The following is a 143,433-nucleotide window of genomic DNA, read 5'->3' as shown; positions in this document are numbered from 1 at the left end:
GGCAAGAATGAGCTAAAGATATTGGAGTTGGACACCAGGTCCTGCAATGAAAAACTTCAGGATATCAAGACTGAAAAGTGACTTTCTTACAGTGTAGGAGATGTTCATAGCTGCTGCTGAGTTACTACAAAGTCAGCTTCAGAGGGCGTCTGCTACCTGGCAGACTAAAAAAGGACTGATGAGGCCAGATGGATTTTGTGTTGGTAACAAGGCCTGGCATTTAATTACAAGGCAATTGCCAGCTGGAACAAAATACAAAGAAACGTGCGGGAGTTTGTCTCCTGAATTCTTCAAATGAAGGCTACATACCTTCCTGGAAGTTAGACTGTGGGCAGTTTAATTGTGGTATAAGATAATACAACAGATTAGGGCAGATGATCTGACAGTGCCTTCTGGTCTTGAAATCTGGGAATAAAGTCATATCTGTCAATAAAGTCTTGCTGCTCAGGAGTGTAATTTGGTGTTAGGAGCCTAATTTAGGAACAAAGTGTGAAAAGCATGTGTTAAAAGATGAGGAATAGGGATAGGAGCAGTCATAGCCAGCCCTTTGATTGCTGAGGGACTTGATATAGTCTGCAAGCCTGAAGTCAAGGGCAGATGAGAGGTGTTGAAATCTGCTTCTCTTCTGCATATTTTGACAGCTTCTGTAGAAATAGTTACTAAGTGCAAAGACTTCATCCCGAAGGGGCATCAGTTTTACTACTTGATGGGTTGCTTTGTAAGATGGTCTTTGCTGAGGGTCTGTAGCATCCCCAGTCCCTACCCCTGATGCTGCTCTCACGGAAGGCTCCCTTGCAGCCTCCTAGTTTAGGTGTGGCTTATTTCTAAACATTCTCAACCAGCATCAGCAGAAGCAGTCTACTATATAAAGGAGGCTTGTAAGAAAGACGGAGAGAGAATTTTTACCAAGGACAAGGGGTTTTAAGCTGCAAGAGGGCAGATTTAGATTGGATGCAATAAATAAATTTTTTATGATGAGGGCGGTGAGCACTGGAACTGAGACCAGGGCAGCAAATGCAGTCCCCTGGCATCACCTCCATCCCACTAACCCTGTTGCTCCCTGTGCTCAGGGAGAGCAGGGGCTGCAGCTATGTGAGGTCCCACTTTGGACCTTGAATTTTTCATTAATCTTACCTTGAAGAAATTACAGTGACAATTCTCCCCCTCTTCCAACATGAGAAATGGTTTTATATTAACTTGGACCTATCAATTCCTACAGCAGGAAATGCTTTAGCCATCCCCTCCTCAGCTGGTAAGTGCCCTGCCTTAGTCCCACCATCTTTAAGGAAAAGCTCTGTGTCCTTCATCCATGGCTCTGCCCTGCTGGGCAGCCTCTGCAAGAACCAAACTGAGGGAACAAACAGCACAGCTTGTTTTGGGGGAGGAGGCTACTCCCCTCAAGATGTTTATTATTAGTGTTTTCTCCCTAGAAATATCCTACAGCTCAAAAGGAAGTGGTGGGATTGAGAGAAGTGTCCTTATAGATATGTGACTGAGGATAAATGGTGCCTTTCAGCCTTTGAAATCCATGAGGTCATATGCAACAGCAACACCTGCCCTGAACCACGCTACTTCCAGCCATGCCTTTGGTACCACAGCAAATGACTGCAAAGTATGCTCAAAGCCATCTTTGCATCTTCTTGATGGCACCCACTTTTTGCCCACCAAACCCTTTCAAGATGAGGCTCACACACACATCTGCTCAGAGTTCTGCCTTTTATTTAGGAAGAGGCCCAGGGAGCTGCTGGTGCATGATTAAGCGAACAGACCTAAAGCTAATGGAGAGATGTGGCAGAGGAATGGCTGTGCCTGGGTGCTGCTGCTCCCTGCTGTGGCTCAGGTGCTCGGAAGACAAGGGCAGCACCTTACTGCTTCGATCTTCAGAACATTATTGGGGCACAACGAGTAAGTCACCTTGTCCTCACTCACCCCCGATGGCAGGCTGATTTCCTGAGAGATGTTTTTGTAGTTATACTCCTTCCCTCTTGAGGTGGTGAACTCCTCCTCGTGCTCCGCTACCACCTTCACCTTCCCGTCTTTCACCATTACAGAGATTTCCTTGGGGTCAAAACCCTTCATGTCTATCACAGCCAGAAGTCTGTGACAATGGAAAGAATGTACCATCTTGTTAAGTCTTCTTTGCATGCTGGAATAAAAACAAGAGAACAGCCTTTCAGTCCAACTCACAGAGGAGTGTGTGGACCCACTTCAGGACAAGAGAAATAAAGAGGAAACTACCGGATCCCTATTCATGCTGATGCACAGCACTTGGGGTGGTGCCTGCACCATCAGAAGGAGCTCCCACCTGCATGCCACAGCAGTCAGGAGTACTGCAGTGTCCTCTCTTGGGATGGGGCAACCGAGGAGCTGAAAACCTCTTTCACCTAAATACGGAGAAGCCAGCACTCCTTTTTCACACGTACATACCACCACGAAGCCATGTGTGTCCCTCCTACACCTTGTCCTACATTTTGAATAGTTACAATAGATCACATTTTCTAGTGAGGAGTTTTGTTTAAAGCAATCAGTGGATAGGAGAAACACTGGCAAAAAAACCCCAAACCCAAATGATCCTGCAGAGCTGGGCTGGAGGCTCACTGAGCCATTAAAATGGTTTCTAATACTGTCAAATAGTGATTCTGCTCAACCAGAGGGCTGGCTGTTATTGAAACCATTTGTAAAGTAGGCAATGGAGGGGTCACCTCAGATACAATAGCTAAATTGGACCCAAGGCAACAAATTAAAAACATAACGGGTGTAATGGAAGAGGAAATAGGGCAAGCAATAAGGGAACCATGACCACTAAGGTGAGAAATCCATAACGGGTAGTGCATTAGCCAGGTACACCCATTTCAGCAATCCTACTTAAAGCCTGCAGTGATTCAACCTGGGGTGGTGATTCTGGGATGTGTTTTCTGTGCTGTCTGAGAGCTGGCTCCTCCACCTGTTCCTTTGGTCTTTTTTTATATTGCTGGTCAGAGAAGAATAAATGTGCTGGGGAGAACTGGAGCTTCCCAGCATTTTTTGTAGACAGGGATAGCTGAATTCCTCAGCGCGATGGGCTGAAATCCTGCTGTAGTGTGGTTTCAGATGGCAGTGGTATGGATTTGCGTTCAAACCAGCAAGTTGTTCCAAGTGTGGCAGGGCTGGGGGGAGCCTGGCACTCAGGGAGAGCACGCCCCAGCATCCCATGGCCCATTCTGAGACACCCCCAGCTTCCATTCAGACTGACTTTCTATTTCTTTATTGGGATTTTGGTGTGCAATGATTCTGCAAGGAGGTGTTTCACCTGCCCAGCTCTGGTACCCAATGCCCAGGTGAAAACCTGGATACAGACACCAGTGCTGTAACACCTGAGATTTGAAATCTGCTACTCAACAGAGTAAAGTCAGAGTAAAGTAAGTCAGAGTAAAATTAACCCAGAAGTCAGGCTTTTTCCCTTTTCCCTTTAGCTTCCCTCTAACACACGTGGCAGACTGTGGGATGGTACCTGCTGCACTGTGAGTAACAAAAATGTCACACTTTCAATTGCCAAGATGAAGGTCTCATCATCTCCAGGCACAATGTAAGTGAACTCAAACAGAGGCTTGAGTCTGGGGAGAAAATACCAATGCATCAAGAGACTCCCACTGCTGAATGATGGATGACCAAGGGGCTTCTTAATCCTTGAGGTCTCTCAATGCTTGGTGGTGCCTTCACACAAATGTTTTATCATTCAACAGCTCCCTGTAGGGCTACCTTTGGATTTTGTCTCTACTAGAGTCAATCTTGAACTCCATTAACAAAACAAAATCATCACACCAGTGGTCAAAATGGAAATGCAGAAGTCCTGACACTTATTCCTCCTGCTGTATGAGATGGGAAAATATGAACACATTTGTGGTGCGCTTCACCCCACATGCAGTCACATTTTGGCTAATTATGAAGATAATTATGTTTTACCAGATTTAAACTGATTTTATGTTGAAGACAGACTTTGTTCCACAGCTGAACAGCTTTGGATCTTGTTGTGTACCTTACTTCAGATGCAGTTTGTGAGATGGTTGATACCACAGCACCATGGTCCAAATCTTTTTTGGCACAGATGCTGCCTGCATGGCTCCCTTCAGGCTGCCTGGCCATGTCTTCTCATTCCTCTTTCAACTAACTTCTCTGAAGGTGGCTATTTCTCTCCTGTCCTGCTTATCTGTTTGTACCTCTGCTCCCGGTTCTAATGCCAAGCCTCCCTTCATCCCATCTTAAAGGGTGCAGATGCCTGCTGAAAGCAGGGAAATCCTGGTTACCTCTTGAGCTCCCGCTCCACATCCATCCTCGCGGTGATGGCCCTTCTCTCCCAGGGGCAGGCATCAGGCTGGTGCAGGCAGCAGGGCTGCACGTGGTGCGGGCAGCACGCAGGTGGATCCTCGCAGAGCTGCTGCAGGTGCAGGTCCAGCAGCCTCATCTCGCTCTGCATCTCTCTCTCCACCTGCCTCAGATCCTGCCTGGCTTCTTCCAAAAGGCGATTGTGCCACGACATCGTGCTGCAAAGTGCATCGGGGCTGCGGCCAAGGCAGCCTGCACTTGCCAAGGGGAAAAATTGCCTCGAGCTGTGTCGGAGGTGAGCGTATGAGCAGCGCTGGCGGTGCTCCTGCAGCCTTCCACCAGGCTCGTTGTGACATCGTGGGAGCGCTGACACGTCACAGCTCCACAGTTGCCATGGGAAGCGCAGCCCAGCCCCATGCACAACTGCACCTTCCTCCTGCTGCAGCTCCCACTATGCACCAGGGGAGCCCATGGCAGGGGGGCTTGAGGCATGGCAGGGATGAGTGTGCAATGGCTGGGCAGTGGAGCCACAGGCCATAGGGAGTGTGACTTGGGTGAGGTTTCACACACAGTGCTGCTTTAGCATGGCTGTCCATGCTCTTCCCCTCTCCTGCCCTGGCACACCAGCGCAGAGCGAATGCAAGCTGCCCCTTTCCACTCCAGGCAGAAACCCCCATGAATACAGCACAGGTCTCCACTCGGGATTTTAACCTTAATCTCCTCTTTAAACTCCTGGGGATTCCCATTCCCAGGTCCTGATCACCACTGCCTTGGGAGAAGGGAAATAAATGCACACCCAGCAGTGGGCTGCTGCCAACCTGCTGAAAAACCACGTTGCGCTGCAGCCTTCCCCTCCTCTCTGCTTTTGCTGCTGTTTACCACAGCCTCGAATAAAAGGTACAAATTAAAGAAAGCTGCAATTGCTCTTTATGGCTTTTCCCTATGTGCAAGTGCTTTGCATAAGATGTTGGACAAGTGAAGCCTATGTGTGTTTTGCTGGCACGCAGCATGGCCTGCCATGGTGCTAGGCAAAGGCAACCAGGAGCATCAGGATGGTCTGTGGGGCACTGGCACCCCCGGGAGCACCAGCAGCTCCCCCAGTGAGTGCCAAGGAAAGGTGAGGTGCTCACAGTGTGGTCGAGAAGCGTATTCGTGCCTGGTGTGCAGTAAACCATCCACAGGCTGTTCATTCAGGCCTGGGTGCTTGGTTGGTCTTCTCCACACATCACACACACACCTAGTGATGGCTTTCCCATTGCTTTTGTACACAAAGTTACAAGCTGGTACACTGCCCATTACAATGATTGGTTGTAATCTACATAGAATTTGCTGTGGCATTCCTTCTAATCACTATGCCTGCTCAGAGGAGGGGACTTCACCCCTGGGGGCCTTTTTGACCTGTGGGTGTAAGTTTTAGTATTATAATGAAGGCGCTTTTACTTCAGGACACCTTAGAAAGTTAGTTTCATTGCCAAGTTGGTTAATTGAATGGTCACGTTGCCTGCAGCAGACCACTCGAACCAAGCATTGGGCTAAGTCGTCCTGTCAGAGTCCTGGGGTACAGATCACAGGAACCATTACAAAGCAAAGGCACCAAACAGGCTGTGTCAAATACAGCTTCTGCAGGAAAAGCAGCAACTTGAAAACGATTTCAAGTTAAACCTCCCTGGTGCAGGAAATGAGGGGGGGTTGAGGATTCACCATGTACCCTGCAGGAGAGCAGGGAGGCTGCAGGCAGAGGTGCCCATGGGATGCGTCTTTATCTAATGATAAAGTTTGTCACCAACAACCCTTTCGAGCTGAAATGTGCGATTTGATGGTGATACCACGACAGCAACAGATTGCATGGAGCATGTTTGCCCTTACAGATGCCAAGCCAATGGTGTGGGACTCTGTGATGACAGGAGATGCTAGCAAGTCCTTCCGAGGCCAGGCTTGATATCTCAATAGGCCGGGGAGAGGTACATAGGTGACCCCTAAACTGACTTCAGTTTTTGGCTAAACACTCTAACCGATCCAGAATGTAGGCCTTGCCTCTCTCTGCCTCATCTCCCAGCCTTCCCTCATGGCCTTGCTTCTCTCTGAAAAGATCGTGGTGCAGCTGGCATCTTCTGCAGCCTCACCGGGAGTAGGTGACTGATGAGGCAGCTGAGGACATCTTAAACAACTCAGTGCTCAGTCAAATTCCCACAGCCCCAAAAAGCCTGTTGGGACCATGCACCAGGCTTGCTGTTCAGTGGGCATCAGCTCACAGGGTTTTCCAAGAGCCTCCAGGATGACAATGGGCTGTGGGCCACTTCACTCACCGTGGTGTTTGCTGTGCTAAATACCCAAACAAAAAGAGCACGCATGGTGCCTTGTGAGACAGATGGTGGCCACAGACTTCATCGGGCAAGGGTGTTTCACCACTTCCCACAAAGCAGGGCTAGATGCAGGTGAAGGATGAAGATCCCACTCCCCAGTTTCTTGCAGCCCACCCGTGTGCTGGGGTGAGCAGATGTGTGCTACCACCACATACCACCAGCCAAGGATAACACACAAGCTCTCTGTCTGCCAAGGCTGTGAGGTCAGCCTCCTGAAGGCAGGCACTGTGTCTCAAGGCATCACTACAAACAGGTAAGGAGACTTTGTGAGGCTACTGGGTCTCCACCAGACACCTGCATCTGCTCCTGCAGGGCAATGAGGAAGACTCAAGGCATCCACAGGTTAGGAGAAAAAAGAGTAGTGCAGGTGGAGCTGTTAAGAAGACATCACTTGAGCAAAGCTGGAAGGAGAGATCACCAGCCTTCCCCTTTCACTCCCTTTCTCCAGCTGGTGAGCTGCAGAGGTGGCACAGGAACCAGCCAAGTAAACGGGAAGTGGGGCCACAGCCATGTGAAACAGCTTCTCCAAAATGCCTGCTTCTTCTCCAGCCACTTCTGAAGACACACAGCTCAGGAACAAAGAGCTGGGCTCCTGACTCAAGAGGAGCATCCAATATACAGAAGCTGCTCACTCCAGAGGCAAGCTAAGGTGCCATGTGTTAAACAAGCATTTCTTGATGGGCTGCTTCCCACAGTCAGAGCCACATCCGCTCTTCCTCTTCCTCCTCAGCTCCCCAGCACTGATGTATTGTCCTGGGCTTGACCAGCCCCAGATGGGAGCAGGCTGATGGCTGAGCCAGACGTGACAATCATGCTGGGAAGCATCACACACCATGAGTAATGCTGCTGGTGCCTCTGGGACGTATCAGGAAAAGCTTTGTGTGGCAGGAAGGTGAGCTGCTCTGTAATTATTTCCTGTGAGCTGTGGGAGAGCTTGCTTGCCCTTCTGGGCACAGATGAGTAATTACAAGCAGAGTAACCAACCATGTGCAGGTGACTTGGCCAACATCACTGCTGAGCTAGTGACTTCTCAGGCATGGGGAAGTGGCACCAACGTTTACGTGGGTCTGCTTAGCTGGCCCCACTTGAAAGGGGCACCAAACACGGCTGACAAGGTATGTGGAATGATGGGAATTGCTTTGAGCACAGGTCAGCTCCACCTTGAAGGTGTGCTGTCTGTCATTTCAAGAATCAGTTCAGCTCCATTCCCATAGGGAAAGGAAGGACTTCTGCCATGTGGTGTGTTACTCCAGCTGCTGGTGGGGTAGTCCCAGTACTCCCTCTAGCAAAGAGGGTCTTTTAGCAGTTCTCCTTTACTGCAAGTCACCCATTGCTGTAAATGCAGTGTGCGCATTGCTGGCAACACACTGATATGTGGATGCGGCTGCACCATGAAGAATTACAAGGGTAAAAGTGCTCTGGTATGATGCAGGCTTCAGCTTATTCAGGTTCCTGCCCAGTAAAGTCAAGGTGACTTCTGCTAAGATCTGGCAATGAAACATTTGTGGCTGTCAAGGAAATGAGTTCCCTATCAAGCCTAACTTGCAAATACTGTTTTGAAATTGTCTTTTCTTATCAGTGGAATAGGATATTCTCCAGCTTTGAGTCTGCTGCACTCCCAGAGAGCCTGCACTGTCAGATCTAACCCAGTGTGAGGAAAAGGATGATGAAGGACTGCAGATATCACAGCATCCATCTCTGATCTGGCCCTTGTCAGTCTCACAGATTGGCTTCAACTCACTCCCACGATGATCTTAAAGGCAAAAATATCCCAACACAGCTAAGTCAAACACAGTGGAGGTTCTTTGGCTCATTGTTTCTGAGCATTTAGCATCCCTGGCTGTCAAGATCTTCCCAACACCCATGAAGCCAAGAACCTTTCTATTAAAGTGCGAAAGCAGAATACAGGGATGGAAACTGGAAGATGTCCTTCAGACCACTGCCAGGTGTGACTGCCTTCCCCTGTCCTCGCTGTGGAGCCAGGGACCTCCCCACTCAGAGTCAGGGGATTCTATGGAGATGGACTTTAGGATTCTCCAAATGACATTAAACTTGCAAAAAAAACCCCAGCCCTAAACCCACCAAACCCAAAATATAACCCTAAGGACTGGAAGCACTGCTGCCTTCATTGCCCTTCCAAATATAATGCCTGAATAAACCAGTTCTTTCAAAGCCTCTCTTAATCTCTTTTGAGCAAGAACAGATCAAGTACAGCAAGTCCTGATCAATTCAAACAGAGTTTGCTCAATATATTTTCAGACCTAGCAGGTTTCAACAGTGTCTGACATCCTGATTTACAGATATCAGCCAGGATCTCTTAACATCCCAAACACGTTCTTAAGCACAGTGTAAGGATATCACTGTAAGCCCAGACTGGACTAAGCCTCGTACAGAAACCCAGACATTGCTTAACTGTGAATGCATACAGCATACAGAGCCCTGCAGCTGAAATCAGGTAACCATGTGCTCAAATGGCTAATAATGATCATTTTCCCCTCTCTCCTAATTTCCATATGGAACAGAAGTAACTAGCCATGTAACTGTGCACCCATGTGTCCCGCCAAGCATTGCTGAAAGGCTTGGAGAAGACCCAGGGTGTCAGGCTCCAGTTCAGCCTCCTGCTCTTCAGAGTGGCATTGGCTTCTCATATAAACCTGTAGAATTAACTCCTGAGGATGGGATTTCTGGATTCCCAACACACTATTTATGTAAATTATATCCTTAATTTATGTAAAGGATATCCTTTATTTATGTAAAGGATATCCTTTGATATCCTCTTGGTTTTACCAACAGATTTAACACTCTTTAACCTTCATGGGAAAAAAAATCATGTTGTATCAGTAGCTTCTTATTACATCTTTCCTCAAGGAATTCTTTCTCCACTTGAAAATCATAATGCAGCAATTTAATTCCTTCAATGCAAATTTAAATGATTTCTTGAATATTTTACACCGACTCACTTCTCACTCTGCTGCTCCGACACTGACGCTTAGTCAGCTTTAAAGGAATTTTCCTTATTTTCCTAGTGCTGTCCTAAGGTGTCTTGCTTTCAAATAACGCTTCCTACATCATCCCAGGCTCTTTTCCACTTCTGTTCTCCCCTGGCACACAGCAGCAAAGATCTGAGAGCTAGGCCATGCTTTCTTACCTAAATGAATAAATGTCACAACCAGCGTCATTTCCAGATGCCCACACCACATTTCTGTAGCATGACCAGGAGGACTGCAGTAGTCTTCAGGCCCTAAAACTGCTCTGAAAATCCCCTCACCTCAGTTTCTGTTTTCAGCCAACAGTACTGTATTCCTACAGCTCCCATCTAGTTCAAATAGCTCAGCAAATAGCCAGTCTGGTGCCCAGAAGAGATGTAAACTGTGGGGCAGCTGAAGGCAGTGTGCTATCTGTGCTTTCCAGCTCCCTGGTGAATGAATGAGTGAGGTGGGCATTACCTTGCAGTGCACAGCTCGCCCCGGGGGTGCAAACTCCCACTGAAAACAAGTGCCAAGAGCCATTGGTGCCTGTGCAGTTTAGTATGTAGGGCATTTGCTGGGTCTCGTTCTTCCGTTTTAGGTCTTGTCTACCTGAATGTAAATAAAGAACAAAATGTTACTTGCTTTGAAAAACTGCATCTTATGTTGCTAGTCAGTAGTCTGACATCTGCTTCTGTTCAGGACAGCCCACAGCAAATGAAACTCAGCTTTGCTGCAGGAGTAGAAATCAGTGTGCTAGTGCAATGTAAGAGAGAACTCTTCATGAGAATTCCCCTCATTTCTCCAATATCCATGTTCACTTCCACAGAAAATAGCCTGTATGTGCCAAGGGCGCCTTTTGTTTTCTCCTCTGCAGGGTGAAGGTAATGCCTAGCACCTTGTCAGAGATGTGCCCAGGTTACTCAAATGCCAGTGCACCTCTGCATGTCCAGTATGCTTAAGAAAGTATTTCCCCAAAAGATGGTGTTGCTGCCCTGGAAGACAACCCTGAGCATCTGACAAGATGTGAATGAGAATTCCCTGTCTGGCAGGCAGCACCTCTGAGCACAGGAGGAGACCTGCCTGTCAGAAGGGATCACTGAGGTCACTGAAGATTATGCAAGGATGAATAGAGCTGTGAGAGTCTCAGAAGTCACGTTTTCTTGGGAAAGCTGATTATTTCAAACCTCTTTTTATTCCAAATTGTAACATGATAAGAATATCAAAACCAAGCTTATTTAGGTCCTTTGTTTAGAAACCGGTGTTTTGATATTTTATGGGATTCATATCAAGAATAAAATTATTTGAAGTGCTTGATAATTCTGTGTATTTCCACATGCATCTGTTCTGCTAGGAAAGAAAAAATACATCAGTTTTAATAAGAAATGAGTTACCAAATCAATCTGTACCAGTCACCAACAGGGGCTGGACACTCCGGACTAGTAATGATGTCTACAATTCTATGACTTTCTCTGGCAGTCAGTTCTCACCACCAACCTCCCATCACTTCCGTGACAGCTTCTTCTGTGACAGCTTCGCTCTGCATGGATGGAATAAGGCATGGGCTCTGGTGACGACAAGAAAACCTCAACCCTAACTTTGTCTTGCTTTTCTCAAGCTTTTCTTCCTTGTTTAAAGAAGGATGAGCAGTTCTTGTTTGCAATGAGGATCTCCTTGGCAGGGTGTAGCAATTGCAATGGCCCAGAAGGATGAGCTGTGGAGCTGTACAGGTCGCATCTCCTGACACTAAGCATGGGCCACCTTTTGCAGTGGTGGAACAGCAGTTGGGTCAGCCTTACTTTCTCCAGTGAGTCTACCTCAGGGCCTTAGAGGCTTTATCTACAGTATCTGCAAAGCTGATATAGATAATCAGATGGTTAAAACTGAAAAGCTTCTGGTACTTTGCTTCTGCAGTGCTACCAACAGTGGTGAGCATAAAGAAAGGCTGGTTTAGGGATGGTCACAGGGATCTGAACCTCTTACCTGGAAATACCTGTAGGCATCAGGTATGTCCTGACATGCCACTCTATGAGAGATGCTTTCACCACTTGAATATTGTGAAATACGAAGTTCCTCAGTTAATGGATTTTCCTTTCATTCTATTTTTTTTAACCTTTCCCATGGCTGACTTCCAATCTGGGGAACACTTGGATACAAGAACTGAATCAACCCCAACAGAAGCTAGTTGTAGTCTTCTCCAGGCTACATGAAGCCACAGCGTCTCTTTCCAAAAGGGGCTGGAGCTTCAGAGTAGCACTGGTAGCACAGGTAAACATGTCACTGACCTGCAGCCGCACACGGAGTGCAGGATGTCTCTGTGAAATGCTGTTACCCAACAGCTGTTTGAATTGGTTTTTGTCCTCCGTGGGTAATTATCAACTTAAATGGTTTAAGAATGAAAACTGGAAAATATCCTCTTTGAGAGGAAAAAGAAGTTGGCATTGGCGCTTTATGTCCTCTCCCAGGAAACTTGTAAAGTATCTCTGACGATGGGGGAACAGTAATTTGATTTCTTTATAAAACAGACTGGGAAAATGCACAGATCAAACTGACTTCCAGTCAGTGGCAATTACAAAAACCCCAACTCACTGCATGAGACCCATCTAACCACATCCAGGGGCTGTATTTGTGAAAGGGATCAAAGACCAGACAAAACCATTGCTCTCATCATCTTCGTTTTAGATGAATTCTGAATCTCTCCATATGCCATCGTGCAACATTTCAATTCTTTCCCTCCTTCTTAGGCTGCACTGTTAGGGTGTGAGACAGGGTCAGACAGCAGCTTCTAGCGTCACTGGGGAGTTTAAAAATAAACCTGTACTTTAATGAACCATAACGATCACACCCTATTTTAGAAACATTGATCCCTGAATGGCCCACATGCGTCAGGCAGAGTGTGAGATGCTGAGATGCACTTCCTAGGCTCTGTGAGGGCTGCTGCTTTGGAAGAAGTAATTCCCTATGCACATGGATGTTGTGGTGGTGAGCAGGGGTTAGGTTTGCTCTGGCACCTTGCCTCTAACAGTCCTGCTCATGTTGGGTGCTTTGGAGGAGATGGAGATCCTTGCTCATTTCCAAGTGGAGACACGGTGCTGCTGCAGCACGTCCTGATGCGATGGGTCCAGCGGACACCAGCAGGTTGCATGGGACTGTGCCTGCCACGTGCAGCAACTGCTGGTGTAATCACCGTCACCTTTTCCTTTGTGTCACACCTGCCTTTGAACTTGCCTTTCCTGTTTCTCCTCACTACTCTGCAGCTCTGCATCTGAGCGGGACCTGCCTGACTCCTGCTCTGCACCGGCGCGAGACACGTGGCCGCGGTGAACACGGGATCCAACAGACATGTAGTGACACATTAATGCCTGTGGTTAAGGAGATCCATGGGAGGAGCACATCCTTGCCTCAGGACAACTGTGCCTACCAAAGGGGCAGGATGAACGGCTGCTAGAGGTGACAGCTACAGCCCTGTGACACCAAGCAGGACCTGACAGTGGCCCAGTGCCCTTGCCTTCAGAGCGGAGACAGGCAGACAGCTCCCTGGCTGCAGTCACCAGGCATCTTGATGGGGTTCACTGACTTCCAACCCCTACAACAAACATTTCCATTCCCCTCTAAATTTCTTCTGCAAACAGAGAAGAAGAAAGGTGCTCCTAGGGCATGGTTAATCCCAGCAGCAGCCCTACAGCACCAGCAGCCCTACAGCTGAGTCTGTCAGGTCCCTATTTCTCCTCACTGGCCATAAAGAAGGTGCAGGGAACTAGTTCAGGTGTGGGCATCACCACTGTAAGAGCATGTGAGGTGGGTACTGCTTTCTGGGTCCCAAAGTGTGGGAACTGAGAGTCTTCGGATGCAACTTTACTCCAGTAATACCACTGGAAAGTATGAACCACTATGCATGTATGTAATCCTTTCTCAAATGCAGAAAACCTGCTCTGAACCAGGAAAGTCCCAGATGTTGCTATAGCTCTTGCACAGTTTTCTTGCTCCAAAATGGTTTGGAGCCCTTTCTCCCACAGAATCACACAGGGACACAGCTAACAAACACTGCTACACCATTGAGTACAGAGCTAGTCTAAACCTGTCAGGAATAGCCAGAGCTGATTCCATATGTTAATTATATGTTGTGTAAAAAAGGATTTCCTAAGAGCTTTTTTCTTAAGTCAAAATGAAGATCCGGATCTTTTGGTTTTTATGTGTCAATGACTAGGTAAGCCAGAATGGAAAATCCTGTAACAGCCACACTTCATGTAAGAGCATAACATATCAGCATCATGTCTTCTCCAGAGTGCCGCCTTTGCCATGTAATTAATACCTGTGCTTTAAAACTAATCTTTCTTCAAAGAAGCATCCTCAGCCTTAACACGTATTCCTGGTTTCCTTAATTTATTGCTGTTTCTGAAGGAGTGGAGATCCCAAGGTCTGCCTGCTGAGTGCAGGCAGCTTTTAGCCAGGATGGGTCACCTTGAGAGATGGGAGGAGTGGGGAATGTGCTGGGCAGGCTTTTTCCACGCAGTGAGGATGGGTGGTGGCAGGCAGGAATTTGCCGGTGCCACAGCACTGGGGGTTCTCACACATAGGGAATTCTTTAAACATAGGCACCTTGGAGACTCTATAAGCGCAGCCACCTTGCTCTGTTCATTGTGCTCACAGCAGCCATTTCTGGGAAAAGCTACTGAGAAATCGACAGGCAAGCAATCCTGGCAATACCTGATGTCTTCACCTTTCTTATCCCAGTCACAAACTACACTGACAGATGACTTCATGATGAATAAAAAGTGTGTCCTTGATGATTCTCCAATCTTTCAGCTACCAGTTTCCTCATAGAAACAGGTTTAAATGAACATGCTTAGCTATGGAGTAGCCATGGGAAAGAAATCAAGCATTATGAGGATTAAGATATCAAGTACAACTACTTGGTACAAAACAGGGGGCTTTAACGTGTGCATACTGACATTGTGGACCTGCAGCTTTAACATTCTCAATAGATTCACATCAGCTTTCCGGAGTATCCCCATGCATAAAAAACACCTGAGACAGCAGCATGCCTGCATGAACTCTCTGCTGGCAAAACCCACCCTGAGATTAAGTGCAAAAGAGGCTTGGTGGCCCTTCCTCCAGAAGGTTAGTCTGCCTTAAAGTTACCTTACTGAAATCTCCGCTCAGACTAGGGTAAAGCCCACAAAAGCAAAGATCTTTGCTAAGAACCTAGTTAAGATGACTGCAGGCATGTGATAGCAAAGCAGCCTGGCCAGACCTTGCCTGAACACAGAAGTCCGGGCTTCAGCACTGGTGTGGACAGGACCTTAGCGTGAAGTCTTCAGGGGAGGTTCTGGGAATGGCTTACAGTCCCCTGAAGCTGCACTGATTTAAAATGAGCCGTGAGGCATTTCCTGATGCTTCATTTATGGAAATGAGCATGGACTACAGTCCTGCACTGCAGGTTTGGGGAGATAAGCAGGCTGGCAGGTAGTGATGACTCTCATACAGGTGCCTGCGCTGCACAACTTCTCCAGCACACTGCAGAGGTTTCCTAGCAACTTCCTTCCACGGGCTTTGTGCTCACATTTGTTTTGAGATGTGGGCCGATATAAAACAGTATTTCTGCCTATTTAAACTAGTTTAGTTCTTTTAAGCTGGCAAGGCAAGCGCAGTACAGCAGCAGCGTCTGATTTATATCCTTTCCAGCTGTTCCCTCCAGAACTAACAAAACCCTGAACCAATGTATGTGGGCTTCTTGCTTGTTTTCTTTCACTAACCAGATTGCCAGCCCATCACTCACATTGCTGAGCAACAGGAAAACTCCAAGCCCATCTTGGAAATAAAAATACACAGAGCAATGTTTTCTCTGATCTCTGCATCTATTACATTCCTGTGAGCTCCTCTGGCGTATCTGAAGCCAACAGATGTTGGTCATGTGCTTTGGACAAATCTTTCCAAATGCATGAGAGACATCGCTTTTTTGAGCCAAAAATGCTCTTAAACCCAAGCAAAATCAAAGTAGTTAAACTGTGCTAATCTTCATGCACATGCATGTGTATCCAGTTTAAAAATGGCCATAGGTTTTAAGTCTGTAAATTCCCTGACAGCATCCAGCTTTGAATATGTTGAGGCATTTATTCAGTATTTGGTACTGGCTCAGACAGTCAACTTGAAATGACACCCTCAGCTAGAAAGGAAGAGTGGGAGCGATTTGGTGAGCACAGCAATCTTGTGAGAGTTTGGGTGTAGGGGATGCAGGAGATAAACCCAAATTACCTCCATCTCCTAGAGCAGCACCAAGACAGTATTTGCTAACTGAAGTAATTCACCACACAAATACGTATGTCTTAAAAGAGAGTAGAGGGGAAAGTCTTATCCCCCCCCTTCCTATTTAGCAACTGGAAAGCAAATGCCAAGTGCCTCGGTGTTTTCCTTGGCACCTGCACAGCTCTGTGAGCTCTCTCATAGAGAGCCACAAGCAACTGAAGTGTAAGAGGAAATGTGGAGTCAAAGTCTTTCCGTGCTGCAGCCAGACTCCTTTCTGCCCTCAGCAGGATCTGTCTCTGCCTGACACCGGACAAGCCACGGGGCTTGGCATCCCACTGGGCATGGCTGAGGCACAAACCCAGTCCTTCCAAAACTACCCTACATGAACTCTCCCCTTCTCTTCAGGCTTGGCTGCCACCATGACTATTTTAGCCCAGCATCAGGCACCTCAATGAGAGATAGCTGCACTCACACCTTTCTGTGTTTTGGGGGTTTGCCAGCTGCTGCCATTTGCCATACTTCAGTGCTGTAAACCCTTGGATTTCTTGCTCAGCAGTAGTTTGCACTGATGCAGCTAAGTCAGCTGTTGGCACTGATCATAAGATCAGGGCAAACTTCCAGAGCAGATCAGGCCCTGGATTTCTATCAGAACCCATCTGTTCCTGGCTGAGAGTTATCCCTACCACCTTTATAGCTGGGTGGGATAATGACCTATCGAACCCACAAATTAGCACTACATGGAGCTTTTTTAACATCCTTCCTCTCCAGAAAGTCAAGGCTGCGACATCTTGTGTACCCAGCCAGCCCAGCGGGTGATAAGGATTTCTAGCTGACAGTGTCAATTGTTTTTAAAGTGTTACTGCACTGCTGACATTTGAAAAGCAATTTAATACTTCTCCCATGACAGTCACTTCAAATACTCTGGAAACAACCTGTATGAAGGAGCGGATGGCAGATGCAGTGCTTGTCTGCTCTGAGATGCCCAGGCTGGATTTGGGTACAGCTTGTGTCAGGCAGGACGGCGAGGTGAATATTGCAGCAAACACACCTCCTCCATTAACCCAAACCCAGCTGGCAATGTGTTTGTGTACAGGAGGGTTAGCCTCACGCCTCGGGCCCTGCCACAAGGCCATGGTTATTAAAGAGTGTGAGGGCTGAAGGGAATTGCCGCGGAGCCGCTGTGGCTGCACTCCCTCCGCAGTGAGGAGGGTGAACTAAGGGTTAACGCTGCTCCTGCCTCCACAAATCTGCATAATGCCTGCGTTTGGAAGCTCATTTGCATAATTTTAAATTACTCTTTTGTCTCGCAAATAAAATCTAAACCACAGCTTCAGAACCACGTGGTAGCTCCGAACGCTGCAGGTACTGAGCTGGCTCTGCTGAGTCTTTGTCTGAACTCGTCAATTGAGGTTGTAAAAACAATTTTAACAGAGCGCTGCCATTTCTTTACTGCAGAGCCTTGGGTGCTCTTTCCTGGTGCCATTCTGACTACCCTGAATAAGGTTTAATGTGCTCACGCACCCCACACAAAGGTCAGAGCATGGTCGGGGCTCAGCAGCCTCAGTCCACCCCTCATTAAACTGGAGAAACAATGCCAGCAGCTGGAGACTGAATCGTGTCATCAGCCCTTCATCCTTATTGGGGATGGGCTTACCTCCAGGCTGTGGATGCGTACCCAAAGGTGTGACACACCGGTATGAGCTATGTCCCAGCTCCCACTGCCGCGAGAGATTCAGCTCACCAGAGGATGGTCAGCTGAATCACACTCCCAGCTCCATAGACTGCTGTCACTTAACACCTAAATTCAGGGATCTGTTGCCTGGATCTGATTCCTACTCGATGTTCAGTTGGCAGCCCATGTATCAGTCTTTGCTGGCTGAGTCCCATACCTCTCAGCTCTTCTCTTCCTCATTTTGGGAGACAGATAGGAAGCACAGTGTCTAATAATGCAGTGATGTGTTTCAGTGTAGAAGGGGCTATCAGACTGAACTGACACTTCAGTGTGTTTTAAATCATAGTTCATCAGAGCAGCAGAATAAATCCTAGGAAACAGGAAGACAAATAGGATAAGATATATATTTGACCATAAATTCACCTGTTGCTATGATTGAAGCCTATCTGGACTCCTACCCCACTGCCTTATATACTATAATCTGTACATTCCTCAGGCAAACCCCAGAAATTTCTGCATTAAAAATTTACAGCATTACTAAATGGGACATCCCAAAAAATGCACTGTGCTCTGGACTTTGCAGTCTCAAAAGCTAAGCAACACCAGAAGACACTTCCCATTCGACGCTGGTTCGCCCCGGCAGTGTGCCTGCAGGCGCTCTGCCCAGAGGAGCAGCCAAGGGGCAGGAGGGCTCAGCGTCTCCTCCCCTGCCAGCTGGAAGGCACCGCGTCTGGGAAAGCTTTAGGCAAATCTAGCTGAGTCTAGGTAGTTAGTACAGGCTGCATGGGAAAAGGAGAAGAAGGTACGTAACCCTGAGTGAACAGATCTGTCAAACGCTAACGAGTTCCTACCTGGCATGTTTAGTTCAGTTTTACTTTCACTCAGTGCTCATCACACAAATTCAGGTGAACTCTGAAGTTTCCTGCAAGTGATAATATTGCAGGAAACTGCCCTCCTTCAGATTCCAGTGGCATTACAGGAAGAAGGGGAAGTTTAGATTGGATATAAGGAAGAAATTCTTTACTGTGAGGGTGGTGAGGTACTGGAATGGGTTGCCCAGGGAAGTTGTGAATACCCCATCCCTGGCGGTGTTCAAGGCCAGGTTGGACGAAGCCTTGGGTGGCATGGTTCAGTGGGAGGTGTTCCTGCCCATGGCAGGGGGGTTGGAACTAGATCATAGAATCATAGAATAGTTAGGGTTGGAAAGGATCTTAAGGTCCTTTCCAACCCTAACTATTTTATGATTCTATTATTACAGTTTTAAACAAAATGTTCCAAGATGATTTAGGGACATCTTTTTCTACCTTTGCCTTTCGCAATAGCTAAACCTTTTACTTGACACTCCTGCTAGAAATTAGACAAAGACAGATATGCAGTATTAAACATTTTAGCCCAAATAATTAAAGCCTGATGAATTTACAAACATCCCAGTTCACCTTGGCTTATAGCAGCAGGCAACAATCATTGCAAGTGAAACTACCTGTATGTTCAGTCAGCAGCAGGTAATTCTGTATTTGCAAATCTGCCTGCAGTTTTGTGTTAACTACTACCTATCTCTACAAATACGTGCATCAGCACATATGCAGGGATATACAACAGACAAGTGTTGCATTTGCTGTTACTCACAATAAAATGTTCACCACCAGTTACTTGTGTCCGTTTCCTTCTACACCACAATGGAAAAAAACCTTTCAAACTATTTGCATTTTCTTTCCTCCCTTAGTTTCACTGAAGCTAAATTTTAACTACTGAAGCAGTTCCCAACACAGGTCTCCATCTATTGCATCTCCCACTGAATACTGCCCCCACTGCACCTTGCTTTTCTCCTTTATAGCACTTAAGCTCCATCACCATAAAACTCCTAAAACTTTATATCACGGGAGTCCCATATGTTAGTGCTGCCCCTCCTTACATGAAGCCAACATCTATTTTTTTTGACATTTAATCACTTCTGAGACTGGCTGTGATGACCCACTGCAATTATGTTCTCAGCTTGGGGATATGCTACAGGGACACGCAGGAACAGTTAAAACAGCTATCCTGTTTCATGTGAATGTCCTTAGTGACTTAAGGGGGAAAAGCAAAGCAGAAGAAAGCTCACAAGACTTTTAGCAGAATGCTGAGATCTTTCCTGAATGCAAAGCCCATCATTTAAAGGGAACGGTGTGGTCCAAGAGATGAGAATGTTTTCTGGAGGGCTGTGTTTGAAACCATGTCTGCACACCTGTGATGGAAGCCTCTTGATGCTGAAATGTGGAAGAGCTATTTCAGAAGGGATGGTGAATTTGCAGCCCCTGTGTACACTCACTCTGCACTGGCCATGTTTCTCCTGAATGCTTTATTACTTAGCAAATGATACAGTCTCTGGTTTGATTAAAATGCCAGCTGTAAACAGAGGCTTCTTTGGAGCCCTTTCACAAGCAGCTCAGTCTTCTCTCTGTGTGCCTGTGGTACTGTTCAAAACAGCAGTTTGGGCTAGAAACTCGTCTCCCTCCTTGCAGATGCTTGGGCACTCAGCACCCGCTGACTTCTGCTACCTTTGACTCCTCTTGAATTTTTTTAAAATTCTAATAATTCTTCAGGTGGAATTAAAACCAAATGCAAGAACTACCTACTACTTGTTTCTATATTATAAATAGCTGTTCATGACAAGTGGCTATTTGATGGCAGAGGAACAGTAGCTAAAAAGTAGGCTACTCCATAGAAAGGTAAATCCTGGTTGCATTGGTGTCCATGGAATAATTCACTTGCTTTTGCCTTGGAAGGTCTCTACTCTTTTCCCTGTCAGAAACGAATTTATTCTGCAATGATTTCAGAAGGTAGTACATGAATCAAGGCCATACAGAACTATTGCTGCGAGAGCAGTTCACCCTCACAATTTATACTGGCAGCCTTTTTTTCAAAACTGCCACTTTGGAAGGTAAATATGGTTAAGACAAGAGTAACTAACCCATCAAAGGGAACCAACAGAGAAATAAAACCCTTTTTCTTGTCCCAGTTAATAATCCAGACTCCCTTGGCAGTCTGCAGACAGATGAGCCAGAGAAGGCAATTCTACAGGGAAGGAGAAGGCAATTCCACAGGGAGCCCAGACAACCTGCTAAGGCCACACACCTGCCTTCTAGGATGCTAAAGTTCAAACAATTATTTCATTCTTTACCAGGAGTTTACAGGAAGCTGTTCTCATGAAAATGGGCACAACTCTGCTTTTCAGCTGCCTGCACAGGAACACCTGCCCAGGTGATAGAGCAGACACAAAGCTTCAGAGATACACCCACCACTTACACTCTTAATGCAAGCTCTGCCCACACTGCCTTCAGGGATGGTTGCACAAGGCGGCTGCCCATGGCCTCGGTTTCTAGGACATTCAGTTCTTGCACAGTGCCTAGGAACATCTAGTGGTGCTCAGCTGCATTTGTCAGCAGACATGTCTGGTCCACACATACATCAGGCACCACATAAACTTCGTAGTTGGGCCTTGGTGAGAAGAGATGTCCAGGATGCCTAGTCAGAGGAAGAGGTGTTTAGAAGTGTCTCAGTGGGAGCTGGAAGAGACAGATGCTAGCAAGGGGCTACAACAAGGGTGAGGAGCAATGTTCAGTAAAGTGTCTGCCAAAACAAAATCTCAGTCTGCCAGATACTGGTGGATCTACAAACTCCACTGAGTACTTGGCAGAGATCTCACCTCGATCACAAGTATCCTGTGCCAACTCCTCTAAACGGAATCAAGTATGTATCCTGTATACTGAAGAAAGGAGAAAGAGATGCACAATCCTAATTTCTAGCCCAGGGGTCCTGCACTGCAAAGCAGAGGAGAGGAAATTTGAGCAGCTCAGACAAGAAAGGGGAAAGGAGATCAGGTACTTGCAGTATTGCCTGAGTTTAAACAGGTATGTTCATGTGCAGTTCATGTGCAGCAGCAAGCGTTGTATCAGCAGGCTCTGTGTCAAAGTGTCTAGCTCACCATATTAACTTCCTAACATCTGAGTCTATTTTTGGACAAATTCTGATATGAGGTTCTGGTCTCAGGGGTATCTGCAGGAGAACCGAGTAGTACTGCAGCTAAGGGGAAGATTGCAGCAGAGCTCAACCTCTTCTAGCCACTGGAGAACCACAGGGTAGAGAGAAAGCGTGTGCACCATTAGACACCAAAGAACCCACTGGAAGAAAAAGTCCCTGGGAGACAAGTTTTCATCAGCTCTGAACTTCACTAAGCTACCTGCTTTTTCATGGCCTTAAACAATACATCTTGAAGAGCAGCACCATTTTTACACAAGACAAATGATTTTTCTATTACAGCAACCTCTTCACTTGACAGACAGGTACAAGTTAGAAAATAAGACATAATAAACACTTCATACCTGACATCAAGATGAAATTTCAGCTATCATAAACAGGCACCATATAAAACAAAATTGGGCTATAACAACGTGGAACCTGAGCACGATAAATAGCTCAGGACAGCAGAAAGCAAATGGAAGGCAGAGCAGTCCTTAGATGGAATTGTCCAGTTTCTAGTGTTAACTTGCAAACTGTGCAGGTACTTGTGTTGAAAAACACAGGACACGGTTTTAAAGCCCCAAACAATTGAGTCTTATGCTCTACCTAAATAGAGGGAGAGTAAGAAGCAGCGAGGAACCCGCTTTGATTCAGTTTGCCGCACAAGGTGCTGGAAACAAAATTTCTCTCTGTGCAGTGCCGTTTGTTGCTTGCTATGGGGAAGTTCCATGGGAATCATAGAGAAGCTGCAGTTTTCTGCACAGCATTCTTGTTGACATTTCCAGGAATGCTGGCCTCATTTATTCCACAACAAAACACAATCTTATGCTGCCAGCCTGATGTCATCTCTGTTGACATCTGGAGTTAACAGCCAGGAAAGCTCTCTTCAGCTGCTGGAAGCCTCTGCCTCTGCTCAGGGCCTCGTCCCTGACTCCAGCATACCCCATCAGCCTCAGGCGCTGCTGCCTGTGGTGCACCCGCCAGTATCTGCTTGTGCTGTTTACAGAGCGAAGTCCCTTGCAGTCCTCCTACCCTAATCCTCACATCTCCAGCACGTCTCCTCCCCGTAAGACTAACAGACTTCTGTGCAAAGCACCAGGCCTGCAGCTGTCTGGTGGGTTTAGTGAGTGGTCAGGAGTAGGTCTGCACTGGTGCACATTATTCACAAGCCATTTCTGATGGGAACGTTCCTGATCTGCTGGAACTGGACATGTGTGGAACACGAAGCTGGATATGATGACCTTCAGAAGTCTCTTCCAACCCATCTGCTTCTACCAGCCTAAGAACTTCAGGAAATGCTGACTCTCATGAAAATTCAACCTATCTCAGACACGAGAGCAATGATCCCACAGGAGTTATTTTCTATGATGTTTTCAAGCTGGCAAAAACTCTCACACAGACAAGTATACCACCAAGGAACTTGTTCTGCTGGTTGGGTGTTGGTGTATTTATAGCTGCACCTTCATAAGGAAGCTGCTGCTTTACCAGTAGGCCTGAAAATAGCACCATCTGCACACCGAGGAGTTGTGCAACATAGGGAACTAAAGTTCTTAAGCCAGAAGTCCTCTCTTAAAGACACATCTTGTAAAGAAAGAAGATCTAGCTCTGTTCTTGGTTTTTCTCATGACTTGGCAAATATGAATTTTAAATACTACTTCAGTACTGGATGTTGCCACCCAACAGACTCCAACAATCCAGGGCACTTGGGAAAAGTCTTTCATTCTGAAGTTCTTAAAACCCAGAAGTTGCAAGAATGAGCAGTTCTATTATCAGAAAGCAATTCTATATGGAGTAATCTCAGATAATTAAAGGACCATCACACTGCGTTACCTTCTGAGAAATGCATCAGTGGACAAGAGGGGCATTCAGTGCGTTACCACTTTGTGGTGCTCCAAAAGTCAGACACAGCCTTGCAGCCTGCTAGAGCAGTGTGGGTGCTCTTGACAGCAGCTGGAACTTCCACCCTAATACAACCTCCTGTCAGAATAACGACATCGCCAGCTCAACACTTGGGTTGGTGTCCTCTCATCTACGTTTAGGATTAGTTGCCATCTTAAAGAGCAGTATAACCTTTCAGTGTGAACAAAAGCTGACATTTCCACTACTCAAGTTTATTCTGGCTCCAAGTTCCAGTGGAGTCAATTTTAATTTTTCTTTCATTTTTGACAACTGTTTGTATTGGCACAGCCATAGGCAGTGGCTAAAACTGGGGTTCAGTCACAATGTAACTAAAGCTACAGAAAAGGGTTACTTGGAAATACCAGCAACTGACTACTGAGCCCTTAACCCTTTGGTTAAAAAAACCCCAAGGGTTAAAAAAAACCACAAAAAAACAGGGTTAAACCCCCTTGGGGCTTTCCCAGCTCTTTTCTTGTCTTTTACCTAGTATGTTTCCATAACCCTTGTGAAACGTGGAATGAACAGAGCAATGGAAATCTCTTTCTTGAGCCCAGCCCCTAAGAGAACACCACTGAACATGTCATGTTATTTGGAAATGCAAATGCTTTGGGCAAGTACATGTCAATACCAAGAGCAAATATAAATATCTGAAGCTCCTGAGCCATATCCAACATTTTCCAAAGCATTCCCAAGGATGCAACCAGACCTACGGCAGGAGTTGATGTGGCACATCTTCCTAAGCTCAGTGGAAAAAAGGAATGTCTGTCAAACACAAACATTCTTTTTTTTTTTTTTTTAATTGAATTAAGATGCCAGGTCTTTCAGGTGAGTATCGAAACATGCAAGTGCTTCTGATAAAATGACTGAGGTCAAGCCAGCTTAGAAGAATCAATCACTGCAATAAACAACAAAAATGTTTTCCAGAAAAGCATAAAGACCAATGCTAAAAAGAAAAAGCAGGACAAAACCAACAAACTTTGGTATAATCAAAAGCAGAACCCCAGCCTAACAGGACAAAAAAGGCAAATCATGGATGTACTTATTTTTCAAAGCACAGCTGCTGCACTGGTTTGTGACCGAACAGAATGAGTCCCATTCCATGCCTTGTGTACTTCCAGAAACCTGTTAGGATCTTCCTTCTAGGAAAAACTAAACTACTTATTCGTATTTTGAATCCATTTGAACATCACTGTCACTTGAGAACAGAACATAGGGGGGACAGTGTCTGAGAACAAGAAATTTGGAACACATCAGCTGAGTATCTTTTCTCTTTACCATATTTCCTCATGTTGACGAGAGTTGTACTGAGAAAAACTTCACAAACTCCCCACATCTTTGGGGGGTAAGCAGCTACATTAGCCAACTCTTGGATTAGCGCCTTTGTGCTGTATTGGAGTAGTAGCTAGGGAAAAAAGGGGAATGGAAGATGGGAAGTCACAGAATTCCTTAGATTGGAGAGCAGAGGAACAGACAGAAGGTTTCCAGGGTTTGTTACACTGGCTTAGAAATGAATTACAACTTGCTGAACTAGGTTCTAAAGTTTTTTTGTACCATTATCATGTGATTGCCAGCATTCCTCACACACTATAAAATTCCAAGCTGGTTTTCTACATTTCCAATTTCCTGAAAATAAGCGAAAGCAGTCTGCAAAACCTGCAAATTCCAGTAAAAAGTACTTTTAAAACCCAAAATTGGTACAATCCTAGACGAAGTGTTAGTTTCTATAGAAACAAATGGCTTTTTATTGACTTTGTTACTCAACTTTCAGCAAATCGAGATGTTAATTTGTTAAGAACAGCTCCATTTGCCAAGTATGCTCTTTAGGAATGCCAATTAAACCCTGTCCAAAGGAAGCGTGCACAGCTAGAGCTGCACTGAGTACTTCATCGGCTTGGGAGATAACTTTTCATTCTGATACCAATGTCCCTGGAGAAGGGCGGTTGTTGAGGTAAGACTGTCTGCGTTCTTCACCAACTAAGAGTTACAAATCGAGCATCCAGCTTTGGAACGCAGTAGACCAAAGGCAGTGGGTCTGAACCACGTCTGCGGCTGCCCGTACACCCGGACGGGGAAGGCCAGTCGCAACGCCGCACACATTTCTGGGACAGCCTCACGCACCCACTCTACTTCCATCCCGAAACCGTTCCGACAAGCCGAGGGGCCGGTCACAACAGGGGCCAGCGAGTCTGAGCACACGCCGCTCAGGGGAACGGCCGGACCGATGCGGCAGGCAAGGCCACGCACAGCCCGCGCCCCAAAGCCGGGTCGCGCTGCCGGCGGCGCGGCGGGTCAGTGCCTCAGAGCCCGCCCCAGCCTCTCCCCACCCCGCCGAGGGGAAGCGGCATCGCCCGCCCCCGCCGCGGGTGCGCGTCCGGGAGGAGGGGGAAACCCCATCCGGCGCCTCAGAGAGGGGATCGCGCACCGCCCCACCCGCCGGGGAGCTGTTCCTAAGGGCACGTGGTCATTTTACGACGCTCGCGCATGACGTCACCGCGCTCCGCCGGGCCTTCCCAGCCAATCGGCGGCCCGCTTAGTGAGGGGGCGCAGCGCGGCGGTGTGCGCGCCAGTCAGCGCGAGGCTTGCACGGCGGCCGCGCGCTGCCGCCCCGCCCTCCCCGTCGCGGCGCACGGAGGGAGGGAGGGAGGGGAGAGAGGGGGAAGCGCCCGCTGGAGCCAAGATGGCGGCGCGTGCGTGAGCGCGGTGCGGGCTGAGCCTCCTCCCGGCGCCGTTGCGGCGGGCTCCTTCCTCCTTGCACTCCGCACCGCGGCGGGTGAGCCCCAGGACTCCGCCAGCGGCCACAAGCGGCCCCAGGGGAGGGACAGAGACCGAGCGCCCCCTCCCCCGCCCCCCCCTGCCCCCATTGTGTGCCCGGCCCCCACCCGCCCGCCTCCCTCTGCTGGGGGGGGTGGGCAGCGGCGGCGCGGAACATGACCTCGATCCACTTCGTGGTGCACCCGCTACCGGGCACCGAGGACCAGCTTAATGACCGGTGAGGGGCAGGCCGTACGGCGGGGAAAGGAGGGGAGGGGCCGGCCTGGCGGGGCTCGGCCCCCTGTGGGTGAGGGGAGGGGCCGGTGGCGGCCGGCCGGAGCGCGGCGTGGCGGGGGCACCTCGGGGGAGCGGGCAGTGCCGACCGCGAGGAGCGCACCGACACCTCCGCTCCCCACCGCCGTGTTGCCGTCCTACAGCCGCGCCGCAAGGCCCTGGTGCTTTCCTTTCGTAGGAGCGAGGCGGGCCGCGCCGTACGCACCCGGTCTCTCCGGGCGGCCGCCGCCGTAAACTTTGCCCCGGGAGGGCTCGGGGATGGGCGGCTGTGACCTTCGCCGCGGGCCTGCCGCCCCTTGGCGGCCTCGGCAGTGATCCGGCCTGCTGGGGGATCCCGGAGTGTGCCCGGGAAAGTGGGCTTCAGAGGATGCCTGGCCCAGCACGATGAGGAAGGAGCGAGCATGGCTGTGTCCATATTAATCAGAGATGGAGCAAGGCAGACAATGCAGATCGGGGGGTCGTGGTGTGTGTGAGCGAATGATGGCAGTGAGGATAAAGGAGACGTACGCCGGGGATGTTACAGGCGCACGTCCCCCCCAGCGTTCTGTGCGTTCCCCCTCACACGGCACCTCTTTTAAAATCAGAAAAGAAGCCCAATCTCCAGATTACTGGTTGTGTGTGTCTTGCCTGGGGTGGGAATGACAGCTAGAACAGAAGCACAGCCTGCTTGGAAACTGTACAGCTAACTTCTGTGTTGGATTGGGGGACAGAAATTGCAGGTTGGGGAGAAACTTGAATGGTTGGGAGAAAATAAATCCGTGCACTGAATTTTCTTCGCTGCTTGACGTGTATTTGACAGCATTCTGTGTGGCTGTCAGATATTTCTTGTGCAGCAGTTACTACTGGTATGTGTTACAGCTTGTACATTTTCCTTGTATTCTTTTATATAGAAATTCTTAAGAAGTGTGACTGCTCATCTTTAATTTTTTATAAATTTATGTGTGAATAAATCGAGATCTTTAATCATCACTGGATAGAAACATACTCTTTTTGCACTGTAGAAAAATATTATTTAATTTTTATAAATAGTTTTTAAATATTTATAAACCTTAAAGTATGGGCTCTTGGTTATATTCTTTTGGATTTGATCTTGCCAGGTTTCACAGTAGGTCAGAGTCCACCTCATTTCACTCTTGTTTGTAGTTAGGTCACTTTTCCTAGACCAGTCTTTGCTGAGATGCCCTTATTAAAACACATCTGAGGTTTGAGGGCTTATGATGAGGAAAATAGGTCATTGTAAAGATAAAATCTCTGCCAAACTACATCCATCATCCATGTCCTTAGACAGGGAATAAGAACTTCTAATGATAAAATAGGTCCAAATCCTGAAGTGTGTTAGTGTGGAGTGTACTTTTTTTTTCCTTAACGTGATGATACATTTTACAGGATCATGCTTCCTAGGAGGCCTGCCCATTCCTAAGGGGTTGATTGGCTTTCTCCGAAGTAATACATTCAAATTTGACACGCATCATCTTCCTTTAATGTGACAAACTGAGGGGTGATGCTGTACTAGGAGTTTTTCTGCCTCTTTGGGCTGTTTTGATTTAGGGTAGGAGCTGGACGTTGAACTTGAAAGGACCCCAGTGGGTTTTCTTTTTTTTTTTTTTCCTTTTTTCTTAATTTCCCATTTTTAAAATCTTGTTTGAATGTTGGTAGGCCTTTAGAAAACATGTAACGTGAAATTAGCACACTTTACACAGAGAGAGCTCTCATCTGTTTTTTCTTTAATGTCACCTGTTTTGTTGACTTATTGATGTTAAATATGATGCCCCTTCAGTCTTCATAACGCTTCCTTTTCTTTTTTAATTTTTTTTCCTTCTTACCACAGCAGCAGCTCTCACAACTTCTATTTGATACAGGAAGCTTCATAATATGTGGTAATTAATGTATGGAGAAAGCTACAGAAGTGCTATTAAGTAGTGACTGATTTTGAAAAATCAAGTGGCTCCTTGATCTGAGCTGCAAGTCATGAATTTCCACTTCATAAATATAATTTTAGTAGAAGTGCAGTAGCTGTGTATCAGGACTTGCAATGTGGTGAAATCAGAATGATTCATTAGTGGGGTTCAGGCACACACGTGTTGGAAATGCCAGTTCAATTTTATCAGTAGCACTGCTGCTTATTACTGTTCTGTCAATATAGATCAGGATCTAGGTAGCTTAATACATTCTCATATATGTGCTCATAGAACTAAGGATCTTGGAACATCTCATGCCTCCATAATTTTTCTTCTCTCTCACACTTTATAGACTTTTTTGAGTCTGTGCTGCAGAGACTGGTCAGTAGCCCAAGTGAGGTTTTTTCTGTCTGCATTCTGGATGATAATTGTTTCTCAGAATGTGATTTTGGGACCATACTTCTGCAGTGCACGCTTTCACTTGTAGTGTATATTGAACATGATGAATTGTGTTGTTTTCAGTAATGGATTTGTGTTCTGCATCTAAGGAATAATCACATTTTAAACCACAAGGGATTTAACGCTGCAGTGCCTGTGTGTTCAGGATACATGGCAGTTTTGAATTTTTATAATAAAATATTTGAAACATTATGCTTAATCATCAGCAGAGATGTGTGAAGGGGGGGAAATGTGTTTGGAAACCATCTTTCTCCTGAAGTGTTGCTCTGCTTTTAGCCTCCAAAACGTTAGGAAGTAGGGTTGGGTTTATTTATTTATTTTTTTTTTCAGTTTGGTCTAGTTTGTGTCACTGTGTTTTACAGTTTTTATTAGATTTTTCTGTGTAATTTGTTGTCCCTCTTATTCATGCAGCAGCGTGAAGAATGGTAAAACACTTGGAAAAAGAAAGGAAAAGTAACTGTTGTACCACAAATAATTAGGAAGACTCCTGAGCATGCCTACTCATCATCTGAAAGTACTTCTTAACTAGTGCTTTTGGAAACGCTAGCTAGTATTGTACCTTGATGGTAGTTATTAGATCTCTCTCAAATAAGTTGAAGCAGTGTAGGCTTGTTCGTGGTATTCACTCAGATGTCTGGAAGATAGTTGCACTGAAGAAATCACATAGAGAATAGGGTTATATTTAGTTTTGCAGTTGTATTAGGATTCACTTTTTTAAATGGATAGTAGGCTAAACTTCTGTTTAGGATGAACTGAGGTAATTAAACTTGTTCTGGTAAGTTTATTTAGGAAGATAGGTAACTTGGAATTTCCCCCCAGGCAACTGGTTCTCTGCAAACTGAGTATGAGAAATTTAACTGGAGAAAAATTGTGTAGGGCTTGCAGTTTGAGAAACAACTCCATAAAGTATTGGGGTTGTAAATAATTAATGGCTTTAATCTTTGAAAAAGTGATGTATAGTTTCAGTTGCAGTGGGTGTTAGATGTATTTTGTGGTTATCCGCCTGTTCCATGTATGTTTCAGGGTTGAAGACTTTGTGCTTTGGGAATGAAGTTTGCCAGAGTTTCATAGATAAGTCAATCTTAGTAAATTCTTTGTAGTATATCGAATTAATTTTATGTTGGGTTAGGAAGTGGGTGTAACCGAGACAGGTACCTTTTCTTGGCTATTATGAAACCTCACAGGAGCAGTTTAACTTGCTGCTTTGCAGAATGAGGAGTCTTTTCACTGTACATGAACTAACCTTCAGGAACAGGATTTGTCTCACGGCTTTGCCTTTGCTTTTGCTTTACACTAAGAAAATTCTAGTCAGCTAAGTCATTTAAGTCCTAGCATAGGGTAAGGTGTTGTTTTTGAAGTGGTCATTGATGCAATGTTAATATGTTTTTTTTCCTCTTCTCTTGAAGATGAGATGTAATGAATTTGGTTAAATAGAGAGTATTCTGAATTTGAGTGTTAAGAAGTGACAAGTAATAAGTTTTCTTGTGGCAAGTTTTTTTGAGACAAATAATGTGACTGAGAAAAGATCGTTTGAAGCTACAGTGAGTATTTGTGGACAGTTAGCTTTGGGGGAAAAAGGCATTATTTCGCTCTTGTACGAGTTTGTTTTTTCTTGATAATATGTTCAGTGCCTTTCTCTGTTATTCAAATATTACTTACTTTAGGCCATGCCTGAACTAAAAGTGTACTTTGCCTTGCCCGCATTGTTTAAACCCTCTGATAATCAATTTCCATGGAAAAAATACCTAGCAAGAACATACCCTTTGAGCCTGTGCCTGTATATCATGTAGTTTATGTACATGAAAACATCATTTCAAGGTAATAGGGAAGTGATCAGTGGATATGTGTGCTGCTGCTCTGGCAGATTTTCTTAACACCTCCTGCCGTGCTTTGCATTCACTGATGAGCAAATGTGTTAAAAATCCCAAGCAGATGTTGCTGGAAGGAGCTGGTGTTGGGTGTGGTGTGATTCTGTTTCGGGAGCCAGTGGTGATGTGGAGCTGATGTCCTGGCCCCACATGTTTGTGAGAGCCATGCATGGAGAGGGAGAGGGAGAGAGAGCTCCTGATAACACAAGTGTTTGTTTAGCTCTAAACTCCCCCTTCCGATCACAGGCACGCTGAGAGAGCACCTGTCCTCTGTGGACAGGAAGTTGGGGGAAAGAAGGAATTGACTGAATTGTTCTTAAATAGCAAACCCAGAAGTTGTGAGCAGATAATAAAGTACTTTTTTTAGCTCCAGTGATTTTATTTTGGTGCACTTTAAACCGTTTCCTAATCTACTTTAGCAAAAGTGAAGTTAGCCTGCCTCGAACAGGAATAGATGATTTAATTACAGGAGAACCATTGCTGATGGAGTACTTTAATTCTCTGGCTTACAGTTGCTTGATGAGACTTCAGTAATGTAGAAGTGTTGACTTTGTTTTTATGATTTATTTCTTGAAAGCATAGCAAAATTTGTATTGACTTCTTTTAGAAGAGAGTGAGGGAATGGCATGGCTATCATAGAATCATAGAATAGTTAGGGTTGGAAAGGACCTTAAGATCATCTAGTTCCAATCCCTGCTATCACGGCGTTATTATTATCATCACACTCTTAGTTAGAAAAACTTTTTTGAAAAGAAAATGTTTTAGCTGCATCAAAAGGTTTGCGCCACCAGTGTGGTTATACAGTGTTACAGGATTCATACATTGAGAATCAGTGCATTAAGATTTGATCTTATTTCAGTATTTTTATTTAAGGATGATAATTTGGGAAGTTAATCATCAGAATTTACACATAAGCACCAATTCATATCTGGTTGAATGTGAAAGGTTACACAGGCCAGAAGTCTGGGCTTTTTGGACTTTGCTCTGCCAGGGTTGTCTTTTGGTTACAATTGTTTGCTAAGCCCTAGACAACTGCTTTTTACAGAGTGTGTATGTAATTGTCTGTGAATGTTCTTGCTGAAACTTTCCTGAGATGTTGCAATTAAAAGTAATTGCTCTCTTCTGAAGGGAGAAGGTTTCTTTTCCCCACCTCTTACCTTGCCCTAACTTTTAAGTGTCTGATCCCACAGTAAAGTCACTTAATTTGCTAAAATGATAGAAAACTAGCCCTGGTAAAGTGAATTAAATACACTGGGAAGTTGAGCTGGTGTATCTCCTGTCTGGGTGACCATCAGAATAGCTGGATAAAAAAAGGGAGGGTTTTGAAAAGTGCTGCAGGAGAAAGAGGTGGGAGTGAAGAACAGAGAAGAGGAAGCAGGTTTGAGTTCCTTCCATTTTGAAAGCAGCAACTTTATTTTGGCTTCTGTAATGTGAAACTGTTCTGTGAATGTGATCTGGACTGAGAGTAGTTGTGACCTGTCGCAAGGAATTTAGTAAAACAGTAATTGGGGCACAAATGTTGCCTCTTTTTTCCTCCTCAAATTATCTATGAGGCTTGAGCATATTTCTTGTTAGACCAATGATAAAGCAAGATTAATGGAGTATCATATTAATAACCATGCTTTAAGCATGGCAGTGCAAGTCAGAGCTGTCAGAAAACAATGCTTTTAATTCTAAGAACAGTAAGGTTCAATGACATTTGTGTGGTAATTCTTGGTAAAAGTTAAAATCTGTAATCAATAGCATGCTTCTGAGGTAACTTTGATGTAGCATGTATTTATAAAACGTTCTAGTTACCATGTAGGATACTTGTCTAAAATGATGTGTGTCAAAAATTTGTAATTAAGCCATAAAATAGGTGAAAAGGACATGGCACTTTTTTCCCCTTAAACTATCTAAAGTTTAAGTAAATAGCTGTTCAGTATGCAGTTATATTTACATGAAGAATTACTTAACAGTTGGGGGAAAACAACCAAGGATGTACCATGGCGAGCTCAGCAGTGTGTTGTAGCTGCCCTTTTACAGTTATGGCAGAGGTAATTGTTCCTGGCTTAACTGAAATAGATGGTGGTATGTATTTGAAAATCAGATAAAGGAGCAGGGGTTTCGAGGTAGGTTTTACTGCAGTGCTTACACTAGGTTTCAAGGTAGCTTTTATTGTAGTGGTTACGCTAACAGCAATTATGTAGTTAAATTTGCAAGATTCTCCCTTTCAGAGCTGCTATTTTCTCTTTCCCTGCATCAACTCAACAGCCACTTACCAGAAGAAGGCCATACGCAAAAACTACTTCTTCTTTTCAGTCGCATAAACATTTTTTTAAGCTTGAATTCAGTGAAGTCGGGGACAGATTTGACTCTTAGTAACAACTTCACATAGAAGACTGCAATAGTTGGCACCTGTATATGCTCCAGAGAAAGCACAGGGACAAAGCGTAGTTGTAGTGGCTAGAGGATTTTAAATTGGGAGGAACAAGTGGGAGAAAAAAATAGTGAAATAAGTGTGCAAATGTAGTTTTCAAGGTGTATGTGTATTTTGTCCAAGCTGTAAGGCTGTCAGCTTAAATGAGGATGGTCACAGTACTAGTTAGTCCACTACAGCAATGATTATTCGGGTTTCAGATCTTAATTTTTTCCTCTTTCTTGCATAGAACTGTTTTGACAATAAACTGCTCTACTTTTGGAGTCTTTCTGTGCTTAAAAACCCTTCAGTCAACCAGCACTGCTTCCTTTTTTCTTACCCTTCCCCTCCAAGCAAAATGAACTATTTTGTTTCAGTTTAAAGAGCTTTTTGTTACATTTCAGAGAGAAAATGTACCACTGCACTGGTACAAAGGCATGAAATTTGCCTATTCTTCAAATATACTGTAAAACTGAGTAGAAAGGCATAAGCTGGGTGCGCTGGTCATCTGTGTTTATGTAGAACTGCCAGTTTGGTTTCAGTTGAGTGATGTAACTCTTGAATTTGCTGTCTTTGAAAAACGTTGTCTTCATCTCACAAGGCTCCTGCCAGCACTTGTCAGGCAGAATTTCTCACGGTAAATATGCTTCACCCTGTCTTTCAGCAAATCAGTGCCAGTCCATGTTGGTATAGAAAGGTTCTGAATATTGCCACCTTTTTGTAACACCCCAGCATGATTATTTGTGGCTATTCTCAAAATGATTTTTAACATAGCATCTTATGGTTTGCCTCATTGGCTGGGTTTTGCAATCCCAAGCCTGTTGATGGTGTGCCATAAGATGTCTCTTAGCAATTCCTCAAATTGTTTACATCCACCATGGAGATGAAATATGTGCTTTCTGCAGTTCTGTTTTGGACAGCTTTTTTTTCATTAAACTGGTTGATACCTTTTAGCTGAAAGATGCCCCAAAATAGCTTTGCTTCCTTATGTTTCTGATTTAGTGTTATATGATGATGTTTTATTAAAGAATGCAGGATGAAAAAAGTTTTAAAACATTCACATGACTAGTACTATTTTGGACATGGACTGTGTTGGAACTTCAGCTGTCGGCATTTTATTGCCAGCTGTGAGATAAGCTAATGTAATTTGTGACAACGGTGGTGTAACTTAACAGATGAAAGCATGAAGAAGGCTGCTGCAGATTGCAGTGATCTTATGAAATTTGTCTTCAGAAAAAAAACCCAAACCAAAACAATACAAACCCCAAAACATTCTAGGGGGTGTGTTTTTTGTTTGTTTGTGTTTCTTGCTTTTTACTCAAAGTAATCACTGTTGTGAACGGTTGGAATATCTTGAGTAATGGAGGATGGTTTTACCCATGCAGCTGTATGTTGCCTGTTTATTAGAAAATACTCCAGACAGAAACTGTATTCTGTACACAGGACTTGGCGGTGTTATTTTCTGCCATCATCTCTAGTTAGACAGGATGCTAATTTTTGCCTTTTTTTTTAACGCTGTGTAGAAGTAATAGTTGGCTAGCTTAAGCTAACCTGTGTTAAAACAGCATTTAACAAATGTGCTTAGTCTTTCATAATGCTTCATTCACTGGTCTGCATTAGGTTTCCTCTGACTCTTTACTTTTTTCACCTTTGGGATATACAAAGGTAGGTCGAATACAAGGAGATGAATCTTGATTAAGGTCTCTCAATTCTCTGAAAAATTGTGATGTCACTATATAGTTTCCAGTGTGGAGTCTGGCATTGACTTAATATGGAAAAATGTTTGTGCTACAGTGGTTTTTGTGAAAAACCTAGCTGCAAAATAAATACCCCTGTGAACGCAGTTGGCGGAGAGCTATGGGCCTTACTCTGTTGTCACTTGAAATCACTGAGTTTGTCTTTTCCTTCAGTAAGTGTGCTATCCTTTTATTTTTTTCATTTCACAAATTAGTTTTTTTAGATGTGTCTGTCAGTGTTTATTCTTTCATTTATGGTATGAAGTTTTGCTGTTCTCTGTCCAGCCTGACAATGATCAGGGCTGGTTTTTTTTTTCTTTCTAGTAAACATCAAGAAGTGCTCTTCTAAAAAGAATTTACGGCTTTTAATCCATTCTGTATTATTTCTCCTTTTAATATAACTGAGTTACTGTTGTCTGACCTTTACTAAGGATTTCTCTCTTAGGTTGTTGAAACTCCTTTTTTCAGCTCTAACCATACTTTGTACATTAGTAACAGAAGTTTTCCTTCTCCTCTTTCTTTTCTCTTTCCTTTATTTTTCCTCTCTTTTTTTTTTTTTTTTTTTTGGCATTATTTACACAATTTGCTGAGTTTGGCAGAATATACCTGTCTCTAGAGCAAGGATTTAAAGGTACTTAATAAAACATTCCAGTGATACAAATCATTGGGTAGGCAGGATGTAAGCTGGCCAGGCTTGCCATGCTCTTGATGGGAGGGCATGGGGGATAACAGGCTGTTTGCTGCAACGGCCAAAGCATTCTTTCTCTTGGGATGCAGAATCTGTATTTGGCAAGATTGTTACCTAAAATAGTATGGCCATAGGCAAAACGTGGAGCAGGAGGTACACAGTGTGCTTTTTCATGAGTTCTTGTAGTGGAACCAAAGCACTAGTTATGCTGAGGGGAAGCACCTGGAGTTTTGTGGCTGTGGCACAGACAGATGGAAAAGAGGATCTGTTTTCGGCAATGCAGAGAAGTATTGTGATGAGGTGCACACCTCAAAACCTGGGGTTTCTTTTGAGTTATTTTGCCTGCAGTGTGCATCTTACAAAGTGGTTTGGCTGCTCGTTTTTCTGGCATGGTGCTTGCTTTCTGCTCTACTCCCTGTGCCAGGCCTTGTTCTGTTCCTATCTGAATCAAAGATACAGTGTCTGAAAGGAAGGGCTTCGCAGATGTATGTTTAGTAGAAGACAGTACAGGGTGTGGAGAGGAGCACCTGATATTTAAAAGGCATTTTTTAGCAAGTTTGAAAAAGTGACATGCAGATAATACTGTGATATTAGGGGTTTTGTTAAAGGCTTTGAGCCTTGGACATGGAAGAATTGGCAAGTAAAGGACTGGACATGCCAAACGATCTTTCCCTATTGCTAAAACTAATTCAGCATGTGAATAAGCATGCTGGACTTTCTTGCGAAGCAGTTAGAATTCTGTGTCTTGTTTGTGCTTTGTTTTTAATAAAATCACTTGTATAAAATATACTGTTGCTTTTCTCCAGCCAAAACACAAAGAATTTAATAACATGACAGTTCTTTCTTCTTAAAATATTTTGATAGCCTTCGAATGCTCTAATCAAAGGCCATTTTCCAACTTTGCACTTAACAGTAAAAGCTTCCGAAAGCTTAGAGCAATAATGAAGGGGAAAATGATGCCGAGGTTATGATTTGGGTTCCCACAGTAGCCTCACCTGTGACCAGAACCTGGCTCTCTTGGCTTCAGGTTGGTGTGCTGGTACGTACAGAGCCTCTCTGGTGGCTCATAATTAACTCTTGAAGGAGCTTCTGCAATGTGTCACAATGGGGCACAAAAGGGTTTTAAGGTTTTACAATGACTGGATTTTTATTTTCATAGCTTTTTTTTTTTTTTTCTAGTAGAATCACTACAGTAATGCTCTGTCAGTAAAATAGGATTCCCCCTCACCTCCTGTTTTGTCTAAATGTGTTCTTTTAAGTTTCATGCGTTCTAGTCAAACCACTGTACAGCTTCCTAGCTGCATTTTGGTGTTTAGCATTCATGCTGCTCAACATAGTAATACTGGCTCATGCTATTTTGTGTGAGTATTTTTAAAGTATCCTTGAAGACAACCGTGGTGTTGTAAATTCTTGTTATCTACATCTTACTCTCATGGAGGGGTATACTTATTGAAATGATGGATAGCTAAATAGCTTACAATTTCCATTGTTTTAAAATTCAGAACTTCTACCCAGCTGAGTTGGTTGATCCAATTGTTTAGCTTTTAGTGGTTTTCTGGCTGAAGGAATAGCCGTCTGTTAAATGCTAAACAGAAACTTTTTGCAACTACAAGAACTTCGTGCAGTTGAACAGATTCTGGGAACACAGAATGATGATTTGATGCATTCTACACCAGGAAACAGATTTCTGTCTTGTATTGCCTGAATCTGCGACTCATGTTTTTGCAAGTCTGCTGTCATAGAATAACATCAGATTGAGGCTGACTCATTCTCCTGTGGGATATTTTTCTTTTTTCCACAGAAATACTGCTAGGCATTTAGGCGACCTGTAGCTGTAGGATTTACTACCAGATTCTCTGGATATTGTGTTAAATAACATATGTAGATGTGCTGTAACTGCTATGAGCTAGTCCTGTCAGGATAGTGCCATTTGTGCTGTGATTTCTTTGTTTATATTCAGACTTTTCATTACAGCTGTTTTTTTCTCAGACACTTGCCTGACGCCTTGGTGTAACAGTCTCAGCTGTCAGCCTTTCCTCATTTGAGAGGTGCTCCAGTCCCTTAATTGTCTTTGTGGCCTTTTGCTGGACTCTCCAGAATGTCCATGTCTCTCTTGAACTGGGGAGCTCAGAACTGGATGCAGAACTCCATTTGTGGCCTCACTAGTGCTGAGTAAAGGCAAGCATCCCCTCCCTCAGCCTGCTGTCAATGCTTTGCTTTAAGGCAGCCCAGGATACCATTCCCTGTCTTTGCTGCAGGGCATGCTAGCTTGTGCTAGTTCAACCTGGTGTCCAGCAGGATTCCCAGGTCCTCTTTTTGCAGAGCTGCTTTCTAGCTGGGCAGCCCCCAGCATGTTTTGTTGCATGGGGTTGTTCCTTTCCATGTGCAGAACTTTGTGTTTCTCCTTGCTGGAAGTCTGGAGATTGCTGTGCTGTGAATGGCAGCATGATCCTCTGGCATGCTGGCAGTTCCTCCCAGTTTGGTGGGTGTCTCAGCAGGCTTGCTGAGGGTACGCTCTGCGCTATCATCCAGATGGTTAATGAAAATACTGAACCACAGGACTGGACCTGGTATTGACCCCTGGGGTACACTGCTAGTCATTGACCTTCAACTAGACTTCATGCTGCTGATCACCACCACTGGGGCTCAGATGTTAGCCAGTTTTCGGTTTATCTCATTGTCTGCTCATGCATCCATACTTCAGGAGCTTCTCTGTGAGGATCTTGCAGGAGATGGCGTCAAAAGCCTTACTAAAGTCCAGGAAGACAGTATCTACTGCTTTTCCCTCATTCTCCTACACAGTGATATAAAATCTGCCTTGCTTTCTTAAAACTAAAACTGATGCTTATCTTTGTGTGGTGAAGAAGATGGGTAAGTCATTTTACCTGCCTCTGCAGTATGTCTTTAATTCTCAGTATTAGGTATTGATGGGTATCTTACCTTTGACCTTCTGATGTTGTTGCCACTGTCCTATCTTTGCCATTTTTTCTTGCCCTGATTTAACCTTGTTGTGGGCTAGCTTATACCTAACTTTAGGTATAGGTCATTATCTATATCAGTGTTGTTATATCATGAAATAATAATGGTCTACTGTAAGGGAATTTACTTCCTGTAGTCATTGTATTATCTGAAGACTTTTCAGTGGTATTGCAGAAAATTGTTTTCAGGAGATGACTTTGTTTGATGTTTGCCGTATTAGCTTTCTGCTGTAGGTGACTGATTCAGCGCAGTGTGTTAATGTTGTTCAAGAGAGAACTATTAAATGGCCAGAACTACGTTTATCAACCAAACTGACAGTCTTATGAAATAGAAAATGAAGTTTGGGAGCCATATTCTGTAATCCCATGTTTGTTAATACCATGCAATTTAAGAGTAGCTGTTACAGTCAGACAAAGGGTCTGTCTTGTTTTCCTTCCATTTGTGGTAGTGGCCAGTGCTAGATGACAGGAGAAGAATGTTAGAATAGGGCAAACATACAGTGATGCTTTTCCAGCTTCTAAGAATTTTCAGCTCAGGGATTTCCTGGGCAGTAGGTGTTGGTTTAGTGTGTAATAACCTAATAGTCCTATTTTATATTTCTTGGAATGAGGAGAGGATGTGGTGAAGCCATGGTACATTTGATTACTGACTGAGTGGAGCAATGACTTTCTTTGTCCTCTTGTTTCAGTGATCTGTGTATTACAGTCTAAGCACATCATCCCACCCTGCTGCTGGGTAGCATTGGTTACCTCAGAGGCTGTCAGTTTGTACCTGTGCACGGGATTTTTTTTTTTTAATGTGCATTACTTTATATTTTCTCCAGGAAATCTTATCGTCTGCTTTTGTGTGGTGCTTAAGCATTGTTTTGCATGGATTCCCCCCACTTACTATCCAGAATGACTTAATACTTAAAGCACACTCTAATCTTCTCCTCTTCCCCCCCTGCACTTTCCTCCTACTCACTGGGTTTTATTTCTTCATTTATTCAAATGGGAGAAAGGTGCCTGGTACAGGAACTGTGGAATTCTGCTTCTTTAGAAACTGCTTTCTGATGTTTGACATGGCAGTCGGGGTTGGGATCCTTCTGTATGCTGTATTATGGCATGGAAAATAGCTGGATGTGACTTTGTATTGGTGACGGTGACAGTGTCCAGTGTCCAAGACATTCTCGGATTGGGAAACAGATATTTTCTTAAGCTTCTCATTGGAGTCCATTTTCTGCATTTCTGAGACTGTTTACATGACACCAGTAGACAGGCACAGGCATTCATTTCCATGTGATTCAAGATAGGCAAGTGTGATAGGGCTTTGAGCTAGGGCTTTGAGCTGGAGGCTGTGCAGCACTGCTGGGCTAAACTTTTTCATGGCCACAAAGCTGCCTTCTTGGGCTGGCTCTCTATGCTTGTAGCACTTCAGTGGCTCATCTGAGGGGTGGAGGTGAAAGTTCTGTCAGTTATTCTGTACTTCTTTTTGCTCTGGTGTGAAAGTCTCTTAAGTTTGTTGATTTACAGACTTCATTGATGTATTAAGTTCACTTAGAAAAATGTACCAGGGCTAAATTAGTTTTGATTTCCCCACAAAAAGTTGTTCATCATACCAAACTGATTGTTTTTTCCTCTTCTGCAACTCTTACCATCACCATGCAGTGCCGAGGTGAGGAAAGCTCCTGTGTGGTGGGGCCTCTGCCCAATAGTTTAATTTTAAAGTGTGCAAATAACTCTGTAAGGTTATAAAGGAGCAACTTGAGGAAAAATCCAAGAGACTTCTGAATACTGTGTTGGGGACTCTGTAGTATTCCTGGCTGAGTACAGAAAAGCTTCCTTCCTTCTGGAGACTTGTAGCATGCAAACACTCAGTTTTACATCTCTGCAGTTAAATCCTTTGTTTGGATTGCTTAACTTCAGTGATTTTTTTACTGTGTGCTCCTCAAAGACCTAGCTGACATTTAGAAATATAGTCTGAAGTTGCAGAGAAAAATGAAAAATAGCTTCCATTATATTGTTACAGAAATTAATCTCTGAGATGGCAGAAATTGTTTTAATACCTGTGAATGAATGTGCAAGATGTACTGTCATTTGACCAAAGCTGCAAAATGTCAGATTAGATATTAGCACCTGTAAATACTGCTTCTGTTCAACAGCGAAGAAGTTGTTGATAGGAAAATTATGTAAATCTTGCTGCATGAGATTTCTATTTACAGTTCACTCTGCTTTTCATGTTACTTGCCTGCTTCAAAAGGTCTTGCAGATGTTCACTGCCAGTAGATGATGTAGGTATGGGTTTTTTTCTTATTTTTTTTAACTTAGTTTCTTAACATGGGAGAAGGATGCACATGCATTTGTTGAACTATTCTAAAACCTTATAGCAGTAAGAGAGTTCTGCTTATGTCTTATGTCTTGATTGTTGGTGTGTGAGTGGTTGCTGGCATGATGGAAGCACTTGAGAAGGATGAATATTCCTGCAGGATGACTGGCAAGGTAGGACTGCTGCTGCTGTACCGCCACAGGGAACTGAGCGTGGGGAAGGTGCTATAGAATTCTATAATGTCTTAAAAATAAATCTCATGACAGCCTGCCAACTTCAAACCAGACTTTTATTCTCACAAATTGGGTAAAAGCACAAATTGTAAACTAGAATTTTGCTTATGTGGGTTTAGGCCCTTGTTAAAATAAAGTAAATTTACTTGAAAATGTACTGAAGTCCAGTTTTTTAATAAAATACTTGGTATTTTGAAATGAAGTTTCTGTGTAGCTCTCTTGCACTTCTGAGCCTAACTTGGTTTTATAAAGCAAGATGTGGTAGCATGATGAGTCCTCAGATAAAATTCTTTGAAATAGAAATGTTCTTTGAGACAAAGAATGTCTTGCAATGAATGAAAGTGTCACCTGTAAAGTTGAGCTCCTGTAGTCCTGAACTGGAACCTCTTCAGCTGCTTAGTGTGAGCAGTTCCCTTCTAGCCTAATCAGTTTGGAGAGGCTAGAAACTGTAGCTGTGAAACTTCAAATCTAAGCAATCCCTGCTTGGCTTGGACAGACAGACTTTGTTTTCCTCGCAACTGTTTCTGGATGAATTTTGGGAAAGATACTTAAAAGAATGTGTGTCTTAACACAGGAGGCCTCATCACTAAGCTTTGTGTGTAAAAGTGTGGCAAGTTAGTGCATTTCTTCAAAAATCTGTGAGCAAAATACGTGTTGCTTCTTTGTCCTTTGAAATGGTTTAATGGCTTTAGTGGACATTTTTCAAATCTTAGCCTGCCCAGGCATTCATATTGGAGATTTGCTTTATCCAGAAAGGTCTCAGTAGATGTGTTGACCTTCCTTATTGCAAGAATTGATTGAATTGTCTCTGGCTGTATCTCTTCCTCCAGCACATTGTCAGTTGAAATTACTGAATTGTGCTGTTAAAATTAATGTGATATTAAATATGCATTTCATGTTTTTCCTTCAGAGGGTTGGTAGTCCAATACCATGCGATTGTGCAAGTGGAAAGGCTCAGACTGCTGAAGGAAGTGTTTCCGGAGTTTTTATTAGCACACACATACTCTCCATGCAGAATACACAAATACATCTTTCTGCTTTACTCTGTTTTTCTGCTGGTTTAGTTTTGTGCCTGGTGTTCACATGGATGATGGTGGCAGCAGCAGGCAGGGGGAGGAGTGGGGCTGAAACCAGCAGCCCTGCAGGGATGGTGCTGGGGAGCTACACTTTTCACCCAGGGGTGTTTTGCATCAAATTCAAGTCCTCTTGGATCTCCAAGTTTATTAGGCTGTACTTGGTAATTCCGCTATTATAGCAGTTGCATATGAGATGGTTAACTTTTTTTTTTATTTCCTTCCTGTAGGAGAGGTTAGTATTTTCAGCCTCATTGCTTGTATCCTTCTCTGCTCCCTCCCCTTAAATGCTGACAGCAGTCTCTTCTCAGTACTGTTAAAGCTCTTTTGACCCAAGCTTGTTGCGAGTAGACCTGCTCTCTTGAGGTTGGCGTTAGTAATAGATGCACTGAGTATGCAAGTCTTAGCAGCTTTCTGTGCATATTTCTTCGCTATCACTTCTGAGTTTTTTTACAAGTAAAAAAGGATTATGATGAATTTTTAAAATTGAAAAATATTCATTTTCTGTATGCTCAGGTTTTGTGACACAAAGCTTGGATAAGGAAGCTTTAGATGTTGCTCATAGACTAGTCTAGTAACCATCTCCAAGAAAGGGCTACTTTATTTGCCGTTAGCTTTTCACATAGGCAATGCAATGAACTTAAACGTAGGTTTTCCTATTCTGTTATTACTCGTGCTTGCCAAGAGAAGAAATGTTAATGGGAAACAGCTCAGGATTCTTATAGGAAACTGTTAGGTGATATAGTTAAGATGTGAAACTTCAGGGGTGTTTAACTTGTCATATATTATGCAGCAGATCCCTGCTTGCTTTATAAAACCAAACCGGTAAGGTGTGGAAGGTATGCCATTTGTCTTCCAGGTTCATTCCACATTCTCCCGCATTAGTTCACTCTTGTGGAATACTTTCTATGTGAGGTTTATGTTCTCTCTTTCCCTTTTGTGGGCTGTCTTCACAAACCTTATCTATGTATGTACTCTTGGTCTGTGTGAAGCAGTTGTGGCTGGAAACTGGGAGTGTGAAATTGCCGACTGGCAAACCAGCAGCTTGGCTTGGATAGCAAAAGGCGATTCTAAGCATGTTCACTTCCTTCCTGCTCTCCTTTCACTGTGGTCCTTTCCTTTTGTACTTGAAAGTTATTTCTATCAGTATAAATTATCTTGTTTCTCAAACAGACATGTATCTTTTCCCTCTTTCCCTCACGACAAGCACTTTAGAGTTAGGTAGCTGAGAATGTAAAGGCTTGGTTGTTTGGACCTCAAATCTGTATTCTTTCTCATGCTCAGGGCTTGCAACTAACTGGAGTCTGTCCATAGCAGTCTGTGTAGAAACTGAAGTGGTGAAGCAAGTGAAAAGAATGGGCTTAAAGACATGGGTTCAGACAGAGGAAAACAGTGCTGGTGTGCGTGTCTCTTAGGTTTAGATAGGTATTGCTGGTTAAGGAGGCGTGTGGAATGCTAAGATGAATGGGGTACCAAAGGTGGTATTTTTTTTTTTTTTTATTAATTAGGAAGACCTTGCATTATTTTTTACAGAATTCATCTCAGTTTTATAACTTAATATACTGCAAATAGTCTAACTAAAATTGGAAGCTGCTTAGGGGCTTTTCAGGTTTACTTGTTATCTTTGGGAAGAAAGGAGCTCAAGTTTTACCTGAAACGCTTACCTGCTATTACAAGAGTATCCTTGCTGCCTGGATCTTTTCTGAGTGTGTCAGAAATTACTGTGTTGGTTTCCACTTTTGGATACCATACCTTCTGAGCAGGAATGGTCTGTGGGTTGGCCACTTTTTTTGGTTCTGATCTTCCGTTTGATGAGGTGCCATGAAAGTGAGATGGAAGAATGTTTGGAAACATTCTTTCCCTTTTAGTAAAGGTGATGTTTTACATAACCCTATATATAGTTAATTTGCTCTTGATTATTCCTTCTACTAGTCGAAGTTTGTTGTTTGATCCTTTTGATGCTGGCTTTTGTGCATCTCTTCCCCTGTCTTTTCAGTTTTGGGGAACTTTCTGGCATATTTTTGGCTCTGATGTGCCACATACTTTGATTTCCTAGAAAATGATAATCCTGTCTGCTCTGGGATATGGTATTCAAGCTTATACAAGGAACCACAAGTATATTTACAGTTAATGCTCATTGCTTCATCTGCTTATTTTGTGTGTAAAGGTGTAAATGGTGATAACAAGGCAATAGTAGTGCTTTTTGATAGTGACTTGCAAACACATAGAAATGCAAGAAAGAATGGGGTTTTGTGGCAAGATAGTAGGTGGAAGGGTAAAACTCTAAAGCAAAACCTGATTTGAAGCTGAACAGCATCCAGTTCTTATACAGACTCCCAGCACCATGTCACATTTATGTCAAGCTTCAGTAAATGTGGTGGTAAGTTGTTCCTATAATGTTGTAAATATGCTGCTGAAGTGGATTTTGTATACTGTGGAGGATGTCTTTCAAACAACAGCTTCATCTCTTTTTGTTTCAGATTAAGGGAAGTTTCAGAGAAGCTGAACAAATATAATTTAAACAGGTAAGACATACCACATGCTGCTGTAAACCACTTAGGAAAGTACAATATTTCAGCAACAGTAACAAGAAGCAAATGGTTGTGCTGTAGATATACTCTTAGCCTCAATTCTGCTAATACTGAAGTACACAAATGCTTCAGATTCCTGTATTAGTAAGAGAATGTTAGATTTTCATTTATGATAAACAATATTATTAAATAGACTCCCTGTGATGCCTTAATTTGAAGAATAATCCCTGTTGTCAATTGATGATCACATTACATGAGAACTCTATCTCTTTAAGGTTTTGTTCTGTATTTTATGTATTTAATGACCAAAAATACATCATTATTGCCTCAACTAATATACATATTTAGTCATTCTTGAATGGTTTTGTATCGTTAACTGTCACTGCATTTTGTTCCTTCCATATAGCACTTGGTTTTTATGTTAATTTTTTTTTAGAAACGTTATACATTCTCACTTCTTGTTTTCAGCCACCCCCCTTTGAATGTATTGGAACAGGCCACTATTAAACAGTGTGTGGTGGGACCAAATCATGCTGCATTTCTTCTTGAGGTAAATTACTTAAATCTGCTCACATAACAAACTTGAAATTGTACAGTTAAAATTAATTCCTCTAACATCAAATTTATCAACATTCTTCAGTAACTGAAGCCTTGTTTTTGTTTGTATTTTTTTTCTGTCACTTGTCTTACATTTCAGTTTTGGACACTTGGTTTTCTTATTTTAAATGCAGGATGGTAGAGTCTGCAGGATTGGTTTTTCAGTTCAACCAGACAGATTGGAATTGGGTAAACCTGATAATAATGATGGGTAAGAAACTCTTTTCTTCATATTAAATCATTCTTCTGAACTGGATAAGCAGCGTAGCTGCTTTTTTGGTTTAGTTTTTGTTTACTTTTAAACTAGAGTTCCTTTGGAATAGGTACTTCAAATGGATACTTAATGGTTATGGTGATGCAGCCAAACAGCCTAGCTTGACAAATTGGTATAGGAATAAATAGTGGATGTGATTCGAAAAGAAGTGAGACAGAATCTCTTTAACTTCAAGAGACAAGCCCCTCCAGAAAAAAAGAAAGCTTTGTTAAATTGTTAAGGTTCATGTAGAATCCACTCTGAAAGTGGTCCCATCTGGACAGGCTCACTGTTGTCTTCAGTCCAGGTAAGTCCCCCTTAATAGGACTGTTAAATGGTTCATATTTGAATGTAAGTCACTTATTAATATCTAAGTAGCATACTCAGGCTCAGGTTTATGGAAAAGAACACCTGGTGATTACAGTTAGTACATATGTGCTAACTGAAAATTTAGTGCAGTCACTAACTCAAATCATAATTAGCTTAATATGTATTTGTGACTGTGCTATTATGGATTGCTGGTGTACATAAGATCTGTTAGGCATGTTTTCCACTTTCTCTTTCAGTGTACCTCTTAATAATACAGTTAGATTAGTTTGGAATATTCCCCAAGGGTGTTGCTTAAGCTGGTATGTTACCAGACTAAGTCCCTGAGAATTTAGACCTGGGATTCCAGGTTTTGTTCTTAACCCATTTGGGATTGTTTTGTGACTGATTTACCATCTTTTACTTTCAGTTCAAAGTTGAGCAGTGGCTCAGGGGCAGGAAGGACATCCAGGCCAGGCAGGACTAGTGACTCCCCATGGTTTCTGTCTGGTTCTGAAACTCTGGGCAGACTGGCAGGCAACACCCTTGGGTAAGTTTTGATAGGATTGAGGCTGCAATCTGTTTGTTCCATATTTGAGTATATGTGTATACACATATATAAATTGTATGCAGTATGTATAAAGGAACGTATAATTACGGCAGTCGTGTAGGTAGAGTGTAACAAGAAAAACTTTATTGACTCGGTCAAAATAACAGATAACACAAGTGACCCTTCAGTACCTAGGACATGAAGCATTCTTCATATGTGTGTGAAGAATAGCTTGGTTTTGGCTGTGCTGTCTTTTTTTTTGGAACGTTTTTTAGTTACTTGATTTTGACAAGCAGTTTTTTAGAGGGACACTATCAATTTAAACCCCATTAGGCTAGCAGCATAAAGTAAAATGAGTGCATTTACGGAGGAAGAATCTTCATTATCTATGTTTGCAGACATTTGTGTGCTCAGTTCTGTTGTGCCTTCTCTCCCCTGCCCCAGGTAATGAGCAGTGCTTTGTTGGGCCTTATACATAGTAATAGGAAGGGAACATTTGGAAAAGCTTGTCACTCAGAATCTTTAAAATTGTACTATATACTAAATGTACTATACAGATTCAGGTTTTTTATTATTAGCTTTAAAATTGATGGTGTCCCTTTATATAGCAGTGTAAATTAATCTCCATTACATAATCGCAGTGAACTCTCTGTTAATATATTTTTATAAGACGTGTTGAACATTGCTGCTTCCTAAGGTTACTGACCATAGTGAGGAGAATTGCATTTACAAACTGGTTTCTGCATATGAATGATTTGTTAAGAGGGAGGAACTACAGCTTTTCCACCAAAGTGAATGTTGTTTATGTTGCCAAATAAGCTAATTTCATCTGGGGCTTTGTTGCATGAAAGATAACCCAGTCTCTTACCGTTCCCCCTCCTCCTTCCAGCTTTTTGTGAAATCTTTGTGAATCTGAACCTGAAAGCCATGTATTAAACTGTAAAGGCAAATTGGTATTGTCATGTTGAAAAACTTACTGTGGAAAGTAAAAAATTATTTTCCGTGTTATTTTTACCAGTTAGAACCCTGAAGAGTGCCTCATCTCTCCTCTTGCATGTTTCAGAATTGGGTATTTGAAAGTCACCAAACTAGTAGTATAGTGGTATAGTAGACACTGTAACTGCTCTGTTCAATGAAGGGACTACTTAATTTAATAAACTGAGTCTTAAAATCTTTTAAATTGTCAAATCCTGTTCCAATCACTGGATTTGGAAAATTGCTAGTGTGCTAGTGGGCAGTAAAGATACGTGGAAAACCAGTAGGTAAGCAAAAATGAGCAGAAAGATTTCTATTCTATATTAATATTTATTCTAGGTTTAGGTAGCATTAATAAGAATGGCTATGTCCTTATGAGTATTTTTTTCCTCCATAACAGGACCAAGTTAGGACACACTTGGAATATTTGACTTACGTGAATGTAAATGTTTTTAACTGTTAGATGTCTTAATTCCGTCATTGATAGTTTATAAATGTAGAAAATACGTCTGTAATAAGTATTAAAATCAATACAAAACCTTTACTTTAAACCCACATCTTCCCTGCTGAGAGCTGAATTAAGAATTGTTGTGTAGGAAGATTTTGACTTCCTCTTATTTTCCCTTCAGCTCCCTTCCCACTTTTAGAAACTGATTATCTGGCAAAGGGTATTAATAATCAGCTTCAGCCATAACATGTAAGAAAGACAAGTATTCTTAATTAATTAGCTTTCCTAGCTATGTGTGGTATATTTTCAATGTGAATTTCTTGCTGTTTCAGAGAACTTACCTTTTTTTCTTGTCTTTTTTTTTTTCTTGGAAGGAGATTGAGGATCAGGGTGGTTGAGAGCAGGAAAGTTCTGCTGATACCAGTTATTAAATAGTAATAATGCCATATCCAGTATCTTTTGAGCTAGATCTGTGCAACAAAGTTTAGATAACCTTGAAGAACAAACTAGAGTGTTTTACTCTTTCAAGACAACAGTGTGTTTAGTCTTGCATCCAGAACAAATTCAGTTGATGCGGTTCTGTGGTGTTAAGATTAGTGAAAAGCTGTAAAGATGGCAAGTTGTCTTATTTCTACAGATCACTGCCTTTTTACTCCCTTGTTTTGATACTGACTCACAGAGATGAAAAACTCTTCATTTCAAGCGTATTTTTGCAAGGTATATGGTTGATATTGATTTATCCAAAAAAATAGGTTGAAAAACATCCATAAGAATCAGTGAACTATTGAGTGTAAGATTTCTTTTGCAGTAAATAAGATTGCTTTATTTTCCGTGCACTTTAAAGCAATTTCTTAACATAAATAAAGTCTCAGAAATTTTAGAAGACCAATCTGAGTGTAGTGACCTTCTGTCAAAAAGTCCACTGACCGTGAAGCTGCTGCATATGTCCTTTTATAGTAGGAAGTTAACAGCTGAGTATCGGATGTTACAATGCTGATACCATTGCTTTTAGAAACTCTGAGAATTGGTGTGTGCATGTATTTCTGTATGTACAGATCCATACAACTGTATCAGTAGGAAAGAGGGCAACTTCCAGTTGGAGTCCTGTTCTGTGTTTCTTCTGCGTATTTCAGAACTTATCAATTGCCCGGTGGTCTTGTTCTTACTAGTTTTGAGAGATACTTTCATAGTGTTTGTCTATGGAGTCAATCTGCATTATTTTTTAGAGACTGTCTAAAAGTTGTTAACACATAAAGACTCACTTTCTGAAGCAGTCCCTGAAGTATGCTGCTTTATTAAAAAAAAAAAATTAAAATGTCACCTAATCTTCTAGAAGTCGCTGGAGTTCAGGGGTTGGTGGAAGCGGAGGAGGATCTTCTGGTAGATCATCTGCTGGAGCTCGAGATTCTCGAAGGCAGACCAGAGTTATACGCACAGGACGTGATAGAGGATCTGGACTGCTGGGGAGTCAGCCACAACCAGTGATTCCAGCATCAGTCATTCCAGAGGAACTCATTTCACAGGTATGTGAACTAGAGACTGTTGCCGAAAAACTAGAGAGCTTCTCATAGCATGTGAGCAGCAAGGTGGTGTAATAGTAGTGCAATTTATGTGAGGAGTAATGGCATATAATTGAAAAGATTGTCTTTCTCTAGCTGAATTGCTTTTATTATTAAATGCATACTATGAGTGATAAACTTTATTTTGGATTCTAGCATTTTTATTTTCTAAACATCCACTAGGACAAAGTATGAGTTTAATCTAGATGAAGAATGTCATGTATTGTTCATTTCAGATGGAAGATGTAAGAAAGATGTAAGAAAATAAAGTATTTGAGAATCGTTTCAAGCATATGGCCAGTAAAGTGAAGGAGAATAAGGAACTGGGGCAGGTTGACTTTTTTTTCTTGTTTGATGAAAGAAGTGATCCATTTTAGATTTGAAAGAAAGACATTAAACATTTGATTTCCTTAAAAGATTAATATTTTTTCTTCATGGACATATCTATTTAATTTTTTTATAGATGTAACTGATTAATGTATAAATTGCTCTGATTATGCCTCTTAATGCATTAAAGCTTGAATAAGCTGTTGGACTTTGCATTGTGTGATGAAATGCCATTTGTTAAAACAACAAAGAAGAAGAAAATAATACATTCAAAATATGACTTGTTAATGCATTGTATTTCTTAGTTCCAAACAAGTTGCTAGTCTACATTTAGAATACAGATGTTGCTAAGGCCACAGATAACCTGCTTGCGGGCTTTGCATGGCCTGTAGCATGACTGGCACAAGATATGAGGTAGCAGGCAAGGTAGCTACAGACCCACCAGTGACAGGCTGGCTTCTAGTTCCTTTCCCTTTTTGAATTCAACACCAGTAAAAGCTGGGAGCTTCTGCCTTCACAGAGGCAAAATACTGGAGGTATTGGTTACTGTGAAGTGAGGTTAGCCCTGCTTTCAGGAGGTGGTTTGCTTAAGTGACCTCCAGTGGTCTCTTTCAACTGTGGAGTGGTGGGGTTGACTTCATTGTTCACCTCCAGCTTTGTGTTTTGTTTTTTTGTGTGTGGTTTTTTGTTTTTTTTTTTTTTTTTTTTTTTTTTTTTTTTTTTTTTTTGTTTTGTTTTTTTTTTTTTTTGGTGTTTTTTTTTTTGTTTTTTTTTTTTGTTTGTTTTTTGTTGTTGTTGTTGTTGTTGTGTTTTTTTCTTCTTTTTTTTTTTTTTTTGAGAGTGTTTATTGATGTCCTAGAAAGAAATAGATGTCCTTACAAGAAATAGAAGACAAATACCCCTGCTCCAGTCAGTTCAGTTCTGTAATCTAATGTATCGTTTGTTGGTTAAGTTGTAACTTTGCTTCCCTTGCTGTGATCTTTGGTTGAGTTTTTTTTGATAGCATACTTTGTTTATCTTTAAAGCAGAAAGAGTCTGAAACATTTTTGGGTAACTCTAAAGCAGACCAATGGGAAAATCTTCACATCTGATCTGTGTAACAGATTCTGCCATGTCTCAAAAACCTGTAAACTTCTGGCCTAGAATGTTATGTCAGAAGAAGTTTACCTTTGTGTGCTGTTAAAATGTTCCTTTCTTTTTTTGCTTTTTGGTGCCTCATTTTTACTGCATTATGAAAACATTCCATACTGGTTTCTTACCTTCTTCACACAGTTTGTGATCTTCCAGAACTCTGACATCTTCTCTGACATTCAGTAGAGACTAGTCTGTCTGGAAAAACAAAATGCTTTGGGTTCTCAGTTTAGTGTAGACCAGAATGCTTCTGTCTTTTGTAAATTCATTGCATGTGTTTGACATATGGAAGGCTTTTTCTGCATTTGCACTTCGCTAATAAAATCTAAGTGTTAAAGAAACTGCTGAAGGTAAGCTGTTAGAAACAGAATGATGGGAAAAACAGGTGAAGTAAGGTGATTACATATCGAAGGGCAGTGGAAAGAGAAACCGGTGTCAAAGACAGGGATTGAGGTGTAGTTTTTGGACAACAGTTGATTGCAAAACTGTTAATTGACATAGGAAGTTTAAGCACTTTCATAGGAACATACAGAACATTCTCAAAACCAGGTTTTGCTTATCCTTCAGCTACAGCATTAAGCATTTCAAGAAGCAGATTCTAAGATTCCATTAAGAAATTCAGTACCCAAGTTGGAATTCAGCTCAATTACCTGAGCTGAGAGAAGGCTGACTATCTAGTTTAAGAAACTGTAAAAAAATCTGTGTGAATCTTTACTGTACGTACTGTAGTTGACTCTTGGATTTTATTAGATTACTTTTAGAATTAAGCATTTGTTTCTTATGGCTGGTGGTTGGTGAGCTGACAGTGACCAGTAACCAATTATGCTCTACTCTTACAGGCACAAGTTGTTTTACAAGGAAAGTCCAGAAGTATTATTATTCGGGAACTCCAGCGAACAAATCTTGATGTAAACCTTGCTGTAAATAATTTGTTGAGTCGTGATGATGAAGATGGAGATGATGGGGATGACACAGCAAGTGAATCATATCTTCCTGGAGGTTTGTATCCTGCAACTTTTGATAAGAAAATGCCAGTGTGTTCTGATTTTTCTTAAGTACTGACAGCGTGCTTCATGCTGTGCAAGGTGTGCAGCAAAGACAGTTCTTGCTTATAGGAGCAAAGTCTAAAGATGCACAAACCAAAAGATGTACTGGGATGTCTTGAGGGATTAGGTCAGGCACTGTAGAATAACTATTGACCCTATTTGTGGGTGGCATGAAGGTTTTTTTTTGTTTGTTTTGTTTTGTTTTTTTGGTTTTTTTTGAATCTCAGGCTTTGTAACATCAGCATTACTTACATCTGTATTTTGCTGCTCAATGAGATGCTGAGACTGCTGTGGCTTGCTCATAAAAGCTAATTTTAAAAACTTCTAGCGTCTTGCATGTTTTTCACTACTAACATAAGTTCTTAAGATACAGCAGTTTTTAGAGCAAAAATAATACAGCTCTTTTTTTAGTCAAAATGCCTCAAGTGAGGGCGGAAGAGCTTATAGTTGTTACAATTTGAAGATTTTATTCATCACCTCAAGTTCTGGTCATAAATGCTGGAGTATTCTGGCTATACCAGTAAACCACTGTAATTAAAATCCAGCTATTTTTGAAATATTGTCCATCCCATACACTTGCTTTTAATAAAACACTGAGTCGTCTTTTGCATAGGCTAAATAATTTAGGTAATTTTTTCTTGCTGAGTAATCATATTTGAAAACATAGCAGCCAAATCTAATGTCTGTGTTAGGCGCAGTGCATGAAAAGATCACATCTAAACTCTGACTACATACTAGCTTTTCTTTCTGTGTGTCAAAATGACCTTTTGATATTTTTCTAGTAAGTATTTTTTTTTCTGCTCATCTGGTTCACCAGGAAGGTTCATGGGCTTCCTCCATCCTTATCTTGTCAATCATATGATTAGACAAAGATTTTTTCTTTTTCTTTTTCTTTTTCTTTTTTTTTTTTTTTTGTTTGTTTTGTTTATTTTTTGTTCTGCAGCAAAGGCTTTGTATTTCATTTTGCCTCTCTAGTTTTAGTTGCATCTGTCAAGCTGCTTTATTTTGCTGCAGAATCAAAAGTCGTCAGGTGAAACGGGTGAAAAACCTTTAATTTGACTCTTGGTTTTTAGTGATCAGCTTAATAGCATTAGACAGATGCCTTGGAGGAAGTAAATTCTCTGAAGTCTTTCCAGGTATTCAGAACAGGAGTTCTTACTTTAAGCATGCTCAAATGCATTCCTCCAGAACCAGTCTTCAGAAGATAAATCATTGTTAGTAATCATTTACAGTAGAAGTTCCTTTTAACCATACTAACCAGCTTTATACGGCATTAACTGTTCTCTTAGTACCGCTGGAGATCATACGGATCAGTTGATAGGGACTGACAACCTGTGGATGGTAACTTTTATTTGAAGGTTGCCTGCATTACAGTCTGTGAATCTTTTCTATTTGAGATACATTAAAGTAGTATACAGAGTTTCACTGTCCTCATTAGCTGTCCAGAAAACCATTTTGTTCTTGGCTTAATTTTTAAAGGTTCTCCCTTTTTTAGACTAGTCCTTCCTATAAAGGGTTGCAACCTTCTAATGTTAATATTTTTTGCCCTTTTTTTTTTTACCATGCAGAGAAACTGGGATAACTTTCCCAGTTCTTGTGGGAAAAGATGTGAAAATGACAACTGAAATGAAACCTTGTTTTAACTCCAGTCTTCAAAGATGTAATTCACAATGTGTAGAGCATAGAATCATAGAATTATATAGGTTGGAAGAGACAAAGATGTCTCTTGTTCTTTGTCTAAGATCAACAGGTGTCTAAGATCATCAAGTAGTGATCTTTGAGATCATCAAGTCCAACCTTTACCCCAGGACTGCCAAGTCCGCCCCTAAACCATGTCACTAAGGAATTCATCTACATGGTTTTTGAACACTTTGAGGGACAGTGATTCCACATGCTACGCCTTCTCTGTTTGTCTTGAGTTATTTCAGTTTTATGGGCAAAAATAAGTTCTTTGCACAGAAATTAATTTATTATCTAAATGTGATCAGAACAGTAGGAGAGGTCTAGCTGAACACTAGTCAGTGCTGCCGTGACTGTTGTTGGTATGTTAAATAGTACAAACTACCAGCCCTTGCTTGTGTCACATAACTAGCCCGCATGGTTTTCAGGAAAACGTGGTGGCCAGAGAAACTTGCCTATAGCTCTCTGGAAAAATACCAGCATCCTGACCTCCAGAACTGTGTAGAACCTTTTTTTAAGTCTTTTGCTCTTGAAACCTTGCACTCGTTTTGCTTTCATTTGTCACCTTGCTTCTGGATGCTCTTCTTTAACCATAACATCAAAGTTCATTAAAGAAAACTGTAAATAACTGATAAAAGCTATATGAGTTCAATTCTTAGGTTTTTATGAATGATTCTGAAAGATAAAGAACTTCCACTTTTCTCCTTCCCCTCCCCTTTTATTTTTTTTTTATTATTTCAAATTGTGCTTTAAAGTCTCTTGATTTTGTCCCTTCCAAGCACAAAACAAAAGGGGATTACCAGACTGCTTTTGTCTCAGGACTTTTGAGGCTCTTGCATTTTGATTAAAAGCATATGTTAATTTTTACTTTCTGCATGTCTGGTGCTTTGTGACCATTTAGGGGTTACTCCTCTAAGCCTTCCAAGACAGAGAAGCTGTTTGTTTGTTTATTTTTTAAACCTTAAGAATAATTTACATATGGTTTAAAAATAAATGAAAAAAAAAAGCTACAGTACTTTCCAACAGCTGTGACCTTAATAAATTTTTTTGGAATGCAAACCAGTCAATTGTGATAATTACAGTGAGTATTATGAAGGTTATCTGATTTTTATTTGTTTAGGGTAACAAGAAACTTGTTTGAGTCCTACCCAAATTCTTCCAAAATGTAAAGTGCAGTGAAGAGCAGAACTTTACTTTTCTGTACAAACTGCCTTCAATAAGAGTCTCTTAGATATTTATTGTTGGACTTTTATGTACTTTGACTTCTCTAGTCCTGTTTCTTTTATGATGGTTAGCAGAGGGGAATGTGGGTTCATTTGATATAACAAGTACATAAAGAAACTAAGGTAAAAACTACAAAGAACAAGATCATTTAGCATAGAAAAGACTTGAAGTCTCTAGATTATTTTTCCAGCTCACATCAAATTGTATTAGAGGCTTCTGAGCTTTATGTTCTGTTAATCTTCTATATAGCGATTCTGTCGAAGTTAAAATATTTTGTTGTTTGCATAGTTCAGATGTGTTTGCTCAGTAACTTCTGCATGATATAGTGGGTTCTTGCTAGTGGGACTTGCGGAACATAGGTTTGGCAACATGCAGGCTGCTTTGGATTTTGGAATTGAGATGAGCTGTTTAAAAAGCTTTTTTTATTATTATAGAGAAGAGAGATGGGCTGGTGTTGCAGCAGTGCTTACTATATTGACTTGCAGTGAGGGGAGATGAGAACCAGGGCACAGTGTAGGATTAGTTCAGTGGCTTACCTTTGGGGAAAACAATTAGGTGTGTGGTTTTTCTGTGGTTTTGTTGGTGTGGTTTGTGGTTTTAGTTGTGGTTTTCTCTCTTTTTTTGTTAAGATGAAGTTCAAGTTGGGTAATGTTTTGAAGAAATACATCTTATTGAGAAATGAGTTGTGGAGTTCTGTTTGAGTTTGATTTCCTAGGAAACCAAAATACATGTTTCTCTCACTGTCAGTTTTGCCAATTTAATCCAAACTTGAAATAGGAAGAGATGCTCAAGGCATTGAATTCTTGGATAGTTCATAAAAATACGCAGCTGAGAAGAGGGTAGAGAACTTACAATTGCCCCTTTATGGGAAAAGGTTTAGTGTGAGCTCAACCAGAGATTGGGATCAATCTAAGCTATGCCTTCAGTTATTGAATCCAGTGATAATGCTACGCATGAAGCTGCTGAAAATAAAATTTTTCTCAGTATTTGAATTGCTGTTTACATGCTACTAAAACTTGGCCTTTTAATTGGGGCAGAGGTTGTGGGTTTTTTTGTGGGGTTTTGTTTGGTTTGGTTTTTTTCCCCTTCTGCACTGGATATCCTTTTCCTTCCAATTTTCAGTTGTGTTTACTAGGAAATCATAGGTACTTCCTTAGCTAAATAGGTTAGTCAGAGTTATTACATCTAAATGCAAAGGGTGCTGACTGATTCTGGTCTAGCACAGCACAAGAGGTAAATGATGTCATCCCATGGGAATTTTCTGAAGAGCAGGAAAATAAAGTCATTGAGAATGTGGGTTTTTTTCCCCTGATTCTTAAGCTGGATGTAGCCTTGCAGTATCTATGTTTTGATAACACAGGAAAGATTTCAGTAATGTTTGAAGGGGAGTGTGGAGTGAATTTGGCTCCTATTCCTGCTGGTTGTAGCAGCTTTTTTAGCGTGTACAGAAAATGGAAGAAAGGGGATCTCTTGCAGAAATATTGGAAGAAAATTAAAATCTGGTTTGAAGTTGAAATAAGAAGGAAGGAAGAGGCTTCATTTCCTCACTTGTCTTAATGCACATTTAGCAAAAAAACCCCACATGGTTTTGGTTCTTGATTTTGATGGCTTGAATTTTTACTTTTCTTTTGGAAACACAGCTGAACTCTAGATGCCTAACATGGTGGAAGGTTGTGTGAGTGTCACAAGTTAGTGCATGTTTTCTGTCAAGAGGATTTCTGGCTTGGCTTACCTTGAAAAACCTCAACATACTGTCTTTGAATGAGACTGCAGAGTTCTCTTCTGCACAGGCCATTCCATTCCTAAACAGAGATAAAAGTTTTTTGCAGTTCTTGGTTGGATAGTGATTAAAACCAAATGAGGATGAGTTGCTAGGCTGTGGAGAGGTTGGAGCTTACCTAGGAAGAGGTGGTCATGGTAGGTGTAGGAGGAGGGAAGAGGAGCAGCATGTGGATTTTGGGAGATACCACAGAGTCTCAGCTTTGTTTTCAGCTCTTAAAGTCTGGTACTTACAAGTTGACACATTAAGGTGAGGTGTACCGCTGCTTTATCACTGTGGAAAGCCAGTGGAAAATAGGTATAGTAGAGGCAGGGTAAGGTCATTCTGAGTGAGCTGAAGTGTTTTAGTAAGACAGAGCTTGTTTGCCGAATCCAATGCTAGGATTTCAAGCACTCTGTCAAGGATGACTGCTTAAAATGTACTGGATGAACCACCAAGTCCCAAATGGTATGCTTTTAGAAGCACAAGCTGTATTTGAGTGGCTTACTTATTTAATGCAGAAAGCATTCGTGCAGGTCTTGCTTGCTTTGAAGTCCACAGCACTCACTGATTACAGAGCAGGTTTTTTTGAGGGCAGCTGGTTGTAATTGGTAGGTGTTATATTTCCTGGAGATGAGACTTCAGAAATTTAAGGATGAATATTTTGATGTGCAGGGGTGTGAAAATCTTAACACTTTCAGTATCGGTAAGTGGAACAGTTAAGTAAATTAATACTGGCTGAAAGTGTGGACTTCTGGCTCCTTTTCAGTTTTTGGATGCCCAGTCCTTTGTGTTTCACACACCACACCCGCTAGCCACCACCACTCCCATTCCAGACACTGAGAAAAAGACCCATAATAATCAGTTCTTTCTGTGTCCTGGTTTCAGCTGTAACAGTTATTTTTCTCCTTCGTAGTAGCTGGTACATTGCTGTGTTTTGGATTTAGTCTGGGAATAACGCTGATAACACATCTATGTTTTAGTTGTTTCTCAGTAGCGCTTACCCTAGTCAGGGACTTTTTCCTCTCTCATGTTCTGTCAGTGAGGAGAGGCATGGGAAGCCAGGAGGAAGCCGAGACAGGAGACCTGACTCAAACGAGCTGAAGGGGTATTCCGTACCACAGTACATCATGCCCAGTGTATAAACTAGGGGGAGTTACCCAGAAAGGCAGCTTACTGCTTGAGTCGGGCTGGGTATCGGTTGACAGGTGGTGAGCAATTGTGTTGTGCATCACTTGTGTTTATTGGGATTTTTCTTTTTCCTTGCCTTTTTAGGTTTTATATTTTCTCCGCTTGTTATTTCCCTTATCATTATTATGATTAGTAGTATTACTAGTAGTATATTGTACCTTAGTTATTGGACTGTTCTTAGGCCGTGGGGTTTACATTCTTATGATTTTCTTCCCCATCCTGCCCAGAGGGGGGAAAGGAAGAGTGGTGTGAGTGAATGGCTGCATGGTGCTTAGTTACTGGCTGGGCTTAAACCATGAAATACTGTTAAGAATGCTTTTATTTAACTTCAGACCTTGATTTCTAGCCACTCTCGTTTTATGCTTATAGCGAGGTACAGGCTGAAAACTACATGTGTTGAAATTACGTGTGCTCCTTCTGTGTTTGTTGAAGGGACTCTGTGTAGCGTCATTTTAGCTTCATGAGTGGGTTAAGCAGATAAGGCTGTCCTGTTGCCAGAAGGAGCTATCCTGACATTCCCTTGCATCTTGGTGAGGTTTGTGTACCTGCATGGGTTAGCTGAAACCTAATTTGGGGAGCCTGAGCTTTTAGTCAGATTTGCTTGAAAGTCCAGGATGGGGCAGAACTGTCACATTTAGCAGCAGTAGAGTCTAGTCAGCATTGCTGTGTGTGGTGAGGCATCACTCTTGCGAGTCTGCTGGACTACCCAGTTAAGTCAGTCTGAAGATTGCTTCCCACCTTACTTCTGTACCCTGTCAAGTGTTGTTTCAAGCCAGGTGAATATGCCAGTTGTGGATTTAGAAATTCCACCTTGCCTGATTTGATGGCTGCCACAGGGATGAAGGAAGGAAGTTGGTCTGTCCTTTCTTTAGCAGCAAGATGGTAGTTAGGTTTACTTGTCTTATAAGCCATATTGCTGGATTTCAGTAAATTGTATGAATTTTTGGTAGTCTCTTTGCGTGTGGATAGTAGCTGCAGTCTGGTAAATGGAAGGACATTGTTTTGTAATTTAAGGATGATCAGTATTTCTGATAAACTGAACAAAGTTCTCTAACATAGAAGCTAGAGCAGTCACAGTAATGAAGTTCATCTTTCTTGTTTTGGTTGTGTTTTTGTTTTAACTGCATGGTATTTAAAAATTGTGCTTTTTTCCAGATAACTGTTGTTGTAACATAGCTCAATGTAAAGATTTGTACTGAAAGCTGCAAGCTACTGGCCTGTATATTAAACAAGTTTGTCATTCTGTGGAAGAAACGTTCCATGAAGGAATGTACAGTCTTTGACATCAAAGACGTGGCTTTGTGAAGGCCGGCTTTCACCATCAATTCTGTCCTCCCTTAATTCTAGGTTATCTTTGGAGTCCTGCATTATGTGCATGAGTGTGTGTGCACATATATGTATGTATGTATCTTATCCTGGTGCCTTGTTCTTTCAAGTGACAGGCTAAAGTTTGAATTTCTGGGTTACAGAAAAATGTGTGTTGGGCAAGTCTTGTTTGGGAAATGTGGTTAGATAAGTGACAGAGCAGTTCTTGCAGGGAAACTGGTTTTGTTCACTAGTCTGCCAAGCTTGATAGTAAATGTGGCTGCATAAGAGGCACATGAGTTCGCACTGGTGAATCTGAAGAGCAGAAATTCAATTAATAGATAGGATTTTTTTTGTTTTGATATTTGTTTAGTTGATGGTCTCTCTAGCTGATGTTTTAAGTAGCTGATTATTCACTTAAGACCCTTGTCTCCTCTTATAGAGGATCTTATGTCTCTTCTGGATGCTGACATACATTCTGCTCACCCAAGTGTCATTATTGATGCTGATGCTATGTTTTCAGAAGATATTAGTTACTTTGGTTATCCATCCTTTCGGCGCTCATCACTTTCCAGGCTAGGCTCATCCAGAGGTAATTTTGCACCTTTTTTCTTTGTAATAAGTAGTTTGCTGTGGAAAAAGCTAGTGGTAGTACACACTGGTGGTGTAGATTCTGATGTAATTCAAAAGTAGACTGTGATATGTTGTCAAATATAGAGTAGACAAATAGACTGTTACTCATTATCAAAATTATTAATGAATTATGAGTATTAGCAGGTAAGTTCTGCAAGAACCTTGATAGTCATGTATTTTTAATCTGTTTGTGGATCTTTGGTGTTGCAAGGTGTTATACAATTTTTGCATGTTAAGTTTAAAATAAACTGTAGTGTAAGTGCCTACTAATACATAGATTGCATTACAAATCTTTAGTTTGGCTCAAAAATGAGCAACGATGACATGCAGCATTCTTTTTTTTCTTTCTTTCTTTTGGGTTGCTCTTTGTTCACTGTTCTTCACATTTCCTTAATTGTTCCATGATAGAAGTTACCTTTATGGAATGAGGAACTTTAGCTACTATGGAGGGAGAAAAACCCCTAAATTTTACTTTTTGGAAGCATTCTTATAGTTGGATAAGGAGAACTATTGGCAGCTGATAAAAAAACCTCCTTGAGCAGTGTTAAGGCATTTTACTCTTTTTTTTCTGTTTGTTTGTTTGGTTGGTTGGTTTTTTTGTTTTTGGTTTTTTTTTTTTTTAGCCTATTACACCTAAAAGATTTATAACAGACCATGCAGCAATTTCCTGTCTTTTTGAAGCTGTTGCGCAAATGCGTAGAGTATTTCCAAACTGTTAATCCAACCTCTGCTGTAATTGTTCAGTACAGTTTTGTTGCCTTTCATAACCAGGTTTTAGTATATTAATTGCTAAACACTTAAGTTCCTGTTACAAAATTATTAGTCAGGGGTCAATGTGATGATTGCTAGAAAATAAGTACAGTACTTTATGAAATAATATCTGTAAGACAAGCTGTTGTGTTTGGCTGGTATGAAAACTCCCATTTGTCTACTACAGCAAAAGACCCAAGATGTGGCATAATTTGTTGAAACAATGATATAATAATGTGGTAATCTAATACATGTAATTCAGTTGATTTTTACGAGCGTAAGTGAAATACTTAATAGGTTTAAATGCATTATGTGCATGTACAAATATTCAGCATCTGACATAACTCCTTCTAAATTCCTCGTTTTTTTTCCTTTCCTAAGGTTTTTCTATATAAGACGTTACCACGAATTTTCTAATACTTATTTTCCATGCATAGTTGACTCTTGGAAAGTTAGTTTGATTACCTGATTTTAAAAATTTATCTGCATGAGCGAACTGCAGAGTGTACTGGCTTTAGACAGTTTGTAGGCCAATTGGAGGGGAAGCATTTTGGTAAGGAACATTTTCCTACAAGGATCCTTTTTAAAACTTGCTTGACTCTTGAAAAGTTTTCATTTGATCTACTCAAACCAGATACACTTTAATTTATTAAATCCAGTCCTATGGAATATTGCTTTAAATAAAAGGGGTTGGATTATCAAACATTATAAGAGAGCTTTTTTAATGCTTGCTTTCTTTAACCTTTTCAAATTACTGGTTTTTTGTTGGTTTTTTTTTTTTTTGGAAGTTATGAAACTCTGTAATAAATTCTCTTTTTTGGTTTGCATAAAGATCTCTAGCAGACTATATAGACTTAGACTTTCTTTGTTGTTGCTATTACATTGATAAAGCAGTGCTACAAACCTACATATTGTACTATAAAACTTTAAATTGCAGTGTTAAATGTATTTGGCCTCATGATGTAAGTGAAAATGCTTTAGCATTTTTTTTATACTGCACAAAACTCTAAGAATTCATTTCTAATTTATTTTTATGTTCAGTAATTCTGAAGTACATACATTTGAAATGGTTAATGTATTGAATGTTGCATGTCAGGACTTTATTTTTAATCTGTGTGAGTAGATTTAACTGCTGTTAGTTGCATCCTGAAGGGTCTTTACTAGAGAGTGGCTTACTTTTATCCCACTGGTGTGACCCAATTGCATACCAGTTCTCCTTCTTCCCTTAGAGAGAGACTCTGAGCTGTTGCGTGAACGTGAGTCCGTTTTACGTTTGCGTGAACGAAGGTGGCTTGATGGAGCCTCATTTGATAATGAAAGAGGCTCTACAAGTAAGGAAGGGGAACCAAACCTGGACAAGAAGAATACACCCGTTCAAAGTCCTGTTTCCTTGGGAGAAGACTTGCAGTGGTGGCCAGATAAGGTACTGAATTTTTTAAATTGTTTTATTTGCATGCTTTGCATTTCCTTTTTGAATATCAAAAGTTTATGTGAGATAATGTAATAAGGCAGATTCTTTGTTATGCACTTAAGAAAATGATAAATAACTTATAGCTGTGCTTCTGTTAATAGTGTTTCAGTTTTCTTCTCCATGTGTTTCAAAGGCACTGCTGTAGATCATAAGGTCTGAGGTTTTTGTTTTTTTCTTCTTGTTTTTACTTAGGTGGTCAAAGCATTTAATAGGCAGTAGGACACTAGTGAAACAATCTAAACTATTCTTCATCAAGGAGTCATCTTTTCTTTTATTAGCATTATTATTCCCAGAGATACTTTCTATTTGAGCGGATTAGGCTTTTAAGAAGCAATAGTGAAAGGTGACATTTATTTACAGTGTGTTTTGAGTTGGCCAGTAATTTAAATGAGTATTGCTTGCTTCTTCAGAATCCCTTTGGTTTTTATTAGCTGTTTTTCTTTGTAATCCTGATTCCATTTTCAAGGCAAGAAGTAACTCCCATGTGAGATACAAGAATAGTAGAAACAGCAGCTACATGTTGCTAACTGGGTATCTGTAGTAATTTTCTTCGTAAATTACCTAAATGCTTGAGGAAATGACTTTAAAAAACAAAGCATGACAAACCCAAACCAACCAACCAACCAAACCAAAAAACTTTCAAGGAATGGAAGTGATAAACCGATGTTTATTCGACCAAATTTGATGGACTTGGGGTGTCTTTCTAGTGTTCCCACTTCTGTCTGCAGTATCTCTGAGGTTGCTATTTTGAAATGTCATGCTTCCTTTTTTGCCTCTGTTTTTTCCTTTCAGACTAAGTATAGATAAAGAAGCTTGAAGAGGGGAGGTGACTTTAGAGGCTTATTTCTGTTTAGAGCAGCTCACATTTAGGTCCTGTCGTCTTCATTTTGGGAATGCCTAAAGAGAATGTTTGTCTCAAAGTTGTTCTTGCAACCAGACCTTTTAGGTCTAAAGTATGAATTCATATTTTTTTCAGCCAGTAGTGGTGAACCTCTGTCAGTGAAAATTGGCAGCTTTTGTCCCGCTTGCTTTATCATGATGGTAGAAGGGCAGAGTCAACTAGCTTGCGCAGAGGGAGATTTCAGGGGTTTTAGCATAAAATAATAAATGTAGGTTAGATTTGAAGTACTAACTTAGCTTTTTGGTTTCCACTGCTGTGTTTTGGTGACATCAGTATGCCCATTATTACGGTTTTATTTTTGTTTTGTTGTGGGTTTGGGTTTGTTTTTTTTCCTACTTCAGGAATGTTTTCACTGTTAACCCCATTCTTTCCTCTAGCCCTGAAACATACTTACGAACTTAGTGTTTTGTTTGGTTTTGTTTTTCTTTTTTCCCTGGATGGGGGTTTTTGTTACTTGCAAACTCAGCAGATTCTGCCTGAGGGCAGCTATTGCAGTCTTTTATTGGTCATTTTTTATGGAATTAACTTGCTGTGATACTAATTGCATGCTTATTCAATTTAAATATATTGAACTTCTTCCAAGATACCTGTTTGCATATGCACTGATACAAAGCCTAGCTTCCGTTTAAATAAAGGTGTCTTCCTGGAAAGGCCTTTCATCTTTATCCAAAAGTAGTTAAACTTTTCATCCTTCAGTCCATCGGCTGAACATGCATAAGAAATTGTTTGGCTTTTTTCTTGCTGTAGCCTCACTCTGGAAGTTTTTCCAACAGAAATTCTTCAAGGTGAATCCTGAGGGAGATGATTTCTGTGAGAGGCCAGTTCAGGTGTTTCTTCCTATTTGAAAATTGGAAAGGAGATCTTGAAATGTTAATGGAAAAGACAGTGAGCTAGGGGAGGGATTAAAGTACCTGAGGAATTACTGCAAAATAAGCAGTCTTGTTTGCAAATATTTTTACTTCATTTTTCAGCATTTTAATGTTAGCATTTGAAGCAGAACTGTAGTAGTCCACAATGAGGGTGGTTAACTTGTGTTTATGGGAGCTCCTGTAGCACTTAGATCACAACTGCTAGTATTTTCATGGAAGGGAGGGAAAAATTGAGAATGGCTGGTCTCTTTAGTGTTGAGCTTGACTGCGTGGAGACCTCATAGCAGCCTTCCGGTATCTGAAGGGGGCCTACAAGGATGCTGGGGATGGACTATTCATCAGGGACTGTAGTGACAGGACAAGGGGTAACAGGTTCAAACTTAAACAGGGGAAGTTTAGATTGGATCTAAGGAAGAAATTCTTTACTGAGAGGGTGGTGAGGCACTGGAATGGGTTGCCCAGGGAAGTTGTGAATGCTCCATCCTTGGCGGTGTTCAAGGCCAGGTTGGATGAGGCCTCGGGTGACATGGTTTAGTGTGGGGTGTCCCTGCCCATGGCAGGGGGGTTGGAACTAGATGATCTTAAGGTCCTTTCCAACCCTAACTATTCTGTGATTCTATAACACTTGTGTGTTTATAAAAAGTTGTGAAATACGTTAGTAAGATTAAATGTCATAATGATACTGTCTTGGAGCAAAAATTAATTGCTTTCCTTGGGGCATTAGGCCAGATATCTTCTGAAGATTCAGTTATTCATATGAAGTAGAGATGCATCTTACTAGACTACAGTAGGTTCTGATGGCAGTTCTTCCTCAGAATATACAATATTTATGTGATAGCAAGTATTAATCATGACACATTAGCATTTGTGCTGCTTCTGTGCTGTGTGGGTAGATGCCCTCCAGAGCAAAGTAAGTCTTATAATTTAATTAATTCTAGATTCTGTTATCAGGGTATAAAAAAGACTTGCTTGTGATTGTTCTGTCCTTCCCTGCTACCTTCTTTCTCTTCTTTCTCAAAGTATTGGCAAACATTTTGAGGTATTGATAAGGGATGTACTGAATCCCATGTTATTCAAGGACAGGCACCTTTTGAAAAGTGCACTTTTGGACATGAAAAAAGTAAAAAAAAAAAGTAGTGTGAATCTAGATTTATGGAACTAAAATATTTCCACTTGTAAACTTCTATAGCTGAAAGAAAATCCCCTTTATTTAAGGGACAGATAAATGTACTGGATAGTGGGGTTTTTTTTAATGGTCTGGTAGAGTTCAGTTTTCCCTCAGATGGTTGAATTGCTTAAATGTGGTACGTTGTAATCTGGGAGGCCGCTAAAGATGGGAAATAACTACGGAGAAGATGAGTTATCATGTGCGTGTCTTTCCGATTTATAGCTGTAGAAGACAGCATTTGATTTTACACCGGTTTGTTTTTTCTCACTTTTGTAAAAGCTGTATTCTCCCTTAAGTGGAAGGAAAGTTTTAGTTGTTACAGTAAAAAATTTAGAAAGAATGTGATTGTCCTGTAGCTGCACGTGGTGAGAAGCAGCAAATGGATAGACCTTGTAAATGTTTCTCTGTAAACAGAAGTAAATGTTTCGTGAAATGACTCAAATTTACAGCTTTGCAGTTTGACTTTGGTTTCAGTGCAGTGGGGAACAGGAACTTGAAAAAGGTGAGCTTCTAACTGTTATGTAGTTGCTGCATGGTGGGTATACAACCAAATATGAGAGGGGGAGGAAATAGGCCTGTGAGGGATTCAGGTAAGGAACAGAATGAAGCAGTTGAACAAAGTGGAGCTGTCTAAGTAGTAGAAAGATGCTGTATGAGTTGTGGTAAAATGTTAAACAGGAGAAAAGGGGGAGGAGGGGGAAATAACTCATTAATTTGGAACTTTTCCAGCATATCAGTTCATAATGATACAAAAATCAGTGTGTTATATGTCACTTTGTAAGATGTCACTTTTTCTTTTAAAGAAGCTTCATCTGTTTGCATTTATTTACCTTCAGAAGTGAAAGATTAGAATTGCTTAACTAATGAGGCAGGGAATTAAGTAATTGGTTTTTTTTTGGGTAGTATGCTTAGAAATGAAATGCTGGAATTACATTTTTTTTTTTTGTTCATTTCAGAAGGTGAGGGTTTTAGGGGGAAGCTTTTTTTATCAGAACTCAAGAGATCTTCCCATCTTTAATGGGCAGTGTTGTGTTCCTCAGCTATTGTGGAAGCTCTTAAGAAACTTAATTAAAAGAATTAAGAAACTTAATTAAGGAACTTAAGTTAATCACCATGTATGTGTTATTGCTAAGCTTCAGGAAAAGAATATCTGTCTCTTTATTCACTCACTCTATCAGAAGCAGTGATGCTTTTTTGTGTGTCTGTTTGAGGGCATGCTGAGCTTCAGACAAGCTGCATGTACCTTTACTTTCAAGTACAACGTTCATGGGAACTCTGAAAAAAACGGATTTCAGTTGGCTTTGTTGGGTTTTTTTTGTATTTATGTATTTATATGTGTATATTTATAATCTTTTTATCTTACACTTTGTATTTCTGTATTTGTAGGATGGAACAAAGTTTATTTCTATTGGAGCTCTGTATTCTGAGCTCGTGGCTGTTAGCAGTAAAGGAGAACTCTATCAGTGGAAGTGGAGTGAATCAGAGCCTTACAGAAATGCACAGGTACTGTATACCTTTAAATGCTTACCTTCAGAATGATTTATATGCTTGGATATCTAAAATGCTTTTCTGTTTCCAAAGAATCCTTCACTGCATCATCCACGAGCCATGTTCTTGGGATTAACCAATGAAAAGATAGTGCTGCTTTCTGCAAATAGTATTAGAGCAACTGTTGCCACTGAAAATAACAAGGTATGAGATGTGTTATGGTTGCTGAATTTGACAAAGTTGGGGTTTTTGGTTTTCCAGTTAACTTGCAATGTATTACAGAGAAATTGATTCTTCAGCTTCATCAGTAGTTGAAAGTACTTCATTCATTCATTCATTCTACTTACTTTCCTCTGTAGAGATGTAAAACCAAAACAGAAACTAACTCGTGTTTTCTAAAAGATGCAAAAGGTTTTTTAAAAAAATAATATCTGGCAGATTTACAGCTGAAACAGTGAGAAGATACCTCTTCTACCTGATTATCTGAAATACGTGGCTGTTTGCTGTTACATTAGGAACTGACGCTAGTTTAAGAATAGAGAAGCTTGTTAATGTTCAGTATACATTTACTATAAACTTAAGGGCGCTCAAACTTCAGTGGTGTAAAGTTAGCTTTTTCTGCCCAATTACGAGTGAACTTGAAACTGACTTAATAAAGTGTATGTACCTGTTGAAGTTTTTTTGACACCTCTATGGTCTGGTGGTGAGATTTTTTTTGTGGTGTTTTTTTTTGTGTTTTGTTGTTGGTTTGGGGGTTTTTTTGGTGGTTTTGTTTGTTTGTTTTGTTTTGTTTTAAATTTACTTTTTTTGTGGGGACTGGAAATAGAGGAATTAAAAAAAATCCTGAGAAGAGAGAAAGAAAGAGAAGGGTGTAGGGAATAAAATCCCAAAGGGAATATTTGTTTTCCATTTTGTGGTTTGTTTCTCACACAGTTCCCCCCCCCCCCGAAAACCACTAAATATTACATTAAGTTGTAAATTTTCTTTTTTTCCTTTCTTCCGTTCTCACTTAGGTTGCTACATGGGTAGATGAAACTTTAAGCTCCGTAGCGTCTAAATTAGAACACACTGCACAGACATACTCAGAGCTTCAGGGAGAACGGATTGTTTCTTTACATTGTTGTGCTCTTTATACGTGTGCTCAACTAGAGAACAACTTGTATTGGTGGTAAGTAAATGCTGCGCTTATGTACTAGATCCACTGGATGTCTTCATGTTATGCTCTGAGCAGCATTGCAAAACTACTGAACTGCAGTTGTTCTGATTTTTATAACTCTGCACTTGTGCTTAGTTTCCCTTTTTAAAGCGTATTTATTTTCTTCTTTAATGCCAAAAGATTTTTTGGATCTAGTTATAACAACTCTAACGAAAGGACAAGGTTATTCTTTCAGGAGATGTGTATAAACGCTTCAGCATTCAAATAGCTCAGTACTACACAGGATCAGAGAATAACCTTCTTTATGCCTTTCAGGCCTTTTCAGATTATGAGTATGGAATAAACTTATCCATGTAGGAGGTACACAATCTTCTGTCAGGTTCTGTTAGAAAATTTTGTCTGAAGAAGGGTGAAATAACATCAGATGTTCCCTCTGGAGCTTGTTAAAGTTTAACTCTTTTAAAAATCATAAACTATTTTACCTAACAATTTGATAATTAAAAAGCCTATGTTTAAAAAAGTCCAACAAAAAAACAACAAAAAACCACAACAGAAATCCCCCTAAACCCTCAAAAATATCATTCCCGAAAGCACTCTGAAATGAATTTTTCGTTTGAGTGAATTCATTGAATATTACTAAAGCTTTGTCAGTATGCATTATTTTTGTCAGTGTGTCAAAAGTCATTGCATTACACATCATGCCCAAAGCTCAAGTAGCATTTAGGCATGTCTGAGTTAAATACTTGGTGATGAGTTGGAAATCAAAGCACTGAAAATTAATTCAACGGAACAGTTTTCTCATTAAATTTTAATAACTCTTTGAAATATATGTAAGTAGAATTGTAGCTAGGCTTGTAGACTTAAACATAGGTGTATTTCAGCTTCCAGTCCCAGATCTCAAAATTGCAGTGCTCTGATTGTTGGCCCTTTTGTTATGTTATGACATTCCTCACTTAGAGTAATTACTCATAGTATAGAAACAAGCTATGATAAAGTAAGCTATAACATTGGAGATACCTGGCTATTAGTACCTGCCATCTTTATTGCTTTTAGAATAATTGGTGCAATGTATAAAAAGACTTATTAGCATATATGTAATCTTTGAAAGCAATTTATTTATTAACCAACTTGTCCTTTCTGGGAGGGATTAAATGTCAGCAGTGGTGAATTTGTGTTAATCAGATTGATGTAGACAATCTGTTACTATTGATATCCATAGTTACAATGGTCTGTAGTACACTAGACAGGATTTTGATTTCCAGTGTTACACAGGACTGATGCTTTTCATGTTTTATTTAACATGAAGGAGAATTTTAAATGAAAGTGTCCAACTCCATAACCCACTGACTAAGACATGAAGTATTACAATAATAGGCATGCTTAACTGTGTGTGTGGGAGTTTTCAGCTAAACTGAGTGGATCCAATTTCAAAAGAAGTGTCCTATTTTCCCCCTTCTTGCAGCTTAAGTCTGTCATAAGAGTCTTAGACTCCTTCAGCCATGTCCCCAGAGAGAAAGTGAGACTATTAAGGTACAAAACCAAAAAGCCTCACCCTGTTCTCCGATGACTGCAAGTTCTGGAGATTATCACTAGTCATGGGAAGGATGTCCTCAAGTTCTTCGGGGACGACCCACAACTCGAAAACTGTGACTGGAGTGTACCATCTGTGACAGAGGTCTTGCAGCATTTTGGACTAGAAGAAAAGCCATTTGGCAATGACATATCTTATGTGCTCCTCCTACTAATAAATTGGCCAACTGAGATGAATTTGGAAAGTGGAGGTGAACATAGGAAAAGTTGTCATTTCTACAGAGGTTTGACATTTTAGAGGTGGTGGCACAGAGGCCTGTATATTGAATCATGACTACATAAAGCAGAAGAAATTAATATTCAAAGTTATAAAATGAGCATTTATTACAAAGCCTTTTTAAAATAATATGCCTTTTTCCACAGGGGTGTAGTTCCTTTCAGCCAAAGGAAGAAAATGCTAGAAAAGGCCAGAGCGAAAAACAAAAAGCCGAAGTCTAGTGCTGGTATCTCCTCTATGCCAAACATAACTGTTGGAACCCAGGCAAGTGCAGCTGTCACATGTGGCATTTTTATCATGATACATGATGAGTTTACAGCCGGCTATTGAAAACAAAATGAAGGTTGTATTCTTGTTACGCACAAAAGTTGTATCAATAGTATGGAATTAAAATAGTATGTTTTAATTATATGACTGTAAATTGATGTGTTCTGTTAGTGTTGTCACTGTTACATGTATGACTAATGGCTGCAAACATGGAGGAACAAGCTGTACTCATACAAAGTACTTCTGGTTTAACTTACCTACTGAGAGAAAATAAGTATCGAGATATGTTTCTCAGTAGGGGAAATAGCTTTGTAAATTATTCGACGTTTAAGTGCCTAATGTACTAGAGTCTGGGTTTGATTTATTTATGCAGTGGGATAGGCCTTTGATTTGAAGCCTTTACCAGAAAGGTTAATAGCTGACACAGAGGGTTAGGATTCTTTGTGATTAGTATTAGAACTAGTATGAGACAAACCAGCTTCTTCTGAGGGAGCACATTTCTTTCTGTTCCCTATCTGTTATAATCAACTCTGGGATGAGTCTTTGTTATTAGATGAATTGTTCCTTTTGTGATTGAGCATCTAAATACTATTTATTAAGCAATTGCACTGCTAAAGTGGTTGCTTTCAGCTGTGAATTGCACAACAGTCTCTTTTTTTCCTAGAAAAGTGCATAGTACATCATGGTGACTTCCCTCTTCATCTAGTTCCATAAGCTTTGTTTTTTGAGTACTGCATATGTCACCAAGAAAATGGCATACATATATGATTTCCCTCAGTATAACCTGTTGTTCTCATAGAAAAAATATTTCTGTCTGTAGGTGTGTTTAAGAAATAACCCCCTTTATCATGCTGGAGCAGTTGCTTTTTCAATCAGTGCTGGAATTCCTAAAGTGGGTGTGTTAATGGAATCTGTTTGGAACATGAATGACAGCTGTCGATTTCAGCTTCGGTCACCTGAGAGCTTGAAAAACATGGAGAAAGCTAGCAAAACTACTGAGGCAAAGTAAGTGTTGAGAACACACATGCACGCACACAGGACATTTATGTGGTATTCTCTTGAATTGATTAATTAAAAAATGAAAAGAAGAAAGGTTTTTGTCAGTTTGAACTTCCTGCTGCCTTTGTAAGATTCTAACTTTCTTGTTAACTCTGCTAAATGTGCAGAAATGCTCAGTGCCAGAAGGGTGTCTCAGTTGTGTGAAACAGCTATGCAAATGTGAAATGCAGAAGAAATATTAGACTTAAGATTTTCCTGCAGTGTTTCACAAAGTTTCCAAGATTTTATATTTTAATAACAAAGTGGTTTTCTTATGGAACTATTTTCAGGCCCTTCATGGCCTTGAGAAACTTATTTCAGTCCCTCCATAGTCTGGGGATAGGGAAAGGAAATCAGGCTGACAGTTGCCATTTAAATGTTTCTTAAAATGGGGTTTAAACCATTTCAAGAAAAGCTTGAAGAAGTTCAGCAGTTCTAGCTAGTGTTTCAAGTTTCTACACAAAGCTAGTAATTATTCTTGTCTTCAAATGAGGCACATCTAAGGATGTTTATTTTCTGTAATATTATATCTATGCTCAGTTAATATTATAAAGCTAATATCTGATAAAGCAGGATAACACCATTCCCAACATCAGATGTATAGTCTTGTCAGTTATGAAGGACTATGGAGTTATTTCATTATAAAGTGTTATTAAAGGAATGTCGCTGGGGTGTCATTGTCATGGAAAAAAATTCACCTTTTTTCTTCTTCATGCTAAGTGATACCTTTTATTCCAGACCTGAAAGCAAACAGGAACCAGTGAAAACTGAGATGGGTCCTCCACCATCCCCAGCTTCCACTTGTAGTGATGCATCTTCGATAGCAAGCAGTGCATCTATGCCATATAGTAAGTAATATGTAGCTCATAGTAACATAAAACATTTGTGTAGGTAGAAGCTTTTGTAAAAGGCAGTTCTACAAAGATTCTGTCCTAATTTCAGAATCCCTTTTGGTCTTTCAGTCTGAACTGCAGTATACGTGAAAACTTTGTAATAAACATTAGATAACACTTGAATTGTCAGTGTTAAATTTAAGAATGTTAATATAAGCGGTGACTGCTTGATGTGAAGTATATTTAAGCAAACATAACAGTTCTCAGAATCAAAAATATCTTTCCGGAGGTGATAAAGAGAAAGTTTGAAGATAAAGTTGTTTGTGTGTAATTGCAATATGAGAGTGAGGGTTTTTTACAGCTGAGAAGTTGAACTTGTTTTGGAAAATTCCCTTTAAGATTAAGCTGTTATTACACAGTTTGCCTTGCAGGTGAACTTCAGTGCATAAAGCAGTAATTCATAGCCTGTTACATAAAATGCTTAAAACTAGACTTTCTTTACTAATGCACAAAAGCAGGGAGAGAAGTCTTATAGTACTGTTTGTACTTAAAAACCTAGAAGGCTACGTTATAATTCATGCAACTTATCTCTTAACCATTTTTTTCCTTCATTTAAACCATACATTTATAAACAGTTGATTACAATGCTATCATTTGAAGAAACCTCTGTGCTCCTGCTTCTTCTAATTGTTCATATACTGCAGTTCTAAAAAGCATTCATCTGGAGAATCAAATGGCCTCATTCAGTGGCCAAGAATCTCATATGCTCAGATCTGTAGTACTAATTAATTTTTGCTGCTAATTTCTTCTCTTTTGCAGTTCTTTCAGCTGTGATTTTTCACTGACTGTAACTTTGCTTGGGATTTTGTACTGGTGTTAGAAGTTAACTTCACAGTTGGCTTAGAAGTTTCCTGCTTCTGACTTTAAATATATTGATAATTATGCTGTATACTCAATTCAGGAGATTGAAGGTTCTTGTCAGTGTTAAGTTAGCCATGTTATGTCTTTAAATTTGATCCCAAGTGTTAATATAGCTATTGTTCAGGTAATATTTTTGCAGCAAATCTAACTATTGCAGTTACTATTAGCCCTAATAGCTATTTTTCTGCCTCATTTGCTACTCTTCTAGATGTTTATCAAAAATCCATATGTAGAGGGCAAAGTTTATTTGTAAAGGTGATAAAAAGCACTGAGCAGGGCTGAATGGTGTCATGATGTAAACCTTTTTCGTTACAGCTTGAATATTTGAACCCTGATGAAGCAATTTGTAGTATCCTAATTATTTTGCTTAAATGTCCTTAAAAATTGCTTTTTATCAGATAGGCTTTATTAGTGCTAATTTCACAGAAAAACATGGAAGTGACATGATGTACTGTTAGGTAGCTCTGACTTTTAAAGTCAGATTCTTGTTAACCTCTTGTAAATTTCTGGATTGGACTGTTGATAATCTTTTTTGTGGGATTGGTTTGATGTTTGAACATTGCATTTTGATGCTTTGATTAAATATTTCAAGTCTGTCTTTTTTGGTAATAACTTTTTTGTCTCAGAGAGACGACGATCTACTCCTGCCCCAAAAGAGGAGGAGAAAGTAAATGAAGAGCAGTGGTCTCTGAGGGAAGTTGTGTTTGTGGAAGATGTTAAGAATGTTCCTGTTGGCAAGGTTTGTCTAAAATACACTGTCCTGCCATCTTTGGGGAGGGAAAGAAAAAATTTTCCCTTTTAGATAAGCTGTTAAAAGAATCATAGCTTTGGGGATGCTGCAGAATGTTTATGACTAGACTTTTGCTGCATCTTTGCTTGTCCATAACACAATGAACACATAAAAGACTGAATGTGTTGTGAATAAAAAGTGATGAATCTTAAAAAATAAAATTCTGGTACTCTAAGTTGAACCACAGTATTAAGAAAAGCAGCTGTGGTTTTATCCAGAATATTATTTTTGGTGACTTAAGCAACAGCTCCTACTTGTCCAGTGAGATTGTGAAGAGTTACATGTGTTGTGACTGACTTTAACATATACAGCAACTGAATATTCAGGTGAATCTCACGTTGTTGTAACATGCTAACAGATTTGTTTATTTTTTTTATTTTATTAATTAGAAATGGCATGCTTCATTAGTATGACTGTAAAGTTATTTGATGTATTACTTTATTTCGTCCTTGTAATTTTTTCATTTTCTCTCTAGTAAACCTTTGCTCTTAGTGCTGTAGGGGGAAATACTGTTTCTCCTTCGGCATTGTTGTGCGATATTAGGAGGGATCAGGTCATCTAGACAGTTCTCTGTTTCACTTTTCAAAAATCAGAGCAACAGGAAAGCCAATGAAGGTTTTGCACAAAATGAAGAGGTTGGGTTGCTTTCTGCTGGATTCAGGGAAAATTAAAAAAAAATGTTACCAGAAGAGAAAATAACTGTCCACACCAGGCATGTGGATTTAGTCCTTCTACTTACATCCCTAATGATTCACTTGTGCAGGAGTGGAAGATTTGCCTTGAGCAGTATCTTTGAAAGGAGAAGGCCCACAATGAATTTTCATTATCAGTTTTAGGTCATTTCTGCAAAAGGGAGCGTGGAGCAACTTAAGTCATTGAAATACTCAAGTTTCTATAAATGAAATTTTGAGATCTCATTGAAGTTGCTTAAACCATTGTTTGTCTCATCAGCTTTGGGAATTCCGTGTTGTCTCTATCTGTCCTTCATGTTTTGGATCCTAAGATCTTCAGGACAGAGACAGTTTTACTGTTTCTGTATACAGTTGTAAAGGTGTCTGTGTGCTTTGTCAAGAGCTACTATAACAAAGAAATGAGTAAAGCGTAAGTCTGCTAGCTACACTCTTGGATTTAGTCATCTTTCTCCTTGGAATATATTCCAGTCTCATTACCATTTAAATCCTTCATGGGCTTGGAGCAAAACTAAGCCTTTGTTCCTTCAAGTATGTCATTACATGGAGGAGACAATGATTATAAGATTATCCACCTAATGGAAGACTGATATAATGAAAAATCTTGGCACTTGTTTTCTTCTGTTGTCTGCAGTGGTAAGAAATATGATGGAGTCATCTTTCACTGTCATTTAGAAAAGATATGGGCTGAAATAAGCCTTCGTTACTGCTCACTGGTATCAGAGGAATAGAAGTTGCTTTTGTCCATCCCATGCACTTTCAGATACTCTACCTGCTCACGTTAGCTTCTGGATCTCCTCTGCTGGAACAGCTTTAATGGTGTTTGGAACCACAGTTAGAACAAAAGGGTAGAGAACTTGGGTTGGAGCTGCCTTTTCTTCTTCGGTATTTTGTTTTGGTCTGAGGCTTTCCATTGGCAGTGTCCAGGGCCTCCCCAAACTACTTCTGTTCATCAAAGTTATCCTTAATCCGGTGAGACTTCCATGTATTACCAGTTTTGCAGATCCTATGCCCAAAAAGCTTATCAAGTCTTAGAGATTTTGTGAAACATGAATTTCAATGGAGTGGTTGTTTAACTTTGTATTGTTTCAGTCAGTCACTTGAACTTTGTATTTTTTGTTTGATTTCTGTCTGAGATAGTGAAGTCTTTCAATGAGAAGGTTAAATTGAAAGAAGTCAGGCTGCATAGAGTCCCAGAAGAGTTACCTAATCCCTATTAGGAAACTTCTTGATCTTTTTAATCACTAAATTTTTGATCTTAAAGAAATGTGTCAGTATTTCTTGGGAAGTGCTCATTCTACTTTGAGGGTAGAGGGAGGAGCCTTTTCTGTGATGTTAAAATTTCTTCCATTCCAACAAAGAGATTAGATAAGAAATAAAAATTACATTTACCTGGTTTTCTGCTGCTGTGTCTGTAGAGGGAATATGGTGATTCCGGAGAAGGAAAGAATCTACAGATGACTGGTGCATCCAGAGGTTTACTGCTGAAAGGCTCAAGTGCTGGTAGTCAACTTAGGCTGAGTAGCCTCTAAATATACCAATCTTTAATGTGATTTTTAGTGAACAACCATAAGAGAGAACAGGGGAGGAGAAACGGGGCTCAGGATCTGCTTCCACTTCTTTTTGAAGAAGGGACTTCAGAGGAATGTTTTCTACCAGTCAGTGTGCTTTGGCATTGTGGCTTAAAGGAGTGTGCTGGTGGGTTGATAGTAAGGGTAAAGAAGACAACAATGTATGTTTGTCTTTCAGCTTATCAATTTGTTTTTCTTTTCCATTAAAAAGAAGGATCAGATCTCATTATCCTGTAGCTGAAAACGCTCTAAATTGGATCTTGCATTTGAGAAGAAAACCTTTACACTTCCGTTTTTGTTGCTTAATTTTCATTTGTTTGATTCCGTTATTTTAGTTTAGTACTCATAAGGCAAACATTGTGTATAGAGTTTTGTAAAATGCTTGTTTCTAATTGATGAAATTTTTGCATTAGCAATATGAATAAGTACACTAGTTCTGTAAGCTAAAGCGTTGAAATCCTTTAGACTCTTGGATTTTATTTTTGTTAATGTATTTTTCAATGAATTCAGATTTACATAATTTCAATTAAAGAAGCAACTTATCTATCTTGTTCAGTGCCAACCCATTATACCACATCTCTGCTTTGGAGCTTGCTAGGTACAATTGCTATCAAATATTTCACTCAGGCTCCCAGTTGCCAGCTGCATAAATGGATAGTTTTGTTTCCTTTCTGTGCAACAGCCAGTAGCCATAATAGTAACTATTTAGTTAAAGAGCTGCATTTTCGTTACCTTTTGAAGAGGTGAAGTTGTTCTCAGCCAAATCTAAATAAATATATTTTCCACTTTTTAAAGCTACATGATTTTTTTTCTTGAACCATAAAATGGGAAAGAAAAAATATTTGGCATGTAGACTTTGAAAGAGTCACCACAGCATTCCAGCACTTTAAAAACTGTCAACATTTCTTTGAACACATAAAAAGTGATGCAAGTGATAACATTAAGAGCAGACAGAAAGCATGTAGAAGAAAACTTGTAATTATGGAGATAGGAAGTGTTAAATATTTGGAGATTCTTAAGATTAAGATTTCTTAAGGTATGTTTCTTCCCCGCACCTCAGCCCCTGATTGTAAATTTGAAACTTTGTAAATGAGATTTCATACATCCTGCTAGTGGTTGACCATTTACAATCTTCTGTTTGTAGAAACAGCCCAAATTTGTATAGCATTTGTAGCAACATTTACTCATTAACAAAACAGTCTCTACATGTCAAACTAGAAGCTGCAGCTGAGCCATTGGCATGTGATTTCAGGCTTATGAGTTAGTCTGATTACCGTGAAAACATCTAAATGTACCTTGATTAAATTTTTTTACAAAAACATTTTTTTTTTGCATAGTGTTGTCTGGCAAGTCTCAATAGAACTCTGCCCTTGTAGGGCCTAGATCAGAGTTAATGTTCATGGATCTTTTGAGTAGGTCTGAATTTTGAAACTTTTGGGTAGTATTCTTACAGCCGTCGGTGATTCTCTAGTACTTGTACTAGGGTCTGTGCTCTGAGAGTGAATTTTCACTATATGGGGAGCAAGTGCTTTGACTCTGTCTACAATAAACTTCGTTAGTAATACTTTTGTATTTGTTTTTTCTTTTCCTGGTAAAGGTCTAGTTTATTTTGAAGCAAATCAACCTAAAATGTTTCTGTTCAAAGCTTTTGGTAAAACTGTAATGTGTTCTGCTTGTAGGTGCTAAAAGTGGATGGTGCTTATGTTGCTGTGAAATTTCCAGGCACATCCAGTAATGCAAACTGTCAGAGCAGTTCTAATTCGGATCCTGATCCTTCTTCTCTTCTCCAAGACTGTAGGCTGCTCAGAATAGATGAACTGCAGGTACATCTTTGTGAAACACTGAAAAAATGGTTTGTGTATTCTGAAATGTCGGCACTATGAGTTTAATTACATCTTAAAATTTAACGTATGTTTTCAGGTTGTAAAAACTGGTGGAACTCCCAAAGTTCCTGACTGTTTTCAGAGGACACCTAAAAAGCTGTGTATTCCTGAAAAAACAGAGATCCTAGCAGTAAATGTAGATTCAAAAGGTAAGTAGGACTTACCCTGTAAGATACTCTGTTGGAGCCTTTATTACCTGTTTCTCTTCCTAGTGGAAACCAACTACTGTCAAACTAACATAAGCTGTTGTTTCCACTGATACTGGTAATTCCTTAGAAGTGCTTTAGTTAGGAGTTCTTTTACTGGATACCATCAGTAAAAGGCATTAACTTTTTTCTTCTTGTATCTTTGAAGGAGTGCATGCTGTTCTGAAAACTGGGAACTGGGTTCGATACTGCATATTTGACCTTGCCACAGGAAAGGCTGAGCAGGAAAATAATTTCCCTACTAGCAGCATTGCATTCCTGGGTCAGAATGAGAGAAGTGTTGCTATTTTTACAGCTGGACAGGTTTGTGATTTTGTATCTCAATCATTTAACCTCACTGCACTTCACTTCCGTCATCTTTGAATAGGATGATACAGCCTTTTGTAAGGCTTTTCCAAAGACTGGCAAAGAAATAGTTCTTCAGATGGGTTATGAAAGAGTTGCTGCTACCATAAAGATTTTGAAGGCGTGATGAGAATAGCAGTCTAACTCACTTAAGCACTTTTAATAATCTCACTCAAATTCTGCCTTGAATACAAAGCAAAAAAGGGGGAAAAACTTGACAGTAGTTCCTGTGTTAGTGTAAACTTGTCATCTAGTTATATTGTGGAATTGGATCAGATGAAAATCCACTCCTTCAGAATAAATGGAAATATTAACAAAAAAAAACCCAACTGTTTTTGATATTAAAAATGATATATTGAGGTTTTGTGCAACTCTTTCTACTATCTGGTGTTAAGTATCTTATCTGATTATACAACTTGATTACACTGTGCAGGCCTTCATGAGGAGGGCTGATTAAAAAATACTAGAACTGTTCTAGTAACTTCTGCAAATGTGATATATGTTGCTTAGGATAGTCAAAGGAAATACTTTTGGAAAAAGAACTGAAATAGAATGTTTCATTTTAATATATTAAACTTTCTCTGAAGCATTTAAGTAAACTAAAAGTATAGGTACTGTGTGCTTCATTGGTAATGAATATAAAGCATAAGGAAATACTTTTAATAGTATTTAGTACGTTAAGCACATTTCAGGCATTTGAGAAAGGAAGTGTGATATCTTGTTCTGCCACTTGTCATGATAGGAGACAAAGATCTAAATGAGAATTTGGGGTAAACTGTTGTCATTACTGGCAGTCAAGCAGAACTGGACCTTTTGGGAAGGATGATGTTCATAAATTGTAGAGACTTAATGATAAAACTTTTTTTCCAAATATAGGAATCTCCTATTATTCTTAGAGATGGAAATGGTACAATCTATCCAATGGCAAAAGATTGTATGGGTGGGATACGAGACCCTGACTGGCTTGATCTTCCACCTATTAGTAGTCTTGGAATGGGTGTTCATTCCTTGACAAATCTTCCTGCTAACTCGACTATCAAAAAGAAAGCTGCTATTATCATTATGGCTGTTGAGGTAAAGTATTTTCTTTACTACAGAACTATGTACTTTTTTTCCTCTTGCATTAATAAAGTTATGTGTAAAGCAACTTTGTGTTTAGATACCGATTTGTAATTTCACTATTTCAAAGAAACTAATTTCCACAGAAGATTCTCTTAGAAACAAAAAAGTACAAATATATTTCTATAGTAAAGTGAAAGATCCATTTTGGGGGTGCGTGGCTTCTGTATCAGGCTTTTAACTAGTAATATTTTTCTAGGCATTACTTTTAAAACTGTTAACCTTTTTATGTTTACTGCCAGTGTACAATTTTATTTGTTTTACGAGTGTATAGTTTTTTTCTGATGGATCCAACAACTTGTTTTCTTGTGTATCTTATATTTGGACCATACATTAGGAAATTAAGTCAAGCGGAGATATTCTATCCTTCTCCCCGCTTCAGTCACCTGTAGAGTTCTGTACTCATCTGTGCTACTGTATGAATAGGTCTGTTGTGAATTTATTTATCGAACTTGTATGAAACCACAAGTAATTTGGTGCAGTTAGAGCTGCTGTGTGCTGTGCTGCCACCAGGAGGTACTGTGTACCTGTTAGACTATGATTCATTTCACAGTGGAGTATTGCATCACTGTAAAAAAGCTTGTTATATAGGGCGTGAGCCTCCCAGACCTTCAGCAACTTCTGTTCGTTCGCTTTTCAGCATGTGTATCACTTGTTTAAAGCAAATAGGTAGGAGCTAATTGATGTAGACCCCTTAGTTTCTCAGTTGTACCACTTTTCCTGTTACATGTAGCCATGAAGTAGAAGTAATCTATTTTAAGAACCCAGCTCTGAAGCCAAAGACATAGTTTTGTGAGCCTGATAGCTTCTGCTGTTTAAGCTTCTCCTTTCCTTTAATTTGTCTGTGCCTGAATGCTTGCCGTTTTCTGTTTTTTATCAGTACTATAATTGAGATGATGTGTATTCTCAGCAGTTCCTGTACTAACTTCCAGCCCATGTCCCAGATTTAGGCGTTTCTATTAATTCCAGAACCAGAAAACTAGAAGTTAGGAAACTTGTATGTCTGCCTTTCGTATTTTAAATTGTTAAAATACTTTATTCTTTTGAGTACAGAAACAAACTTTAATGCAGCACATTCTTCGATGTGACTATGAGGCTTGCAGACAATACCTGATGAATCTTGAACAAGCAGTTGTTTTGGATCAGAATCCACAAATGCTGCAGACATTCCTTGGCCATAGATGTGATGGAAACCGCAATATTCTGCATGCTTGTGTGTCTGTATGCTTTCCAACCAGCAACAAAGAAACAAAAGAGGAGGAGGGTGAGCTCAAAAATATAATGAAAATACTTTGAAAATAAACTTTTTATACATTTTGAAGAACATTTGAAATAAAGGCTGTATTCTTTCTATACAGGTGACTTAAAATTTAGGACCTAAAATGCATCCTAGCCTTTCAAAGGTGCTGTGACAACATTGTTATTACTCTCATAAGGATTTGTAAGAATTGACTAGTTAAGAATACTAAGCTGGTTTTATTGATTCTAAAAGACAAACTTTTCACATCCACACATTGATTGTAGATGAAGACAAGTATTTTCCCACCTTTCTATCACTAGTATCCCTGTTATTTCACTAACAAGCTTTTAAGAGAAACAGTAGTCAATATTTTTCAAGTTTTATAGGATACGTTAATGCCTTCAGTAAGAAATGCTACTTGCTGTTGACATGTATTAAGAGATGTGAAAGAATGGCCTTCTGTTAATGCCACTTACTGACACAGTTAAATACTGTTATGTAAGAAGTATGCTAACAGAGCAAGGTTGCTAATTCAAGCACTCAAAAATTAGGAAATGCCAGAATGAAGTTTACCCCTGTGCTATGCATGGGTGTGCATTGTGAAATGGTCTTTAATTACACCGTCATACTATTTTTTCCACAGGACTACCTCATTCAGTGCACAAGATGGACGGTGCTCACCGAATGGGTAGCTATTCAATATTTCTTTTTATCCTCATCATTCAGTGTGTGGCCCCATTCCTTACTTATCGCACACCATACAAACCCTGCACTGAATAATAAATGAACTTCCTTGTGGGATTTTTGTATGGTGCTGTCATTGAATTTTAGTCATTTATAGACCTTAATTGTTCCTCATAACCCTGTTTATAAAATGGGGGTAATGCTGCAGCTTTCTCATCTCTTGCTTGAAGTTTTATTATAGCTTGAAGTTTTTATGTATTCAAAGCTATTAACTAATTTTGAAGGTTCTGTTTGAGAAGCCTAGGGCCTGATGTGTTTGTTTTTTTTTTTTGAGTAGGTATTATCTCAAAACACTTTATTCTACAGCTAGATTACTGGTAGTTTTAGTTGTTCTCTGAATGTTAATTATTTCTGTGAGTTGGGCACCTTTCAGGTGTCTAGAAATGAGTAAAATGTATCATGATGATCTGCTGTTAAAACTTGTTTCATAAAGTACTGTGTGCTGTTAGATGTGGCAGAGATAGGTTCCAGTTCTCCAAAGTGTTGTTCAGTGGCATTAAACAGAAGACAATGCTTCCCCCTCTCCTTGCCAAGCTGTCGCTGCCTTACTACATGCCTTTCAAATGTTGCAGCAAACAAGGCATAAACAGTTTGCTCGTTGTACAACCCTTCATCTTTAGTGTGTCGTCCATCCTGTGCACTGATTGAGGCAGGGGTCTTCTTGTGGGGGCACACAGCTCCCCCCTTCCCTCCAAAAAAAATCCCCAACCCAAACCAACCAAACAAAACCTAACCAAGAATGATTATTTTACTGTAAGCACACAAGGAAGCAGAAATAAGGATGCATGGGCAAACTTAATCTGACTTTTCCTGATTTGAGTGCTTGTCTTTGCAACCTTGACATTTTTTCAGTAACTTCATTTGGATGTAATTTAACTTTCTGAAAAATGAAAAATGTGAACCTGATAGACTTCTAACACCCCTCTGCCTCTCTCTTTCCCCTTTTAAAAGGGGATTCATATCTTTAGTTGAGTCACATCCACCTTCCACTGTAACTGTTAGCAATGGATATTAAGACAAGTTTATTTTCTGTGCATCATCTGGAGGGCAGTGCTGATTAATGTTACTGTCTGTAAGTTGTACAGCCATCTGTTAAACTGAAAAGAAGTTTGATTTAGGAGTTAAGGCATCAGTTGCGGACTCTGGATATGATGTTCCTTAACAATTACAGAACATACTGCTCCTTCCCAGCTAGTACCTGCCTTAAGTGCCAGAAGGGGAATATTATGGGCAGGGATAAGCTTTTTCATTCTCGGGTCCTATGCCTAGTTTTGCCATAGCTCCTGCAGTGCTGGATGAAAGAATTGCAGGAAAAGTGGCCCCAGACCTGCAAAGCTGCTCTGTTTCTCTGTGATTTAGTATGTCATCAGTCTTGCAGGTAGAGAGGATCTTGGAAAAGACACGTTTAAAAGAAAGGTCCAAAGCATGTGAAATCATTGAAGACTTATGATACTAAATTTCAGATAATTTTACTGAACACATATAAACTGAGGGGTTTTTCTAGAGAACTCGGACAAGGTTTATTGGACAACAGAACAGCAAATTACCCTTAAAGCCAGGGCATTTGCAATAGGTGGGTCTCCAAAAAGGAATAGAACTTATATAAATTATTATTATATTATACTATATTATATTATATTTTTATATATTATAATTTATATATTATTAATTTTTAATTTAATTAATTTAATTATTATTATTAAATATATATTATATTTTTATATATATTATATATTATTATATTATATTATATTATATTATATATTATATTATATATATTATATATTATATATATTATATATATAATATATATAATATATATTATATATATTATATATTATATTATATATTATTATATTATATTATATTATTATATTATATATATTATTATATTATTATATTATATATTATTCCTTATAAAGGAATAGAACTCGGACAAGGTTTATTGGACAACAGAACAGCAAATTACCCTTAAAGCCAGGGCATTTGCAATAGGTGGGTCTCCAAAAAGGAATAGTGACTTCATGGGTGGAGCAGTGAAAATTCAGCTGCAGTTTACTGCTGGACCAAGGACAGGTGAAATCTCTTTGTTGCAGAGAACAGTTGTATTGCTAGAGGGATCACTCTCAAGAGCCGTGACCCCCTTTGTGAGGGCTTCAGAAGTACTGTGTGATCACAATAAGTGGCTGCTTCAAGTTGTACTGTAACTGTGCAACTCGGCAATTTTTTACATTCTGTATGGCACTTCGTACAATTCAGCCATGTTATGATGAGGACTTTTAGACCTCATGGTACTTAAGGGTTTAGATGTTGGAAGAAATGCTCATTTTTTCTGATGTAAACTGATTGTGCTACCTTGTTATACTCAGAGTTTTCCTAAGTGTGCTTATAAGTAGAGTATCTTAGAAGCTCACGACTTTGCATTGTTGTCCATAGCTGCTCATTGTGAAGTGTGGGGAGGATATTTTTATGGTGTTCTGGTTATTTTTTTGGTTGACAATACTTTTGAAGCCTTGACTCAGGAAGTGTCTGGAATCAGCTTTGTGAGATGTCTTTATCTCTTGCTGATACTGAAAACTGAAAGCTTATTCTGCAATTTGAATGCCTTCAATTTCCTTCCTTGATGGCCTTTTAGAAACCAAACCCAGTCAGAATCATGGTTAAGCTTGTCCAAAATAAAAATTTGTATATGAATCTATATGTATATGATGTATATATGTAAAAAAAAAATTTGTATATGAATCTGTCCCTCTAAAAAAAATTAATAAAAATAATGCAGGGAAGGTTTTTAGATTAGTGATGTTTCATACTTTGTAGTCCTTCCTTATAATTTTCCCAAGTGAAATGTTGGTACTAATGCTTTTTCTCATCTTTCAGAAGCAGAGCGCTCTGAAAGGAACACATTTGCGGAAAGACTCTCGGCTGTGGAAGCTATTGCAAATGCCATCTCTGTGGTGTCAAGCAATGGGCCAGGAAATCGGGCAGGATCATCAAGCAGCAGAAGGTAAACTCATTGATGGTTTATTTGTGTTTTCTGTATACTAATTTCCATATTCATTACCAATCTCAGTGATTCTTTCTGTCAGTCTAGTTAAACAATGGGCTCTATTGCTAGTTGCAAGTCAGATTTCACTTCGTCAAGTACCAAACTAGAGTTCTGGTGTGTTTTTTGAAGCCATTTCTGGTGTGAAAACTAGTGGTGGGTTATTTCTAAACTAATTCTAATTTCTGCAGTTGGGGCATTGCCTCCTCAGTTGTGAAGTGGAAATGCTCCTCCCTGTGGGGAAAGGGAATTTGAGGATAAGCTCTTTACTAAGGAGAATTAAATTTTAATGCGGAAGTACTGTAATAGTGTCCAGGCCTTTGCTTTTAAGAGAATTTTGAGGGAGGTGGTCTCTTACACAGATAAAGAATACTGCAATCAACATGACGGCAGTGGGAAAGAACTTAGGTTGATTCTTTTTACCCTAAGTAATTTATATTATAGTGGGAGTCCTTTGTATCTAGGTGGCTCTAAAGGGTAGGTTTCTGATCATGACAGAATCCTAATTTCTGATGAAATTTATGTTGTTCTTCTTTCCATGATGGTAATTGAGTGGTGCTCTCCGTGAGGGAATTTGATGGTTATCTGAGTTCTAGTTAGTTCAGAGAACTCTGGAGGAGGGCATAGTACGTTGTTTTTTCACTTAGCTCTGTAGTCAAAGCAATTGAAATGAAATGATGTCGTTATCCTTCCCAAGCTACAGTTCTCATCCCCATGATGTTTTTGATATGGGAGATAAGAGTGAGGATTGAAACTTCCCCTTCAGGTTCTGTCGGAGACATTACTCTTAAGAGGGTAGTGCATTAAAAAAACCAACAAAAACCAAAACTACCTTTATGTTTGTACCTCTTTGTGTCATACTGGGTTCTTTGGCGTCTACCTCACTCCTACTATGTTTTTCTCTAGGAAAATGATACAGCATTTCTTGAAACTGTTTATTGACTGTTGTCAGTAAAGTAGTGTTTTACGTTAAGTAACCTTAAACAAATAACTCCTTTCAGAATTTTTTTTTTTTCAAGACCCATTTTTATTCTTTCATTAACCTCTTCTTGCAGTGAGATTAAAAAAAAAAAAAAGCCAGCAGCAGCAAAAGCCAGTCCTTGCACAATAACCACCCTAGCAGTGAGTTTAGGGTAAAAACGATGTCAAATAGAAGTAATAATGCCCCTCAGCTTCCGCTTTTTATTCTCATTATTCTTTATGCTGAAGAAAAATGGAGATAAGAAGTTTGGTTTCCTTTTTCAGTGTGCAATTCTGTGTTTAAAATGTTCTTATTAAAAATACAGTCTCATTTTCATTTATACCTTTGTTCTGTATTTAGTTTGAGATTAAGGGAAATGATGAGAAGATCTTTGAGAGCTGCTGGATTGGGCAGACATGAAGCTGGTGCTTCATCAAGTGATCATCAGGACCCAGTTTCTCCACCAATAGCTCCTCCTAGCTGGGTTCCAGATCCTCCTGCAATGGATCCGGGTAAGTCTGCTTATGTATCACATTAAGACTGTAGAATGAAAGATTTAATAAAGGCAACTATGGCTTTTAAGATTAACTACTTAAATTTCAGCTTGAGACTGAAATACTTTATGTTATTGAGGTAGCAAGCGATCACTGAGGTAGCTTTGAGAGTTTACTTAGACTTAACAGCTGGTTTTTAGTCCAGTATATGTCTTTCTAATACTGGTGTCAAACTTCTGCAAAGTGTGTTTTGTAACAGTGAGTTACATTACTAATCTAGGAATGTGGCCATCTGTAGGAAGTGCCAGTTTAAATACAGAAAGTGTGCTAGACATTGCAGAAAGAGCATGTTATTAGGGATGTTTTTATGTATTGATATACATCCTGCTGTTCTGTTTACTGAAAGATGGTGACATTGATTTTATCCTGGCCCCCGCTGTGGGATCTCTTACCACAGCAGCGACTGGCACCGGCCAAGGACCTAGCACCTCCACGATACCAGGTGAGGACATACTGCTTCTCTGACTATGCTTTGGAAGGAAAATGATCTCAAAAGCTGTTTTTGCCTGCACAGACTTCCTGCATATGAAAATGCCTCTTATCAGAGCAAGATTGGATTGAAGCAGAATTTCACAAGTGTGCAGAAAGTAAATGAAGCACCATGCTGTGTTTTATGTAAAAATTATTTTTACCTTGGGAATGGCAAGCATGTAAAAATATGGTAATCAGTATGGAATTGGGATTACTGTCTGTATTTCAGAAGGTAATTTGGAACTGAAATTTACTTTAGTGAAATGTTGCTGAAACTGGCAAACCGTTGACTGACTAGTCAGGCTACTAATGACCCCAGTGAAGCTTTGAATTGTTTGTTTTTAATAAGTAGTCATTTTTTGAGGAAAAACTGTTTCTCTGCAATTTTTCTTTTTTCTCATTACAGGTCCTTCTACCGAACCATCTGTAGTGGAATCAAAGGATCGGAAGGCAAATGCTCATTTCATACTGAAATTACTATGTGATAGTGTTGTTTTACAACCTTATCTTCGAGAATTGCTGTCAGCTAAGTAAGGATTTTCATATGAATTCTCACTATCCTTTGTAATGTTATACCACCTGAAATTTATTACATAGAAACCTTTTAGAAAAGGTTATTTAAAGGTGCATTAGTTAAATTGGAGTATGTTAGACTATTGGCTGTATTTGTGGCCTACCATCCCTTAACAATAGGTCTATTTCACAAAAATAAAACGTATAAAATAGTGCTTATTCACTCTGTGGTTTTTCTGTTTGCACAAGATTAGCAGTGCTAATTTTTCATAGTTTATTTCCTACCTTTCTTGTGAGAACAAAAAAATTCAGTGTGTTTTAACTCGTCTGCTGTTCTTATCCCTAGGGATGCAAGAGGCATGACACCGTTTATGTCGGCAGTTAGTGGCCGGGCATATCCTGCTGCAATTACAATTCTAGAAACTGCACAGAAAATTGCTAAAGGTATACCAGTTTCAGTAATTACTAGCCTGTGGTTTCCTTCTAAAGTTCGACATGTGGGCAGATTCATTATTAACAGTGCTTTTTTGAGTGTGAAATTACATGTGCTTGAGCAGCAGGTAATGGTGGTGAACAACTCTTTCCAAAACACTGTATATTGCTTTATGTTTTGGAAATACGCCTCTTAAGGAGTATCATCCTCTCTTGCTGTGTGTATATTACAATAGATTTCTGAATATTACTGCTTTTGTGCTCTTCCTAGTCTTTTCAGCATTTCATTGATTTACAAACATCAGTGGATTATGGTAGTGCTTTTCAGTAGCTCAAAGGTATCACCTGGAACTTCTCTTTGAATTGGAAAAAAACAATATGATAAAGCACTATGCCAAGCTAGATCCTCTTCTTGAAAAGACTTCTGTATAAATGCATTTTGTGACTCTCTTTCAATGTTGGTATCTAACTGTTTAAGAGAAATATATGAAGTCAAACTTAATGAGAAACTTCAGCAGATTAGAACTGCAGTGTGGCAAGGCCTTATAGGACTGTGGGTATTCCTTATGAGAATATTGCCCATGAATTACTTTTTAATCCTTCAAAATGGTGTTCCACTGACTTGGTTAGAATGCCAGCAAATTTAAAAGTGGGGAAGAGTTGGTGGTTGTATTTTTCAGTCAGGAATTTGAAGCAGCATCTGTAAGAAATACCTGTAATGTGACGAGCAGAAAGCTTTCTCAAGCAACTGTGATAGAGACTTTATTCAGAATTCTAATTATGTAGGGGATTTTGTAATGGTAGATGGCTGTACAGTATGGGTTCTGTTGGTGGGGTGGTGTTATTTTGAGGGTGGTTTTTAACACTAGCATTCTATTGTTCTTTTAGCTGAAGCAACTTCCAGCGAAAAAGAAGATGATGTATTTATGGGAATGGTTTGTCCTTCTGGTACAAATCCGGATGACTCTCCTTTGTATGTTTTGTGTTGCAATGACACATGCAGTTTTACATGGACTGGTGCAGAACATATTAACCAGGTAAGGCTTTTTGTTGTTTTTTTTTCCTTAAGTAAATAGGAAGGTGTTTCAACCATGGATTATTAGTCTACTAATCTAATCTTCAAATTATTAAAGTTGCATTGTTTTAGTCTGGTATTATCATTGTCTCCTCTAATTGCTTTGTACTCTTAAAGCTGGCTGTATTGGTCAGAGTATGGCTCTTTGTGAGTGTGGTTTTTCCCCTCTGGCTAACTTTGGCAAAAATTTTCATGGAAGCAGCTTTTTGAAAACACCAAATATTCAAACTAACAGCACAGTTTCACTTTCTGGAATTAACTTAATTCTAAGTGAAGGCATGAGTTTGAACAAGTGTTTTTTTCACTGTAACCTGGAATGCTGTGAGATTGCAAGTGCTGCAGGGAGAAAACTGTGTAACATTTTTGGTAATCCTTTTTTTAGGATATATTTGAATGCCGAACATGTGGCCTATTGGAATCGCTTTGTTGTTGCACAGAATGTGCAAGGGTCTGTCACAAAGGCCATGACTGCAAGTAAGCATTGCATTCTCTTTCTTATAATGAAATCAGTATTTTGTGGGGTTGTTTACTGATAGTTAATTTTTTTCCTTGATTGAAGTGTTCAGATATTTGAGAACAGAAGATTAATATAATATTTAAAATACCTTCCTTCTGCTCTGCGAGATTTGTTTTCTGAGTTAGAATGGAAAGAGTAGTCCGAAGCTGTCTTCTACTTTTCACTTTGTAGAATTTAGAGTAAGTGTGTAATTCTGATTCTCAAGGTGCTTTATAGTCTGAGAATAATATATCTGAATAATATAATGTTATAATTTTGGGTGTCTAGCAGTTTTCTGAAGGCAGTGAATCCTGATGACAGATCATTTTTGTAAACTTTTAGAAAGAAATGTAGCATATTAAACTCCTAGATCAACTGTAATAAAGGGAAAAGTGAGTAGGCAGTCAAAGGAACAGTCAAGAAATCTCTGATAAACCTGGTGAAAGCTTTGAAACTGCAGAGGTTCTGTGGCACTGTTAGAGGGTGTAAATGTTGCAGCATTAATATCCTAGGTATAATAAGCTAACAGACGCAATTATAACAGTGTTGTTACAATTCTCAGTGTTGTAACAATTACTGAGCTTTTACTGCATGTCATGAAGATTGGCAACTTCCTTGGCTGGAAGGCTATTTTGAGGAAGGATAAATGGTCTTGGATGAATTTCAGTAAGGTACTATGAAAAGCTCTGTAGTGATCCTGCCCTCTTAAAAGGGATGTAGGAAACAAGAATAGCAAATAATTAAGTGATGCCACATACAAACTACATTTCTCTTTTTAGCTATGTTTTGGCATCTTGCTACTACAATAAACAAGAAACTCTAGCAGGAATCTTGATGTGCACGCTGAGACCCTTTGCCTGTGTAGAAAATGTTTGGTACGTTACTGAGCAGTGTTGCAGCTCACCTTTTCTATTTCTTGTAGACTCAAACGAACATCTCCAACAGCCTACTGTGATTGCTGGGAGAAGTGCAAGTGTAAAACACTAATTGCTGGACAGAAGTCTGCTCGCCTTGATCTCCTTTACCGCCTGCTTACTACCACAAACCTTGTTACCATGCCAAATAGCAGGCAAGTTCATATTTGCAATGACCAGGGCAGACTAATTATTATTATTTTTAAATATGTTGTATATCATATCTCCACTAATCAACTTTTCATTACAGGGGAGAACATCTGCTGCTGTTTTTAGTACAAACAGTTGCCAGGCAAACTGTGGAACACTGCCAGTACAGACCACCTAGAATTAGGGAAGATCGTAACCGTAAAACTGCAAATCCTGAAGGTAAGAGCTGTTTCAGTGTAATAAATGGCAAATCTCATGTTTCAGTACCTCTTTCTTAAGTTGCTTTTTTGTCTCCTTAGATTCTGATATGCCTGATCATGATTTAGAACCTCCTCGCTTTGCTCAGCTTGCTTTGGAACGTGTTTTGCAGGACTGGAATGCACTGAAGTCCATGATCATGTTTGGCTCCCAGGAAAACAAAGACCCGTGTGTATTTAGATATAGTTGTCAATGTAAAGTTTGATGTGATATTTGAGACCTGCTGACTTATATAAAATTCATTTCCTTTCTTTTTGTTCTTTCCAAGTCTTAGTGCAAGCAGTAGGATAGGTCATCTTCTGCCTGAAGAACAAGTTTACCTAAACCAGCAAAGTGGAACTATTCGCTTGGACTGTTTTACTCACTGCCTCATTGTCAAATGCACAGCAGACATTTTGGTAAGCACTTTTATCCATGCTTTACATAGATTTTCTGAATAATATGAAAGTATAGATTATCTCTGGTGATATTCTTGGAGAGTAATTTGAAAGTAACTTTATTTGTTGTATTTTTGTAAATTTGTAGTGCTACCGCTGTGATTTCCCTTTAAATCTTAGTATGTCTTATTTTATGATTCTAAATTACTTGTCACTATTGGGTTGTAATGACCTGTTTCTACAGCTCTTAGATACTTTACTGGGTACTCTGGTAAAGGAATTACAAAACAAGTATACACCAGGGCGCAGAGAAGAAGCTATTGCTGTTACAATGAGATTCCTGCGTTCTGTGGCAAGAGTGTTTGTCATTCTTAGTGTGGAAATGGCTTCCTCCAAAAAGAAAAAGTAAGTGAAGTGGTGGGATGCCTGTGAGCATTGGCTGTGGTGGGTTTATTTTTTAAACATTTATTATTTTATTAAATTAGTTGATAAAAATCAACAGTAGGAAAAAACATCTTAATTTGTGGTCTGTAGGCAGTATAATGTGGAAAGTTGCAAACCTCAAGACTGCACTATAGCTAATGACATGTCATGTAGCTTTTTAATACAATACTTGTTAAACTTTCATGTTCTTACTGAACCTTTCTGTTAAAAATATTAGGATTTTTGGAAGTAGGGAGTTTTAATTTAGAATTACAATCTGTGGTTGTCAGTAATAGATTTTGGTATTCAGCCTTAGTCTCGAATTACTGAATGATGTTTTTAGTTGACTGGAATAGCTGTGCATAGTTGCTATACATGCAAATGTGTGTATCTGTTAAAAATAATTGTCTTGACTTTTTGGAGGAAAAAAATTAAAATTGATATTACCATAATATTTTTGGGGGGGGGTGGTGTTAAAAAGTTATTTAACCTTTATTTTTCTGTTTTGTGTGTTTGTTTTTGGTTTTTTGGTTTGTTTTTTTTTTTTTTTTTTCCCCTAGCAATTTTATTCCACAGCCAATTGGAAAATGTAAACGTGTATTCCAGGCATTATTGCCCTATGCTGTTGAAGAGTTGTGCAATGTAGCAGAATCTCTAATTATTCCAGTTAGGATGGGAATTGCACGTCCTACAGCACCCTTTACGCTTGCTAGCACTAGTATAGATGCCATGCAGGGAAGTGAAGAACTGTTTTCTGTGGAGCCTCTGCCACCCAGACCATCATCTGACCAGTCTAGCAGGTAAAATTCTCTAAAGCTCGCTATTTGTTCTTTTTAGACTTGCTAAAAGTGGTTTTGTTCTGGGGCTTCTTATTCTGGCCAAGCATTTTGGAAGTATTTTCCTACTGACATATTTCTACAGTAGTTTTAGATACATAGTGACAGCCAAAGGTCCAACCTACTTTGTTTTGTTTTTAAAGTTCTAGTCAATCTCAGTCATCCTACATCATAAGGAATCCCCAGCAAAGACGAATCAGCCAGTCACAGCCAGTTCGTGGCAGGGATGAAGAACAAGATGATATTGTTTCAGCAGATGTGGAAGAGGTTGGTTTTTTTTTTTTGCATTTTTTTTTTCTCAGCACGCACCTAATGCATTAGCAGGTACTTTAACGTCTGAACCAGAAACACATGCATCAGGAGCCCCTATTTGCAAAAGATAGAGTAGCATTTAAAATAGTCCTACCATGCTGTAAGCATATTGTTTTAGTAGAGGTTTGTAACTGTTGTTTTGTATTCATTAGTATTTAGTCATTTCAGAGTATACTGTCTTACATTTGACAGTTACAGTATGATTTAGAATACAAATTAATACATCTGTTATTTCCTTTTATATATAAACTTGTGCTATGCTATAACTCCCTGTTAAAAACTTTTAAGTCTTTCATGCATGGTTGCTATTACTTAGGTTCTATTAGAGAACTACAGGGTCTTTTACCAGGATGGTAGCTCTTCAATATTTAGAAACTAATTCTAGGTTTTACAGTCAGTTTTACCCTTTCAAAATTAAAAACTAATGTCCAATGCTGTGTTTTATTTATGGGCCTGATTTGTTTTTTCTGCAAGACTGTGGCCTGTACAACCATAGACAAGTTCTGTGTGGCTATAAGTTCATTTTCTGTTCATGTCAGTCCAATTGTGAGCTCATATTTCTTGGATGTGAGGGTTTTTTTGTTTTCTTTAGTTTTTAATATAAATTTTGCTCTGAATTTTTGAAAATATGTAGATTGTCTCTGATATGGAAGATATTCTAGTATAAAATTACAATGCTCTTTCCAGGTTGAGGTGGTTGAGGGCGTAGCTGGTGAAGAAGACCATCACGATGAACAGGAAGAACACGGTGAAGAAAATGCTGAAGCAGAAGGACAGCATGATGAACATGATGAAGATGGTACGTATAATGTGCATCATGCACATAACTGCTTGGATAAGCAAGCTGTGCATCATATAAAAGGTATCTTTGAGGTCACCAGTGATAATGATTTGGGAGACTTGCACAAGTAAAGAGAATCCAAAGGTTTCAGATTATGTGTCATAGAATCATGGAATGGTTTGGGTTGGAAAGGATCTTAAGATTATCTAGTTCCAAACCTCTGCCATAGGCAGGGATACCGCACTCTAGACCATGTCACCCGAGGCTCTGTTCCGGTACGTAGCCACCCTCACAGTGAAGAACTTCTTCCTTTTATCTAAACTGAACTTTCTCTGTTTAAGTGTAAACCTGTTACCTCTTGTCCTGTTGCTACAGTCCCTGATGAAGAGTCCCTCTCCAGCATCCCTGTAGGCCCCCTTCAGCTATTGGAAGATTGCTGTGAGGTCTCCATGCAGCTTCTCCAGGCTGAACAGCCCCAGCTCTCTCAGACTGTCTTCTTATGGGAGGTGCTTCAGCCCTTTTATCATTCTCAAGGCCCTCCTCTGGACTAGCTCCAACAGCTCCATGTCCTTATGTTGAGGACATCAAAATTGCACACAGTGTTCCAAGTGGTGTCTCAAAACATCTTACAAAAGGAGATAAGGGGAGTGGCAGATAGCTCTTAGTAGGCACACTAACACTTTTATTTTTCTCTTTCTGCTGGAGGAGAAAATACTAAGGTGCCAAAGGATAAAAAAAACCTAAAACAAATGTTGTGTTCTTGGTTAACGATAATCTATTTTGTATTTACTACTCTAAAATACAGACATAACCTAATTGAAGGGTTAACAAAATAGCCCAGCTCTTGCATGGGTAATGATAGAATAGTGGCTATGGTAGATGTGTTCTCAAAAGGGATCTGAATTATGGTGAGCTAGTTCACAAACCAGTCGTAAAATAATAAATTATGGTTCAGTATTTTGAATAAAATTAATCCCCTGTGCATGAAAGTTCTTGAAATTAACATGACTTGTATTTAGTTAGTTGGGGATGAGATGGCTCAAAACTATGATTTAAAAAAAAATTATCATCTCTTTTTGACTGTGCTTTGTGTTTTCAGTCAGTAGTACAATTACAGTACAGAAAATCTGTCTATTCACTTGCTGAATATTCAGAACATTTAATTCTTAAAAGTTAAACTTGAATAGAACCTGTATTTTTTTAATTACATTTTTTTAAGTTTTCAGGTATTCCTTAGGTATTAATTTGAAACATTATATAGTTAATTGTGCTAGTAAATGTGCATGAAGAATTGCAGAGTCTTTGGCTTGAGTGACTAGTTCTGACTCTTTAAAGTCTTAGTTTTCAGTGTGTGTGTTGAATATATATGTGCAGTATGGTGTGAGAGGGCCAGGGGCTCCTAACTGCTGGAAAATAAGAAAATATACTCCATGTATTGCTGCATGTTTGCATTGCTTTTATGACATCTCCCTGGGTATCCATTAACTTCTGCTATAGTAAGAGGCTCTGGGTTTAAGATGTCTTATATGAATCACTACAGTCATGCTATTTTTTTCTACATTCTGAACATGAGATGTTTTGTGTATTGGTTTTATAGGCAGTGATATGGAGTTGGATTTGCTAGCTGCTGCTGAAACAGAAAGTGACAGTGAGAGTAACCACAGTAATCAGGACAATGCTAGTGGGCGCAGAAGTGTTGTCACTGCAGCTACTGCTGGGTCAGAAGCAGGTATGCCACATCATCTTGTGTATGATCTAGCTCTTTAAATTCAGATGTCAAGTTGTACAGAAAAAAGAAATGTGTTAGTGATTGAGTATGGCTTTCACAAGAGCAGGTTTTTTCACTTTGGATCTGGACTGCATCCAGCACTCCAGAGGTATACTGGAGAAATTACTTCACAGCTAGACTGGACAGAGCAAGAATTACCTGGTTATGACATTTTAACGCGTACCTTTCCCTTATAATCTTATTTTTTCCCTTCCTTGTAATTTTCTTTCTCTTTACTCAGCTTCTTCCCCCCTTCTCACCCCCTGCCACCCCACCCCCCCACATTTCCTCACATTTCCTGCTTTTCCATTGCTTTTCCTTTGCCTGTAATTGTACTACACAGACTTTTGGGCAAGGAGATGCACCAAGATGTGTCCTGATTTTTGTTTGCTCTTACAGAGCTTCTAAATGTGTTACAAGAGATAACCCTGCATTCTCATGAAATGAAATGTTTTCACTGACTTTTTTAGTATAGAAGTTAGATACAGTTTAAAACAAAACAGAAAACCTGTCCAGTCATTTTAAGGCATTTTGAATGCCAGTGCTCCACTGTCCAGTTTGGAAACATAATTTTTAGAATTCATTGCCTGGGGGCACAATCAGTGAGGAGCTTTTGAATTAAATTATTTCTTAATTTATCTTCTGAAATGTAATTAATTTTGCTGCTTTTTCATGAAACTTGTGGAAAGTTAAGCAGCTTGTTGCAAGGATAATTTAGTGATGATTTTCAACAGTGGTAATTGAACCTTTTTAGTATGTGTAATTTCTTCTCTTGGAAAAGTTTTACAGCACTGGCATATACGGGCACAAATGTGCAGTTGTCAGTTGACATTTATTGCTTGTTTTCCTCACAGGAGCTAGCAGTGTTCCAGCATTTTTTTCTGAAGACGACTCTCAATCTAATGATTCCAGCGACTCTGATAGCAGCAGCAGTCAGAGTGATGACATAGAACAGGAGACCTTCATGCTTGATGAGCCTCTGGAACGAACCACAAATAGCTCACATGCCAATGGTGCTGCCCAGGCTCCCCGTTCCATGCAATGGGCTGTACGTAATACCCAAAACCAGAGGACTACTAGCACTGCTCCTTCTAGTACATCAGCCCCAGCAGGCAAGTCTGAGTAAAATGCATGTCAGTTGTCTCTGGCCTTGTCCCTTCCTCTGTGTTCATTTGTTCTCTTAAGGATGAAGTCTTATCTATTTGTCATAGCAGAACAGTGCTGACCTATCTTGACTGTTCCACTTCTGGTGTTGAATATAAAAAAAGGAATTAACTGTTGTAGTTATTAAGATATGAGTATGCTTACTGTAGCTAGTAATTTTATGCTAGTTACAGTTGTGATGTCAGTAATATTTACCAGTTTTTTTCTAGAAATGTTCGTGACGAAAGTCAATACAGAAAATATGTAGCAAAGGGTAGATAAATTCATTAATGTCATACCTTCTTTTCTGTTCAGCAAGTTCAGCGGGCTTGATATACATTGATCCATCAAACCTGCGTCGAAGCGGTACCATCAGTACGAGTGCTGCAGCAGCAGCTGCAGCCCTTGAAGCCAGCAATGCAAGCAGCTATTTAACATCTGCAAGCAGCTTAGCAAGAGCATACAGTATTGTGATACGACAGATATCCGATCTGATGGGTCTGATTCCCAAGTACAATCATCTAGTGTACTCCCAGATCCCAGCTGCAGTGAAGCTGACTTACCAAGATGCAGTTAACTTGCAGGTAAGAGCATCCAGATCTCTGTAGAGAAACATAATTCCAATACAGCTGATTTTTTTTTTTGATAAAATCATAGAGTTGTGGAGTGTGAAAGTGATCTCTGAAGATAGTCTAGTCTAAATTCTCTGCAGGGTCAATAGGAGAAGGCTGCTCAGGAACTATGTTCAATTAGGTTTTGAATATATCTCCCAGGATGGAGACTCTGTAAGTGCTCTGAGCAACCTGTTGTTTGACAACTCTTAGAGTAAAAGGTTTTTTCTTAAGTTTAAATGGACATTTCAGGTATTTAAGTTTGTGCTTATTGCCTCTTGTCCATTCACTGGGAAGAGGTTGTCTCTGTGTACTTTGTCTTTTTATGAGCCATTTACACACACTGGTAAGATCCTTCTGAGTTTGTTTCTGGAGTCTAAACTGTTCCAGCTCTATCAGCCTCTCTGTTATACCTCTCTTAATATATTACCTCTCTGTTATATGAGAAGTAGTGTATGCTGCAGTAGCTGTAGTTACTAATTCCATTAAATTGTTCGTATTTCCTATACATACATTCTTTTTTTCTTAACTTAATCTGACTGTGTCTGAGTGATAGTAAAGTCAGGATTGACTGTCCTGGAGATACCGGTGATCTCTACTTGAAAACCTTTGCCCTATTCTTTTTAATATGAACTGTTGAGTTTATTAAACAAGAAAGTTAGTAAGGGCCAAATAATGAAATGAGATAAAAGATTTGTACAGATAAATGTCTGTTTGATGTCCCTGATGTTGGATAAAAAAAGAACAAGTTAGACTCTGGAGCCTGCTTTTCTCCCTGTATTGGGAACAGGTGAAGAAAGACTGGACCAGGAGAGGGCTGTATGCAGACAGGTTTTAACTTTGTTGTCCTCACTGAGTAAGTTGCGAGGGATGAAGAATGGTGAAAGATCTGGCTAGTGAATGCCATAGCAGGATGAGGGCTGTTAAAACTACTAGAAAGTCAGGAATTGGACCAAAATCCCCAAGATGTGCACACCTGGAAGATGCGTGGTGGTCATAAGTTGAGGAGGAGATGTCCAAAAGAGAGAGAGGGGTGATGAGAAAGCTTTGCAGACACCAAGGAATTAAAGTATTGAGAGCTGCATACCACTACAGTAAATCAGCAGTCTCAGTAGAGCTTTCTGAAACTGTTGCTTGGTCATTCTTGAATTGTGGTTTTACGGCCTCTTTGTAAAGAATCAGGTGCAACTGTAAAAGCCATGGTGGAGGCTTATGTTGATACTGCATTCTCATCATCTAATTCTGTTTGCAAAACTCATTACATCTCATTTTCCATAGAATTACGTAGAAGAAAAGCTTATTCCTACTTGGAATTGGATGGTTAGTATCATGGACTCTACTGAAGCTCAGCTGCGTTACGGTTCTGCATTAGCATCTGCTGGTGATCCTGGGCACCCAAATCATCCTCTTCATGCTTCTCAGAATTCAGCCAGAAGGGAAAGAATGACAGCCCGTGAGGAAGCCAGCTTAAGAACACTTGAGGGAAGAAGGTATGAAAATAGCTTAATTATGTGATATGAATTACCAGTCTTAGAGTCATAGAATCATAGAGTAGCCAGGGCTGGAAAGGACCTCAAGATCATCCAGCTCCAACCCCCCTGCCACGGGCAGGGACACCCCACACTAAACCATGTCACCCGAGGCCTCATCCAACCTGGCCTTGAACACCACCAAGGATGGAGCATTCACAGCCTCCCTGGGCAACCCATTCCAGTGCCTCACCACCCTCTCAGTAAAGAATTTCTTCCTTAGATCCAATCTAAATTTCCCCTGTTTAAGTTTGAACCCGTTACCCCTTGTCCTGTCACTACAGTCCCTGATGAAGAGTCCCTCCCCAGCATCCTTGTAGGCCCCCTTCAGATACAGGAAGGCTGCTCTGAGGTCTCCACGCAGCCTTCTCTTCTCCAGGCTCAACAGCCCCAACTTTCTCAGCCTGTCTCCATACGGGAGGTGCTCCAGTCCCCTGATCATCCTCGTGGCCCTCCTCTGGACTTGTTCCAACAGTTCCATGTCCTTTTTATGTTGAGGACACCAGAACTGCACACAATACTCCAAGTGAGGTCTCCCGAGAGCAGAGTAGAGGGGCAGGATCACCTCCTTCGACCTGCTGGTCATGCTCCTCTTGATGCAGCCCAGGATACAGTTGGCTTTCTGGGCTGCGAGCGCACACTGAAGCCGGCTCATGTTCATTTTCACATCGACCAACACCCCCAAGTCCTTCTCTGCAGGGCTGCTCTGAATCTCTTCTCTGAGCAGCCTGTGGCTGTGCCTGGGATTGCTCCGACCCAGGTGTAGGACCTTGCACTTGTCATGGTTAAACTTCATAAGGTTGGCATCAGCCCACCTCACAAGTGTGTCGAGGTCCCTCTGGATGGCATCCGTTCCCTCCAGCGTATCAACCAAACCACATAGCTTGGTGTCATCGGCAAACTTGCTGAGGGCGCACTCAATCCCACTGTCCATGTCACTGACAAAGATGTTGAACAAGACCAGTCCCAACACCGATCCCTGAGGGACACCACTCGTTGCCGATCTCCAGCCGGACACTGAGCCATTGAGCACAACTCTTTGTGTGCAGCCATCCAGCGAGTTCTTTATCCACTGAGTGGTCCACCCATCAAATTGATGTCTCTCCAATTTAGAGACAAGGATGTCATGTGGGACAGTGTCGAATGCTTTGCACAAGTCCAGGTAGATGACGTCAAGTGCTCTGCCCCTGTCCGTCAGTTTCGTAGCCCCATCATAGAAGGCCACCAAATTGGTCAGTCAGGATTTCCCCTTAGTGAAGCCATGCTGGCTGTCACCAACCACCTCCTTGTTTTTCATGTGCCTTAGCATGTCTTCCAGGAGAATCTGCTCCAAGAGTTTGCCAGGCACAGACATGAGACTGACTGGTCTGTAATTCCCCGGGGTCATCCATTTTCCCCTTCTTGAAAACAGGGAGTCACATCTAATCATCTTGTTCGCTGACATTTTGTAATGCAGCAGTTTACTTACTGTTTTAAGTTGGCTTCCTGTGTTGTTCCTACTATTTCAGTTATGTGCTACATTCATCTTGAGTATTAACTATTTGTAATATGCAGCACCTGAGCTGCTTATAGTAAAGCATAGAATATGGTTGTTACTCTTATCACACTGGGTTTCTGTTTTTTAGTTTTCACATCCATCTTTCAGAAATAAAGACTAATAGGTAAAGGCTGCATTCTGCTGTGATGCCTGATCTCTCTGTATTCAATCCTTTTCTTTCACTAGACGAGCTACTTTACTCAGTGCCCGTCAGGGAATGATGTCAGCACGCGGTGACTTCCTGAACTATGCACTGTCTCTGATGCGTTCCCACAATGATGAGCACTCAGATGTTCTTCCTGTTCTGGATGTCTGTTCACTAAAGCATGTTGCGTATGTTTTTCAAGCCCTTATTTACTGGATTAAAGCAATGAATCAACAGACAACATTGGATACTCCTCAGCTGGAACGGAAAAGGTACTGAGCCTGACTCACAGAAACAAACACTTTTGCACGAGTGGTGTATGCCCTTTTGTTTTAGTCATTTGTGTTACTCAGCAACTGAGATATATACTTATATATACTTATATCCGCGTCTCTGTATATGTAGTAACATGCGTATTATAAGAAATATATATAATGGTGTATAATGTATGTTTGATAAGCCTGCTGCAGTATCCTGTTCAAATCTTCTTATGCTGATTGCTAAAAAATTTTTTTCTTACTGCTGAAACTTTAATTTGATTTTTAACTCCATGGCAATTCCTCTAAAAGATGTACTTGGGGCAATTTTTGATCTGAAAAGTGCAGTCTGCTGTTAACATTTAACATAATGACCAACTTATTTAGAGTTCTGTCAAACATGTTAAGAATAATGTGGAAGAAAATACAAAAGTCCGATATGGTGGGCTTAGCAGTTCTGTTTTCCGTTTGGTTTTGGATGTTTGAGACTTACTTGGTAGGAAAATCAAAGAGCTGAAAATGTCCTTAAGTTGAAAATCCTTAAATCCCTGCTACTTCAACTCTAGCATTTTACAAGATGCATTTATTACTTTTTAATATATTGTAAGATTTTGGCTTTTTTTTTTAAGAAATGTTGTTTGATTTTGAAATGTCAGTTAATGGTCATAGAATTATCTACATGTTGGTAGTCTGCGCCATCTGTTCCCGTTTCTTACTAAGTTTTGAGGTAACATACCTGAACAGTCGTAGTCAACAGTTAAATAAACGCACATCTCACCCCTTCCTGCCCTGAATTGTCAGTATCACAGGTTAAACTTAACTTTTCCTTTTCTCTATAAATTTAGTAACTGTAAAATAAGAGGTATTGATACTTTAAATATATATTGGGCTGCTGATTTAGTTCCAGTGTTATGTTCAATATATCTTCGCTTGTATATAATATTATTGTATCTAATGTAAGGCTTGTTATGATCTCAAAATGCATACCAGAGGATGTTGATGTCAACAGTAGTTTTCTTACAAGTAGGGGTGATTTAGTACAATAAGTGATTGAGATTTTGTACTGGCTGACTTGAGTAGTTGGTGCTGTGACTTTAAGCCTTTTCCAGGCAATAACATACTCCTGGAATGTGCTTGTCCCCCCAGAATTCACATATTGAAATCTGGCAAATAACTGTTCATCAAAGAATTGCAAAATTCACACAAAATGCTTATGAAGCTATGAAGGCACAGACCTTTTCAATTAAAGATGAGTGGTTCAAATTCAAAGTCAGTTGCCTCTGTTAGAGAACGTTTTAGTAGCCTGTATGAAATGAGATCTTATTGGTCATCATCTAGTTTCAGAACATAATTTCACAATGCACAAACTGCCAGAAATGAATACAAGTCAAAGTTCTTGATCTTTTTTTTTTTAATACAATGAAATCCATTTCTTTAATATGCAGCTTGCAGGCTTAACTTTGTAAAGTGTGATCAGTGACATTTTTGTGAGACTGGGCCTATTTATTCTACACCAGTAAATTTTAGACTTACTTAAATATTTCTTACACTAATGTAGGGTTCCTAGGTTTTATGTATAGACAAGAGTCCTTAAAAACAAGCATACCAATCACTATCTGAAGCTGCAGCTTTTTAGATCAAACTTGGTAGGTGGCTAAATGGCTAGGAGAGTAACTGTGCGAGTAAAGTAGTGAGTATGTAATGAGTACTCTACAGTACTTTGATTTAAAGTGTGTTCATTCTTATTTTGTATATCTCTCAAGTACACTTACAGATTATACTCATGCTTTTACTGATTGCTACAGATGTGTCTTGCCTAATGTTTTCAAGAGGATTGACTATTTTTTCTTCTCTTTTTTTAAGAACTCGGGAACTTTTGGAACTGGGTCTTGACAATGAAGATTCAGAACATGAAAATGATGATGACACCAATCAAAGTGAGTGTACAGATACACTTCTGTAGTATGCAAAAATACCACTTGTGCTTTCTTAGTGGTTTTTTTTTCCCTTTAGCTAGCTGCAAATTTGAATAAATTTTGCTACTTGCATGTTACACTAAACTTGGGGGTTTTGAAAGGTTTTCTTACCATTATTCCTTTCCAAATTTGTTCTGCCATTGCCTGTTCTCATTTCGGGGCCTTCTTTTTGTCATCTCTTACATACTCTGTACTATTACAGGATTTAAAGTTTGGTTTGGAGTTAAACTGATTTTTTTGATCTGATGAAACTGCTGCTGGAAATGGTGGAATACGTACTCTGTACCAAGTAGATACATAGATTAGGAGTACGTGTTCAGTAAAATTAGTTACAGTAAAAAGAATGAAAGTCATAACTGCATCTTAATAAAAATATGGGATTTGTGGAAGCATCCTGTAGAAGTATTAAAGCTCCTCCGGTCAGGTGGCTGAGAGGGAAGCGTATTAGTATTTTGGTATTTTAAATCCTTTGCTTTTGTAACTGAAAATTGCATTGAAATCTTCTCTGATATTTAGGTGCTACACTCAACGACAAAGATGATGACTCCCTCCCAGCAGAGACTGGCCAAAACCATCCGTTTTTCAGACGATCAGACTCTATGACATTCCTCGGCTGCATTCCACCCAATCCATTTGAGGTTCCTCTGGCAGAAGCCATCCCATTGGCAGACCAACCTCATCTATTACAGGTGACATCAGAGATGATGTTCTGGAAGAAAACTGCAGTTTGCTTTTTCACTTCTAACTGAAGTATATTATTTACCCAGAATGCTTCTGTTAATTTTCAGCCAAATGCTCGCAAAGAAGATCTGTTTGGCCGACCAAGTCAGGGTCTGTATTCATCTTCTGCCAACAGTGGGAAATGCTTAATGGAAGTCACAGTGGATAGAAACTGCCTTGAGGTAGATTTAAAGGTTTTATTACTTTAAACGATTGAAACTAATACCTTCATTCCTTAAAAAGACACTGCAGTATTTTCAGGGAGAATTTTAAGTGGCTTTCAGAATAATTTGAAAAGCCAGTAAGTGTGAAAACTTGGACCTTTCATTGAAAGCATGGGTTTGGTTTTCTTTTGTAAATGTAGGAACTTTTATGATTACTGATTTATAGCAGATTTCAGGCATTATTTTCAAAGGCTGCAGTATGGTCCCAAGTTAATTTTGAAATGCCAATTATATCATTATTTTTGATAAAAAGACTTTAATATCCCAGTAAATTGACTTGCGTACAGACTGAGCATTAAATGGCAAGCATGAAGTGGGAAAATGTGTGGTTTTGTAGTTGAAATGGTTGAGGTTATTGTGTTTAACAGGTCCATGACAGTGCTCACACTTGTGAGGCTTAAAAATTACATGTATCCTGAAAAAGCCTTATAGACTACTTTGAAAGTGCAATTAAATTCTACTTCTCTTTAGGTTCTTCCAACTAAAATGTCTTATGCAGCCAACTTAAAAAATGTTATGAGCATGCAAAATCGGCAAAAGAAAGAAGGGGAGGAACAAAACGTGCCTACAGAAGAATCTGAGAGTTCAAAGCCAGGGCCTTCAGCTCATGATCTTGCAGCACAACTGAAAAGCAGCTTGTTGGCGGAGATAGGATTGACAGAAAGTGAAGGGCCACCTCTCACATCTTTCAGGTAGTTTGAGTTAAAAATCACTCTATGAAATATTACTTAGCTGACAAAAGAATATTTGGGACTCTGAAAAGTCTTCTAACTTTAAATGGGCAGCTTTAGTTTGAGTTTGTAGTTTGATAGTTTTAAAATGAACAGTCAAACAGTCTTCAAGGAGGTCTGGGCAAACTACAGTAAAAGTCCTTTACTACCTGGCTTCCTGCTACGGACCTACTATGGTGTCCTGGGTAGTAGCTAAGTTTAAAAATTGGAATTGACAGCTTGCCATGTGTTTGGGGTGATGCTACCCACCCTTCTTGCCGTGAGGGGCTGAACTGCCCGCACTTTGAATTACAGCCCTTTTAAAAAAAAAATAATTGAGGTTTTGATTGGAGGGGGACCAACAACAGTGAATTCCATGGAGCCAGTGAAGTTACATGCTTTGACAGTAATTTCTCTTTGGAAGGAAGATTTCTGTTTCAGCTGAAACTAAACCATTTCGTATGCTTTTGTCCACAAACTTACTGTACTGTGGTGGTGTTTATCAGAAATAAAGAGGTTATTTGAAGGCAGAGGGTGAGAAAAAGCCAAAGTACACAAACTGTGTCTGAAATTTAAGCTGATTTTGCTTCTCTGTTGTTTTTTCCCTGCCTTCTATCAGGCCACAGTGTAGCTTCATGGGCATGGTTATATCTCATGACATGTTGCTGGGACGTTGGCGCCTTTCCTTAGAGTTGTTTGGTAGAGTATTCATGGAAGATGTTGGAGCAGAGCCTGGATCGGTATGTATTTCCCAGTGTACGGACAGTTCCTCTTAAAATTAAATCGTGCACCTACCTCATTCTGATTTCGGTTTTTGTTTTTTAAGATCCTGACTGAATTAGGTGGCTTTGAAGTAAAGGAATCAAAGTTCCGTAGAGAGATGGAAAAGCTTAGAAACCAGCAATCCAGGGATTTAACGTTGGAGGTAAAAAATGTTAGTTTATCTTCTGAATTGTTTTCATTAATTAAATTATCACACACAGGATAACTTGATAATATAACTTGCTAGGAGAAATTGTATTTCAGAGTCTGCAAGCAGGTGTCTTAAACTTTACTTTGTGAGCTGTGTTGCACTTTGTAGTTTTTCACAGTTTAATTGGTGTTTTCTCAGTCTGTGCAGAAGTGTCCAGAAACTTCTTGTGAAGCTGAAACTTTTTTGTGTTTTTATTAGGTTGATCGAGACAGAGATCTTCTAATTCAGCAGACCATGAGGCAGCTCAACAATCATTTTGGTCGCAGGTGTGCTACTACTCCGATGGCTGTACACAGAGTAAAAGTTACTTTTAAGGATGAGCCTGGAGAAGGCAGCGGTGTAGCACGAAGCTTTTATACTGCTATTGCACAAGCTTTTCTGTCAAACGAGAAACTGCCAAATCTAGATTGCATTCAGAATGCCAACAAAGGTACCCATACAAGTAAGTGATGCATAGCAGTTAATCTACAGATAATATTCATAAAAGCCTTGGATTTTTTTTTTACACTGAAGTACTTGGCATTGTCTCAGAGCTTTGTTAGCACAGGAACTGTGAAAATTGTGCATGTCACTTCTCTGGGGCAAGGATATGGCATTCTTTCTGCTTCTAGAAACAGGAAGTTCTTGTTTTTCTTGAAACAAGAGTCAGCTTTACATGCTTTCAATTCTTTTGAGCATCTTTCTCTCCAGTAGGTAATAATTGTCAAGATTTTAGCTAGTAAGAGCTTATACATTTTAATATAACTGCTCCATCTGGCTTGTCATGAATACATTTTAATGTTTCTGAAAGCATATATAACTCTTGAAGTACTTCAGCATTTGTAAGTTTGTAAAAACACTTCAGGTTCCTTTCTTAAGTTTAACTGAACCCCAATCACTACTTTTAAGTGAAGTGGTTCTGTCTCATTTACGTCTTTCAAGCTATCTTCTGAAGCCGTGTCCTCCTTACACTGAAACTTAAGTAGGAGAAAGAAATATAAAGGTGTTTAAGCTTATGAGGCTTTTTCCCCTTCAGGTCTGATGCAGAGATTGCGAAATAGGGGAGAGAGAGATCGGGAAAGGGAGCGAGAGAGAGAAATGCGGAGAAGTAGTGGCTTACGAGCTGGTTCTCGGAGAGACAGGGATAGGTAAGTGGTATATTTTCAATTTGTTAAAGATACTTTGTCAAACAGAATTATTGCCTTGGTTATCTTCAGGAAAGATACCTTTACTTCCACAAATTAAAGGTGTCTGGCTTTTTTTACTTTCAGGAGCAATTTTCAAGGTAATTTTTTTAAAATCCAATATATACTTCAGTTCTTTAAAGAATAATTGTGCTTACTTTAGCATTGATAGATTATGTCTCAACTATTTGCCATCCATCTGTCCTGCTAAAACAATAATAAAAACTTGTGTACTAGAATAAAATTGTGAGGTGGTTCATAAACAACATTTCCATTGCTGGCATGTCTGACTGCTGTATCCAGAATACTAGTAGGACTAAAAATCTCTGGTTCATTTGATTGTCTGCTTCTGAATCATTCTTTCCAAGCAGCTATGAGCAACACTACTATTCCAGCATAAAAGCTAATGCTTTTTTGCATCTGTGTGAAAATGATATTGTTCTAGAAGATTTTTGTGTATTTCCTCTGAAATGAGTACAAAATGCCCTAATTTTCTTAAGGGACTTTAGAAGACAACTTTCCATTGACACACGGCCTTTTAGACCGGCATCAGAAGGAAATCCTAGCGATGACCCTGACCCTCTTCCAGCACACAGACAAGCCCTTGGAGAAAGGCTCTACCCTCGAGTGCAAGCAATGCAACCAGTAAGCCTTATCAATTTCATACACTTAATGATATGTTGCTTTTGTCCTTTTTAATTAAAAAATTAATTTTCTTGTTCATTATTGTTTAACATAACTGAAATTATTAGAACAAGTAGGACTGTTCCTATATTATTTGGCATTTTTTAAGAATATTTTTAAGAAAATAAGATTTTGTTTCTGTAATTTGTCATTTAGCTTAGGAAGTGTCTTGCAATGAATTCTATATAAAAATACTAAAACTTTCATAAAACCATATTTGAAAATGAGAGAACTGGAGGAGAATAGTAAGTCATATCATTCCTTATCCCCAGGCATTTGCAAGTAAAATCACGGGAATGTTGCTGGAACTGTCCCCTGCTCAGCTGCTTCTGTTACTAGCTAGTGAAGATTCCCTTAGAGCAAGAGTTGATGAAGCAATGGAACTCATTATTGCACATGGCAGGTAAAGTATCAAGGATTTAGGTAAGAAATGAGAACTGATTTTGTGACCAAAGCACTTTGTGCTACAGCTAACTCTGATACATACAACTTATTCCTTGCTTTGTTGTATGTATTTTTCTTTGCACAAGGGACTTGTTTACTTTGGTTTAATCTAATCTGTGTCGTTTCAGAATATCCCAATTCCTTACTGTGAAATTAAATCTGCCTTTATCTTTTTTTCCCTTGTCAAGGGAGAATGGTGCTGACAGTATATTGGATCTTGGATTGCTGGACTCTTCAGATAAAGTGCAGGTAATGAATTGTAGCACAAATTAAACTTACTTAAGACCCAGTTGTATCAGTTAATTTTAAAAACTTAAGCAACTGTAGCTCTCCTTTATCATGTAAGACAAGAAGTATAAAGTGTTACCATTAGGAAATATAATGGAAATTCTTAAACAATGGAACTTGAACCTTTGGGTCTAGTAGCAAATAGCTTCTTGATATGTGTCAGTAACTAGAATTAAGTATGTTAATTGCTATTCTGAATTTCAAAACAGGAAAATAGAAAGCGACATGGTTCCAGCCGCAGTGTAGTAGATATGGAATTAGATGATACAGATGATGGGGATGACAATGCACCACTTTTCTACCAACCTGGAAAACGAGGTTTTTATACACCAAGACCTGGTAAAAACACAGAAGCAAGGCTGAATTGTTTCAGAAACATTGGCAGGTATGCTGCTACTAACTAGTGTAGTCTGAAACATGTAAAAGATGAATATACAAAATACCAGGGAGAGTACCGATGATCCTAGCTGCAAAATTTTTATTAGTTTTATGCTTTGTAGTTCTCACTTGGAGCTAAATAGTGGGGAATTTGCACTGTGTGAAAACAATGTGAAGTTTCTTTTCCTGTTACATTTTCATCTTTTTTCAACAATGTGAAAGTTTTATATTGCAGGAAATATTTTGTTGAAATCATATATGCCTATGATTTTCTTTTTGGGATTGACAGGGCTGGAAAGCTACCTGCAGCTTGATTCTTAGAATATTTTGACTTTCCTAATATGAGTTTTCCTAATGCTGAATGATCTCCAGTATAATTTCTTTTGTGCTGAATCAAAACCCATACGCTTGTTTTCAGAATCCTAGGATTGTGCTTGTTGCAGAATGAACTATGTCCCATCACGCTAAATAGACATGTAATCAAAGTTCTTCTCGGCAGAAAGGTAAATTGACAGAGAAATTTTGATTTTTTTCAGTTAATGAAACGTCATCTTGAAAACCTTTTTTTTTTTTTCTTTCGTGCATGCATTTAGTAGCAGAGTTGATACTGGAACTGTAAGGCTGCCTTTAAATTTAATTTGAGGAATATTAGTTTTATCATTTCCTGGAGTTTGAACTGAGTGCATGTACCAGCAGTCAAGTGTTTGACCAAGATGGAATGATTTGTAGTAGGCTAGCCTTTTACTATCTTCAGAAACAGCTTACTGTCTCCTCTTTTTCTCTGCCTGAAACTGAAGACTTGAAGACGTAGTGTTCAACAGTACTAGGCAACAGCATGTCAGCTTTCTAAAAAGCATTTTCCTCAATATTTGAGAGAACTCCTTGAATTTAATTGTAATTTTGTCTCAGTTGTAGGCATAACTTAATTCAGAGAATAATTACCTAAACTTTCAGCAAAAATGCTTCCCCACCCCAGAAACCCTTAATTATATATTGCACTTTTCATGCATTAATCAATAGCATTGTGAGTTCTGTGCGATGCAACAAACTTAAACCAAGGTTTGTTACTGCTGTTTTTTCTTTAAAAACTGTTGATCACATAATCAGTTATCCAAGATACATACGATCTTTGATGAAAAAGGGTTAATGGCAGAAAGGTATGCCTCCAAGTATCCCCTGATATCTTCCAAGAAATATTTCCTTCTAATTATATTCTTCAGTTTTTTCTTCAACTTGTATTCCTTTCAGTTAAATGTCGGATACATTAAAGAGTATTTTAGGTTTAGTTTAGTTTGTGAATGACTTCTCTCCAAGCTGATAAAGAACAAAGAAGCAAGGAACTACATAAACCAGCAAGAATTAGACATTGGTATTTTAATTGTTGGATACTGTGGTATGCAGTTGGGCCATCTGTTGCTTAAATGTGTCTATGTATCAGCAGTATGTATGTGTTTTAAGTGGAGGGGAACTTCCAGCATTTTGAAGCAGCGATGCAAATTGTTTCCCATTTCAGTCAGCCTCCATCATCTCTCTGTTATCTAGGTAATATGTAGAAGAATTTATTTTAAAAAAACCCTATAAATTTTCTTTATAACCTCTATGCCCTTAATGGCAGGAAAGGCTTTAAAGGTCTGTCTTTACATTCTGGTAATGCACCTCAGTTGAGTATTCCAGTGTACCTTCAGAGGTGGCTCAATAGTTTGGCTGCCTTTATTTCCAAGTGTTTGTATGCTTTTTATGTGGGTGATGCACTGCTGTATGCCAGTGCATAGATTAGGTAGGCACAGATCACATAATTTTGCGTATATTCTTGAACAACAGGAGTGCTTCAAACATTACTTTCAAGCATCTATCTTTTTTTATAGGTGAACTGGCATGACTTTGCTTTTTTTGATCCGGTTATGTATGAAAGCCTTCGGCAACTTATCCTCGCTTCCCAGAGTACAGATGCTGATGCAGTGTTTGCAGCAATGGATTTAGCCTTTGCAATAGACCTGTGTAAGGAGGAGGGTGGAGGGCAGGTAAGCACAGAAAAACCTGTATCTCTGTAGCTTCAGAACTGAACAGCTTATGCATGCAGTAGTGTTCACGTAACCCATGTACTTGCCAGATGGCAGAGATAATGTGTTATGCTTCCTAGATTCAAATACAGGGTGGCTTTGGACACTGAAGTGTGGCTTTTCTCCTTGAAGCTGATGTAGAGTCTACCGTGGAGTCTGGATAGCATAGTCAATCCTAGGGAATCTTTAAAGCTAACCTGTAATAGGAAATTTTGCATATTAAGTAATAAATCACTGTGCAGCATACTGTGTCTGTTGTAATAATCTTATTTCCTTTTTTTGTTCTTTTTAAATGGTACTTGTTACTTTGCCATAGGTTGAACTTATTTCCAATGGTGTAAATATACCAGTCACTCCTCAGAATGTATACGAATATGTCCGGAAATACGCAGAACACCGGATGTTGGTGGTAGCAGAACAACCTCTACATGTAAGTCTTTGGTGCAGTATTTTTAAAAATAGAAGAACAAAAAAATCTGTGGGTTTTCAGTGAGATAATTCTGGTATCATTAATAACAGTATTGCTACTCAGGTTTCATTTGAAGTCTTGACAGCTTGTTAAAGATATTTAATGTTCTAATGTTTTGTAATGATACAGCTGTTTGTGCAGTACTGTGCAGACCAGATACTTTTGTAGAATGAAAGGTAATTTCTTTTAAACTTGATCTCATTGGTTTAAGCTTGTATATTCATTTCTTGAGCTCAAATGGCACATACCCTCCTGGAGTTTTTGCTTTGTGTTTAGCAGTGACTTTGTTACAATCATCTGTCACCTTTGATTTGTTTAGCCTTATAAACAGAGATTAAAAAGAAATTTCAAAATACTTACATAAATCACCTGGAACTTCTGACTTGTGTCCTTGTTTGGAAAGGAAAAATCAGTTATGAAACATACAGCTTTGCTTTTATTTTACTACCTTGGCAAGAGCCCTAACAATTGGCTATAAAGCTGCATTAAAAATAATTTGGATTTTGAAGGAAGAACTTTTTAAATAGAAGTTATGGAATCATATATTTTTGTTAACAGTTAATGAAGGTCCAGTACTGGGAACTACTTACTCTCTGTCATATGATACTACATCTGATCTTGGTCATTTCTGTTGACAGTGGTTTCCTTCTATACTTCTGAGATAGGCTAGCAGGCTGCTTGATTACCTCTGTGAAGTTTAGCTCCACAGTTCTCACAGAAAGAACATGTTGCTGGAAATAAGCTACTTGATCTCAATGTGTGGCTGTATTCACAATTTGACTCTTGTTTATTTTAAGAGTTGAAAACCATAATGTTTGTATTCACTTAGGAATTTCCTAAGACAAATTTATTCATACTTTCAGTTTGAAAATGAAATTTCTAATATTTTCAGGATTTTATTCATATAAAATACGTGTGTGTATAACATTTTTAAAACAGAGTTGGCATGTGAGTATCTGTGGAAGCAAAGAAAAAGTAATATGCAGGATGCATTTTTTTGTAATGCTCAGTAGAGTCAGTGTAGCTCAGCAAAATACCTGAACTTTTTAGCATTAGAGAGTGCATTTGCTTCTGCTCCTGGTCAAAATATTAGTTCAAATCATTACTGCTTTCTTTTGCAACAGTAGGTGTAGGGTTTAACAGATTGGTGCAGTTCTTTGTTTCAGAATATTTGAATCTCAGATGGCAAAGGTTTGAAAGGAAAGAACAGCTAGGAGAATAAGAATAATGAATTCTGAGATAATGGAGGATTTCACATGGAATGTTTTGGTAATGCATTTATAGTCAGTCTGAAAATGATTATGACTATAATGTGAACCCTGTGGTTTTTTACTTAAGGCAATGAGGAAGGGTCTCCTGGATGTACTTCCAAAGAATTCATTAGAAGACTTGACAGCGGAAGATTTCAGACTTCTAGTAAATGGCTGTGGTGAAGTAAATGTGCAAATGCTAATCAGCTTTACCTCTTTCAATGATGAATCAGGTATGAAATAACTTCCTCATTCAGAAACTGAGTTGCAGGGATAACTTAATGCTGTCTGTTCTGTGTGGAGTAAAGTTACCAGCGTTAAACTTAAACTACGTCTTCAAATTTGACGTCACTTAAGAAGTCACTGAAAGTCCTAATACAGTTATTATTGTTTTTACAAGCCTTTGAAAACATTTACCTTCAATAGGGGGGTGGGGAGAAGCTTTCCCAGCTTTCCAGTCACTAGGTCTTGTATACAAGGATTGTATTATTGGTAACCTGTCTTTTCTTCTGAAAGTTCTGAGCTAACTTCAGAACTATAAATGTGATGGATACAGTCTGATATTTCTTGCATAATTTTAAAACTATATTTAGCTGTTGTTAGGCTTTTTGGGAGGGAGGGGATGAGGGTTGTGTTGAGGTATTTCGGAGTTAGCTTTTACGTTCAGAAGTACGTGTATTAGTTTTGAAGTTACTAGTGTCTCCAGTATCAGGATTTTATGAATGAGACTAGCTGACATCCAACTTGCAGTACAGGTAAAACAGATTTCTTAATATTTACTCTCCAGTGCACCAGCTGAATTATGTATCTTTTTTTATTTCACACAGGAGAAAATGCTGAGAAGCTTTTGCAATTCAAGCGTTGGTTTTGGTCCATAGTTGAGAAGATGAGTATGACAGAAAGACAAGATCTTGTAAGTTGTCTGTTCCCAGGGGAAATGTACAGAGGAACTGGAATAACTTTGGCATCATTACTGTTTTTAACTGTGTCTACCTGTATGTGAAAGTTAAGGTAGCAAAGCAGCGTAGTAAGGTTTGATTAGACTCTCAGTTCTAGAAACATCAGGTGTGAATCCTAGACCTTCCTTGAAGCTGAAAGTAAAGTGCAGTGTGTCCTTATCCATATTCACAGGTCTCTCATGAAAGCAGAGTCTCTGCATGGTCATTCTTAAAACTGAGTAACTGTGGTTCAGCAGCTGTGCTGTGGGCTAGTGGGGTCTTGAGGTTGAGTTCTCCTCCTGGATAATCTGTGTATCCGAAAGACAATGCCTGTGTCCTTGCTGAAAGATGTCAGTAATGACACTATCTCCTTCTCAGAGCCCTTTAGGAATAGCTGATGAGAAGCATGAAAGAACAAGATACTGTTCAGCAGGGTTCATTTTGGAAAAGTTGTCTATAAATTGTGTTCATTGTATGCTTCCTAAAAACTTCCTACTACTTCAGGTACTCTGTTTCCTTTACAATTTGCTAAAAGGAAACAAGGACTAATCTGAAAAGTGGAAAATCTAGAACACATTTGTTAAGGCATATCTGTGGTTACAATTTGGTAGTGACTCTGCTCTGCAAGTCATTATATCACAGACAATAAACCAAATATTCTCCGTTGCTGCCTTTTTGTCTGTACAACTATTACATTCTGTAGCCACTAACTTGTTGTGAGATCTTTCTGATGCATTTTGTATTGATGGCGGTCACCATCTCCCCAGATCCATCTAGGGGCATGTGATTTACTGAAGATTTGTTGATGCAGGATCGTTTTGAATGCTGCTTTCATCAGTTTTAACATAAAAACATAAACTGAGCAGTCAAAGGAAGGAAGTGAAGGAAGCCACTACAAAACCATGTAGCATAACTATTGAGTTAGCTGGAATATTGAACATAGTATGATCAAACTTGCTGTGACTGTGCAGTTCTTTAACCTATCCCTACACAACATGTAGGCAATACAAATTTTAGTCTTGTACAGCAGCATTTTAAATGCTGTCTTCTTTTTTCAGGTTTACTTTTGGACCTCAAGTCCATCATTGCCTGCCAGTGAGGAGGGATTCCAGCCTATGCCATCAATTACAATAAGACCTCCAGATGACCAACATCTTCCTACAGCAAACACTTGCATTTCTCGCCTTTATGTCCCACTCTATTCCTCTAAGCAGATTTTGAAACAGAAATTGTTACTCGCCATTAAGACCAAGAATTTTGGTTTTGTGTAGAGTATAAAAAGTGTGTATTGCTGTGTAATATTACTAGCTAAGTTTTGTAGATTTTTCCATTTGTCTATAAAAGTTTATGAAAGTTAATGCTGTCATACCCCTGGTGGTACTTTAAAGATTTAAATGCAAACATTCCTGTACTAAATTTGTAACATAAAGGCCTAAGGAGCACTGGCAAGATCTGATTGCAGCAGTTTGCTAGTCAGTACCTCCTTTGCCTAACCCCAGCCAAAGATGACAGCAGAACAATATAATTTACACTGTGATTTATCTTTTTGCTGAGGGAAAATATGTAAAATGTTCTGAAAATTCACTGCTGCCTTTGTGGAAAGAGTTTCAGCAAAGGTTCTTGTATAGAGGGAGTAGGGAATTTCGAAATAAAAAATTAAGTATGTTCTGTGTTTTATTTTAACTTTTTTTATTTTTAAATGGTGTTTAATTTGTGGTTGGCTGCAGTTGTGTATCATGTATATTGAACTTGTAAAAAGTTCCTGATAGCTCAGATCCCAGAGTTGGGATCGTTCACTTATGAAACCACTTTCGTTGCAATTTTTGTTCTGATTGCATTGAACTCTGGCACATCAGATACCATCACTAATATTTTGCATGTAATCTGTAACCTTAGTGGCTTTTGTTTCAGTTTGGGTTTTTTTTTCCTGTACATATGATGAGGCCAATGCACAGTATTTCATAGTTCACAATCAACATTTTTGTATCCCTGTTTCAGTGAACAGACAGTCAGGAGATTGTTTCAATACCAGTTCTAACCCGACACTTGTACTACGTTATCTTAACTATGTAAACTCAGCCTGGGCACTTTCTGGTAACTGTAAAATGTTTATAAGATCATGATTATTGAAGATACATTTTGGAAAACTTTAATGTTCGTGAGCAGCTTAACTTCTTTTGTATCTAGCCTTTTTTTAAGTATCTTGTTACAGTTTTTTAATAAAGAAATTACAGACAAAATACCAAGTCATATTGAAGAAACAATAGTTTTTATTTATTTAGCCATTTATACTTTAGCTAACTGCATACACTAAACATAGTTGTTCGTTAAAAATCTGGATTTTCTAACTGAAAAATTGACCTGCAGAAGACATTCAGCCCACATTTTACAGTTAGCAGAGAATCCTGAATGAAACAGGCCAGGCAACCCCTTCTTTTCACAGAATTGGTTTGAAGGGAAAGTGGCTTGTCCTGAAAACTCTCAACTAGGTTAGAATAAAATTCCCAAACTGCGTTGTAGTGGGTTCTGCTGTATGTTCACTTTCAAAGTGGCTAGTTGCTTTTGGGGAGGGCAGTCTTTGACCATAAGCTAGGACTTGTTTTCCCTAATGCTTGAGAGATTTTTGAGAGGTAGGAAGTGATTAATAAAGGAAGGAGCTACTTTTTCTTTGTCAAAACAAGTACCTGAAAGCTTAGCAGGCTGAAGTACTGAAGGTTAAGAGCTTTTGTGGTGGCGATGTTGTTCTCCGTCTTTCTTGCTTCTCCAACCCCATGAGTCCATGTTTGTGATTTTTCTTCCTTTTGTTGGGAAGAGCTAAATTATCATTCTGTCAAAATCCAAGTGGAATTCACCTTTGCCAGAGCTCCACTGGGTTTTCCTTTCTGTCAGCTAGTTGAGGATGACCAGAAGTTACCCACAGCTGTGATTTTAAAAAAAGCCTCTGTTTTCATCATTTATATTAGCTGCTAGAGGTATGGAGGACAGCTGACATCAGAAATTCTGATCACCAGTTGCCAAATTGATGTTGAAAATCCTGTTTTCTAAATGAGGCTGACTGATTCAGACTTGTGTAGTTAAGCTGCAGGAAACTGAGGAAACAGATGTAGAGTTATTTCTGCATGTACTAATACCTCTTAAATCAATTATCTTAGAAAAGGGTAGTTTCAGTGTTTGAGGATTGGAGTCTAGTCGGGATTTCCTGTTGTGACCTCCAGTGTATCTTAAGTTCAAAACTGTATCAGATTTTACTGTGCTAATATCAATTAAAAATGAAAAGCAGTACAGCTACACAAGTTTAGCTGTAGGTGTATTAGTATAGAGAAAATTTATGCTGGTATGGCTGTTCTTATATACTAAGGAGAGGATAGTTACAAGGGTACAAAGCAACATATGCCTGGATTTCTAACTGGTGTCATTATTTCCGTTACCAAAAACGCCTCTAACTGAAATGTGTAAAGTAAGTAGAAGGCAACAAGACAAACTGTTTAGAATAGGCATCAAATCTACAGTCTGTAAAATAAAGCTCCCTCCCTCACAAAGCTTTGTGAGACTTGATGTATTCAAAAGTATCCAAGGCCCTTGGATGAAAGGCCATATATAAATGTAAAGTACTATATGTGTATATATATATGTATTGTGTGTATATGTATATAAGTGTATGTGTATGTATAACATATAAATATATGTTATATGTATATATATTTGTATATAGCTTAAACATTTTTTTAAGTCCTGTAATGTATAGCTAGACAGAAATTATACAGATAACTCAGTAGCTCACCATATATACACACACAAGGCATTCTGATAAGTGAAGAGGCACTCTAGAATGATTTATGCTGTCATCATTGACTTGAAATGTGTATGTAGCTTTATAAATAGCTTTTTTCCTCTGTATGGTATATTTAAACTATATCAAGATTTTAATAAGAAAAATGTTTATTAAAATCATACACCTCATCTCCCTTTGGCTTAAGCCCTTCTGTTAGTTCACTTTTAAGATGTAGAGAAACTAGTTAAAAGAAAATCCTGTAATGTTTACATTTTTGAATAGCCCTAAATCCGTAGCTGTTCATAACTGCTGAAAAAGGAGATAAAGGTAGCTCCTAATAGAACATTATCACCAAATACTAGACTAGTTTCTGTTCTGAACTAGGGAGAGCTGACACCTTAGTGCTAACTTCCAGGGCTAATTCTTGTTGGTTTCTGTTCTCAGCTGACTATACCCAATGCAGAAACAAAATTGCTTGTTCCAGCTTTGTTAGTTTTCCAGAAGTGAAAAATTGGATGGACTTGCCATCAAGTGGCCTTTCCCATCTGTTTGGTCCGGGAGTAAGTTTTCTTTCCTGCAAGTTAGCCATCTGGTCATTAGGTAACATGCAGTGAAAAAGCTGTAAAGTGGCAAGTCTGTGAATCAAAAGCAATACCCTTCTTGTGCAGCCGCAGTCATTCAGGGAGCCAGAGGAAGGGAAATTTTCCTAATCTCTTAAGCTATCTTTGTGTAACTTGCACAATTGTATACAGAGCTGCTGTTTTCCCAAAGTTTACTTCTTCCACATATACACCCAAGGAGAAGTGCACAGAGGGCAGGGAGTGAGCCTTCCCTGGGTAGCTGGCATGCAGGTGGAAAAAATGCCCAGTCCCCAGCACCCGCCTCCTGTATGATCCCGCTTCTCCCAGGGTGCCCTAATTCAGCACACCTCTTCGTCATGCTTAACACCGTGTGAGAGTGTGCAGTGGGTTAGTTGCAACCTCCTCAGAGGAAGCTTGCTGCTGTTCTCCTTTAACTCCCTTTTAGTGTCCTTACAATTTGTGGATCTTGTCTTGTGTGTGAACCTGTAAATGCCGTTCTGAGCTTTTTCCATGTCTGTAATTTTTGCTTCAGTGACACTTGCTTTTCTCTGGCTTCCTCTCTCTAGGGCAAACTACAGCTATCTATTTAGTAGCTTTTATTCCCTTTTTCTTTTCAAGCTTTGTATGGTTTAATCTGAACTCTTCATACTGCCTTTTTAATAACAGGTCTGCCAAAATAGAATATTCTGCAAGCCTGGATTAACTGGATTTGAGTGCGTGTGGCATTTGCTTATCCCAAGGTCTGAGTGTCCACACACAGATTGAAATGTATAGGTGAATGGGTCAAGCAAAAGCTCCAGAGACTCTCTTGAACTCACAGTGCTGGAAGTGCCCACGTGGTCTGTGTGGGGAGGACATAGGCATCACAACTGGAATCTGGCCTCCATCGCAATGTACTCAGTGCCCAGCAGGACTTCTAGCATCACCAGGAGCACCGATGGGTCCTTTCCTAGTTGGAAACTACTTTCATGGTTTTCATTTGGAGCTATTTGAGTAGCTTATGATTGAACAGATTTGCTGACTTGAGCAGCATGGAGAGCTTTTAATTTTTCATATACCTTTTAGGATTTTCTGTGGAGTTGTCTTTAAGAGGATAAGTTTATATCTTGCTTGAAACACAAGCCTGTAGGACTTTTTTTGCTCCCATTTATCAATGGTTTTCTTAATATACAGGTATTTTTTGTTGTTAAATATCACAAGTTACTATTATAGTAATATACCAGTTAGTATAGCAAGAAACGGTTGCTCCTGTGGTAAAACTTTTCAGTATCCCTTGTCCACTGACAATGGTAGCTAACACAAATGTGTGTGTGTGAGTACTGTAATCATGTGAGCCTATTGGAAAATAGGTTGCTGCCACAGCCTGTAGTTAGTTTTCTTTGCGAGGACACTCCAAAGAAAACCGTTTTAAGTGGATTTCACTTTAATTTACATATGAAAATTCTTTAATTTACCTGAAATGGCATTCTTCATATAGAAAATTATATTTATAAAGCATCTTTAAAAGGCATCTAACCACTCCCAAAATAAGTAATATCCTTTGGGGGAAGGGGAGGGAAGAGCAATTATAGTTTAAACTGTGATGACTGCATTTTGGATGCTTTAGAACATAAAATTTTGAGACATACTCTTTATCTGTAACTGACTTTGCCTTGCCGTGAAAGAGTACATTGCTAATATAGACTTACTTTTTTTTTTTAATTGCTTTTATTATTTTCAGAACTGCTAAATGCAGTTGTGGTGTTTTGGTTTTAGTGGATCATAATTACTCTGTTGGACAGAGCAAGTTTTAGGAATGCAAAGCTCTGCTGTAATCCCACGAGCTCTGGATCTGTCCGATGGTGCACTAAAGGTGTGTGCTGCTGCTGCACCTCCTTTAATTGCAATGAGCAGAGCGAGAGCTGTTGTGAAGCCACAGGCCACCCTGCAGGAACACCTGTTCTGGCAGTGTGCTGCCTTGGGACATGACAGCGGATGCCATCCTGCACATCAGAGTCCCTCCCCATGCAGAAACACAGCTCCTAGCACCCATGTTTGCTGTGAGTGAGCGCAGGTAAGAGGCTGGTAGACCAGGACAGGGAGCTGGGTCATCTAGCCTACGTCATGCTTGCCTAGAAAGGTTGGACCAGATGATTCTTGAAGTCCTTCCCAACCTGGTATTCTGTAGTTCTGTGCTGCACTATGGGCAGTTAGGAGCTAAGGAATGAATACAGCTTCCACCTCCTGCTGGGGAGCTTCTTCTGAATACAACATTGTAGGTAGAGCTGAGTAACCTGAAATCATGCAAAATCATGCATAATGGTGTATTTGATGTGTATGATTATTCTGCTTGTAAACTGTTTTACAGTTCCACATGTGCTTTTCCATATTTCAGTATCATGTACATGTTGTAACTAATTAATATAAACAAAGCTAACAAGTTGGTGGATTTCTGTGGAGGTGCAAGAGCAGCCAACTGCTGTTTTGTTAATCCTTGTCGTATACTTTCTTTGCAGTATTTTTCCTTTGTATATTAATCTAGGCATTCTGTAAATAGATGTTTGCTGTGCATGTCTTAAAGGGCAGGTGTGACTGTAAGGAGTTATCCCCAAATACTAGAACTCCTGTCTATTGCTAAAGATACGTATTTGTGGTAGTTCTTAAACCTTATCAGATACTCAGCAGGACAATCCCTTGTTTGGGGAGTTTTGCAAGAGCAGCCAGGATAATCAGGTTAGGGGGCTAAGGCAACTGATAGGCAGGTCAGTGTTATTTGACAGGATTAGCATGCCTGAGTTTTGCTGCTTAGTGGTTTTTGCCCAGGAATTCACGTCTCCCTCATACACCCATTGGCACACTCTGCATTAGACACACCAGTGTAATTTGTCAGTGTTAATGGGTCAGTTGGGTTTGCTCTACATCAATCAATGTTTCTCTAATCATTTGCTCTGGACAAAAAGTTGGAATCCCTGGTACTTTGTATGCCAGTGAGTGGAGCTGTTGTTGGATATGAATATTAAGCAACTTGTATGGGTACCTGGCTAATAACACTGAAAGGCTGACTCAGTGAGCTGAAACCAGGGCACTCAGAGCAGTAGACAGGTAACAGAAGATACTGGTGTAAACCCACCTTTTCTCATTTACTGTTTGCATGGTTTTGGTGCACTGCTGAGTAACTTGTTGCTTAGGCAGGTGTTTTTGCTCCTCAGAAAACTCAGTGTACAAAAACCAAAGCTGTTCTTGAGCTTAGGATGAGCATGGTCACCATGCTGCATGGATCTCGCTGCTGATCTTTCCTCACACCCTGTCTGGGGGGGGGCTTGAGCTCCTCTCACAAAATGCATAAAAGCAAGAGGAGGTAGATGTGGTCCGGAGGAGCCCAGCTGGCCCAGCTCCCACTTCCCATGCTTGGGAAGCAGGGAGAGGGAAGGTCTCGGTCACTCTGTGGCAGCCTGGTGCCTGGAAGAAAATAATCTGAAATTCTTGATGGCAGAGGATACCAGAACGCCCTGCAGCCCTCCCTGTGCGCTCTGTGCCTTCCCTGGCTGTGAGGTGGTGGGGACGTCTGGCTGGCACTTGGACTGGGGAGTACATGGCAGTGGTCATGGGGATGGTGCACACGGTGTCTATGGATTCATCTCTACTGAGAACACCAGGCCTCCATGTCCTCCTCCTGAAGGGACCACCCTGGGCTCCAGGCATTTCTCTCGGACTCTAAGTACAGCTCAGTCCTGCTCGTGTGCTCTCCACCTGTCTTGCTGCTCGTCGCTCACCGGTGTTTGCTTTTAGATTTGTCTTTGATGTCAGGCCTTCATTGGGTGGGACTTTTCTTCTTTTTCTCATGGACTATTTCAGTGTTTTAGTAAATGACCCACATCCCTACAGGAACAGGGCCCAAGGACCTGCCTAGCTTTGGGATGAGGAAAGAAGAGAAGACCACTGAACTCAGCTGGGTTCCAGCTCTGGATGCTATCTCTGTGCTTGCAAGAAGTGATAGAAACAAACGTCAGTGGGGCTTTCACTGACCATGTTTGCACTCGCAAGCCCCTGTAAGCACTTCCACCACTGCAAACCTGTAAGTCTCCTACAGTTGCTGGAGGGTGTTCTGTATTAGCTTAGGATGGATTAAAGGCTTTTCCATACATTGGTTGGTCGCTCCTGTGCACTTTTAGAATGCCTGCTTATTACTGTGTACAGGCACTTGAGGTTCTGCCTCAGTGGCAGCTACCACTGCTATCTTTAACTCTGTACATGTTTTTCAGTAAATAGTTGACCCAAGCGGTTAACTCCCTCCACTCGTTCATCTTCCATTATCATCCTTTGGAGGATTGTCCACAATTTTCTCCTAATTTGGGGAGATTATTTATTTTTTGTTGTTGGTTTGAACGTATTCGTTGTGATCAGCGCTCCACCGTTCGGCCTGTCTCTCGGCGGCCACGGAGGGCGCACACTCTCCTGCGCTGTCTGCCCCGAGGTCAGAGGCCGGCTGCAAGCACCGGCCGCTTCCCCTGGTCCGTCCCTTGCCGTCAGCCGGGTGGTGTGGGACGGCCCCGGCTCCGCGGCCACTCCTCCTCCCTGCGCTCAGGCGCCCGAGCTCTGCAGCTGGGCCCGGGGGCGCGACCGTTGTCCGCCCCGCCCCGCCCCGGGGAGGAGGAGCGGCCGCAACCGTGGTGTTCCCCCTTCAACCACCGCCGCCCTCCCGCGGCCCAGTCGCCGCCGGCCATGGGCGAGAGCCGGGGGCGAACGGCCCTGCAGGAGCGGGCTGGGCCGGAGCCGGTAAGGTCGGGGCGGCGAGGCTCCGCGGCAGGTGTCTCGGGCGCGCAGTCGCTGCCGCGCTGCGGGGGGACGCAGCGGCCGCCGGGGAGAGGTGCGGTGGGCGTGCGGGAGCCAGCCGAGGGCAGCGCAGCTCTGCTCGGCGTTGTCCCGTCTCCGGCCTTGCAGGCTCCGGCCCGGCCCGGCCTGGCTCGTGCCCGAGCCGCCGGCTCCAGCCGGGCGCCGCGGCCTCCGCACCGCCCGGTGCCGGGAGCTGCCGCCGCCTCCCCGCGGGGCGCGGGGCGGGTGTGCAGGGGTCCTGGCCGCCCCGGCCGCCCCTGGCTCTGTGGCGCGGCTCCGTGGAGGCGCTTGCGGTGGCTCTGGGAAGGGCACGGGACGCTCTCGCGTCCTTGTCCCGCTCCCGAGGGTCTTACCCTGCGGCACCGTGGGCGCGGAGAGCACCGAGAGCTTACCTGTGATGTATGAACACAGCCGGGAGTCAGGCCAGGCCTCGGACAGGCCTGACGCCCCTTGTCCCTGGCGCAGGGCCTGGGCAGCACAGGGCTCTGCCCCCTAGGCTCGCAGGGCTGAGCCTGCCCGGGGCTGGGAGAGCACAGCCAGTTCGCTGGACCCCGAGCTCCTGTGGGCCGGCAGGGGCTGATCCAGGGAGGTGCGTGAGCTCTGCCTGGGTGCTCCCCAGCACCACCGTGCGAAGCCAGGCTGAGGGGTGCGAGTGTGAACGATCTCAATAGTAGAAAATCCTTTGTGGTATTCCCAAACCTTTGCGTCTCAGCAGTACTCAAGTTGCCTAAATCTGGGGTTTGCTGTGTTAAATACAAGGCTAAAAAAGCCTTTAATGTTTCCCTCTGTGAACAGCGATATGCTGTTCATATGTATGTATGGTGAAGAGGTGCTCGCTCTGGCCTGCCAGAGGCAAGCGGTAGTGCTGTGCATCCCCCTCAGCAGGCAGAACCAGCAGGCACTGTGCTCCTCAGTTGCTGTGCAGTGGAAGCTGTGTCTCCTCAGAGCACTGTGGTCTTCCCAGTGTCACTGTTAGCATGGCTTTGCTACTCAGGGCCAGCCTGAAGCCCTTAGGAGCTCGTGCAATGCACCTACTGCCTCCTTTCAGGGTGTGGAAGAGGTCATGGTCACATACTACGACAGGATATGTGCCACATCACAGTGCTGGCTCTGCCAGCACCTTTAGCGTTTTCCCTGGCTACAGCTGATAACCAAGATACTTGTATACACAGCCCAACAGCTGTTGCTGTGGGGTGGTGGTTGTATGTGTATATATGTTAATTGCTTCCTAGTTTGCTGTATTGAAATTAAGGGAAAGAGCTCCAGTACCACTTGACAGTCTTTGTTGTCTGTTGGGTTTATTGTCATCACCAGAAGGGTTGGTTGCAGTTGCAGAACAATTGGGATATGATGTACTGCAGTGTGTCCAGCAAAGGGCTGATGATAGTTAAGTGATTGGAACATCTGTCCTAAGAAGAGGAGCCATGAATGCTGGGGCTGTTTAGCCTGGAGAAGAGAAGGCTCTGGGGATCTCATCAGTGTGTGTAAATACCTGGTGGAATAAAGTTGATGGAGCCAGATTATTCTCGGTAGTACCCCATGATGAGACCAGAGGCAATGGGCACGTGCTGAAACACAGGAGATTCCATTTTCATGTAAGAAACCCCTTGTTTGTTGTGAAGGTGGTCAAATGTTGGCACAGGTTGCTCATGGAGGTCGTGCAGTCTCCATCGTTGGAGATACCAAAACCTTGGCTGGATGCAGTCCTGTGCAATCTGCTCTGGCTGACCCTGCTAGAGCAGGGGTAGGGCTGTGTTTGCCAACTCCAGCTCTTTTGTGTATTTGGTTCATTTGTCTGAACAGAAAGTAGAACGTTCACATTGTAAACTGGATGCTCTTCATTATTGTGTCGAGTGTTGATTGTTTTATACACCGTCATCGGACTAAGGAAAAGGTGCTGGGTGCAGACTGAAAACAGGAGGTGTGTTGGCCTAGTGACTGTTACCTTCTCCAGCCATCCTTCTGCTTTCCTGCCATGAGAGCTCTATAGAGCACACACACTGCTTCACCATTTTTTTCTTCTTCTCTTGCCTTTCTGTCTCACTGTGTACCGACACTGTTTCTGGTGCGTTGACCCCTCTGTGGTCTGCAGCTGTTAAAGGCCACTGGAAACATTACAAGTGCTCCTTGGTCTCCAATTTTCCTGCCGTACTGGAATTTCACTCTTCATGTGCTCTGCTTCACTTCTGGACGCCAGAAGTATTTCTCAAGGTATCTCCCTGCATATGGGCTGGATATGCTGGCTTTTGACTGGCTTGGGAGCATCAAGGCTGAATTAGCAATTGCTTGTTCAGCTTGTGAAGCTAAAATAAATACTTTGGAATAGTCCCCCAGCAGTATGGAAGGCTCAGGAAAACACTGGGCTAACAAGGAAGGCGTTTGCAGTGTTTCCTTTCCAAGGATGTGGCTGGTGCAGAAGCAGATGGAGGTGCCAGCTGTGTGGCAGGCCCTGAGGAGGTGTGTGCTAAGGTGGGGAGCCCTCCCCACCCAGCCCACATTCTTCCTTCTGGCATTTCCAGTGGGTTACTGCAACTGTCTGCGTCTGAGGAAATACAAAAGGTCTGGCACTGTAGTAGCCTTCAGCAGGGACTTGTCAAGGTGATGCCGGGAAATCTGTCTCATGTAATTGAGTAATATTTAAAAACGTAATAAAATGGTAGAATTGTAACCCAGAATGTGCTTCCTGATGCGTTTTCTTTAGGACTCTGCTGTATGTGTGTCAGCTATACAAGCTGCATATATATTTGTGGTTGGTTTGTTTTTAAATGTGAGTAGAATTATTTGTTTGAGGGTATTTTCCAAACTGAAATAAAGAATCACTTTTTATTGTGTGAGTGATTACAAGCAGACTGGGTAGGGAAAGGACTTGGGCACCTCCTGGGAGGGTAGAAGCAATGGTAGTCAGTTGCTCCCCTTCCCTTCTGTATTATAGGTAATACTTCATGTACTACCTATGATTAGTTATTCCCTACAGCAGTGGCAGTGGGATCTCATAACTAACACAAAAAGGCATCCTGCTGGCATGCGAACTTTGGTCAGCGTGAGTTGCCAGCCCTTCTCCTGACAGCTCTCCAAGGTTGTCTTCAGTAGGTGCTTGGTGACGTGCCTGGCAAGGATGTTTATCCCAGGGATGGGTCTCCCCAGCTGGAGGTGAGGTGAAGGTGCCACTTGTGGAGTGCCCTCTCCATGCTGCTCTTCACTGGCCTGCCTCCTAAACACCAGCTGTGCCTGCCTCAGCCAGGCTGGTAGCTCTGTGAGGCAGAGTTGTGCTCCCGTGTTCGTGTTCGGCAGGAGCTTGTGTGGCAGGAGTGAGGTGGAGTGGGTGAGTCCGGGCAGGGCTTTTCCTGCTGCCTGCTATTGGAAGGAGGGGCGCATAGCTTCATATCAGCACGTAAGAGCAGCCTCCAGACGCACGCTGATGTAGGCTGCCTTCTGCTCCCCTCAGGATTGCATAGGCAAACCTCCGTGCAAACTTGCCGTGGCACACGGCTGTTCCTCTGCCAAAAGGGATTCATTGCTGTGCTCTCATGGCATTTTAAAGTAAGTCAGTCCCTCCAGGCCCAAGTGGTTGATGTACAGGAAATGGTTTGGAGGTATCCTGGGTGGCGAGGCTCGCGCAGCGGTGCTGGGTGCGGGCTGGCAGCAGCGTGCAGTGACCTTGCACACACCTCCCCTGTGCCGTACTGCAGCAGCTGATGCCATCTCCTTGGGCAGATTTCCTCCTTGCGTTGCAGAGACGCTTCCTCTCCGCACGCGGGAGCTTCCTGGGAGGGAGCAGTTGGTGGATCCAGGTGGGCAGCCCTGCTGCCCTGGCAGTGGGAGTGCAGATGGAGGGCAAGGGGGCAGGTACCCCAGGGGGGCAGGTGAGTGTCTTGCGTGGCATGGGTGGCTTCTGAACCACGCCTCTGGGACATGGGGAAGAGAAGAAATAAGTAATGGCAACCTTAACCAGATCTGTGCTTCGTCTTCAGAGCTCCCCTCCGAGTGCAGCTGAAAATGGCTTGGACCCTGCCGACGAGCCTCTGCTCAGAAAAAACCCCCGTCGGTTTGTCATCTTCCCCATCCAGTACCCAGACATATGGAAAATGTATAAACAGGCTCAGGCCTCCTTTTGGACTGCAGAAGAGGTGAGCAGTGGGTTGGCACAAGGCACTCAGACTGTGGTCCTGGTGCCTCTTCCCTAGCTCTGCTGCTGGCTTCCCTGTGTGTAAGGGTTGGAGTTAATTGCATCAAACATGAGGTGCCTGTGACAGAGCAGGACTCCCTTCATGGACACTGGAAAGAAAGCTGCTTCCACCAGGCAATTTCAGCAGATCTGCTCTAGGTGTTTGGTTTAGCAGAGGTGTAATTGGATCCTGGGGCACTTCTCTGGTTACAGAGGGAGCTCTATGGCTCTGATTTGTGGTCTAATAGCTCCTATCCTGCTGTGATGCCGGTGCCTGCAACAAGCTCCTTGCCTATGTAAGATGTTCTGAATAATTTCATGTGATTGCTGGTCTTTAGTGTTAGGCACCCAGTTTCCAGGAAGATGGTGATAATTAGGGGCATTCATAAAAATGCCTCTGACTCCTGATGGTCCTGGTTACAGTGTTACAGTGCAAGCTGTAAGTTTTTCCCAGGTTAGCCAGACCTGAGCAGTACTGAGCTTGCTACCCTTGCTGCAGAGGAAGCTTCTGGACATTGCACGTATCGGGAGAGGTTACCTGGTTGTTCAAACTCAGAGCTTCTGCAGCCTTTCCTTGTGTGTGAGCAGTGATCTGCAGTTGCAGGGGTGTGAACTGGAAGTACTGGTAGTCTCTAAATAGGCCAGACAGTGTTGTGGAATGGTGAGGAGCTGCTGCCTGTAGAAGTGCTATTCCATTGCCAGCCTGGAAGGCTTGCTGCCCTGTTGCAGTAGAGGTTGATTTAAACCGTAGAAGAAAAGGGATTTAAAACTCCTGCCTGCTCAGCATTTTACCATATTGATGATTCCTTCTTACACTGTCCTGCCATCTGACAGTGCATTTCCCAATGAACTGGAAAGTTAACTGTAAAACTTGTTCGCGTATATGTGTTTATATACACACCTATATGCGTACATGTTTATACACACACATACATATACACATATATGGTTTTAGGCCTCCATATTTTTCACATCTGGCCCTACTTAACTGCTGCTGTGGTTCAGAAATCCCTCCCTCCAAACAAACAAACAGAAAAGGCTTTGCCAAGGAAGTTGTGGTTTCTGCCGTGGCTAGAGCTCAGTCTGGTAGACGAGAGCGGTTGTACAGCATTCGCCCTGTGCCATTCTTTGGCAGGATGGAGGCTGAACACCTGCCAAAGGCAAAGGTCCCCTCAGTCCATCATTTGGCACACCTGGGTGTGAGTTTCTTGCAGCATCAACATTTATTTCAAGTAGAGTTTAAGTGTCTCAGAATGAACTGAGCTTATTGGTGCATGTTCATACTCATGATAAGAAGATACTAATGCTTTTAAAAATCTGATTTATTTATAATTCAACTGACACTGATTTTTTATTCTAAATTACGAAGTGTAAACTGCAAAGCAAACACATGATGATACTGTTGCAGAGGGAGACAGCAGTACTGCTGTGTGTCTGTTGTCTTTTACAGCCACATGTATTTAAATCCTTTACATGTAAAGATTTGAGAGCAGAATCCAAAACTCTGCCTTGGTTATTTGACTAGACTGATTCTGTTCTTGTAGAGTGACAGACTCAAAGGGCAATAATGCTTTTCTTCTTTCTTTTCATTAGGTTGATTTGTCAAAGGACCTTCCTCACTGGAACAAGCTAAAAGCAGATGAAAAATACTTTATTTCTCATATTCTGGCATTTTTTGCAGCCAGTGATGGAATTGTAAATGAAAACCTGGTAAGGAAGCTTTACAGAGTGCTTAAATACTGATTTTATTGGCTTATTGGCTTTTAATTTTGGTTTTCTGACATTAATGCATAAGTTTATGAAATGTGCACTTTTTTTTCTTCCCATCATCTCACCTTTGCCAACGGGAATAAGCAGCTTGTTCCACTGGGGCCAGTGTCTTTGTTAAATTGGGCCAACTGTGGTCAGCAAGACTCCACATCACTTTTGGATGCAGTTTTTAAGCTCAGCCTTCTGCCTGGCTGTGTTGATCCGTGTTTCTCAATGAATTAATAGAACCCAACACTTCTTCTTGTATTTGTGTTGGATGAGAAGTAGGGAAGGATTGTGCTGTGCCATGGTCTGTATGCCTCATTTTGGTAAAACCCATTTGGCTCTCACTGAACAGCATCCTAAAATCTTTGAGGGCTGCAGGTGGATGATGCTAAAAAGGTAGGGAAATCTTCCTGCTGAAATCAGTTCTGGACTGCAGAATGTCTCACCACAGGTTATCAGTGGTAGCTGACTGCAAGTGCCCAGTTTAAATCTTGAATATCTCTAATGTGTAGAGTGTCATAGTATCTGCATATATTGCATGAGCATGTCTTATACAGGTTTGGGGTTTTTTAATGATAAAGAAAATGTCTGAGGCTTTGTTCCACAGGAAGTGACTGCTACTCACTTGGAGTATTGTGTGCAGTTCTGGTGTCCTCAACATAAAAAGGACATGGAACTGTTGGAACAAGTCCAGAGGAGGGCCACGAGGATGATCAGGGGACTGGAGCACCTCCCGTATGAAGACAGGCTGAGACAGTTGGGGCTGTTCAGCCTGGAGAAGAGAAGGCTGCGTGGAGACCTCAGAGCAGCCTTCCAGTATCTGAAGGGGGCCTACAAGGATGCTGGGGGAGGGACTATTCATCAGGGACTGTAGTGACAGGACAAGGGGTAACGGGTTCAAACTTAAACAGGGGAAGTTTAGATTGGATCTAAGGAAGAAATTCTTTACTGAGAGGGTGGTGAGGCACTGGAATGGGTTGCCCAGGGAGGCTGTGAATGCTCCATCCTTGGTGGTGTTCAAGGCCAGGTTGGATGAGGCCTCGGGTAACATGGTTTAGTGTGGGGTGTCCCTGCCCATGGCAGGGGGGTTGGAACTAGATGATCTCAAGGTCCTTTCCAACCCTAACTATTCTATGATTCTACTGCAATATTTCGCTGTTCTCCTCCTGTGTACCTGTGCCCTCATGCTTCACTAGAGCTCTCTATCCAATATGCACAGCAGATGTATTTACTTCTAGCTAGCTTGCTTTATTTTCTTCTGCACCACACCTATTGGCATACCTGTGAATAAAGAAGGGCTAAACGGCTCCCATCCTTTCTTCAGGGTAGAGATCTATTGTCTTTCCCATTAAGTTTACAATACTGTCATGCAGAATTGGTTTTACTGTCTTCATTGCCATGCTTTCTGGTTTTGGCAGGTGGCACGTTTTAGTCAGGAGGTGCAGATCCCAGAAGCCCGTTGTTTCTACGGCTTTCAGATTCTCATTGAGAACGTTCACTCAGAGATGTACAGCTTGCTCATAGACACCTACATCAAAGATCCTGAGAAAAGGTAAACCTCTGGGTGTGTTAAAGACCTTTGGGAAATCATGTCACCTAGACTGGGGGCACCATTGTTGGGCAGCAGCAGCTGCAAGCAGCTGCCTTCTGTTTTCATACTGACTTACTAGGGGAGTTGGGGCCAGCCCCTTAAAGCTTTCAAGACTTTCATGCCTCACTCCCAAAATAGAGGGAAGTATCACTGACCAACAGACCTGTGTGGGACTGTCAGAAAGTTAGTTAATACTTGTATGAATCTTTGGTTGCAGGAAGTGTGGACTATCTGAAATGCTGTTAGACAGTTTCCTTGTGGTTATTATGTTCCTGAGGTGCTTGCTGTCACATCAGCAAATGATCTGCCTCAGGAAATTGAGTGCTTGTGATCCAGCTGGTGTTTCTAACATACACTAATCAATGTACTGCCATCCTGCCAGCTTTTTTGTTGTCAGTGCTTTTTCATATGACTTGAACTGTTTATTTTTAACATATTGGATTCTTTGGAGACCCCATACCTTTGTTGTCTGTAGAACTTCCTAGTGCAAATGGTCCTACGTTTGAAAAGAAGCACTTTCCCTCCGAGACTCCGGAATGGTGATTGTAAGGCAGAGCTTGGTATCCCACAGTAGCATCCTGTGTGATAACAGTGCGAGGACTGCAAGGTTTCATTTCAGGTGTTTAGCATGGGAACAGAGCCTGTGCTCATGGGAATTGTCCAGTTCCTTTTGTGGAGCTGGGCAAGATGAGGTTTAGCTCTGTGGGTAGGAAGTAGCTGCCATCTGGCTTGGAGTCTGGTGGGTGGTCTGGTGAGTGGTCACTCCTGGAATGGGACGTCTGACTTCATTTCCCATCTCTGCAGCTCACCTCCTCTGAGACCTTGGTATTGTTGCTTTCTGCCTCCTTGTGCCTTTGTTATCAGATATCATGTTGTGGTTTAACCCAACAGGCAGCAAAACACCACACAGCCACTTGCTCGCTCCTCCCCTCCCCCTCCACTGGTTGAGATCCAGACAGTTTAATGGGGCAGAAAAGGAATGGAAAGTAACAACAGTGGTGATAAAAGAATTAGAATATGCAAAACCAGTGATGCACAATGCGATTGCTCACCACCTGCCGACTGATGCCCAGGCAATTCCTGAGCAGTGGCCCTTGGCCAGCATTCCCCTAGTGAATATACTGAGCATGGCGTCATATGGTATGGAATATCCTTTTGGCCAGTTTGGGTCAGCTGTCCTGTCTGTGTCTCCTCTCAGCTCCTTGTGCCCTCAGCCTACTCGCTGGTGGGGTGGTATGAGAAGCTGAAAAGCCCTTGACTTACTATAAGCACTGCTCAGCAACAACTAAAACATCAGTGTGTTATCAGCATTATTCTCACCCTAAATCCAAAACACAGCACTGTACTAGCTACTGAGAAGAAAATTAACTCTTTCCCAGACGAAACCAGAACAGATGATCACCCCTTGTGGGTCAAAAGTGTCTTATTTGGATTAGTTCAGAGCCTGTTATAATGGGTTCCTCTGGTGGAGCCAGTGTGGACAGCCAGGGCAGATTTACATCAGTCACTTTTTATTATACTGATGTTTTCTATTTCTTTTCTTTTATAGGGATTACTTATTTAATGCAGTTGAAACAATGCCTTGTGTCAAGAAGAAAGCAGACTGGGCTCTGAAGTGGGTTGATGACAGAGAATCCACTTTTGGTGTGTAGCTTCTTAAAAATTTGTTCCTGTCACATGTCAGAAACTAATCCTCTGGGAGTGAGCTGCATCCCTGGAACATGAAATAAATTCTCCACAGATGATGTAGTGGCTTCTAGGTCTCTGATTTAGCTAAAGAATTAGAAGTAACTTTTGCTGAGCATGTATATTTATATCTTCAGCTAAAGCAATATTGTAATGTCAGTGCCCACTAGAATCATGTTATGAAAAATGCTTGTGGACTTCTCTGTCTTTTTTGTCTTTATGCTAGTTTCTTCAGTTTTTGCTTGTAGACTTTTTTTTCTAGGGGTTCTACTTATTCCTTCCAGTTGGCTCCTAGTGTGCAGAACTGGGCAGCTGAAGTCCAAGCTTTTTCTGTGTTCATGTTCATACAGAAATGTATGTGGTTAGCCTTTTTTGTAACAGCATGACTGAGTCTGGGTGAAAAAGATTCAAGAATCATCTGTCTGTGCTGTTTCTGGTTTGCTGTTGGGACCAGGTTTCTAGTTTTTGTATCTCATTTCAGAGCTGGGACACTGGCTGATCTTCCATCAGCATAGTGCAGAGCATCCTTTCCAGTGTTGCATTCAGTTGCATTCAGCTTACAATGTTAACTCTGAAAGATGTATTGTAGCTGAAATGCATAATGGGCAAAGTCTGGTGAATTTTTTAAACCGAATAGAGAAAGTGTAGGAGATAGACTCATCCAGACAAACAAAATAAATCTGAATATCATTCTTTTGCAGCATCTGTTGTTCACAGCTCATTTTTGAGTGGAGTTCTTTCTGTAGCTTTCGATTCTCCTGTCCTGGAGTGTCCCACTACCTCCCCAGTCTGGCTTTGCTTGCTGTGTGTGGAGTCCCTTCGTCATCTCCTTCATTTTGCTCCCAGCAGCATGGGGTGTGCCAGGAATCAGAAGGTTCCCTAACTCAAAAGACAATGTTCCCCTCCCTGCCTCCAAACTTCATGCATCCTATCCAAATTTTTGTTAAGTGCATTTTTCCTCTTCTCTTTTTTAATCTCATTGAGAAAACTTCCCAAATTTAAAACATTTGGGAGGCCCAGGTCTTACAGTTATGGATATATCATATGGAGATATGGCATATGAAAGTGGCTGAATGGCTTGTTTGCTTGGTGTTTCCTTACAGCTTGTGGACCTGCCCTGTAGGCAGGTCTCCACAGTTTGGTTGATTTCTTATGCTGAGGTTTCAGTTGTTGTACCTGTTTTGTGGTCTCCCACTGTGCGCTCACGTTATGTGATGCTGCTGATGGGTGATTTTTGTTTCAGCGTAACTCATTTGTATGATAGCTAGTTAGGTGGAATGTAGTACAAATCTTACTGGTATTCAGTCTTGTCCTTCACTAAATCTGTATAGTATGAGCAGCTTTGCGCCATGCCTCTCTAGAAGTAACCTAGGAGATTTTTAGTGTTGCCAAATTCTTTCCTTAGTAACTTCTTGATACTTAAAAGTTTGTATTGCTTTTCGTGCTTTTTCCTGACTTGAATTTCCTCAGATGAGCCAGTAGATGGCATTTGCATCTTGTAGGGGAGGTGGAACGTCTGGCTGTTATGAGTTATTTTATTTTTTTAAAGAAAATTCTATGCAGTTCTTACTGTGAAAAGGCACCAGAACTTAATGCATAAGCTTTTATGTTAGAATTTATCCAAGGCTCTTATGAAGTTGTTCAAAATGGAGTACATGGAATGATGTGTCTTCACTAAGCAGTCAGATGGTTTTAAGAGTCTGAAGAAATACATTCCTGTAGAAAACAGGGAGAACTGGGACCAATAATTCATTCTTGGATGAAAGGTAGGATAACATGAGTAGTTATTTGTGTCTTGATGAATTACATTATGTGTACTTCACTCTTGTAAGAATATGGTTTTATGTAGCTTCTCAAGAAGTAGAAATTGAAGTGTAGGGCTTTTAGTTTAATTTATAGGAGATCAGCTCTTCTCTTGGTTTTGTCTATTGATTACACATCCATTTTCCTGCCTTTTAGAAGAAAGAGATAAAGAAGTACCAATGTCCTGCCCACTTTGGATAGATATGTTCTTTCCCTTCTGACCTGTGGCAGTTTCAGTGGATGCTCTGGTTCTTCAGTTCTGCTGGCGTTGCCTGTGGTTAAGTGCTGTTGTGTGTGTAGACCCTGTGTGCCTTGAGATATGCTGAAAGATGTGGTCAGATACAGCACCTGGTGCTGCAAAAGAAATTGCTCCTCTCCAGCATCAGTCTATCTGATGCAAGTGGTGCATCTTGCTGACAAGCAGTACACTGTTTTGTGTCTAACTGAAAATGTGTTCTGTTAAACAGGTGAGAGAGTGGTTGCCTTTGCTGCAGTTGAAGGCATCTTCTTTTCGGGTTCCTTTGCTGCTATATTTTGGCTGAAGAAGAGGGGTCTGATGCCAGGGCTGACTTTCTCCAATGAACTTATTAGCAGAGATGAGGTAATTGTGGTATCCTACATACTGTCTGGGAAGAAAAGTGGGTTTCCAGGGAAAAGGCAGAATTGTATTAATGAAGATGCTGTGTTCTTCAGCAGCAATGCCTGTTTTTAAAGGGAGTAAACATAAATATGAGCAATACCCTAATGCATAGTATGACTTAAAAGGTGGATATTTTTGATTGAAGGGGACATTTGTTTTCCTGTGCCTGGCTGCCCAAGGACCGGTGTGGAATTGCATGGTTTCCAACTGCAGTGGTGGCTGTCTTGAGCAAGGACCTCACTAGGACATGCGTGAGCCTTGCTGTACCTTAACTGCTTTAGTCAGGTCCAAGTGGTCTCCTTGTGCCACTCCCCATTGCAGCCCCTAGCTGTGCATCCCAGAGCTTGCAGATGGCCGCCTGCATCCATTGCCTGGCTAGCTGTGTCAGGGTGCTGCACAAGCCGCAGATACCATTCTTCTCCATGTTCTGGTGTTACTGCATAACGATAGAACTTCCTAGGTGTGGGCAGCTACAGATCTGCATTAGAGGTGAGTGCTTCTTCGCTTAAGATGTAATGTGTCTGAGGGACTGCATGTCAGCACACTGAATGTGGCAGGCAATGTGCTGACAAGTGCCCTTGCTTTTCACTACTTCCTACGCTGCTGCCTGCCAGTTGGCAGCAGTTGCTTATGGTTGGGGCCTGTCTTTGAGGTACCACACATCTTATGGTGCTCTCGGCACTGAAAAAGTGGAAAGACCAGTTTTGTATGCAGTATAAACATGCTAGTGGTTTGAATTTACCAGAGTCTGTCTAAAAGAATAGAGACCTTTATCGTAATGTAAGTAATTTCCATGTATTAGGTAAAATGGTTTGAAAAGAGGCATCTTGCAAGATGCCTTTAATTTAAAAGACACTTTTGAAGAAAGTGATATGATCAGTAAGCAAAACAAAACAGTTCTTCAGCCTTGGCCTTCCTTGTGTCTTTTGTTCCTGTGAGTCATCGTGAACTGATGCATTCAAGTGAAGTGTATTCGTCAGAAGGGTCACTCGCAGGTGAATGAGATTTAAGTTCCTCCATACAGCAGTGTAACTGTACTTCTCTGCAGAGCTGAGCACCAAAAGACTGATTTTTTTCTTGAGCTCCACTGGCATAATTCCAGCTGCAGAGCTGTTATGAAGCGTGAGGCTTGGTGCACACAGCACCTGCACCAAAAACCAGGAAATGCTGTTACAGAAACAGTGGCAGTAAAAAGAATCCACAGTGGAAAAGTACAGAAACTCCTTTCTGATGCACCTGAACAGATAAATTGTTGGTGCTTAATGTGTTTTGAGCTGTAGGCTCTGTTCTCAGGCTGTTGTTTGAGCTGGTGCAATTCTGATTCTTAAAGGTGCAAAGCTGGTGGGAGCACCGGTCAGGGCAGCACGCCACTTCAGGGAGAAGACAGGCACGTCCAGCAGCCTGCTGGTGATGTTGCCCTGAACAAGACCACAGGAAGCCCTGCAGCAGGCACCTAGTGCTGTCCCTAGAGGGGGAGTATTTCCCAAATTCTTATTTCAGAGTGTTTCATGACCTGAATCACAAGGATTTGGTAGCCTTTCTGAAAAATCTTTTGCTTCTTGGATTTGTTTTGACTGTTGTTAACAATAGCAGAGGATTGTCTCATAGCTACCAAATCTTTCTTATCACTCTGGATGTGCCCTAATGGTCCATATAGGCTGTAATCACCACCTTGCTGTCAGGAGGAGAGACAGTAGCACAGTGCTGCTTTAGTCTAGCAGCAGTAAGTATGGCTGATGCCAGAGTCTCAAGCTGTAGCCAGGCAAAATGGAGGCATCTCTTAGAGCAGCTGTCTGGAATCCTCCTCAGACTGTGAGGGATTGCTTATCTTTCCTGATGTTGTCTTGTCCTGGCTGGAGGCTTTTCTGGAAATCTTGGGAATCTTAGGAATGAGCAGAGTTTACTGGCCTCGTGCCAGGGTAGCGGGTGGATGTGAGGGTGGGTTGAGTTGGGGCACAGTAGTCTTAAGGATTAAAAATCTATGCATGTTGTGGTAGCGAATTCCTCAGAGTAACTGCACATTGTGTGTTCTTGGAGTTTGTGACTCTAATCTAAATCTTTCTTTCTGAAAATGCTGTGAGGAGAAGCAAGGGAAGACATGCTACTGAAGGAACTTAAACCAAGTATTTCTGTACAGGTATCTCCAAGTGGAGAGCAGGTAAACAGTCTACCTTAACTGACAGGTAGTTTTGCAGGTCTTGATGTAGGAGTCTTTCTGCAGAAGCATCTCTGGTGGAAGGCAGGGACCCAGCAGGGCTCTGTTAAGGATTCACTTGCAGTACAGCAGCTCTCAAAAATATTTACCTGAGAAATACGTATGCTGAACATTATTTTGCCATAGGTGGCGCATGTTGGATTTCAGATGTTATTAACTGGGTTGTAAACTAAAAGTGCCTGCTACGTGTGGTAACATTAAGACTATCAAAGAAGCAGGAGGCTAGGAAGCTTCAACCTGAATGAAGCGGCCTCAAAGTAAGAGCAAACTATGTGAAGGAAGGAAAAGATGACTTTTTTTTTTTTTTTCATGTTTTCTGTTACTTCAGGGTCTACACTGTGATTTTGCTTGTCTCATGTTCCATTATTTAGTGAACAGGCCATCAGAAGAGCGGGTCCGTGAGATCATCATTAATGCTGTTGAAATAGAGCAGGTAAGCCTGGCCATGACAGCATCGTGGGCAGTGCAGGATCAGTCTTACATGTATAACAAGTTAACTTCTACCTTTTGGGATTCCATATTTGAAACTTGGCTCAGACCTGGATCCCTGATGCATTATATTATCCTTTCCCTCTTCCTTGATGGTGACAATAAGAATCAGAGACTTCCTGATTCAGTTGTCAAGCAACTGGGAGAAGCTGAAGCTGGCAGCTGGTTTCCTTCTTAATGACGGAAAGTAAGAAAGGCTGTCTTCTTTAGGATAGGATAGGGTAGGTTAGAATAGTTCTGGTTGGAAAATACTTACAACAGCCATCTAGTCCAACCACAACTGTCTCTTAGACAAGGGTTTGTTACATTACCTCTGTCCTTTCAGGATCTTTGTCTCTCCCTACTGTATGCACATCCCCGCCTGTCCTCAGAAGACAGGGTCTGCTGTGGCCATGAGTACTACGCTGAGTTCTGAGGCTGCTGTCAGGTTCTTTCACATGAGCTGCTACCCATTTGCAACTACAAGTTTCTGCAGTGCTGGGTGTTTGGCAGGACTGTAGTTTACTGTTTCTTTTCTGTTGTCATTTAACTGCTGTGATGATGACAAATGCCCTGGCTTTGCCTCACAACACTGATAGATATTGCATTGGTGCCTAAATATGTACATGGCTGTGTTCAGTGCTTACATAAATCAATGTCCTCTCTGATCTGTTGTTCCATAATGGCTGGAAGCCAAGGAAAACAGGAGTTTTCTGGATCTATTCCTGCTCCCATTAGTATGTCTGTAGGTTTTGTGAAAGTTGGAGTTCAGGCTTAAGCTGAAGCTTGGGATCTTACAGGGAGGAGGGGGAAGGCAGACGAGAGGGGCAGTAATAGAAATTCTTGTGCCTTTTCCAGAAAAATGTGCTAAAAATAAAGGAAGGTACAAACAACTACTGGAAGCAGAAGACACTTGTTGAGTTTAATGATACAAGTTATTTATTCAGAGAAGTGCCTGAGGAGCCTGGAATATCACAAATCATGTTACCATGAAACACATGCGTCTTCTCTTCCTTTTCCTTGTTAAATTTCATTTTTCTAAATGTCACCTGTATTTTAACTTGTAGGAGTTTCTAACAGAGGCGTTACCTGTAGGTCTGATTGGAATGAATTGCACTTTGATGAAACAATATATTGAATTTGTCGCAGACCGGTTACTGATGGAGCTTGGGTTCTCAAAGGTAAGAGGTGCAATTGCCTGAAGTGCTGGCCTGCCCTGGCAGCCCAGGAAAGCTGTCAGCACGAAGCACTCTTAATGTGCCTGGGAGCAGGTCATATTTAGTGCTTCCACTTTTTGTGAGTGGACAGGTGAAACCACAGCATTAATATATATCCTTCACTGTTTAAAAGAGCAAGAACAATTTATGCCATTGTTTCCTTTTAGCTGCTCTGCAGGTTTGTAATGGGGAGCTTGTGCTGTACTCAAGCGCTGTGGTCCTCCAAGGGTAATAAGCACCTTGTGCTGTTGAACTTCACCACAGACCAAACTCCTGAGGAGTGACAGTACTGAATTTGCTTAGATAGGGGTCCATAGATCCTACAGCATATTGCAGCAAGGGATGAGCTAGTTTGAAAGGGTTTGGCTGTTTTGTTTGTTGGAGTTTTTAAAGCACTGTTACCCTTTCAGAATCACCAGTGTAATGGTGTTTCCTTTTCATAGGCCTTTCATGCAGAAAATCCTTTCGATTTCATGGAAAATATTTCTCTGGAAGGAAAAACTAATTTCTTTGAGAAGCGGGTTTCGGAATATCAACGTTTTGCTGTTATGGCAGAAACGATGGACAATGTCTTCACTCTGGATGCAGATTTTTGATGACCTGGCAAATGAACGGTGACTGTTTCCCTCTGCCCATTTCACTTTCTGCTGTGAAGTTGTCTCCGTTTTCTCTCCTGGAATTGGAGTCTACTGGGATTTTTTTCCTGGGTTTTCATGTTGTTTGTCAGAGAAGTAAATATACTTCTCTATGTGTCATTTAAGGAATAAAAGGGGGGGGGAGGTGTCCTTTTTATATGGCTTTTTAGGAGGATTGCCTTTTGAAGATTCCCTTGATTTGTCTGCTGTGATTGGCTGTCTTTAAAAATCACCTGGATACAACTACTTTTTTAAGACTTTGGTAGTACTTTAAGAAAGCAAATTGTGTATTTACCTCATGTTATGGGATTTTAATCTGAAAACCAGATGAGGTAGCACTCTGTATATATGTTGCTATAAATTATTTTCATGGTTTCAATTTTCATGTTTATAGAATTGGTTTAGAATAAAAGCTCTTCCTTTTCATCTTGCTGTAGATAGAGTAGTAAGTGATTGTGGGAAGATATAACGTATGAACTATAAAATCTGACTAAATCCAGGGATACAGTTTGATCTTCCCATTAACTTGGGTTCTGTCTGGAAATGTTTTACTCTGGTTGCAAAAACGATGGCTGTTGGTGGAAGTTTAAATCAAATACATATGATTTTTGTCTTACAGCTGTTACTGAGCAGGTCAGTGGACTTTGAATGCTCCTTGAAAAAGAAAGCCTGTTAATAGTGAAGAAAAAACACATCCTGTGTGTCTTTGGCTTGTACTCCTTGTTTTTCCATGCTTCTCTGAGCAAGTGCCTTACGAAGCAGTCTGTAGTTGCACTGAGTTGCAGTCAGCATCTGACACTGGAACAGCCAGCTCTAGGTGTGGTCTGTCTTCCATCTGTCATGCTGGGTGGTTTAATAATTCTCCCCTTCTCTGTTTCACTTGTGCATTGATGGGGTGAGAAGGCATATCATTCCGAAGAATTATCACTGGAGGTGCTACAAACGTACTGCTTAGGCTGTAAGGAAGCACCAGTAATGTGTGAAGGTACTTCAAGTTGCTTGTTTAATGTGAACCATTGAAACCATCACAGAAGAGTTTCTGGAGGAAGGCATTAAACCTTTTAAAACCAAATCTTGAAGTAGTGTGGATCAGCAGCATCTCACAGGGGACTGCTCTTTAGGTTTTGGTGTGTTCCAGTGTGTGTCTGGAAGTTGTTCTTTTTGATTTCTTGATGTCACATGCAGTGAATGAAGCAATGGAATAATGGCAAGCACACTGCAGGGGTACTTGGGATGGAAGAGATACTATTCAGTTGTAGGTGAGTTATTTGCAAATAGATATGCTCATTTTTTTTCAAAGCTGAAGTGAGTGTACATGAGCTGGACAAAGGGTTCTGCTTCATTAAACCCAAGCATTTTTTCATAATGTTCATCAATTTGTATAAGAGCTTTTATAAGTCTTTCTTACTGTTGCAAACATCTTGTTCTGCTTTCGATATGCCTGCCATGAGATGAACTAACAGCCCAGGGTTATCGGCGATGGAGTGGTAGAGCTGTTATTTCCCTGCCAGCCCACATCAACCATAGCCCTGGGTACCTGAGTTCCGGGAAACAGGTCCACTGCTTTAGCATAGTTCCTAGTGAAAAATTGTCCCTGGTGTAAAAATAAGCAGCAGAACTGACTCTTTTTGTTTGGTCTTAGTAAAAGATTGTGAGTATGTAATGGGCGTGGAAACAGGACAGCTATCTTTCCTACAGAAGTGCCTGCTTCATTTGACGTAAAGTACTTAGGGAGGGCAGAGGGGATCTTGGAGAATACAGAGAAAAGCTGGGATTGGTGTCCCTCACTAGTGCCCTGCAACTGCAAGAGAACTGTGGACTCAGAAAGAAAATCCAGCGCCTTTTGGAAATACTGTGGTATTGGGGGAAAAAGAGAAAATTTTGTAAATGGGTCTGTTATTAGAGGAATGGAACCTATTTTTATGTCATTAAAACTGTGAAAAAGTGTTCTGAGTATTGTGAATTAGGAAGAGAGTGTACAGAATATACAAATATGAAACTGCTGTGTGCTCAGGTTTTGTAAATGCACAGGAGATACCAAAGTCTGGTACAGCAGCTCCCGTTTGTGTGTATATGTGTACAGCGTCAATAAAACCTGAATGTGGAGAGGAGCATGCCTTTGTTGTTGTTATATGCTTTCTCGTGAGATATCCAAAATGATGAAACTGGGCCATGCCAGAGTAAGTTGGTGTTCACAGCTTTTGGGTCGTGGGAGAGAGTTAGGAGTGCTCCATACGCTGTCTTGCACTTAGTGAGCTCTCAACTTGCTGGGTTTTGTTCTCAGAAATGGCATTTGCAGCTTAGGGAGCAAACCAATTTTTTTTTTCTGGAATTTTCTGCCTCAAGGAGAAATTTCGTGGGAGTCCCTTAGGTTCAAAGAAGAAACACTCCAGAAATGTAATTTTGGTGGGTGGTATCTGATCTATCTAGGGCATCCTGCCCTTGCATTGGGCATTCTGACTGTGCCTGGGCCCCACAGTGTAGGGTTCAGCCCCAGGCCTGCCTGCAGCCCAGCCCTGGGCAGCAGGGTCTGCACTGGCTGAGGTTCACACATGATGGCATCTGCACCCTTGAGGGTGTCAAGTGAAAAGTCTTGTCCCTGCTGCCCCTTTGTGGCTCCTTGAGACAAGCATGAAGGGCATAAGGTTCACTCTGCCCCAGTGCTGGGTTTGGGCTGAATCCATGTGCTCCTGAAGGTTCTGGTGCACCAGTTGGGTCTGGTTCTGTGTGTCTCGCACTGTGGCCATCATGCTTCAAAAAGACTGATTCTCATTCAAGCAGATGCATGTGTCCTACCAAACCCATGACTTGATGTCACAAGTGGACAGTGTGCGCCCAGCCCTGCTCTCCGATCATAAAACCACTGTGGAGTGCAGTGTGTGACTATTCCCAGCCCTTGCTGAGAAAGTGAAGAAAGTGGGCAAAGAGAGGGCAGTTAGCAAGCTCACTGTCAGTGTTTCTTTGCAGCCTGGAGGCCCTGTTTCTGGGCTGGTGAGATGTAGCAGCAGATGAGGTCACGGTGTGTGGCAGCACATCTGGAGCCAGCCCCTGGCCAGCTGACACTGCACTAATCTAATTCTGCCACGTTCCTCCTCCTTGCCTTTAAGCGTTGTTAAATCCCAAGTCTGGCCTCCCTGCCAGTCACCCCCAGCCTGCCAGCGGAGCACCTTCCATCAGCCCTTCCGAGGGAATGAACCGGGCTGGATTTCCTCCTGGTGGAGCCCTTGAGTAAGCAAGTGTTAATGTTTCTGTCACTGTATTCTGTAGAGCTCCTTCTGGGAGAGAAGCAGCCACCGGAGGCGCTGATGTGTTAACGTTAGGCGTAGCAGAGGATGTGTTTGCCAGGAGGAGGCTGGTGGGGCCGGGGAGCCCTGCCCTGCGCTCCGCAGAAATACACGTGTGTGGATAAACTGTGTGTATGTGCGTACTGAGGTACACGGCTGGTACGCACAGAGTGCGCGCTACACGCAAGCAGCAGCAATGCTGAGGGGAGAAAGAAGCCTCTGAACGTCAGGTTTTAGCAATACTTTCCCTGGAGCAGAAGGGTAAGATGGGCGCTGTGATACTGGCATTGAGAGCTGCTCTTCCTGGTTCGCTGGCAGCTGCCTGCCCTGCTCCTCACACATGGGCACAGCTAATGGCAACGGCACAGTCAGAAGCTTCTCCTGTTTCCTCTGGCTCTAGGGCTGAAGGCTGCCCAAGCCGTGAGGCTGGAGCTGTGCTCTGCTAACCGAAATCTTAAGCTAAGGATTTTCATAATAAAATACAGTTAAATCTCAGTGTGGAGCACACTTGGCTGCTTTGAAGAACAGTAACCTTGGCCTTTGGCTGGTTGTGTGTAGCCACATGGACACTATCAGGAATTCCCTGTTGCATTTTGATGCTTCTAATGAAATAAAAGAGAATTTGTGAGTGACAGATATGAGATTTCAGTGACGGGCAGTGGTGCTTCCAATATTGCAGCTTCTTGTGGAGCTCTGCTGACTAGGGACTCCTGCAATGCTGATCCTTCTTCCCAAATCTGCTTAAAGGGCTTACCCAGGAAATGTCCTGTCCCAGGATTGCTGTTGCTTTGCCTGCAGCATTCATCACTGCATTGGCTCTGGTGTAGCAGGTGGCAGGTTTGCAGGGACAAATCCTTATCAATCCCCTTTTTTATTTGCTGTAGTACAATTTGGTTAATGTCAGTCTGGGAATGGCCCTGGGTAACTGCTGCATCATCTTTAATAAGCTTGTGGTACAAGAAGAGCTGTCACAGTGAGCTGCGTGGACCAGCCTGGCATCAGGGATGAGGTGTTGGCTCCTGCCATGGAGATGCCTGTTACTTTACGGGGTGCCTCTCGCTGCAGAGGCAGGAGGAGGTCATCAACAGATGCTGAAAAGGGATCAACAGAATGATGAAAAGAAAGTATTTTGGATACTTCCATGGCTTTGGCTCCTGTATTCTGGTGCCCAGTGAATGTTAGGAAGAACCTGTGCCGGGTGCAGTGACTGCTGATGGCTTGCTAGGGGATCTGCTCAAAGCCTGTCCCTGCAAGCCCCTCCTAAACATCACGCCACAACTCCTACTCGGTAGCTGCACAGAGAGATGAAGCTGCTGGGACGTCATAAGCAGCTCTGCACGGCTGCCTCTCTGCCCACTCTGCGCTATTGCTGCTGTGGTGATGCTGTGACCTTTGAGCTGTGGCTCAGGCTGAAGCCCTGCCTGGCTTGGACCTGGCTGTCACCGAGCCCTGCAGGGAGCCCTGTGTGCAGCACAGTGCCTGGTGAAATGTGTGTGATGGAGTACAGGGCTGACAAACCAGGGCAGGCACCGACAAGAGCCACGTTTGCTTGCCCCAGCCTGGGCTCGGAGCGGGCTGTGCTCATCTGGCTGGGGTGGTTTTGACGGCTTTCTTTTCAAGCCCCCCAGACAAGGTTCTGTCTCAGGTTGCTCCTTTTCCTTATTGTTTATATTCCCTGTGAGGGTGCTGAGACCCTGGCACAGGTTGCCCAGAGAAGCTGTGGCTGCCCCATTCTTGGCAGTGTTCAAGGCCAGGCTGGATGGGTCTTGGTCCCTGCCCATGTCAGGGGCTGGATGTAGAAGATCTGTAAGGTCCCTTCCAGACCAAACCATTCTGTGTCTTCTAGTGTGTCCTAGTGAGGAAGTTCCCAAAATCTCCTGCAGATTCTGGACAAATGGCTGAGTACTTGATGGGATTTTGTTTTTCTTGTCAGTTGGCAGATCCAGGAGGAGTGTTAAGAACAAGACTCAATATGCAAATAGTTTCTACTCATCTGATGAAAGCCTCTGGCACCGCTACCTAACTTGAACTTGAGAACTGTAAGAAAGGTTTGCCTGCTCATTGCTGTTTCCTCAGTCCATGGACATGGTTCTGAAGAGAGTACACTCGGGGTTTTTTACAGGGAAACACCAGAACCCTTTCAACAGCTGGTGACCTTGCAATGCAGGAGGTTGCTTGGGCTCCCCACCTGTGCTGTGTCTGCAGGTCTGTTACCAAGTGGCCTGCCCAGGGCCTGTTGTGTGCTGATGGTGGTGACCTTCATTGCTGTCTGCCATGGGAGCTCTCTGCAGTGGGATCAGAGCGTGCTGTTTCACTGTTGCACTGGCAGTTTTGAATGATTAATTGAAGGCAGACTGATGTGGCACATCTGCCATCTCCCAGGAACACCCAGGGAAGGGCTGGGGGCTCCTGAAGGCAGTGATATGCACGAAAAGTGTGACAGGCAAAAGGTGTGCTGGTGGCAGTGGGAGTGACATCCCATTCCCTCCTCACTGCTTAGATGCCAGCAGCTGTGTGACAAAAGTGATCATCATACACAGAGTCATGCTGTCACTTGTGTCCTGCAGTCACTTTCTTGGTGGCCCAATGGTGAACAGCACAAACATCAGCTAATAAATATTCAATAATCGGACTGAATAGCGACAGTAGTGCTACCATCTGCTCCGTTGGAAGTCACGGCAGAAGCAGCTATGGGGGGCTGGAAAATCACTAGAGCTGGGAAGATTTACAGCCAGTGTTAAACCCCAGGAGCCTGGAGCAGACCTGGGGTGTCGAGCCCTGGGAGTTTCAGCCCCATTGTGGCTGTTGTGACTCTGAACTTGGCAGTGGCAATAGCAAAAGCCTCAGGAAAGGGGGGAGGATTCTTTGAAATCAATCTCAGCTGGTGAGTTCCTGCTGTCTAGCTAGCTACGGAGGAGGGTTTCCATTCATGAATTTAAACCAGGTTAGTGAGTAAAGGCTTTTCAGATCTTGGTTGCGGGGTCCCACAGCAGCACAGCATCAAAAACCCTGTGGTACAAGGAAGTACCAGTTTAGAGCTATAAAAG

The 143,433-nt window shown here is 41.1% G+C and overlaps 2 protein-coding genes across 22 annotated transcripts; both read left to right on the top strand.

Moving 5' to 3' along the window:
* The first annotated feature begins 26,068 nt into the window (after positions 1 to 26,068).
* On the top strand, positions 26,069 to 113,429 carry UBR5 (ubiquitin protein ligase E3 component n-recognin 5). 18 transcript variants are annotated; one of them, XM_080609888.1, is made up of 60 exons: positions 26,069 to 26,436; positions 44,609 to 44,653; positions 45,128 to 45,209; positions 45,391 to 45,467; positions 46,246 to 46,365; positions 49,125 to 49,311; positions 51,645 to 51,804; positions 59,453 to 59,602; positions 61,605 to 61,816; positions 66,189 to 66,305; positions 66,384 to 66,494; positions 67,304 to 67,458; positions 69,400 to 69,517; positions 70,341 to 70,525; positions 71,297 to 71,406; positions 72,939 to 73,051; positions 77,042 to 77,185; positions 77,283 to 77,394; positions 77,600 to 77,754; positions 78,673 to 78,870; positions 79,969 to 80,179; positions 80,799 to 80,843; positions 83,777 to 83,903; positions 85,264 to 85,415; positions 85,804 to 85,899; positions 86,335 to 86,458; positions 86,788 to 86,885; positions 87,762 to 87,910; positions 88,331 to 88,422; positions 89,367 to 89,513; positions 89,609 to 89,727; positions 89,808 to 89,934; positions 90,035 to 90,164; positions 90,388 to 90,548; positions 91,127 to 91,366; positions 91,546 to 91,669; positions 92,402 to 92,513; positions 94,093 to 94,224; positions 95,118 to 95,375; positions 95,722 to 95,990; positions 97,296 to 97,507; positions 99,270 to 99,500; positions 101,349 to 101,422; positions 101,978 to 102,150; positions 102,229 to 102,363; positions 102,877 to 103,097; positions 103,735 to 103,855; positions 103,942 to 104,049; positions 104,287 to 104,530; positions 105,104 to 105,215; positions 105,752 to 105,896; positions 106,208 to 106,338; positions 106,568 to 106,628; positions 106,877 to 107,052; positions 107,464 to 107,548; positions 108,911 to 109,066; positions 109,422 to 109,535; positions 110,913 to 111,057; positions 111,652 to 111,737; positions 112,821 to 113,429. In XM_080609888.1, exons 1-60 carry the CDS (start codon positions 26,375 to 26,377, stop codon positions 113,031 to 113,033), a joined length of 8,469 nt encoding a protein of 2,822 aa, XP_080466014.1. In that variant the 5' UTR covers positions 26,069 to 26,374; the 3' UTR covers positions 113,034 to 113,429. The 18 variants fall into 18 exon arrangements, with proteins under 18 accessions (XP_080466014.1, XP_080466018.1, XP_080466005.1 ...); XM_080609892.1 differs by having other exon boundaries at positions 49,122 to 49,311; positions 61,623 to 61,816; XM_080609879.1 differs by having other exon boundaries at positions 49,122 to 49,311; positions 85,855 to 85,899.
* Positions 113,430 to 120,766: 7,337 nt separating this feature from the next.
* RRM2B (ribonucleotide reductase regulatory TP53 inducible subunit M2B) lies at positions 120,767 to 139,203 on the top strand. 4 transcript variants are annotated; one of them, XM_080610099.1, is made up of 10 exons: positions 121,232 to 124,790; positions 124,899 to 125,054; positions 126,686 to 126,802; positions 128,266 to 128,399; positions 129,988 to 130,082; positions 132,395 to 132,528; positions 135,111 to 135,215; positions 136,318 to 136,431; positions 136,911 to 137,081; positions 137,722 to 139,203. In XM_080610099.1, the coding sequence occupies exons 1-9, from the start codon at positions 124,623 to 124,625 to the stop codon at positions 137,061 to 137,063; spliced, it is 1,176 nt and encodes a 391-aa protein (XP_080466225.1). In that variant the 5' UTR covers positions 121,232 to 124,622; the 3' UTR covers positions 137,064 to 137,081; positions 137,722 to 139,203. The 4 variants fall into 4 exon arrangements, with proteins under 4 accessions (XP_080466226.1, XP_080466225.1, XP_080466224.1 ...); XM_080610100.1 differs by lacking the exon at positions 121,232 to 124,790 and adding an exon at positions 120,767 to 120,870 and having other exon boundaries at positions 136,911 to 139,203; XM_080610098.1 differs by having other exon boundaries at positions 136,911 to 139,203.
* The last annotated feature ends 4,230 nt before the right edge of the window (positions 139,204 to 143,433 follow it).

This window comes from Psittacula echo (genome assembly GCF_963264785.1).
Source record: "Psittacula echo genome assembly, chromosome: 2".
Lineage (NCBI taxonomy): Eukaryota > Metazoa > Chordata > Aves > Psittaciformes > Psittacidae > Psittacula > Psittacula echo.
Note: the sequence above shows the minus strand (reverse complement) of the source record. Positions and strands in the feature narration are given on the sequence as shown.

Excerpts from the sequence above, each read along its gene's own strand:
- UBR5 (XM_080609878.1), top strand. The coding sequence starts at position 26,375 with ATGACCTCGATCCACTTCGTGGTGCACCCGCTACCGGGCACCGAGGAC. Across the intron at positions 46,366-49,121 it reads CTGGCAGGCAACACCCTTGG|AAGTCGCTGGAGTTCAGGGG; the intron begins GTAAGTTTTGAT and ends CTAATCTTCTAG. Across the intron at positions 105,897-106,207 it reads GAGTGCAAGCAATGCAACCA|GCATTTGCAAGTAAAATCAC; the intron begins GTAAGCCTTATC and ends CCTTATCCCCAG.
- RRM2B (XM_080610099.1), top strand. The coding sequence starts at position 124,623 with ATGCCATCTCCTTGGGCAGATTTCCTCCTTGCGTTGCAGAGACGCTTC. Across the intron at positions 125,055-126,685 it reads CCTTTTGGACTGCAGAAGAG|GTTGATTTGTCAAAGGACCT; the intron begins GTGAGCAGTGGG and ends TCTTTTCATTAG. Across the intron at positions 132,529-135,110 it reads AACTTATTAGCAGAGATGAG|GGTCTACACTGTGATTTTGC; the intron begins GTAATTGTGGTA and ends CTGTTACTTCAG.